Source organism: Anolis sagrei, chromosome 2, assembly GCF_037176765.1.
Source record: "Anolis sagrei isolate rAnoSag1 chromosome 2, rAnoSag1.mat, whole genome shotgun sequence".
Taxonomy (NCBI): Eukaryota; Metazoa; Chordata; class Lepidosauria; order Squamata; family Dactyloidae; genus Anolis; species Anolis sagrei.
The window spans coordinates 78,186,721-78,330,899 of record NC_090022.1 but is presented as its reverse complement, the minus strand read 5'-3'; the positions used below and the strand labels follow the sequence as shown (position 1 = coordinate 78,330,899).

Here is a 144,179-nt window from a genome sequence, read left to right as displayed (position 1 = left end):
CTGGCTCAAGGCATGGGAATGAACATCAGCTGGTTAATTGGGAGGGAGTCTGTGAGAAGGTTGTTGGGGAGGGGGGAGAGAGACAAAAGGAAGAAGGAGGCAGGAAAGGAATGTCAGATACCTTTGGATTTGTCTGAGATGACGCCAAATAAAGATACTATTGTCAGTACCTTGACAGCTTGTCTGGTTCTGCTTGAGGATTATTTCCCCGAGTTTGACTTACCAACTCCAGCAGCGGAACAGCAGTAAATCAAGCATGCAAAGGCCTATGCTACTCCTTTTCCCATGGACGGGGAAAAAACTTCCACAAGGCCAAAGTCAACAAACAGACTGCTTCTAAACTACTTTAATCTATTTCAACAACAATACCAACATGAAGATCGCAGCTAAGCTTGGAGGGAAACAGAAATCTGATGGGGATGGTTAATGACATAGTTGTCCTAAAGTCCCAGCACTTTGCTCTTGCAAGCCTGGCTCCCTTACACCACAGGCTGCATAGTATTGCCCAGATTTATACAACTTGCCTTGCCATTCACTGCCAACATGATTTTCATGTCTGTGTCTCAGAAGAGCTCATCCAGTTGGAAGGTGTGTCTCTATGGCGTCATCCTTATGATGTCATAGTCAAGGCTTTAAAAGGTTCAACTCACACAGAATAGAACCAGATGTTTGTTCTGGCTGGTTCTGAAACCATTTCTATCTGGTTAAGTGCTAATACCATAACAAGAAGCAATTTTGCAGCCTCAGGATGAAATCATAAGCGATGTGGTCACTTTAATTCACAGTTGTATAATTCACAGTGATTTCACAGAGGGTTGAGAAGTGGGTTTTTTTCTCCTTTCTATCCTAGAGTCAGCAGAAGAAGCCTCCCACACACAGAACTTGTTCATCTCAGCAGAAACAAGCAAATGGCTTTTTGGTGCTCTTGTAAATCTATCACCTGAACACCCTCTGGACTTTTATTTCTCATGTTAAATGGTGAACAGCATGTTTCTAAGATCAGCTCTATTTTAACGGTATGATAAAACTTTTTTGGACCATATCACTTTCAGGATGCTGATATGTAAGGGATGGGGAGGTAGCATCCTATATCCACATCACCATAAAAACTAGCAGAAAAGTTTCAAATAATATTAAAAGCAGGTGTGTCAAGGAGAATGCGTGTAGCCTAGCTATCCCTGCCTCCTGACCATACACACTACGAGTCAAGCAAGTGGGAAGGAAAAGGATACTTTTATTGGGACATAAAGATTCTGTGGGGGGAAAGGCTTAGACTACAAGAGCACACTGCCCTTAAAAGAAAAACCTAAAGTTGAAATATGGATCATTCTTCAAGTTATGTACAAAAACACATTTTAGCTTAGATCCTTTGTAGCCAGCCAGTAACTGTGATAAAGCAAACACACAAGAGTATAGAAAAATAAGTTGCTAGTGCCGACCCATTCTAGGACAGACATAGCACCCTTTTACAGTTAAATTAAGAGTGTTGATTTGAGTGTTGGACGACAATTCTGGAAATGAAAGTTCAATTCCCCAATTGGCCTAGGACAGCCACTGGGTGATCTAGGAAGTATCACACACTCTGAGCCTCAGAAAACTATGTGGCAGGTTTGTCTTAGGGCCCATATAAGCAGAAAATGACTTGAAAGCCCACAACAGGGAAGTACACAAACAAAAATAAGATTGGAAGGTGTTATATGTGCATAGGAAGAGGAACAGGTTACTAATCTGTACTGCTTTTCCACTAAATGGGTGCTTGAACCCAGTTCTCACTTATGAAATCCTGTTTTGGAACCAAGTACCCATTTATTCTGCCCAGGAATATTTGTTTATATTATCTGTTGCTTGCGTAGATTAAGTGTTAGAAACTGGGTGATGGTGGCAGTACAATACAGAGAACAGTCTCTCCCTGAAATCTACAATACACATCTAAACACTAAACAAAAGGAGATAACCAATGCTATTTTTGTCGGCCATCCAAAACGCATTCCCAAAATGCATTTGTCTTTCTCACATACTAGGGTATATATGGTATTTTAGCAGCGAGCAATATGTTGGACTACTATCTTTATCAGCCCTGGATGGCTGGGGGTAATGAGTGATGTAAGGCTGGTAAGGTTGCCTTTCAATTATCACTACAATAAATATGTCAGGGGTCGACATGAAGATTAAAAACCCATTACTTTACTTTAAAAACAACAACTCTAGATTAAAAAGCAAACCAACCCTAAAGCAAATGATTTAGTGCTAGAGCATTCACCTCACCGCCTACACACACAAAAAGTGTAAATATAATAAAAGGTTCTCAAAGTGCTGGGCACTTCTTTTAAAAGAAGAATGTGCAGAGGGAAAGGACCAAGAATGCACTGCAGCAGATCAGAGGTGAAGAATATGGCGGTACACATGCTAATTTGCTAACGTACAGAAATGAATTGGAGGAGGAGCAGCTGGATTTCATTTCAAAATGGTGACATGACAGTGTCTTCCACTAAACCTGAGGACAGCAGCATAACTTAAGGAGCAGAAGATAAAAGGGAATAAGAGGGGAAACAAATAGGGAATGCATGGGAATTGCCATTCCTCTAGGCAAAACCTGCTGCTTGAGATGGTTTCCTCATTTTTCTTAAGCCACCTCCTACAGTACCAAACCCCTGCTGGGGCTACACACACTCTCTTTTTATTCATTTTTCTCCTGGGGAATGACTCTATTCTTGAGGAATGTGCACATTATCACACATAGACACACTCCTAGAGAGCTGTCCCTCCCTGCTTTGGGGATCCTGAATTATTTTCTACCAGATATCAACATGTTATGACAAGTGAGTGTTCAAACATCGGCACTATACCTACAGAGCAATTCTGCTGCCCCCTGGGTGCAAGCTTCCCCCCTGCTACTCCAGCTCCCTCTTCCAAGCAAGCAGAAGGGTTGAACCTGGTTGTTCTCTCTGCATGAAGGTTAGAAAAGATTATGGATTGCAAATGTTTGCCAAAGTTTGACACATCTGCGTGGTGAGTAGAAAGGAGTTTGCTTTTCTGGGCTGAGCAACCAGTGTCTTGGGGAGTTCAAGTTAGAACAGAAAACCAAGAGGAGATGAAGGCAGCTGCAATTAAGTACCAAGCCCTGTTTCCAGAAATACTGCTGCTTGCAGTGTTGAAGAAGGCTATTGGATTATGCTCCACCCTTACCCTCAATCCTCTAATCTAATTAAATCTACCCATCTCCAATGGGATTATGCCGCTATAAACCAAGCTGATACCATGACAAGGAGGGAGAGAAATGCTCCTTAGCCTCAGCCACTGTTCCATTCACCTGGGCAGAATGGGCACAGTCATAGGAATGGAGGCATGGGACAGCAGCGTAAAGAAGGGGGCACACCACTCTCCTCCTTGGTCGCTAGCTTAAGTGGCTGCCCACCCAGCACACTCTACCAGTGCTATGCATGCAGCTGGGGGATGGCATCAGCAGAACAAGAAGGATAAGAGTGTAGTGCAGAGAAACTGGTACAGAAAAGCGTGGGCTGGCACAGTAGGCTTTCTAGTACATTGTAAAAATGGCACAAAGCTGTCATTCAGCAAATCATATCTTAGTAGGCACATGATTGAGAATAGGTACAAAACTGCAGCTCCCTCTCCGTGTATATACACACACACTTTCCCCAAGACATCAAGCAAGTTGACCCACAAACAGGCAAAAGTCTGAATGTGCATTGGATGAATTTTGGAAGACAACATTTAAAGGGTATAATCCAATCTCATAATTTCTCCCCAGCAAATTAGCCCCTTTCTTGCAAATGTAGCCACCTTCTTCTATGATAACAGTGTCCTCTATTTGTAATGATCCCCATAAATAGCTGCTATGGATGAATATCTAGGGCACACATGGAGATTGTTTGGTTTTACAAATATTTATGAACTCCTTTTCTCATCATCCATTAATGTTATTTGAGCTGGTTGGGGCCGATCAAGTCCAATAATATCTGGTGAAACAGTTTCACAGCCAGATCTTAGGAAAGAGAGTGTTATGGTCAATCTCATCAGAAAACAAACTGATGGATGGAATTCACGTCCACCCACAACACATCCCCTTTCTTTGACAACTAACAAAGAGGTTGCTTTGCATGGGAAATCTCAACCAACTACTTGAAAAATCTGGGCCCACTTATCCCATTCAAGCATACCATATTCACTGGCTTCATAAACCAACGTCTTTCAGCCATTCCCCCACCTTGATGTTTTAGGCTACAGTTCCCAGCAGCCCCTGCTAACATGATTGCTAAAAGATAGTGGAAATTGAAATCTAGAATATGGTGACAGTGCCAGAAAGCTTCCCAAGACCAACCCAGGAGTCTAGATGGATTCTCACCTGAAAGACATCTCCATTCACAGTGGCATCTGTGCCATCCAAGTCAACTACAGAGGAAGGAAAAGAAAAAGAAGTTAGACTTTGCAAACCGGCAAGCACTTTAATGCACATAGAAGAATAAAATTAGGGACCAGTTTCCCACCCTCACAGACCGAATGGGCTACGAAGGCCATAGGTTGATCAATTTCATTATAAGGCATGCCTCCAAGTGCAGTGGGTACATATAGAATAGAATAATGTTATTGTCATTGTACAGCAAAATTAAATGCTTTCCCTAGCACACACAACACAACACACCCATCCCTCCACACTCCCACCACCATTACACAGCCCCAATGATACAACGCGAAACAGCAAGTAACATCAATGCAAGAATAAATTAAAATAAATTAGAAGTTTGGGCTTATAGGAACAAAAGGTGCAGGAAACAAGAATACAGGATTTGCTCCCAAATTACTACACCCTGAAATTCGAATTTGGTAATCACTTCTCTAGCTGCAGGTTGCTCTTATGCTCTCAGTAAAAGGCAGTCTATCAAGGTATGACTCATTCTTTGTAATGTAGAACCTAGATAAGGACTTAGCTACTTGGTAATTGTTGGCATCCAACTGCTGAGAATAAAGCTGCATGGAAAATTATGGGAAGTTAAAAAAGCCCTTCCTTCAATTCAGCAAAAAGATCAAAAGCAGAAGAGGACATATGCTTATTCAAAAGCAACTTCCAATGGAGTTCAATTGTGCTTCCCAATAATTTGCACTCCATTCTGCTGGATATAGGGCACAACACTGCATCAATCCATGACCAATCAATCAAATTGTGGGCATAAGCACATCGGGACAATGCACAATCTGAACCTGGTCTGCTTTTGTTGGAGTGAAAATCTGTGGATAACAAAATCAGTTGTACCAACTGACTTTTTTCCGAAGGAGTTAAGCACACATAAAACATGCCAGCTCTTATTTACAATTAACAGTTCTACAGAATCCCATTTTAATTGTTTCTTCAACTTTAATTAACTTTGTTTATAATGATCTCAATGATAGAAGCAGAGTGACAAGAAAGACTGGAATCTATTTTTCCCATAAGCCTATCTTGCTGAATTGGTTGAACTGTATTTCTCCCCAGTCATACCTATTCATTTGGCTCTGAAAAGAAACTGTTGGCACGTGAGGAAGATACCAAAGCATGTACTGACGATTAAGCATTTAATAGTTTCCTCCCATCAAAAATGTTGTAGCTCTATGTGTGTGTGTTGCAACTCCTCTCCCTTTTTGTATTTTTAAGAGAATGAGAGCTCCCTGCTGCCTAGAACTTAGGAAACCTATCACAATTCACATATTAGCACATGATATGGAGAGTCCTCGTTCACACACCAAGTTTATTACATGCCCGTTCTTTGAAAACAATTCCCGACTACATGGAACTCTAGACCTTGTGAAACATAATAGCTGCTCTTATATTACAGAAGCAGCATCTAAACACATTGGCCAACTGAACCAAGACCCGAATTAGCATACTGGGGGACTTCAATATCCCTTCTATTCTTATTCCACTGCTAAAGAGAAAAAAAAGCCATTTATAAACCCTTTCCTTAGTGCTAAAGTTCACTAAATATACAGTCCAACAAACACAGAGGAAAAGGGGAATAATAATAATAATAATAATAATAATAATAATAATAATAATACAACAATAAACTTTATTTTTAGACCGCCCTATCTCCCCCATGAGACTCAGGGCGATTTACACATACAAAGGCAAATATTCAATGCCCAGCCACATACCAAAACATTACAGCAATAAACATAGTATGGAATAACAGCATTGTACTAATCAAATGAAATTAAATATCGGTAAAAGCATTGAACAACAACTAAACAAGTACATTTAAAAGCACGGTCAACAATAAAACATCTAACATAGTCAGCACAATGAAAATTGGGTAAACATTTGGCAGTTTGATCTGTTAAGGAACCCCCTTGTTAACCATTTAAATGGATTTCTACTCCAGACACCCACGTCGGGCATATTTGGAAAGGTTGGATGGGGGCACTGTGTCTTCAGTTCACAAGGCCTCTGAAAACAGTAACTGTGGCTAAATAGTATGCAATTCCCTTGCTTGGGAACAAGATAGCTTCTGGACTCCTGCCTAAGGAAAGCCAAGGACAGACTCATCTTTTACTTATCCTGTTGCTAGGCTTTTAGCAGCAGCATGACATGCAGAAATTAAAGAGGTAAAGCTCCGCAAAGAGTGATGAAAAGCCAGGCAAATGGGAAAGGCATCACAGAAGGACAGTTCAAATATGAGAATCCTAAGCAGTGTGAAGGCTAACCAAGATAAAATTGCAAATGACAAGGATTGTGAGATGCACTACGTGAAAACACCATTTTATTTTCCAACCACTTCCTTGTGGATCCTCCTCCTCTTTCCTGACATCTCACACCTGAATATATCTGGCTACACCCAGGATGATTAGGTCTGGTCTGGCAACATTTGTGGGGACTCCTCCCAAAGCCAGTCCCGTGTGTCTGTCACTCCTACAACAGATGTGCCCTTTCCTTCTTCAAACAGCACTGAATATAATAACCTCCTGCCTGACTCAGTGAAGGAAGGAATTTGCGAGAGGAAATAGGACTTTCGTGGTGGATCAAGCCAGAACTGTGTGGCTCTGAGCCTAGTGTCCACTGTTGTTATTGTGTGCCTTCAAATTGTTTCTGACATATGGCTACCCAACCAAAATTTGTTGCCTTTGCCTTCTTCTGAAGCCGAGAGTGCGGCTCGCCCAAGGTCACCCAGTACATTTCCAGGGACAAGAGAGGATTCAAACTCTGTTCTCCAGAGTTGTAGTCCAATGATCAAGCCACCATGTCACAATCGCCAAAAATAGGCCATTAACTTCAGATCCTGGAAAGTTACTTTTTGGGACAGTTAATTTATGAAGGTATCCATAACTAGGCAAGTGGTTGTGAATGCATCCTCCAAGTTGCCATGTTCAATTTTTTTAAGCGTAAACAACTAACTCTATAATTCATCTTCCCTTCTGGAGGAGGCCAGACTAGGCTGAAGAGTGACAGCTTTTGGTCTCTCATGAAATCCTCCCAAACCAAAGAACAGATGAAGTCTCTGACTCAAAGCATGGGGTGCATTCACACAGTAGAATGAATACCATTTAATGCCACTCTTACTGCCATGGCGATGCAGTCAGAGGAAAGGTTGTTTTACAAGGTCTTTTGCCTTCTTTGCCAAAGCATATTGGTAACACACTACAACTCCAACAATTCCATAGGGTTGAACGATGACAGTTCAAGTGGTGTCAAATGGCATTCCTTCTCAGAGCTCATAAAAGGAGTCACCAGGTCCCAATGGACTGGGAGTCAGATCTTGGGTGGCTTGCCCTGTGTTCTTCTGGGGTCAGGAGTCATCTTGTGAGGGGCTCTTGAAAGGCCCTTGTGGGTTAAAGGTGTGGGAAGCATTTTATTAGTCTTAGTTTTAACTTTTTTTGGTTATTCTTGGTCCTTTATAGGTTTAAATTTATGTGGTTTACTTATTGTTCTGATCTGTGATGTTGTTTTGTTTTTGCTGGCATTTAATGTTTGCCATTTTGGGGTTGCTGTGAGTTTTTGGAGCTGTATGGCCATGCTCCAGAAGCATTCTCTCCTGATGTTTCACCCACATCTATGACAGGCATTCTCAGAGGTAGTGAGGTTTGTTGGAAACAAGGCAAGTGGGGTTTAAATATATGTGGAATATCCAGGGTGGGAGAAAGGACTCTTGTCTGTTGGGGGCAAGTGTGACTGCTGCAATTGATCACCTTCATTAGCACTGAAAAGCTTCACAGTTTCAAGGCTTGGGTGCTTCCTGCCCGGGGGAATTCTTTGTTGGAGGGTGATTAGCTGGCCCTGATTGTTTCTTGTCTGGAATTCCCTGGTTTTTGAGTGTTGTTCTTTCTATACTGTCCTGATTTTAGAGTTTGTTTAATACTGGTAGCCAAATTGTGTTCATTTTCATTGTTTCCTCTTTTCTGTTGAAATTGTCCCCATGCTTGTGGATTTCAATGGCTTCTCTGTGTAGTCTGACATGGTAGTTGTTAGAGTGGTCCAGCATCTCTGTGTTCTCAAACACATTAATGGGTTCTTTGCCTTTTCCTTTTGTTGGGAACTGCCCAGAGTCCCCTCGGGGAGATAGGGCGGGTTACAAATAAAATTGTTGTTGTTGTTATTGTTATTATTGTTGTTGTGAAGAGGCCTAGGTTACTGCTGTATCTGTGAAATGGGAACAACACAAGACAGGATGCCCAGGCTCTGTAGAAGCAGCATGCGGACAGGGCAGCAGCCATAGCTTTTTTAATTGGTTGCTGTGAGTTTTCCGGGCTGTATGGCCATGTTCCAGAAGCATTCTCTCCTGACATTTCACCCACATCTATGGCAGGCATCCATAGAAAACTCATAGCAACCAAGTGATTCCGGCCATGAAACCCTTCGACAGCTTTTTAAGGGTTTAGCAGGGGCTTTAGGTGGTTGTTTAATATTTGTATGATTTGCTATTTACAGATAAAAGCAAGACACAATAAATAATAATAGCAGAAGCCGCATCCCTTCTGTTAGGAATGGTGGGAGTTGAAGTCCAAAACACCTGGAAGGCCCAAGTTTGCCCGTGCCTGCTGCAGAGGTTGTGGCCAGGCCTAGAATCATAGAATCAAAGAGTTGGAAGAGACCTTATGGGCCATCCAGTCCAACCCCCTGCCAAGAAGCAGCAAAATTGCATTCCAAGCACCCCCAACAGATGGCCATCCAGCCTCTGTTTAAAAGCCTCCAAAGAAGAGAGACCAGCTTTCCCTCTTCAAATCCCGAAAGCCTTTGTGTCCTTCTGCCTGACCCCTGTGGGGAAGGACACCGGCGGATTATGATGATGGTTGTGGCTATGAGAGGTGTGCTGGTGTTATCCCTGTGGCCCGGGTCAAACGCCCTCCGTCCCCTTCCTGTGGATCCAGAGATGCTACTCACCGGGGCTGTCCCCCGCCTCGCCCCCGGCGCCGAAGCCCTCGTCGTTCTCGATGCCCGCGATCTCGCTCTCCTGCTGGGCCAAAAAGGCTGCGGCCGGGTCCTCTTCCGCCGCCACGGGCGCGCCCGCAGCCGCCCCGCTCTCCGAGGAGGAGAAGAAGCCGAAGTCATCAGCCATGTTGGCCGCTTGCTCGCCTCCCTCCTTCCTTCCTTCCTTCCCTCCGGCCCGGCCCGGCCCGGCCTCGCCTCCTTCCCTGCCGCCTTCCCTCCCTTCCTCCGAGCCCTGCCTCCTTCTCCGCACGGAAGAGTCAAAGGCAGAGCGAGCAGTCACTGCGGCGGCGGCGGCGGCGGCGAAAGGAGGAGCCTGGGCCTGCAATGTGTCAGGGCGGAGGCAGGGACGCCACAGGGAGGCATTTCACCCCCCAATGTTTGGGGTGAAGGGCAGCCCGCCCCTCTCCTCCGTTGGGCCTTTGCGCAGAACTCCCTCCCTCACCGTTGTGGCCTAGTAGTTGCTGCCCCAGGCCGCCCGTGCCTGTCTTCCTCAGGAGCCCCTCAGTCGAGTGAGCGAGGAGGCGCCATTTTGAGGACGGAGTGCAGAGGGGGCCAAGTGGCCTCGAGAGGCACCCCTTCCCCACCCACCCCCAATTCCTAGGCGGAACCTTCCCACTGTTAGGCCGAGCCAGCCTGGACTAAGATGATATGCTCAGGCAGTGCTTCACCGCACAGGAAGCCTCTACAGCCAGGCCTGGGCCAACTGGGGCCCTCCAGGTGTTTTGGACTTCATCTCCCACCATCCCTAACAGCTGAGGGGGGAAAGGAAGGGGCCTGAGAGGAATGGTGGGAGTTGAAGCCCAAAACACCTGGAGGGCCCAAGTTGGCCCAGGCCTTTACAGGGTGAGGCAGCATAACTTCCTTTTTGAACCAGTTAGGACGTTAAGATCATCTGGGGAGGCCCTGCTCTCGGTCCCGCCGGCTTCACAAGCACGCCTGGCGGGGACGAGAGACAGGGCCTTCTCAGTAGTGGTCCCTCGGCTGTGGAACGCCCTTCCTACAGACATTAGATCGGCTCCCTCCTTACTGGCATTCCTGAAGAGTGTGAAGACCTGGCTCTTCGAACAGGCTTTCAACTAAGCAGTACAATTGAGTGATTATTGGAATGGAATAATGGACAACGAGATCGGATGCTGATTCTATTAATGAGACGTGATGAATTGTTATATTGCTGTACTGGTGTATTGACTCTGGTGTTAATTAATTGATATTACTGTTTTAATTGATTACTGATTTTGTATTGTCTTGTTGAAACTGGTTGTTAACCACTCTGAGTCACCTGAGGGCTGAGAAGAGCGGTATATAAATGAAGCAAATAATAAATAAATAAATTTTTTTTCATAACTTAATAAAACCCATTGTGTGAATCAGAATTTTTTTAAAAAAATTATAATGTAGGCACATATCTAAAGTTTTGTTTTACGTAGTTTTGAAGATCAAATTAGGTAGGGGACATCTCCCATTCTCCATACACTGAGTAAACCGATTTCTGGTGTTTGTCATTACTCTTGCCAGCATAGCAGGCGTTATGTTGGCAATTTCTTCCTGGATGTTGGTCTTAAAATCTTGTAGGGTGCTTGGACAGTTCACATAAACATGGGATTTCAAAAAACCCCATAGAAAAAAATCACAAGGGGCCAAATCTGGAGAACGGGTTGGCCACTCCAAATCTGCTTGTAAAGTAGGCCTCAACGGCAAAAGCACACTCCTCACTGTTCCAACACATGATGGCGACTGAACTATGTCAGGACAAAACTTTATACTCCCGCCTCTCGAACGAGACCACTAGTGCTCCGCTACATCTTCAACCGACTGAATGTCACGCATTTTAAAAAAGGAAGTTATGCTGCCTCACCCTGTATAGCACTGACTTACTTACTTAGGCGATCCCTTGTAGTCTGAGTAGGATTGTCTTCCAAGATGGGTGTCCTGGCGGTGGGTCCATAGGTGACTGTCGAGCCCTATTCTTGATCTGCGTCTTCTACCACAGTGAGAGCATTGGTTTCTAGGTGGAAGGTGGTCCCGGTCGGGGTTGGCTTGACGCGCCTTCCTCTTGGCAGGCGCAATTGGTGGGGACGGGGGAGAGGGCCTTCTCTATGGTGCCCCCCCCCCACTCTGGAACTCATTCCCTAAAGATGTCAGACAAGCCCCCACTTTGGCAGTCTTTAGGAGGAGCTTGAATACGTGGCTGTTCCAATGTGCCTTCCCTGAATAAAGGAAATAATGCCCGATCTGACCAATTTCCTTCTATATGTCCTCTGAAGCACTTTATCTGTTGGATTGATCTCCCTACATCACTCTCTAAAGCCCCCATGTCTAGACATACCCTACCCTGTACACGCCCAGTGTTTTAAAATTTTAATCTATTACATCTGGCCCTGCCATAGTGTTTTAAATCTCTCGTGTGTTATTGCTTATATGTTTAGTTATATTATTTATATTATTTTATTTGCTTGCTTTTTTGTTGATATACTGTTGTATTTTATTATTATTATTATTATTATTATTATTGACATGTTTCTCTCTTTCACCCTCCTCCTCATGCCTTTTCAAATTCTACAGCACTGCTGGTCACAGCTGACCTCCAGCTGGAGTGCTCAAGGGCCAGGGCTTCCCAGTTCTTAGTGTCTATGTCAGAGTTTTTAAGGTTGGCTTTGAGCCCATCTTTCAATCTCTTTTCCTGCCCACCAACATTCCGTTCTGTTCTTGAGTTCGGAGTAGAGCAACTGCTTTGGGAGACAGTGGTCGGGCATCCGGACAACGTGGCCGGTCCAGCGGAGTTTATGTGGAGGATCATGGCTTCAGTGCTGGTGGTCTTTGCTTCTTCCAGCACGCTGACATTTGTCCGCTTGTCTACCCAAGAGATTTGTAGGATTTTCCGGAGGCAGCATGCAACTCCTCATTTCAGGAGTTGCATGTGACGTCTGTAGACAGTCCACATCTCGCAGGTGTATAGCAAGGTTGGGAGGACAATAGCTTTATAAACAAGCACCTTGATATCTCTACAGATGTCCTGCTCCTCAAACACTCTTTGCTTCATTTGGAAGAATTCTGCACTCGCAGAGCTCAGGCGGTGTTGTATTTCGGTGTTAATGTTGACTTTGGTGGAGAGGTGGCTGTCAAGGTAGCGGAAATGGTCAACATTTTCTAATGTTACACCATTAAGCTGTATTTCTAGCATTGCAGATGGATTGGCTGGTGACTGCTGGAAGAGCATTTGATTTTCTCAATGTTCAATGACAGGCCGAGCTTCTCATATGCTTCTGCGAAGGTGTTTAGAATGGCTTGTATATCTTCTGAATGCGCACAGCTGACGTTGTCATCAGCATACTGGAGTTCTATAACAGATGTTGTAATCTTGGTTTTGGCTTTCAGTCTGCTGAGGTTAAAGAACTTGCCATCTGTCCAATAGATGATTTCCACTCCGGTGGGAAGCTTCCCATCAACAAGATGAAGTATCATAGCAGTGGCTACTAAAGCAGTGTCAAACTATGTTAATTCTACAGTGTAGATACCCCCTTGGAGGCACAGAACAGGAAAGGGCTTGAGGCTGTTAGGAACAGTGGGAGTTGAAGCCCAAAACACCCAGAGGGCCCAAGTTGGCCCATGTCTGCTCTAGAATCTTAGGAGTATAGTAAGATGAAACACTCGTTGGCAAAGAAGGCTAAAGACCTTGTAAAACTACAACTCAGAGGATTCAATACTGTTGACAAACGGCATTAATTCTACAGTGTAGATCAGAGCTTTCCAAATGTTTCATGTTGATGAGACATTTATTATTTTGTGACAGTAGTTCAGTTTTACTAGCCAGCCAGAGGTTAAAGTAACCCCTACATTAATTGTCCAAAACACCTGGAGGACCAAAGTTGGTCCATACCTGCTTTTGACCCCACTTTCACTACCTTGACTCAATGCTATGGCATCCTGAGATTTATAGTTTGGTGATGAAATTTCTGAGAGTGCCTTGGACCACAAGAAGATCAAACCAGTCCATACTCCAGGAAATAAAGCCCAACTGCTCACTGGAGGGAAGGATGAAGTAGTATGGACACATAATGAGAAGACAGGAAAGCTTGGAGAAGACAATGATGCTAGGGAAAATGGAATGAAAAGGGAAGAGGGGTAGACCAAGGGCAAGATGGATGGATGGTATTCTTGAAGTGACTTAGAAAGAGCTGGGGGTGGCCACGGCTGACAGGGAGCTCTGGCATGGGCTGGGATTGTGATCAGGTATAGACTAGTTTTCTAAGTGCCAATTACCAGCACCCTAAATTTCCATCACCTGTTCAAGGGTGATGTTTATTTAGGACAATATCCTCCAGATATTCTTGAAACTACCAATTACATAAGTCCTGGCCAGCATAGTCCTATGCTTGTGTAGGACTGGAGGCTTAAATATCTGAACAACATCTGACTCTATTGGTGTTTTCAAAAGCCAAACAAGCATACACAGTTAGCACAACTCAGACTTAGGTGATGTCACCAATCCCACAATTTAAAGTAACGTGCTGCCTCCTCTGAGGATGCTTGTCATAGATGCAAATGAAACGTCAGGAGATAATACTTCTAGAACATGACCATATAGCCCAAAAAAACTACAACAACCCAACGTGTTGCATTGTTCCTGTGTGACCAAGAATATTGAATGTATGAAATTGCTCTTCCAACAACCTTACAAATTCAAACACTTAGTGCACATTTTGAAATGTTCCTGAACAGAAGCATCTCTTCTGCCCAATCATTTCTTCATTCCCTAACTTTCTTTGGCAATTTCTCGGGTCAGTTTTTAGCTTCTTGCTCCCATTCCCAAACATAACCTGGAAATTCTGCAGGATTCTTGAAATCTGGTGAACAAGGAAATGCTCTCCCTTTCCCTCCAGAGGTAGTCTTCAACCTCTCCCTGTCCTCTCTCTTGAACTCAAGATGAAAACAGAGTCTGGCTTGTTCTTAATCACATTTTGAGAAAACAGCAGAAAGATCAGTGACAAATTGGGACAGAACATAAGGAAGCATCTACTGTCTTATTATTTTGAGCATGTAGTGATCATGATTTGTAATTGTTGCTCTTGTGTGCTTTCAGGTCATTTCTGGCTTATGGTGATACTAAGTTAACCTTTAAGGTGGGGCTTTCTCAGCAAGATTTATTCAGAAGAGGTTTATCTTTGTATTCCTTCAAGGCTGAGAGAATATGATTTGTCCAGTAGGTTTTATGGTCAAGCAGGGATTCAAGAATAGCTCAAACCACTGTCTCCCCAGGAATTGGAATATTTCCCCAGTTCCTTGCTATGGCATGTTAGGCTGAAACAGACACCTAAGAATGTCCACCTTTACAAATTGATACCAGTTTCATTCCAGCTCAGATAACATCTGTGTTGACGCAACTCCTTTTTGCTTACTGGGACTTTAAAGTATTTTGGTCCTTATTTGGATCCTGAAATTTAAAACTGTTTGATTTCCAAATGGGTTCATGAAAATATGGGTGAGCCTTCAGATACATTAGAGATGGCAAACCCTTGGCCTGCCAGATGATTTGAACTATACTTCCCACAATCACTTGCCATTTAGCCAAACATGGTAGAGCCAATAGCATTAGGTTGAAAAATATATGTTTCCACAAGCCTGCTGTGCCTGAAGGGTCATCCACATCTCCAGCATGCTTATACAGTACAACAAAAATGTTGGGAAGCACGCTTAGTGCCTGAAGGTATTTTATTTTCCCTTTAAAATAAAATAGCATTCTCGAGCAAATGGATTTGTCCTGTTTTAACATTTTGTTGTTGCTGTTTTGTTTATTTTATGCTCTCTTTTGTTGTTTGGATCCATTTGCAGCAAACCTTGGAAAAGTACTTCAAGGGTAGGGTATTGATGAATTAATGGAGTCATTAATATGGAACATTTCTATTCTGGGAACATGCTAGGCTTCTTTGATTCATGACAGCTAGTCCACTTGATAAACTGGGGCATTTCTTGTTCACCAGAAACTCCTGGAATGCAAGAGCTTAGGTACACTCAGCAGCAGGAGGGATGATGAAGACACTCGAGTCTAGTGGGAAATTTAACACAGACAAAAGGAAACACAGGCAACCCTAAATATTCACAGGGATTAGGCATGCAGAACCTCTGCAAAAAGTGAGGGGTAAGCTTTTATTTTTTAATCTGATAATTACCTCTTGGAAACTTTTGGTCCGTCAGCATGACTCTATGGCAGGCATGGGCAAACTTCTGCCCTCTAGGTGTTTTGGACTTCAACTCCCACAATTACTAAAAGCTGGCAAAGTGGCTGGCATTTCTGGGAGTTAAGTCCAAAACATCTGAAGGGCTGAAGTTTGTCCATGCCTGCTTTATGGTAAACCTCCATTTTAAGTCACACTAGATGACCTAGAGAGCACATTTTAATTGAATCTGCAAAAACTAAACCCATCAATGTGGAGGGCCAGTTGTACTAAGTCATATACCTGAGCTGTGGACAGCCCTGACACAAAAATTGGCTACAGCCATCAAAGAGGATGTCTTTAAAGTAATGGACAAATTAATGGAGGATTTAGGTAATATCTCCAGAATCAAACGTATCTCTCAATATCAACTTTTTTTGCAGATTCTTTTCTCTTCTTATGGATTTTGAATAAGCATTGGCTGCCACTGTGTGAAAGGACATGACTAGATAGACTTTGGTCTGATCTACTGTATAAGCATGCCGGTCTGATCTACTGGGTTCTTTGCGAAAGATGGACAAAGTGGGTGCCAGCCTTTTTGCAGGGTGGGAGAAAGAACTCATGTCTGTTGGAGGCAAGTGTGAATGTTGCAATTAATCACCTTAATTTGCATTGCAAACCCCTGCAGCTTCAAGGCCGAGCTGCTTTTTGCCTGGGGGAATTCTTTGTTGGTAGGTGTTAGCTGGCCCTGATTGTTTCATGACTGGAAACACACTTGCCTCCAACAGACAAGAGTACTTTCTCCCACCCTGGACCTTCAACAGGTATATTGGAAACTCCCTTGTCTAGTTTCCAATATACCTCACAGCCTCTGATGATGCCTGCCATAGATGTGGGCAAAATGTCAAGAGAGAATGCTTCTGGAACATAACCATACAGCCTGGAAAACCCACAGCAACCCAGTGATTCTGGCCATGAAAGTCTTCAATAGCACATTAAACATATACTTATAAAAAGAAAACTAGTGGGTATCAGGATACCTTTTGAGATGCTGTCTACATTATTGAACTTGTTGGAAATTCAAAATCAGAGTATGAAAAATCTGGTAGTTCATAAACTATCATAAACATTGTTTTACTATACAGAAAATATTCTGTTAGAGAGTGGCTATTTGAATGATTAGATGTCACTTGGGTGCATAACCTAACAAATTTGGAGGACTCCAGAAATAAATTGTTTAAGAAGACAGGTATTTTGTCAAGTAGAGCTGTTTTATTTTATAATGGAGGAATATGATCATATTGAGTATACTTGGAGAGCATCAACACTGTAAAAATAATGCTATGGAATAATGGGAGTTGTAGCTTTACAATGTCTTTAGAGTATGGTGGTTTGCCAAACTAGAAATTCCAGGATTCCATAGCATTGAGTTATATGACAGTTGAAGTGGTGTCAAATCGCATTCATTCTACACTAGATGCACCTGGGTAATTATATTTTTTAATAAATGGGGAAGAGAGAATCAAATCAAATTCAGACTTCCCAGTCAGAATATCTTGCTTAATTTTGGAACTTCTTTGTTTCCCTTCTTTGCCATTTCTCTGTTTTCTTAGATCAATAAGCCTGATGGAAAATAGTGGAGAATTATTTAGTGATATTTTGGTTGGTCATAATAATGACATGACCAAAATGTGAATTTCAGATTTCCTATTGAGTCTCTTTTCAGAAAACTGAGAAATTGGAATCTCTGCCTCAAAGACGCAGATTCATTATTGTTCAGTGGAAATTAAGGCATGAGATACCCTTGCTCCTACATCAGTTTCCACAAATTATAAGGCAAAGGAAAGCATAAACAATACTTTCCCCAGCTTTGGTTATTCAAACCCTTCATTTACCATTAATTCAGCATCCCATCAACCTGCCTCTGCCTCCTGGCAACCTTGGATTGCAGCCTTCTGCCCTTGTGGTTCATACACTACATGTGCCACATGGTGACTCTTAAAGGTGCATTTTGCAGTACTGTAGACTTGAAAGGCAAAGAGTAACTGCAAAAGTATTGTCAAAAAAGCAACTGATAGTTACTGACCTCTAGTGGTGGCCTAATTTGTACTAACTGTTAACTCAGCCAGTCATAATATGAGGATTTATTTATAACAGTCTGAGGTCGCTTCCACGCAGCTGAATAAAATCCCACATTACTTGCTTTGAATTGGAATATATGGCAGTGTGGACTCAGATAACCCAGTTCAAAGCAGATATTGTGGGATTTTTTGCCTTTATATTCTGGGTTTTATGGCTGTGTGGGAGGGCCCTGAGAAACATCATGTTGCCTCATTTTTTGCCATCTTTAAGGAATTTATTCTGAAACTATGGATCCCAACCCCAAATGGAGATCCCTTAGCTCAATGTTTGGGGTCATGAAAAAATTGACAATAGTAAAAGGTTTCTGAACACCTACACATTTGCAAAAATCTGGTGGCAACAATGGGCAGTGTTTACAGTGGACTCTGCAGAAAATGCTTCAGCTGTACTTCATAAAAGGAAAAGCAGCCTGTTTAGCAAGCCTTGCAAATAGAGTTCCAAAACTTTTTACTGTTGTCAAATTTTTCATGACAACATTGAATGAAGGGAACCCAGTTTAAGAAGCAGTGCCTTAAAGCACGCATCCTTGTTTCTCAGATTTATTTTAAAACCTATTTTCTTTTAATTCATTTCCACTTCATACATTTAAAAGCAAAGTCTCTTTGTAGCCTATACAGCTTCATTTACAAGTTTGAGTATCCCTCTGTAGAATAAATGCAGTTTGACACCACTTGAAGGACCAGGACTCAAGGCTGTGGGATCCTAGGAGCTGTAGTTTGGTGAGGCACCAGCACTTATTGGCAGAGAAGGCTCAAGATCTTGTTTAACCACAACTCCAAAGAGTCTGAGCCATGTCAGTTAAAGGGGTGTCAAACTGCATTAATTCTACAGTGAACATAGTGCCTAATATTTCTGCATCATAGAGCTGCCTCTAGCATGACAGATCAGAGGGATAGCCAATGTCAGGCAAGAAGAGGACGTTTAGCCTCGTTTAATTTAGTCCTTCCTACTGCCGAGTTGCACAGGCCTGATCTACACTGTGACATTAGTGCAGTTTGGCACACTTTAGATGCTATGATTCAATGCTAAGGAACTGTGAAAGCTGTAGTTTTAGAAGGTCTCCCACCTCCCCTGCTAAAGAGGGCTGGCCTCTCACCAAACCACAACTCCCAGGATTCCATAGCACTGAGCCACAGGAGTCAAGGGGATCTCAAACTGCATCAATTCTACAGTGTAGATGTACCCTCAGCCTCTAAGGTGCTGCAAAATCCCTTTGCATACTAGTATTCAAACACAGCTACTCTAAAATGACAGATTTTTCCATTGGCTTTGTTTGCTAGCCGCTGCTTTTGTCAGTCAAGGTCCAAAAACAACTTCTTCTTCTACTACTACTACTACTACTATTAATAATAATAATACTCAAAGTGGTTTCCAAACAAAAAATGGCAGACATTCAATGCCTTAATGAAAACATACAAGCAAATCAACCCAATGAATATAACAATAGCAATGTGCTTATAATTAACCAAAAGTAAATAAATTAAAAACAACAGTATGAAGGTACGCTGTTATCTGCTCCCAAAGAGCTAGTCTTTTCCCGAATCCTTTTATCATAAGATCTCATCTCTACTCATTTCAGCAAGCCGTCAGAGATCATCCTCAAAGTCTGTGATACACTCCTTGAGGAGGAAGAGGTCAGGTTAAACCCTTCAAAAATGGCTGTTATACTGAGAAGTCCTCCTCTGTGGGTATTTGCCCCAGCAGCAATCAAGCCAGGCCACACAGACTCCTGTCCACGACAGAGAACAAGGTGGCAGCCTTCCTCTTTGCTTCCAGCACAGCTGGGTTAATCACCAGCAGCAATAGATCCTTCACAACCGAAAGGTTGGCAGTTCAAGCCCGGGTCGGGGTGAGTACTTTGAAAACAGCTGTGAGCACCGCTTAATTAGGCACCGCTTAAGCAGGGAGGCATTTCACGACACCTTAAGAAGCTGGCGATCAAAGAACAGGAAGAAAGTCTGTGATCATAAAAGGCTCGTCTTCATAGAAGATGGAGCAACAGAACCCCCTGTGGCCAGAATTGAGCATAACCTCCAGGACACCAAAGTCAACAAATAATTCTTGTTGCACTCCAGAGCAGGAAACAGGGCCCTCTTGTCATTAATACACCACACCTTGGTTTAGGAAAAATCCAGTTCTTTTTATTGATTGATGAATATAAAATAGATAGAAATCCAAAGGTTAAAAAGTCAAAATGAAACAGCAAACAGCAATGTCCAGAAAGCTTGAAGAAAATCCCAAGCAGCAATGTCTAGAAAACTCTCAATAGAAATCCATGAACAGATTAGCCCCTGCTAAATCTCACTTGATGCCAGAAATTCCTTTAGAGACCAGACTACTGGAAACTGGAAAACCCAGGAGGTTTGTACTTGAAACTAAACGATGCTTGGTCTGAGGAAATCTCCCTTACGGTCACTCTTAAATCCCAAAAACTGATTCCGGCTAACTCTAATCTTTGGTTTCAGTTGTCGGATTCTCTCGGACCTACATAAACATTGAGCCTCCCTGCAGTTCTGGCTTATCTCCAAACTGCGGCTGTTATCATTGACTCGACCAGGTGTCAAGTTATCTTGCAAGCTCGGGCCAGAAGGAGAAGGGAGTGAATTTTCTTCTCTCGGTCTGACAGAAACTTTCTCATGAGAACTTGGCTTTTCCCTTGAAGTCTCTAAATCAAAGTCCGTAGGATTTTTACTGCCCAAAGTGTCTCCATCTTGAGCCTTGTCCTCATTGATCACTTCAGCCTCACTATTCAAACTAGGCCCATCAACATTAGCATCAACATTAACATAAACATTTGTATCAGCATTAGGCAATACAATCAGAGATTCAGGCTCAGGTTCACACACGCTGAGTCTCAACACCTCTATCTGTCTGTCTGTCCTGTATGTCTAATGGCATTGAATGTTTGCGGTGTATGTGTTCTGTGATTTGCCTTGAGTCCCCTTCAGGCTGAGAAGGGCAGAATATAAGTGCTGTAAATAAATAAATAAATAAATAAATTTGCCTGCCTGTGGAGGGATGGAACTCTTGTCTGGGGAATTTTTTTTAGCAGAACTAGGAACCTCAAAGGTAGGTCTCTTCCTCTAGCCGTTTGTGGGACCTCTGATGGAAACGCAAATTTCCTCTCTGACTGAATCTCTTTCCACAGTCCATGCATTGATATGGCTTCTCCCCTGTGTGGCTTCTTTGATGGGAACGTAAATTTCCACTCTGACTGAATCTCTTTCCACAGTCCATGCATTGATGTGGCTTCTCCCCCGTGTGAGTCCTTTGATGGTAACGCAGACTGTGACTCCGACTGAAGCTCTTTCCACATTCCATGCACTGATACGGCTTTTCCTCTGTGTGGGTCCTTTGATGGGTACTCAGATCTCCACTGTGACTGAAGCTCTTTCCACATTCCATGCATTTATACGGCTTCTCCCCTGTGTGGATCTTTTCATGGGCATGCAGCTGTCCACTCTGACAGAAGCTCTTTCCACATTCCATGCACTGATGTGGCTTCTCCCCTGTGTGGGTCCTTTGATGGAAATGCAGGTGTCCACTGTAACTGAAACTCTTTCCACATTCCATGCATTGATATGGCTTCTCCCCCGTGTGGGTCCTTTGATGGGAACGCAGCTGTCCACTCCAACTGAAGCTCTTTCCACATTCCATGCATTGATACGGCTTCTCCCCCGTATGAGTTCTTTGATGGGAATGCAGACCGTCACTCCGACTGAAGCTTTTTCCACATTCCATGCATTGATACGGCTTCTCCCCCGTGTGAATCCTTTGATGGGAATGCAGACCATCACTCCAACTGAAGCTCTTTCCACATTCTATGCATTGATACGGCTTCTCGCCCGTGTGGGTCTTTTCATGGGAATGCAGACTGTCAATCCGACTGAAGCACTTTCCACATTCCGTGCATTGATACGGCTTCTCCCCTGTGTGGGTCCTTTGATGGAGACGCAGGTGCACACTCTGACTGAAGCTCTTTCCACATTCCACGCATGTATATGGTTTCTTCTCTCCTGTATGAGTTTGATGTTCAGTAAGAGAACTACTCCCCATGAAACATTTCCCACAGTCCATACAGTTATGTAGCTCCTCCTCTGTATGTGATGTGGAACAGGGATGGAAATTTTCCATTTTTTATTTATTTATAATTCACTTCACTTCATTTCTTAGTCGCTCCGAGCGACTTACAGTCTAAAATAGCATTTACACAATATAAAAAATTCAAATATTATGCCTGAGGTTCACAGAAATGAACTCCCGAACCGCACTGCTTTTCCTCTTCTCTGTATCTGTATTGCCTTAGTCTTCTGGTTTCTTTCCCAAGGCCCTCTTTTAACAGCACAATCCTTCCTTTCCTCCAAGTATGTCGCTTGAAATATGTCTCTCCTACTTATTCCTTGTTCGTGTCACTGCAGTGAGCCTCCATTTCAGTCCTAAGGCATCCCTGGGACAAAGCTCTCACAGAGTCTTCTTCACAAGGCGCGTTCAGGGGTTGATGCCTGCCACAGATACAGGCGAAACGTCAGGAGGGAATGCTTCTGGAACACGGCCATACTGCCCGGAAAACTCACAACAACCCGGTTACTTCCTCCTCTCCGCCGTCATTGAGGAATCCCACTTCCCTCCTCCGGAAGTGGTTGCTGTTATTATCATGGCATTATTATATTTATATCCCGCGTCATCTCTCCAAATAGCGACCAAAAGCGGGCGTGATTAGAAAGCACAGCCTCCAGAAAAGATAGGATGCCTGTCACGGGTTGCCACGCTGATTCATGTATGTATATGGAGAGAGGCATTCTCACCGCGGGGGCTTCTGGGAATTGTAGTCCCCGAGATCAGCTTCCCGCCCTCCAAGAAGATGTCCCTTCGTTGTCTCCTCCCCTCCGCCCCGCCCCCTCGGCACGTGCGCGTAGAAGCCAGCGGAAGTTTCGAATTGTCGCGTCACATCCGGCGAGTGACGCCATCGCGGGTCAGAGGCGGCAGGAAAATGGCGGCTCCAGAGGAGCGGGAGCTGTCGGCGGAGCAGACGGAGAAGCTGCTTCAGTTTCAGGTGTTGGCGCCGGGCGCGGAAGGCGGAGGCGGGCAGGGGGCGGGCGGGAGAGCCGAGCCAGCCGCCCGACGAGGTCCCGGGCTTCCTTAGTCGCCGCGGGGCCGAGGGGAGCAGGGCCGGCTTGGCCTGAGTTTGGGGCTGGAGGCGGGGCGGCGGCGGGGCCTAGCGCGGGTGGCTCGGTGTGGGAGAGGGGCCGCTTCATGGGAGCAGGCGGAGCCACCCATCGGCTGGGGCTCCCTCCCTCCCTCCCTGGGGTTAGGACCATTCCCCGCAGGAGTCACGCTAGAGCTTAGGCAGGGTTGATTTGCGGGGAACACTATCCTCCTGCCGCTGCGATCGAGCTGCTTCGACTGGTAAACAAGTTCGGAAAAATAGCTGATTTCGTTGCCTCTTACTATGGCATCAATAGCAGCAACTGTATCGCACGTAGGGATTGGTAAGCACCTCAACAGGAAATGAGTCAAGTAGGCTGCATTGGCGGAGGAATCTCTTAGTCCAGGGGTGTTATTATCTCTTGACCAAAACACAAAGCAGCTCACAACATTGAAAAAACCCAATACCATTTAATCCCCACAAACATACAAATGTTAAAATGGAATTAAATATAGAAATCAATTTCAATCACCTGAAAACTTCTAAAATAATCAAATATTCTACAGGACCACCCCCATAGAATCATAGAGTTGGAGGAGACCACGTGGGCCATCCAGTCCAACCTCCTGCCAAGAAGTAGGAAAATCACATTCAAAGCACCCCAACAGATGGCCACCTAGCGTCTGTTTAAAAGCCCCCAAAGAAGGAGCCCTCACCACACTCTGGGGCAGAGAGTTCCACTGCTCTCACAGTCAGGAAGTTCTTCTTCATGTTCAGGTGGAATCTCCTTTCCTGTAGTTTGAAGCCATTGTTCCACATCCTAGTCATCAGGGCAGCAAAAAACAAGCTTGCTCCCTTCTCCCTATGACTTCCCCTCACATATTTGGCTCTCATACATGGCTCTCATCATTTATTTATTTATTTATTTACTTTGCTTATATACCGCTGTATCTCAAGCCCGAAGGCGACTCACGGCGGTTCACAAACAGTAGAAACAGCAGTGGTTCCATACAACATATAACAATTGACTTAACACATTATCCATAAATTACCAATAAGCAATTACAATGCACAGTTATTACAAAAAACAACCGTACCCAATCTTCTCATCATCCAAGCGTAGTCCAGGTTCGTCGTCCATTGTTCCATTCCTATGTTCCATTACCAGATTGCACTAAATTACTTAAACGCCTGCACAAACATCCAGGTCTTCACCTTTTTGCGGAATACCATTAGAGATGGTGCTAGTCTAATGTCCGTAGGAAGGGCGTTCCACAGCCGAGGAGCCACCACCAGCCATCATGTCTCCTCATTTCTCTTCCTCAGGCTAAACATGCCCACCTCTTTAAGCCACTCCTCGTAGGGCTTGTTCTCCAGGCCTTTGATCATTTTGTCACCTTCTTGACACATTCCAGTTTGTCAACATCTCCCTTAAACTGCGATGCCTAGAATTGGACACAGTATTTCAGGTAATGTCTGACCAAGGCAGAATAGAAGGGTAGCATGACTTCCCTTAATCTTAAACTATCGCTCCCCAAGCTAGTGCTTAAAAATGCCTTCTGTAAAAGCATGAATGAAAAGGACAGCAAGGAAAGGACCATTCTGGCTTCCCAGTGCAGAGAGTTCTGCAGTTGAGGGGAAGGCCATAGAGAAAGCATTGTCTCGTCTTCCTACCAACTGTGCTTGCAATGGTGGTGGCAACCAGATAAGGGTCTCTCTTGAGGATCTCAGGGCCCAGGCAAGTTTATACAGGGAGATGCAATTTTCCAAAACCCTGGACCTGAGTCATATAGAGATTTATAGGTCATGATCTGCACATTGAATTGTGCCCTCAAAGAAAGTGGCAGCCAATGGAGCTGTTGCAACAAGGGAATTGTGTACTCCCTGTAGCCAGCCTGGGGTTTTATTATCATTATCATCATTTTATTCATGTAAATCCTTCTTTTCTCCCAGTAATTAGATTCAGGGCAACTAACAACATATTCAAAACAATTCCCCAACTGTTTGTCCCCTTGATATTTTCATAGAATCATAGAGTTGGAATAGACCACATGGGCCATCAGGTCCAACCCCTGCCATGCAGGAAAAGCACAATCAAAGCACCACCCGACAGGTGGCTATTCAGCCTCTGTTTAAAAGCTTTCAAGGTAGGAACTTCCATCTCACTCTGAGGCAGAGAGTTCCACTGCCGGACAGTTCTACAGTCAGGAAGTTCTTCATAATGTTCAGGTGGTATCTTCTTTCCTATAATTTCAAATCATTGCTCTGAGTCCTAGTTTCCAGGGCAGCAGAAAACAAGCCAGGTGATCATGTCTCCTCTCAACCTTCTCTTCTGCAGGATAAACATACTCAGCTTTTTAAGATGCTCCTCATAGGGGCTACAGACCTTTAATTATTTCAGTCACTTTCCTCTGGACTCCTTCTAGCTTATCAATATCTTTTTATACTGTATTGTCCAGAATTTGATAGAGTATTCTAGGTTAGGTCTAACCAAAGTAAAATAGAGAGAAATCATAACACCCCTTGATCTAGACACTTTACCCCTTTTGATGCAGCCCAAAATCCCATTGGTTTTTTTAGCTGCTGCATCACACTGTTGGCTCATGTTCAACTTGTTGTCTACAAAGATTCCCAATATCTTTTTTACATAGACTGTTGTGGAACCAGGCATCCCTCATTCTGTATCTTTGCATTCTTTCTGCCTAAGTGTAGTATCTTGCATTTGTCTTTGTTGAAATGAATTTTGTTAGTTTTGGCCCAGCTATTAAGGTTATTTTGAATTCTGATCCTCTCCTCTAGCATATTAGCTATCCCTCCTAATTTAGTGTCATCTGCAAACTTGATAAGTATACCCTCTAGTCTAAACCTTCATCTAAACCATTAATAAAGATGTTGAACAATACTGGGTCCAGGACCAAATCCTACGGCACTTCAGTAGTTGCTTCTTTCCAGGATGAAGTAGAACCATTGGTGAACACCCTTTGGGTTCAGTCACTTAACCAGTTACAGATCCACTAATTAATACCATTGCCAATTCCAGTGGTTCTCAACCTGTGGGTCCCCAGATATTTTGGCTTTCAACTTCCAGAAATCTTAACAGCTTGTAAACTAGCTGGGATTTCTGGGAGTTGTAGGCAAAAACACCTGGGGACCCACAGGTTGAGAACCACTGGCGTAGTACACATTTCACTAGTTTGTTTGTAAGAAGGTAATGGGGGACGTTATCGAAGTTTTTTCTGAAATCAAGATACGCTACATCATCAGCATTCCTTGTATCTACCAAGCTTGTAAAGCTATAGAAAAAAGAGATAAGATTAGTCTGGCATGACTTGTTTTTGAGAAATCTAGGTTGGCTTTTAGTAATCACAGCATTCCTTCTAAGTGATTGCAGACTGCCTCCTTAATGGTCTGCTCCAGAAACTTTTTTGGTTTTGATGTCATGCTGACTGGAAGGTAATTGCGTGGGTCCCCTTTTTTCCCTTCTTGAAGATAGGCACAACATTTGCCCTCCTCCATTGTGCTGGGACTTCTCTTTTTCTCCAAGAATTCTCAAAGATTATTGCCAGTGGTTCTGAAATGACTTCTGCTAGTTCCTTCAGTACTCTTGGATGTAGTTCATTTGGCCCTGGAGACTTGACTTCATTTAGAATTTCTTTATCTATTTTGGGTTGCATTTCCCCTATTACCTCGTCCGCTTGACATTGCTCCAGTTGAACACCAATCTCTCTTTGGGTGAAGACTGAGGACAATAAGGTGTTGAGTAACTCTGTTAGCATTCCACCATCTTCTCCACATAGAGGCCCTACCGTTCCCTTCTTCTTCCTTTTTTCTACTGACATAACCAAAGAACCACTTTTGATTGTTTTAATATCTCTGGCAAGCCTGAGCTCATTTTGTGTCTTAGCTTTATTTACCTTTTCCCTACATATGTGGGTTATTCGGTTGAATTCCTATTTGATGATTTCCCCCCTTTTCCATTTCTTGTGCATGTCTCTTAAATTATTGCTTTGGACTGCAGACCCCTGAATTCCTGATTCTTGACCAAGCCAAATGGGACTCCTGGTAGATGAAGTCCAAAACACCAGGAGGACCAAAGGTTGGCAACCACTGCCCTAGTCTATCCCAGGTTGGTTCATAAGTGGGTGCTTGATAACAGGGGTTCCCATCTCTGGACATGTGAGTTGGAGAATCCAAATGTTACAAATGCACATGCTGCTAAATTTTGTGTATGTTTAGTTGGAGGTAAGTTCCACTGTATTCTGCATGACCTGTCTCTCCAATATAAATATGTAGGGATGAAATTCTACTTCTGTGCAATGCCTCTGCAGTATTGGGCTGATTATGTGCATCGCAGTAACTTTTGAAAAGGAAAGTAAAGCATTTAGAGGGAAGGTTTCCATTCACTAATCTCAAAGCAGGCTTAAGCAGCACTGTTTGATCTAAATCCTATGCATTAATCCTAAATACAGTATGCCCATTAAATCAGTTGTTAAATGCCACACCAACATGTTGGGGAATCTATTTTATTCATTGGGTCTCTTCTAGTTGGAATTCACAACAGATTCAGGCTTCTGACAGCAACTGGCAGAGATTTTGGCAATTGTGATAGTTCTTGCTGTGTTGAACAGATAGCTTACTTCCACCTTAGGTTTTTCTGAAAGTGGAAAACAGCCTATTGATGCATCTCCATTAAGTCAAATTTCTTTTATTACTTACTCAGGCAACAGTATAATTACAGACATTATAACTTATGCCTCACTGTCATCTGTTCTTTATAATTGTGTTGGAAAGTTTGCAGTTTTATTACCTGTTAAATTTTGGGCAAAACTCCTTCCTATAATCTGTTATTTCTTCTGCTCAACTTCATCATTTTTCAAACATGACTGTGTTGGCAAATAAGAGCATAATTTTTGCATTTCTAGCTTATTTGCAGCATCAGTTCTTTTGCTGCTGGCTGTGCATTGAGGGAAGAATCAGGGATGACTGGAACTAGTACAATCAAAATAGGCTAGATAACAATACGAATTCCAAGCAATCAGACAGTGATTGCTTCCTCCCAACAGTCCTAGGAGTGGTTCTTTGTGCAACCTTAACCTTCCTTAGTGCTCAAGTAATTTGAATATTTCCCAGCTCCTCTCATGACCTATTATAAAACATTTTGTGACTTCAGTGTTGGCTTTTCCCTCTTTTTGCTTTGTTTTGTTTGTCACTTGACTTGATGACAAGTTCCAGATCAGGCTCTTCACATGCTTGCTCATATTTTTGTAGCATGTTAGTTGGCCTAGCAGGGGTACTGTGTTAATACAGATTTTGAAACTAAATGGCTTTGTAATTCTTTCACCATGTTTCTTTTAGAAACAACTAGATAGTCCTAGTAAGCAGAAAGTGACTTGGAAATGCCTATGCATTGCTTTTATTTGTTTGAAGCTATATGTGTTTGTCTGGACATTGATTTAGTTATACCACAGACTTTATCATTACAATACTTTTATACCTAATAGGACACAGTATTCTGAACACAGAGAATTTCTTATTCAATGTGCATCTTTGAATTATCAGTCTGCTTTGATGCTACTTTTTCTCGTTTTCTTTTTTAAAAGTGCTATGAGCAACGCTTAGCCTAACAAGTACCAGAAAACCTGTGAACAAATGAAAATAATTAACTGGAAGGAATACTGATCAGCTTGTACCTTAATTTAGGATAAGTTCCTTAACAGAGTTTCAATAAGCATTGTATTCCTATACTTACAAGCAATTGAGAATAGAAGGATTTTAGTGTTATTGATGATGACCTCGTAGTATATAAAACAGAACCTCCTGTCTAGTATCTAGGAAACAACTAGACAAATATGTTATTACTTATTATAAAAACACTTTTCATGAAAAACATGTAATAAATGTGCACATTATCAGATGAAAATGAAAATTTAACTTTAGAGCATCTAACTGTTAATGTTACATTGTGCTCAAAAGATGTTTAAGTATAGTAAACAATTTGTTCAGCAGTGCAGGTTCACAAGTTGCTTAGAACACAATGAATAAAACATGGTTTAACTAATTAAGACATATGTGAACATGTATAGCAAGTAAAGAGTTATCTTTCAGCATTAAGTGTTAAACCACAGTAGTGAGGACAGACTAGGAAGTTTGCATGGTGTATTGTTTTGCGGGTTTCAGTAGTGCTCAGGGAACCAGCAATTGGATCCCTACTGAGCCATGGAACCACTGGATGACCTTGAGCGAGTGATGCTCTCACAGCTTCAGAGGAAGGCAGTGGCAAACCCCCTCAGAATAAATCTTGACAAGGAAATCCTACAATAAGATCTCCATATGTTGGAATTGACTTGAAGGCACATAACAGCAAGAATAGTGTCTAGAAAATGAGAAACTGCAGACTGTTTCAAGCACTCAGGAATTATGAATGGTAAGAGCAATTTGAAGCAGTCTCATGGGAAGTGTATCTAGAGTACTATATGCTGCAAATGGACAGAAAGCAGTGAGAAAAACTGTCTTCATTCTATTCCTAAATGTAAGAGCAACAATGTACCTCTTAACTTGTTTTCTCTCAGCCTTTTCTCTATGAGTGTTATTGGAAAGGCTTTTAACCAGGAAAGAAAAATAAGTTGTCCAACTTGACTGTGTTTCTGTTATACGTTATAATATTTATGGCAACCTTTCTCATTATGCTTGCATTATGTCAGTAAAGTTCCTATAATCCAAAGCCAATATGGCGAAATATAGTCCCAACAGATCTGGAGGGTGCCAATCTGAGAATGGATGCAATCATCCTTTCAACCCTGGTGAAGGGGATCATATTTTAAAATTATTTTTAGCAATTCACCAAAAAGAGTAGTTTGATTTAATCTAGGCTACTACTTTAACTTTAAAAAATTGGGAAAGCCCTACAGCAGAAAGAACCTAGTTTTTTAAAACACGGATCTGAAAGCATTTTTGCCTTTTCATGACAAATGGTGTATACTTTCTGCCTTTGTGTATTAACACTTGTTATGTGAGGAGAAACAATTACTTTTTCAAGATACTGAAATCCTAGCTGAAATCATCTTGAAGTTTAGCATAAAGTGCGGTTCTATGAGAAGTGTTACCTTATGGTATGTGGCAGCAGCTTCATTTTGACTGCCTTTGATCATTGTACTTAAGTGAGAAAAACCTCTGAAACTTGGCAAAAGCTTTTGTTTTGCTAGAAGTCAAGTTCTCTTCACCTTGGAAACGTAATTCTCTGGAAGTTGACAGTGATTTGGGAATTAACTATGGAGGCAGTCTGTGAAAAGGTCCCTAGATTTGATATTGAACTCATAACAGTTTTAATGTCTCTAGTTTTCCTTAACTAATAGCCACAAGGGGACCACAGAGTTTAGGATGGAGTGATTTGCCTCTCATCCTTGTTTTGTTCTGGATGAAAACTGTCTAATCCTTTGAATAATAATGGAAGGGGAGCCCTGTTTCTCTAGTTTTACTAACTCTATCAGGAGAAAGCATGATTAAAACTTCATATGTATAATCTCACCACTAGTTCAGCTCTCAGCATCTACCTTTATACCTGAAAACTGGTGCATACATTCTGAGGCCTTTAACTGGTTCTTGTTTACATTTCAGCTTTCTCTTTCTTTCTCAAGCATATTATGTTTCCCCATAATGGTTCCAAATTTCCACCCTGGATGGGAGCAGTATATTTTCCATGAAATGTTGAGATTGCTTTAGACATACAGATTGAAATTTGTAAATGTGTGCATCTCTTACTTCAACAGACTTACACAGTTGTATTTCTGAAATGGGCACACACTTGATATCCTGCCCAGTAATCAGTTTTTATTGTCTATTTGCTATCATTAATAATGTCCTAGTTATTAAAAATACACCTTTGCATAAGGCTTCTGCATTTTGAAACCAGCAGAATATGGAGATTTAGCATATTGATGAAAGCTACAGGAAAATATTTAGCAATGTTAATAATCCATACAGGAGAATAACAGTCAACAGCTATGCTGATTTTAACAGATGTAACACATAAATCTGGGAATGTAAAGCAAAAGGCCAGAGGAGAGATGTGACCCTTAGCTGTTGAATAATAGTTATCATCACAAGACAAAGTTTTCTCCAGCAGAAAGCATATATAGTACAGGCAGTCCCCTAGTTACAAACATCTGACTTACAAAGGACTTATAGAATGGAGGTAAGACCACAGGAAGTGGGAGAAATCTATCCCTAGGAAGGGAAATTCACTCCAGAAAGAGTTATCATGGGGAAAACGTGTTTCACCTGAAGATTTGTCACCAATCCTTGTTTCCACAAAAAGCCAATTTTTCAAAATTCAATCCTTGTTTCTACAGAAAGCCAGTTTTTCAAAATCCAGTTATTACAGGGGCAAAAGTGAGGTGAAATCTTCTGAATGGGGGCACAGACAGAAAATCAAACACCGCAGGCGTGTTGGCTCTTCTCTATGCTATCCAAAGCTAATGCATATATATTTTTGGCTGTAACACTAAAAATGTACCTGTTCCAACTTACATACTAATTCAACTTAAGAACAAACCTATAGAACTTACCTTGTTTGTAACTTGGGGACTGCCTGTATACAGAATTAGAAACATAATATGATGACAAGCTAGCCAACCAGATTACACTAAAATATGGCAAACTTAGTGCCCAGGAATTAGTATCTGTTTACATGCACCCAAGTACAATAGGCCCTCCACAACCCACGCTGGGGTTCAGGGTGCAGGACTCACATGAATTCCGTAGGTTCTCCAGCACAACTCTGTGATCTGCCTCCGGAATAAGTTGACTAGAGAGATTCCCAAAGAGAACATAGTAATCACAAAGGTTAAACCCTAAAATGTGGAGGACAAACTGTATGTGTAAGTATCAATAAGATATACTTTTGCAAATCTGTCAAGCTATATTGTTATGTAGAGAAAAGTTTAGCATTAAATGTACCATGTCCGTATTGCTAAAAATAAAACAGATTCAGTGCAAAAGTGTATTTGGATCTCATCAATTTGTAAACAGTACATACAACAAGCTGACAATCAAAGTCTAGAAATGTGAAGAAACAATGAGGTACACTTGTTTGTTCAGGCATATGATCGAGGTAAGCAGGTACATTTGTTGAATTGTTAGGGACTAAATAATCTATATTCTACAATGGGGTATATTTTCAAAACAAACTTATTGTTGGTGGAGGAAGAACTAGGATTATGGTGTTAATTATAAAACAGTATAAGATATGTTTTTTAAAGTCCTGATTGATTGATTCAGTGGTTTGCTGAGCAAAGTGCTTTACCTGACATGTCCAGCAGAATGTAATTCTGAGCAAAGTTGAAGCCAGGAATACCAGCTTAGCTGGCTGAGTGGAATGCTAGAGCTTGAGGGCTTCCATTGAATTATTTTTGAACGCCATTTCATATTCTGTCACTGCACTGTAGCATTATAAATGCTGGTAGCATATCCTTAGAGGAAAAAACATCAAGTGTTATTGTCTGGTTTGATGTTTAAAGAATGATTGCAGAAAGAAGACTAGAGATAAATCACAATTCGATTAGAAGATGTTGAAAAATCACCATACAGATAGTTCTAAATTCGTGTTATGATACTAATTTAGGACTATGGAGACCAGGGCTTGAATCCTTGCTCAGTCATGGAGAACTGCTGTTTGACCCTCAACAAGTTACACTTTCAAAGTCTCAGAGGAAGGCAGACAACCTTCCTCTGAACAAACCTTGCCAATAAAACCCTGTAATAGATTTGCCTTAAAATCCCCAAGGGTTGGCAACAATTTGAAAGCACAAATAACAAAGAACATTCAAACATGGCAGGGAATGTAAAGAAGGAAAAATGAAAATGATTAATATTTCATGTTTTGCTATAATGAAAGACAAACTCATGTAAAAACTTATCAATAATTTTGGGAATACTGCATTGTTCTTAAAAGGGGATTTGAGTAATCTCCCATCCAGTTTACTGATCAAGAGAATATGATATTAGCCTTTTAGCAAACTGGGCAGTGTCAGATACTACCTGACTATTATCCTTGTCATATGTAGCTAAAATTAAAGTTGGACCAAAAGACTCCTAGGAAGTGAAGAGAGCAAAATCAAGTGAGCAGTGGCCAGGCAAATCTGAAAATGGACTGGTTAGGGAGTAGGAAGCCTACATTTTAAAATAAATAACCTTTGCAATGTGACATCACTCAGTATAGGCTTCAGCAGTTATACATGCAGTAGTGAAATGCAACAAATTCATAAAACTTTCATTTTGTTATACTGGAGCAATTGCATTTGTAAAACAATCAGTAAAAAGGTGATTTGTGCAATACCATTTTGAAATCTGGTGCTAGCTATTAAAAAGTGCATGTTTGTGCTCCAGTTTAAACTTTAAACTTTGCAAACATATTACAGTCTCACAAGAGAATGAAATGTTGGTAGTATATGTAAGGAAGGACATTTCTGATAAGATTTGATCAGCTTAGTGAATAATAATATTTTTTAAAAATAATACTGTTTATAGTCATATTTGGAACAGTATATTGCCAAAATGCAACATGTATATTACATGTTTCTCTGCAAAGTCATTCACTGTTTTTCAGAAAGTCATTGATGAGAAATCACCTATAGCATTTACTTTCCCCAGCAAAGCAATGGTAGAAAGACGTGGAAAACCATCAGTGAGAAATGAAAATATTCCACTGGTAAAAGAGAGGATCATGTTGGCATTAGTCTATATTACATTGGAAGAAAAAACAGATTCAGTGATGTCATTATTGAAAGAAAGAATTATATTGAAGTAGTGCAAAAATTAGAGCATTTAGTCTCATAGTCTTGTTCTAGGAAAGCCCAACATATTTTATGTAGTAATATTGTCAATGGCTAAGGTTTCACCATTTTTACACATTTGTTTTCTAAAGGTGGAAAACTAAAACGAAAGAAGCCAATATAGTATTAACATCTATTTCAATGCTGCCTGAGGCATTATTTGACTTTTGTTTCACCTTTGCCTTTTGTCTTAGGATTTGACTGGCATAGAATCCATGGACCAGTGTCGCCACACACTGGAACAACATAACTGGAACATAGAGGTATGGTACCGTATATGTGTGCTTTCTTATTGCCGATTAAAATAGTCAGGCATTTCCAGAATCTGTAAAAGACATTGGTATGACTCCTTCTTATAATCAAGTCCTTGTGTAGTCTGCTAAAAAACAAGATTTCAAATTCTACATTAAGATATTCCAAATTTCGTAGCCTCTGTAGATAATTTCTAGTGTTTTGCATGATTATGAAATGTTGTTGTTTGCATAATTGTGCTCATCACAGGGAAAGATAAGCCGCTCAGCAAAACATCACATGCTTGCTCTGTTTTTTCCAGGGGTACAGGTGCCTTTGGATTGATGGGCATTGCCTCCAGCCAAAGAAACCTTCTCTTGCCCCAGTCCTTGTGCCTGTAGTTAGGCTGGTGAGGGCTGCCAAACACGGGGGTGGGGTGTACTTTTTCCCTTGGGTTCCCATGCACTAAACTTTGATCTTTACCTATACAGATCTTATTCAGTCACCTTTTGTTTCAGGCTTATCTTTGACCATCTTCTCAACCATTTTTTTCAATTATAAAAGGGTTTTTATAATTTTTAAATTTATAAAAAAATTATAAATTAAAGCTAAACATTTCAGAAAGCTGTATTCATATGTTGTCTGCTTTAAAGGTCTGTGTGTCTTTAAATGTAATGTTCATAATAATCCCTCAGATTTTTTGTAAAGCCCTTGAATGCTTTTTAATCCCACAAAAGTCAACAAGCCGGTGTGACTTGCATCTTTTTCAGTGCAGAGTAAAACAAATCTGCCTGTTTTAGGCGCAAAGAGTTTTGTAGCTCATTGGTGCCTCATGTCTCTTTTGTAACGGCTGTGACTTCTCCTGCTTAACCATCCCTTGTGACTGTAGTGCAGTACTTAACATTCATGATGAAAAAAGAAACCTTGAAAGCAGGTAGAAGCCAGAAGGATTAAAAAAAAATACATTCTCATGATTTGGAGAAGGAATATTGTTGTTATTCACTATATCTGGCTGAAGCGTTGTATAAATTTAGAAGGCATCATTTCAATAATTAATACAAAGTTTTAAAAGATTTATAAGACTCTTGAAACATTTCTGAAGTGGCAGCATACATCCCCCTCAGAGTGGAATTGGTATGCTATGCTTACCTGAGTTTTGATGTATTTAATTGAACTACAGTGGGGGGGGGGGGGGGAGTATTTAGTCAGATACCAATTGTACAAATTTATTTATTTATTTATTTACATAATTTCTATCCCACCCATATCAGCCCGAAGGCGATTGTCCCACTTAAAAAAATGAAAGAGGCCTGTAATTTACATCATAGGGTAGATCTCAACTATGAGAGACAATATGAGAAAACGCATCCAGAAAATCACATTATCTGATTTTTAATGAATTTATTTGCAAAATATGGTGGAAAATAAGTACAAACAAGCAAGATTTCTGGGTCTCATAGACCTGTAACTTCCTCTTTAGGAGATTCTCTGTCCTCCACTCATTACCTGTAGTAATAATGGCACCTATTTGAACTTGTTATCAGCATAAAAGACCCCTGTCCACAACCTCAAGCAGTCACACTCCAAACCCCAAAGAGCTGCCGAAGGGCACCAGAAACAAAATTGTTGCCCTGCACCAGACTGGAAAGACTGAATCTGCAATAGGCAAGCAGCTTGGTGTGAAGAAATCAACTGTGGGAGCAATAATTAGAAAATGGAAGAGATACAAAACCACTGATAATCTCCCTCGATCTGGAGCTTCACACAAGATCTCACCCCGTGGGGTCAAAATGATCACAAGAATTGTGAGCAAAAATCCCAGAACTACACGGGGGAACCTAGTGAATGATCTGCAGAGAGCTGGGACCAACTTAACAAAGGCTACCATCAGTAATACACTACGCCTCCAGGGACTCGGATCCTTCAGTGCCAGACTTGTCCCCCTGCTTAAGCCAATACATGTTCGAGGCCGACTGAAGTTTTCTAGAGACCATTTGGATGATCCAGAAGAGTATTGGGATAGTTTTATATGGTCAGATGAAACCAAAGTAGAACTGTTTGGCAGAAACACAAGTCATCGTGTTTGGAGGAGAAAGAATGCTGAGTCGCATCCAAAGAATACCATACCTACTGTGTAGTATGGGGTGGCAACATCATGCTTTGGGGCTGTTTCTCAGCAAAGGGACCAGGGTGACCAATCCATATACATGAAAGAATGAATGGGGCCATGTATCGTGAGATTTGGAGTGCAAACCTCCTTCCATCAGCAAGGGCACTGAAGATGAAACGTGGCTGGGTCTTTCAGCATGACAATGATCCCAAGCACACTGCCAGGGTTACAATGAAGGAGTGGCTTCGTAAGAAGCATTTCAAGGTCCTGGAGTAATCTAGCCAGTCTCCAGATCTCAACCCTATAGAAAACCTTTGGAGGGAGTTGAAAGTCCGTGTTGCCCAGCAACAGCCCCAAAACATCACTGCTCTTGAGGAGATCTGCATGGAGGAATGGGTCAGCACACCAGCAACAGTATGTGTCAACCTTGTGAGGACTTACAGAAAATGTTTGACCTCTGTCATTGCCAATAAAGGATATATAACAAGGTATTGAGATGAACTTTTGTTATGGACCAAATACTTATTTTCCACCATAATTTGCAAATAAATTCATTAAAAACCAGTTAGTGTGATTTTCTGGATGTGTTTTCTCATGTTGTCTTGCATAGTTGAAGTCTATCTATGATGTCAATTACAGGCCTCTCATCTTTTTAAGTAGGAGAACTTGTACAATTGGTATCTGACTAAATACTCACCCCTCCCCAATTCAGCCTACAATTAGATTTTCAAATTGTGCCTTGTTATATATTTTTTTCATTAGTGCATGTTTTTTTAAACATATTTCAGTTTTCAGGTTTACGTTTGTGTGACTTACCTTTCAAAATTCAAATTACCTTGTCTAAGAAATATTTTAACTATGCTACCCACCATATGCATGTTGCCATCTCCGTTGCTTCAAAATTGCTTGAATTTAGCTTATTTCAGTGATTGCTTGTGGACATGTGCATCTTAGCTGCAGGGCATCCCTGTGATGTTCTTCTCCACTTTAGAGCCATTGTCTTAGAGCTTCTCTTTTAAAAATGGTGCTTGTAGGTTACTGGGGTATCATTGCTGCCACAACATTCTTCTCCACTTCGGAGCCAGTGCTTTAGAGCTGAGATTTTCAAAATGAGGCTTAGAAATTCCTAGAAGAAATATTATTGCTGCTGCAAGTTTCTGTTCCGCTTTGGCACCTTTACCTACCATAGTTTTTTTTTTTAATCTGGTGTCCCTTTTCAACTTTTTGTTGTTTTTTGCTTACTATGTCTTTCAGGTCAGTAACTGGTTTCCTTTCATTTTTCATCCTTCTTTCCTTCCTTGCATCCATCCTTTTGGTTTTACTGCAGTAAATCGTATTTATTTTATTTCCTCATTATTTATCCTTATTAACACGTGTGCCTTTTAAGTTTGTCAGAGAAAAGCAAACATGACTAGTTGGTTAGACAGGATAGAAAAAACTGTTGGAGATGGCAGAACAGGCTTAGCCTCTCAACCGAAAAAGGCTGTTGGCTCCTGCAATTTCAGTTGGATTAAACACAGTCATAGTGGACTGCTGCTCCTTGCCAACCAGAGAATCAGACTTGTCTTCCTGGCCCTCCCTCTACAGGCAGCTGTCCAGGACCGATTGAATGAACAAGAGGGCGTCCCAAGTGTCTTCAATCCACCACCTTCTCGACCACTTCAGGTCAACACCGCTGACCACAGGATCTACAGCTATGTTGTTTCAAGGCCGCAACCAAGGGCAGGTTATTTTGTCATTAGATTTAAATCAGAAAGGAGATTTTCAAAGCCTAACAAATGTAGGGAAATAGTTTTCCTTAAGTTTCCTGGGTCTTGAACATTTCAACAGCTTGAAATTCCCTTCCTACCGAAGGCTATTCTTATATAAACATTCATGACAATGTGATTCATTTCAGCATGCTGTTGTAAAAGCAGAATATTTCTGAATCCATATATGTATAGTGTAATAACCTTTACATTGCACTTCAAAAGAGGATATATGTGGAGTTTGTTTTCCAGGGACCAAATCCATAAAGATTTAAACATGAGTTGTAGGTGTCAGAAGATGGTTGGCTAGGAGTATATAATTAGCTACAGAACAAAACCATCAAAATGTATAAAATCAGTTCAGTATAAAGCTTGGGAAATGGCATTGTATAGGAAAATAGTCCTTCTTTCCCTGATTCCTGTTAAATTTGTTCAAATGGATTTGGTACCTTTTGGAAACAAGCTCCACATATCTGTTGATTTTTACCTACTTTGCATCCTTAGATTGGGTTACAACCTCTGATCAGTCAATAAACTTTATTTTATGTGTTGAAGGGAAAAATAATGTGAAGTAAGCATGAGTTAACTTGTACTGTTCAATTATATAAAAACAGAAAAAGCACTCTGTTCTTTTTTTTTCTTCTTCTTTTTGAAAGAAATGTTGATGGGGTTGACATGACCAGGCGCTAGTGACTATTTTAATATGTCTCAGACTGGAAAAAAGAAAAGAAAAGGACTTGTTTAAATTCCCAAAAGTTCTTTCAATGTCTTCTTTGAGCTTAATATGTTGATCTGTAGTTCCCAGCTTTATGCTGAATTGGTTTGGTAATACTCGCTGTTCTGTAAAAAGTCACCAGATATCTAAACAGACTAAAATGAATTCCTAACTCTTTCACTCTGTCATTTCAGGGTTTGTTAGGTTGGGGCTACTATTTGATAATGCTCCCATTCCGATTTACATATTACACGCTACTTGATATATTTAGGTAAGTTTATGGTTGTCTAGCTTGGATATTTTGCTTTGTTTTGAACTTTGTTTTAATTCATTTGCTAAAAGGTCTTAACATTTCAAACTAAAGATGGGCAGGAAGAAGATACTGTTTCATCAGTTGGTGTATAGCCTGTTTCTTATGGTTTGGCCAGAGATACTGTGCTACATGGGCCTTCTTGCATTTCTAAGCAGAATTGTGTGATAAAGATGCATTTACTTTTAAAACATAGACTGTTTATGTTAAGAATACTGAATTTTTTTGCTTTGTAAACTGAAATAACATGAATCAGAACATGGGGATTTAAAATGGAGTAGAATTTTTATGACTGAAATCATCCCTGTCATGTTTTTGAAGTACTGGATGGTTAAAAAGCTTATATTTGTGCTTTGTATGCTTCCTAGGTTTGCTTTGCGTTTCATACGTCCTGATCCTCGTAGTCGGGTCACTGATCCAGTGGGTGACATTGTTTCATTTATTCATATGTTTGAAGAAAAATATGGAAGAATACATCCTGTTTTCTACCAGGGAACATACAGCCAGGTTAGTAGAAAAGTTGAATTCCAATATAAGTGGCATTGCATTGTTGAGGTTGCCTGTCTTGAAGGGGATTCACATAGAATCCAACTTGAGAGCCAGCATGAAATAGTGTTTTGAGTGTTGCACTAAGACACTGGGAAACCAAGATTTAAATTTCCCTGGAACCATAGAATCCTTTGGGTGACCTTGAACAAGTCACTTTCTCGCAGCCTCAGAGAAAGACTTTCCTGCTAAGGAAATTCCAGGACAAGGCTGCCAGAAGTAACAGTTGACTCAAAAGCACATCATAACAACAATGATTTCTAGAAAATGAGAACGTGTAGACTATTTCCACATTCAAAAATTATGAAAAGATCGGCACTTGATTGATGATCTGCATTGATGTTTTTCTATGTGCATGTGTTTTATTTTATTGTATTTTATATTGTATCCACTTTAATGTTTGTTTTTAGGCACTTTGTTGCCCTGAGTCCCTTTGGGGAGATGGTGCAGGATATAAGAATAAAGTTGTTGTTGTTGTTGTTGTTCTTAGTCCAAAGCCAAGAGTAGTTTGAAGGCATTTCATGGCTAAGTTATCTTAAATAAGTTATAAACTGCTTGAGATCTACTTTAAGTATTTAATTATAATTTCTATTCATGTTTGATATTTGAAATAGAAAGGAATTGATTTGCTTGGTTAATAATTTCACTACTCCTGCTCTCTTATTCCAAGCACAGTATCTCATAACAGAAAGAAATTGACTGCAGGTTGCCATTTCTGAATATTGTTAGCAGGTTTAGACACAGTATTAGTTGTGGAATAGCACTGCAAAGTAAAGAAAGCACAATCCACAATCTCACTTCTCAGAAAGAGAAATTTTGCTATGTATAACAATATGATAGAAAATATGGCCCAGTCTTTCTACATGTATTATGTGGAAGAAGAGTAAACTCTTGATAAATTGACATTGTTTTTTAAACATTAAGCATAGTGTCAAATAATCTGGATTTGATTTCCTTTAAACATCTTTTATTTTCTTTCTCCTAAGGCACTGAATGATGCAAAGAGGGAGCTGCGCTTCCTTCTTGTTTATCTTCATGGTGATGACCATCAAGACACTGATGAATTCTGTCGGTGGGTTACTTTAGATTTTTTATTGTAAATTGTCATATGTTTGGGCTACAAAAGATTTCTTAAATTGAATAATCTATTATTTTCCCTTTAGCAACACACTCTGTGCACCTGAAGTTATTGCTCTCATAAACACCAGGATGCTCTTTTGGGCTTGTTCCACAAACAAACCAGAAGGTTACAGAGGTAAGTGTTTTTTATGCTGCCTCTTGATAGATCACTTAAAAAAAAAAACAGCACACATACCTGAATCCAAGGTATGTTTGTTCAGAAGGAGGTTTACTATTTCACTGGGGTTTTTGCAACTATAGGCTCAAGATGTACACATTGGGTTTGGTGGGGCACCTAAACAAATAGAAATAATTACTGATAATGTTGTATATTTTATTGTCTATGTTTTATTTTAATTTGCTTGTACTGTTGTTATTGCTTGTATTGTTGTATTTGGGCTCGGCCTCATGTAAGCCGCACCGAGTCCCTTGGGGAGATGGTAGCGGGGTACAAATAAAGTGTTGTTGTTGTTGTTGTTGTTGTTGTTGTTGTTATTATTATTATTATTATTATGAAAGGCTGTATGAAGAAATAGGCTGCGAATGAGTAAATATATACAGATACTGTTGATAGGAATGCAGATTCAAAAGTAAGGGAAGTTATAGACCAAATGTCAGAATTGCCCACTAAAGCAGGAGTGGGCAATTGTTGGAGATTAGGGGGGCTCATTATCTCCCCAATGGAATTTTGGATGGTCTTACCCTCACTGCCAGATACTAAAAGATAAAGGAAGGGTACCATATGTACTCGAATGTAATGCTTAGCCAAAATGGAGGTGTGCATTACATGCGATGGCACATTAGAACCGCGTTCCTAAACCTGCCTGTGCCCCTCTGTCAGACTGAGGATAGCAAGCTTCCCAGCCTCCACCTGATGGAGGAGCGACGGCTTCCCAACTGGCTTCATTCAGGTCATGAATTAGGCCAGTTGGGAAGCTGCGCCTCTCCATCAGCTTGGCAAGGGGTACCCCTTCTTGCCTCTCAGCTGACAGGCAAGGGAGAGGGCATATTAGATTTGACATTAAATTGATAGTGCATTATACTTGAATAAATATGGTGTCATCCCAAATCTCTCGTATGCTCCCAGGAAGTGATTAGGAGAGACTAGGAGCCATTTCCCAAAATCTGGCAAAAATACCACCACTCTTATAGATGGAATTAGCGGGCAAGAAAAAAAAACCTGGAAGTCTGTGTTTTGCCCACCTCTGTTGTAAAATCTCAGTACTCAGACGTATTCTGACTGTTATACTGCGCAGCTCAGATCCTCTGGGGAAGCCATGTTTGTGTCTCAGCACTGATGGAAATGTGGCTGGCTGCCACAAGACACATGATCTTCTCTATCTTGGCCCTAAGACTCTAGATTCCCCTGCTCCCTCTGATGGAATTCAAGTGGTTGAGAAGCCATATCATTTTGTGGAAAGTTTTTTGATGCCTTCTTCCTTCCTCTAATATTGAGTCTTTGATCTGTTGTATTTCATTTTGTATTGGTTTTAATCTGTCATTCTAGATTAAAATATTAGCAGTAGTGACTACGTTTTGAATATAATATGTGAGATAAATACTTCGGGTAACAGATACAAGGCAATATCTAGATGCTATTTTCAAGAAGTAGTTTAAAAATAAAATTGAAGTTGTACTTTTGCTCCCTCTCAAATAATATTTTATTGGCGCCAAGCATTTTTTTTTCTTTTTGGCCGGTATTTTGGCTGCCCTTCTTTAACTCAGAGGATTCCCTTATTTTCATTAGCATTATCTGAATTGCATTTTTGGCTTGCCAGTTTATTTGTGATTGTTGGTTTTTAATTTTTTTTTGTTATGTTCATTGCCTAATTTTTAACAACAGCCTAAAACAGTTGAAAAAAATATTTGCAATGTGTTTGTTAGTATCTCAGGCTCTGCGTGAGAACACCTACCCATTCCTAGCGATGATCATGCTGAAAGACCGCAGAATGACTGTGGTTGGAAGGTTAGAAGGACTCATTCAACCTGATGACCTCATTAATCAACTGACATTCATCATGGATGCCAATCAGACATATCTGGTGTCAGAGCGCCTGGAAAGGTACTAGGCTGAAAATAGGGGTACCTTTTGCCTTGCCCCACTCTTTTCAGTTCCACAATTCGTAATGTGTTTCTGTTTGGTCAGTCTAAATTATGGGTTCTCAAACTTTTTAAGCTGAGGGCAAGTTCACAGTTCCTTGTAATGTTGGGGGTGGAGGGTGGGAGACTATGCACACTGTACATATCTTATTTATAGTGCAAAAAAGTGAAAGAACAATACAGTATTTAAAATGGAGCAATTTTAACCAACAAAACACTTACCAGCATTTCAGTGGGAAGTGTGGGCCTGCTTTTAACTGATGAGATAGGCAAGTTAATTAGAATTGCTATTGTTGTGTGCCTTCGTGTTGTTTTGGACTTAGGGCGACCCTAAGGCTAAGGCAGTGGTTCCCAGCCTTTTTTTGACTAGGAAACACTTGACCAGGGACTACTCTCCAATATTCACACCAAAAGGATTACGAATCAGTTTTTGGTCAACTGATTTGGCGTTGTTATTTGAGGAGCTGGTTCAGAAAATTGCGTTGGATAGACTCCATCAGCTCTAGTTTCTGATACAGAACATATGCCATCCAGTAGTTGTCATCTGCTCATCTACAGAAAACCATATTTAATATCTAGAGCTGATGTGGTAGTAGTAGTCTTTTGTGGATAGTTAGCCACACCCCTCCTGATCCTCTAGTTGCCGCATGGTTTCAAGGCAACAGTGTAGTAAAATAACTGTTTTAATTGATATGTTTTAATGATGCGATTTTAATATATATGTTGTTTTATGTGTAATATGGTTAAGGCTCTTAATTTATAGTCTATGTTATAGTCTAGAATATGTATGTGAGGCATTGAATTTTGCCACTATTACGTTGGAAATGGCTTTGACTCCCCTCAGGGGTGAGAAAAGCGGTATATATATGCAGCAAGTAAATAAATAAATAATGGTGAGGCTGCGGACCATATTTTTGTTCTTGCGGACCACTGGTGGTCCATGGACCACAGGTTGATAGCCACTGGTCTAAGGCGAGGGCTGAGTAAATGACTTTGGAGGGTCAGATCCAGCCTGCGGGCCTTAGTTTGTGGACCCCTGGTCTAAATCATACAATAGACTTAAATAACCTATCATTTGCATCTGATGTGTGAAGACTCTCAAGTCTTATGGCTACTCTAAACTACAATCAATAGACCTCAGAAATGAAAAATACCCTGGTAGGCCTTAATTTTGTTATATGACTGACATTCATGTATGCCACTACCATGTTGCTATGCTGTGTTTCTATGACAGAAGTCATTCTCAAGGGAGTGTACAGCCAGAAATTAAGCAAATGACACTAATTATGAAGTCTAGCAGCATATTGCTTTGTCGCTCCTAAGAAATTGACTAATGATGTTGTAAGAAGAGAAGAAATTCAAGATGCATTTTAAAGGTGCTAGCCTTTGGGCTTTTTAAATTCCTTGCTTAGTTTCCCAACCACCATGAAAGCATGTTTTGGGACCTATAAGGGCCACATAGAAGCAGGGATCCAAGTGGCTCTGCTTCCTCACTGTTACTGAGTATTTGCTCATCAGGCAGCACATGGGCAGCTGGGAGGACATCCTCAGTATCAGTACCTGCTCTATCCAAAGGCCCCAGTGCTCTGCACTTATTGATACACTGCTTTCTTAGTCATGTTCATACTCACGTGAACCAAGTAGTGGTTTAAGATCCACATTTCTAAGGATATAATGTATACTGACTTGAATTTTATGTAGAGGTACGCATGTCACCAGTGCAGTCATATGGGTAAGGTTTTTTTTTGTAGCTGAAATACTTACGTTTTGAGAATTGTACAAGATTGTCCTGAGGCATTGTTAGGCATTTTGGAAGTGGAGTGGAACTGACATTACTTGTTTCTGCATGGCTATTTCTAGCTGATTTACTCACATTTTAGAGTACAACATACAATAAATGGTTTCTTTTGCTTTACAAACAAAATAAAGCAAACCTGAACCTTAATTAAATAGAGCATTCGTACAACTAGGTGAATTGCCCCTTTTTGCATGGCTGCACCTTTAATTCTGAAGCTAAAGGAATATTTTACTTATTGCTGTCTATTCAGCTGAAGCCATCTGTCTATGTGAACGAACTCCTTTACTTTCTCACTTAGCATTCTAGGAAGTGACCAGTCCTCATTCCAGTGTTGTGGCTTCATTGCAAGTGTCATTTGGTTGCCTCCCGGTCTCTTTGACTATGCCACACAGGCGGCTAGCTGAAGCCACAGGGGTAGCTTGACAGTTTCTCCCCTCAATTATATTTCTCTGGTCTCAGTTGGGATTTTTTTTTTCAGTTTCCTACAAAAAGAGGATTGGCACTCGCTGAGAGGCATCTTAGACCCAATGCTCCTTTGCTGCAAATTGCAGCTCTATGCATGTAGGCAGCTAACTATAACCCCAAACCACTCCCTCCCAAATCCTGACATTTCTGTTTTAGAATGTATAGGCAGTGTCCTTACATAACTTGTTTAGTTGTACTGATACATTTCCTATTGTCTGTTAGAGAAGAGAGAAACCAAACTCAGGTGCTGAGACAGCAGCAGGATGAGGCATATTTGGCTTCCTTGCGGGCAGATCAGGAGAAGGAGCGCAAGAAGAAAGAAGAACGAGAAAAGAAGAAGAGGAAGGAGGAGGAAGTGCAGCAGCAGAAGCTGGCAGAAGAAAGACGGAAACGGGTAAGAAGCAAATGTGTTCCTTAGCGATAAACAATCAGGCTTTTGGTCTTTATAATACAAATAGGTGGTGGACATGTCCTGAGTTTAGAATTTATTCAATAATGGTAATTAAACCGTGCCACTATATGATAATTAACAGTACGTGATAATTAACAGCTGCTATTCAGTTAAAATAGTATCCCTTAATATATTTCTATAGAGGGGTTCTAGGTCCCAGGATCTACTTCAAAACTTAATTTATGATTTCTTCTCTGTATTTTTGAAGAGCTGGAAGGGCATGTTTTGACTTCCATTGAATTCAGTAACATGTAAAACTGCTTAATGCCTTCTGGGTCTAAGCTTGGCTTATTAGTTATCCCTCGTCATAGTCCTGTAACTTTATAAGGCCTTTCCCGGAATTCTGTTATTTCCATGTTTTGTCCTTGTTCAATGGCTGTAGAGAATATTATTTTGTCAGTTTTGAAGTCAGGTGACAATAATTCATGGTAACCTTGCTTGTGTTGATATGGCAACTACAATTATATCTAGATTTTACAAGTTATTGGAGCTTGCCATTCACACCTGCATTTTATCACTGCAGACTTTGCAGGAGGAGAAGGAACGAAAATCGGAATGCCTTCCCCCAGAGCCCCATCCTGATGACCCGGAAAGTGTCAAGATCATCTTCAAGATGCCCAACGACTCCAGAGTGGAGAGGCGATTCCATTTCACACAATCTTTATCAGTAAGTGCACAGCAAAAACTCCTGGGTTTTAGTTTGAATTAGCAGGAGCAGCAGCCCAGTTTGAATAAATGAAATGAGAGAATGAGTGTAGAAATGATAGAACTGAGAGAAAAACAGAAACAAATCAAAACATTCTTCCCATTTTAGAACTCTCCTTACTGTACAAGTTTTACTCTGGGAAGAATTTTACAGAGGTTATGCTGAACCCTAGAATTTATGCTTTGCTTCATAGTTTGTGAACCTAGGTCTCCCAAGAGATGCTTTTCAGGGAGCTGTAAGGCCTGTAAGAGAAACAGGGAATGGGCAAATACAACAAACCAGAAACCTACAACAGAACCAATCATGGGAACTCTAGATCCAAGTAGTGAAAAAAGGAGTGCTTGTTAGTCAAACATGAGAAATTGTTAAGTTATCTTTGAGGCAGTGGTTCTCAACGTGTGGGTGCCCAGGTGTTTTGGCCTACAACTCCCAGTAATCTCAGCCATTTTATCAGCTGTTAGGATTTTTTGGAGTTGAAAGCCAAAACATCTGGAGACCCACACGTTGAGAACCACTGCTTTAAGGGTATATGATCGTCACAAAGTAGGTAGTTTAATGTATAGTCTCCCAGTGGGCACAAAAGTGTGTACTGTGATTTGAGACTCTGCTTTAACCTGTTTTCCATCCACTGTGGCAACACCTTTCTCAGCGTAAGAGAAACCTTTTGGCAAGCAGTGTTTTCCTCCTTTTCCAGGTGATCCATGATTTCCTATTCTCTTTGAAAGAGAGTCCGGAGAAGTTCCAGATTGAGGCCAATTTCCCTCGCCGCGTTCTGCCCTGCCTTCCCACAGAGGAGTGGCCCAACCCTCCCACGTTGCAAGAAGCGGGACTCAGCCACACGGAAGTCCTCTTCGTGCAGGACCTCACGGACGATTGATGTTTTTCCCCCTCCAAAATACAGAGATGGAACGAGATTCCTATTATAATACAATATTTTTTTTAAAGACTGCTGCATACAAATGAGGGATCAGAGACTATGTGGCCTCAGCCTGCCACGTTATGTGTCTGCACTGGCGGGAGAAACTGCACACGCGCGCAACACGCAACCCTTTTTTACATTCAGAGGGCAAATGGGAGAGGCCACCGTTGCCCTCCCAAGAGATGGTCAGAAACGGCAGCTCTTGATAAATATTGCTTTTATTGAAAATAATATACCCTGACATTTTGACATTAGGAAACCTGGTGTTTTGCTGCTTGTGACATCCAGAGGACCGTACCTGGAGGCCAGGTTGACATCTTCTGCCCTGGTTGGGTCGGGATGGGCAGAAAGTTATTTTTTCCAGCTTCTCACTCTGTATAAATCTCTTTTAAATGTCTTTTGCTTTGTAATGACCAAAGGAGAATGGGGGTAATAATGGTGTTTTCTTTTCCTTTTCTTTTTTAAACAAGGAGCTGGTTGACATTCTTAACAGCAGGGGTTCTTCTTCTCCAGGGCTGTTAGCCTGCGTAGTGTAATAAACTCTGCCTCTAGTGTGCCTGTGCTAACACTTTGATTCTCAGTCTCTTACTGCCTACATAGATGGCACCTTGCCCAGATGCAGCGTGAAATGAGGATCCTGAAATGAGGGTCCGCCCCAACTTGTGCTGAAACAGCTTTAGGGGCTCAATTGTCTTTGGCAATGTTATCTTAACTGTTTTTATACCCCGCCACAGTCCATTAAATTTGCCTTTGTTCACACTGGTGAGACCTTTAGCACCCAAACCACAACTAGATGACTACAGAAGTGACTTGAAAGCAAGGAAGAGTTAACTTCTAAGCAAGGAAGGTAGTAATTTTCACAGAGCAAGTTGAGTGGTATAGTCTCAATGTGTTGTTCAAGGCTTTCATGTTTGGAATCACTGGGTTGCTGTGAGTTTTCTGGGTTGTATGGCCATGTTCCAAAAGCATTCTCTCCAGACATTTCGCCCACATCTATGGCGGGCATCCTTAGAGGTTGAGGGATCTATTGGAAACTATAGGCAAGTGAGGTTTATACAGGGTGAGGCAGCATAACTTCCTTTTTTAAAATGTGCGCCATTCAGTCAGTTGAAGACGTAGCGGAGCGCTAGTGGTCTCGTTCGAGAGGCGGGAGTATAAAGTTTTGTCCTGACACTGTTCAGTTGCCATCATGCGTTGGAACAGTGAGGAACGTGCTTTTGCCGTTGAGGCCTACTTTTCGAGCGGATTTGGAGTGGTCGGCCCGCTCTCCAGATTTGGTCCCTTGTGATTTTTTTTCTATGGGGTTTTTTGAAATCCCGTGTTTACGTGAACCGTACAAGGACCCTACAAGACTTGAAGACAAACATCCTGGAAGAAATTGCCAACATAATAACTGCTATGCTGGCAAGAGTCATGACAAACGCCAGAAATCCGTTTACTCAGTGTATGGAGAATGGGGGACGTCACCTACCTAATTTGATCTTCAAAACTACATAAAGCAAAACTTTAGGTATGCACCTACAGTATAATTTTTTTCTGATTCATACAATTCGTTTTATTAAGTTTTGAAAAAAGGAAGTTATGCTGTCTCACTCTGTATATCTGTGGAATGTTCAGGTTGGGAGACATGCCTGCCATAGATGTGGAAAAAATGTCATAGAGTCATAGAGTTGGAAGAGACCTCATGGGCCATACATTCCAACACCCTGCCAAGAAGCAGGAAAATTGCATTCAAAACACCCCCGACAGATGGCTATCCAGCCTCTGTTTAAAAGCTTCCAAAGAAGGAGCCTCCACCACACTCCGGGGCAGAGAGTTCCACTGCTGAACGGCTCTCACAGTCAGGAAGTTTTTCTAATGTTCAGATGGAATCTCCTTTCTTGTAGTTTGAAGCCATTGTTCCGCATCCTAGTCTCCAGGGCAGCAGAAAACAAGTTTACTCTCTTCTCCTTATGACTTCCTCTCACATATTTAAACATGGTTATCGTGTCTCCTCTCAGCCTTCTCTTCTTCAAGCTAAACATGCCCAACCCTTTAAGCCGTAACTCATAGGGCTTGTTCTCCAGACCCGTGATCATTTTAGTCGCCCTCTGGACACATTCCAGCTCAGGAGAGAATGCTTCTCACAGCAACCCACTGGTATATGATTGTTTTGTCAGTTTTAAGAGGTGTGTTGCCTGTGTGCCTGCCTGCCTGCCTAGAAGAGACCAAGTCTAAATGGTGAACTGATTTTCTCTTTGCAGAACAAACAGCTCCCTCGCTGGATTGAATCCATAGAGCTTCTGTGAAAAGATCCAGTAGTGATTCCCAATCTTTGGTTCTCCAGATATTTTAGACTTCAACTCTCAAATGTCTGATTGGAAGTTGAAGTTTAAAATATCTGGAGGACTATTTGGTGGATGATTGCTGGGGAACAAGTTTAATTACTTCCATGGCTCCTGGTTCTCTGGAATAGCTTAGCAAGGGGCACATGAACTTGCCAGGGGGAGGGTGGAGATGTTGGAGTATACATCCATGTCACACTTTTTCTCCCAGTTCCAGTAACATTGTTGAATATGATCCTTAACCCAACCCATATTAAGGATGAGTGTTGACTCGAGTGTGCCCCAACCTTATTGGGATGCTCATGGGGTCAAAAGTACTACTTTCTCTTGTATTTCCAGCTAAAAAAAACAGCTTTAGAATTTTCTTAGAAAATTAAGAACCCATGCTTAATTTGTACACAGAAATCATTTTTGTAACTCCTTGAGCTAGAGGAGCTCCTACCCACTTGCTACTGAATATGTTGAAAATAATTTTGGTTCCTGCAAAGTAGCATTTGGAATTTAAATTCTGGTCATAAAATGCAACATTATTTCTATCTTCCATACTTAGATTCCCCTCTCTTTTATTTTCCTTGGATGGGAGAAGAAAAATATAAGGATCTTTTTCCCTGTAGGAAGAGACATAATTCAATGTAGACTTTCTCTCCACATGTACATTTGTAGTAACATCTGAAATCCTATGTGAGTATAAAAATTCAGTTTTACACTTTTCTCTGTTAAATTATTTGATAACTGTCTCCATGCAGAGAGCAGACTCCCAGTTACTGTCTAATAATTGGTTTCTCAGCTGTGGCTTTTACCATATTTATTTGAGACCAATGCTTATCTTTTCTGGCTAAAATTACATTACCAAAATTGAGGTGTGGATTAGATTTGATGGCACATTAGAAATTGTGCACATAAACTCACCTTTGTGAAAAGACACAGAGGAACCCAGAACCCCAAAGACTGGACAGGGAGGCAGAGGACATCAAGAGGCTGTTCCTGGTGGTGGCGGCAGTCTTGAATCTGTGTTGGCCAGGGGAGGGGGAGGAGCGCCTGGCTGGTGACTCAGTCATTCCTGATACTTAGCAGTGGATCCTGCCTCCCGGGTAGCCCTCAGGCTCTCTCACCCCCCCCCCCCAAGCTCAGTTCCATGCAATTCCCAACTGACCTCATTCATAAAGTCTTCAAAACCTCAGTTTCATTTCTGAAGGCCCTGTGAATGAGGCCAGTTGGGAATCACGCGAGACTTGCGAGTTTGACAGCCTCATCCTGACAGAGGAGCATGGCTTCCCAAATGGCCTCATTCATGCTGCCTGCCTCCCTGATGTGCTGTGCTGTTGTTGTTAGGCATATTACATTCAACGGCAAATCCATGTTTTGTAAAGTGAACCTTCAAAACTCAGGTGTACATTACATTCGATGGAGCATTGTACTTGAGGAAATACAGTATGTCCCACTGTGTTGTTGACAGCATCATCTTGATGTGTTATTTTTTTAAGTGTGTTTAATGGGTCATACTGAAACACAAAATTGATGAGAAATCTTCTCTTGGGGCTAGCCTGTTTGCTCCTTCTAAAATTTCAGTCCTTTGCCTGGCTCCAGTTCCAGAAATCAGCTGGTTTGGGAGGTGAGTATGCAAAACAATAGAGTACAGGATGGTTCAAGGAGGGGATGGTCCCACTCCTTTCTCTAGTCTAGTGCCTACCTTTTAAAACCAGCAATTAAATTGTGTTCATTCCCTACTTTATACGTGTATAGAACAAAGGAATGGGAGAAAATGTGGCTTTCCACATCCAGTGTAGTTGCAATGACATGGAGTCACATTTGAGTTAATTTCACAGTCTCTGCATTTGTTTTAACTAATTTGCAGGTGTTTTTTTTACTTTACACCAAGAGCATTTCTGAGCTATAGTCTTTTTAGAAAATGAATTTCTGAAGGCATAGTCGTGTAATAGATTTTTCTATCTAAAGCATACCAATTACTTATCTAAGCATGGGTGAAAATGGTTTGGAAAAAGTTTGTTGCATGGTTCTTGTCTTTATTTATAGTAAACTAGCTTGGGGACCCGGCGCTGCCCGGGTTGAGAAAGTGGGTAATGGCGGTTCTGTATGCCAAGTTTGGTCTTTATTGGTCATTGGATAACGACTGCATTGTTTTCAGGAAGTGAGTGAAGGTACTTGAAGTCCCATCATCCATGGTCCACCCTTCTCCAAACAGCAGCAGGATATAGAGTGGGTCATGGGGGCTCTGTGTGCCAAGTTTGGTCTTTATCAGTCATTGGATGAGGGTGGCAGTGGTTTCAGTAAGTGAGTGAAGGTACTGCAAGTCCCATCATCCAAAGTCCATCCTCCTTCAAACTGCAACAGGATGTAGAGTGGGTCATGGGGGCTCTGTGCGCCAAGTTTGGTCTTGATTGGTCATTAGATGTGGGTTGCAGCAATCTTGGGAAGGAAGTGAAGGTACTTGAAGTCCCATCATCCATGGTTTGTTCTCCTCCAAACTGCACCAGGATGTAGAGTGGGTCATTGGGGCTCCATGTTCCAAGCTTGGTCTTGATTAGTCATTGGTGAGGGTCTCAGTGGTCTCAGAAAGTGAGTGAAGTTACTGCAAGTCCCATCATCCATTCCAAACGACACCAGGACGTAAAGTGGGTCATGAGAGGTCTATGTACCAAGTTTGGTCTTGGATCAGTCATTGGATGAGGTTCGCAGAGGTCTCAGAATGTGAGTGAAGGTACTGGAAGTCCCATCATCCATGGTCAACCCTCCTACAAAATTGCAGCAGGATGTAGAGCAGGTCATGGGGGCTTGTGTGCCAAGTTTGGTCTTGATCACTCATTGGCAAGGGTCTCAGTGGTCTCAGGAAGTGAGTGAAGTGACTGCAAGTCCCATCATCCATTGACAAATTCTTCCAAACCGCATCAGGATGTAGAGTGGGTCATGCGGACTCTCTGTGTAAATTGTGGTCCTGATCCATCATTGTTGGCAGTTGTAATGGTCTAAGGAAGGGAGTGCAGGTATTGCAAGTCCCATCGTCCATGGTGCATCCTCCCCCAAACTGCACCAGGATGTAGAGTGCATCATGGAGGCTCAGTGTGCCAAGTTTGGTCTTTATCAATAATTGGATGAGGGTTGCAGTGGTCTCAGGAATTGAGAAAAGGTACTGCAAGTCCCATAATCCCTGGTCCATCCCCAGCCAAACCACACCAGGACATAAAGTGGGTCATGAGAGGTCTATGTGCCAAGTTTGGTCCTGATCAGTCATTGGATGAGGTTAACAGAGGTCTCAGAATGTGAGTGATGGTACTGCAAGTCCCAACATTCATGGTTCATCCTCCTCCAAACTGCAGTAGGATGTCGAGTGGGTCATGGGGGCTTTGCGTGCCAAGTTTGGTCTGTATTGGTAATTTTCTGAACCAGCCCCCTCTGGCCTTTTCCTTTCCTCTCATTGTCATCTCGGAATCTTGGAATTGAGGCTGGCCAATCAGAGACCATATGCAAATTTCCTTCTCTCATGTCTCCGTTTCTGTCATGAACCCTTTTCTCCACCAGGGGCTCCTGTAAAGCTGGCCAATCAGAGACTATATGCAAATAGCACCACAGCGGCAGCCAATCCGAATCTTGGAACTTTTAGGCTGGCCAATCAGAATGCTGGCACATACACCACCACACTTTTGTCCTCTGCATACAAACTTTCACTTTTATTATATGTATAGATAGATAGATATGGCATCAAGCACATAGTTTATGATGAAGATGCTATTTAAAATGCCCCTTACTTTCATTGTTTTAAAAAAGCAAAAGCTGGAGTAACACTGAAATTGCATATGACTAAATCCAGCTGTAAACACTAAGCTTGGGGGTGTTCTGTTGTTTCTAGCAAAGTCTAATCATTACTAACATTTGCTGGATCATGCCAGCTAGGGCTGCTTTCATGCTTGGTGATCAGATACCACCCAACAAATAGGGTTCTATTATTTGGTTTTTAAAGGAACTTTTGAAAATTTTCTAGTGATTCAGGCCACTAGTGTGCTATAGTCCACATCTTTGCTTGTGCTTGTTAGACTTGGACACCGGAAGCTACTGCAATTTACCCACAGGCTGTACTGGATTATCCTTTGAAACTAGTGGGGCACAGCCACATTCTCCACCATAGTGATCCAAAGTGTGAGTTCTTGTGATGCAACTCTTTAGGCCTTGCCAATTGTTATCACCACTGCACACTCTTGTTCCATCCTTTTGAATCTTTTTGTAGCAATTGATTTGATATCTCTTATTGGTTCTTCTAGTTTTTCTAATGGGTGTGCTTTGTTGAAGACAAGTTTGAAGGGCAAATATTTTTGGAGGGAAATAAAAGGTGGACTGAAAGCAGTCTGGGTCAGCAGGAAATTACAAAACTGCAGAAAAAAACCACCAAAACTTTGCAACACACCTGCCCCATCTGGAAGATTCCTGAGAGCTGTTCGGGAGTGCTTGAAAAAGCCTTGAAAAGGCTCCCTTGCTCTTCTATCTTTGCAGGAATGCAAACACCAAACTATAGTTGCACGAACATTATCAGCGTCCAGAAAAATTATTGAATCTGCCTTTACATTTTTGGTATTTTTAGGTGGCGCTCTACTACTGAAATTATGGAACAAGTTAAATAGAAGCACATTACAGTGACTTTTTGTTGTTCTGTCATAATTATGACAGAGCCAGCTTTGGTACCAGTAACTCTGAAAAGAAAAGATCTGATTGAAAAACCTAAGTTAGATCATGGGTAAGAGAAATATGGGGAGGGTGACTGCATGCAGGCGTCCTAAAGCATTCTTTTCTCTTCTGGGGGGTATCCAGGAATTTTTGATTTTAGCACAGTACCCTCAAGGCTCAGGTGTTTTCAAACTACACACAACTTACAGTGCAGATTTAATTCTTTTGCTCTGCATTTCCAGGCCTACTGTGGCCACTGGGGATCCTGGTGGTAAAACGTGAAACTTCTCATCTCTTGAGGTACATGAAGTTCACTGACTCATCCACGATGAGCTAGCCCGGCCACCCTTCAGTCATTGGAGGAGAGAGAGAGAGGATCCATCTAATAACAGTGACCAACCTCCCTGTGAAGGCACTGCCTCCACCAAGAGAAGAGACTGGCTTGCCCTCATTGGTATACATCATACATTTATTAGTGAATATCCCTCTCAAAATCAGCCACAACATTAAAAAAAATAATGATTGCACTACTTGGTCAAGCAGAACTAGCAACTTTCATTTTAAAAAAAGTACAAATCTGTTAAAAATTTCAATCAGTATAATACACATATATATAATACAACATACTAGTTATGTTAAATGCTACAAACCAATATGATTCCAATGGAATGGAAAAACAAAACAAAACACTTTTTTTAGAGATTTAAGAACCTTTTTCTTCTTCTCTATATATTAGCCTTTTTTCAAATACATACATGGGAAAAATGAGGTAACTGTAAATGTGCAAGTAACAGAGCAAAAAAAATTATATATATATATTTATAATATATATATAATATATATATATAAATTTTCTAACACAGAACAAATGCCCTGGTGCCCTACAGGGAGGCTCTTCTCCTTGTAGGGTGAAGCTGAGCTGTCCCTCTGGAGGGCACGGGACTGGTATAAAAGAACAGTAAACAGTCCACTATCCCACCACAGGAAATCATTGGTAAACAGTGGCATCTACAGCGCAATCAGCAATCACAAACATCCTAAATAAATGTTTTAGTCATTTTTTTGTCTTTTTTGTTTTAATGATAATAATTTTAGCTGCTCATTGGAATAAATTCTGCAGCACACGAGCTGTGAGCTTTCGAGTCACCATCAGAAGAACCGTAAGGCTTTTCTAACCTCCCCATCCCCAAGTAACCTTTCGGGGGGCTGGGGGGGAAAAGATGGCAAGGGAAGGAGAAGAGAGCATTGAAAACAGACTGGCATCGGCACTATTCTGATTGGCTATAAATATAGAAACACCTCCTGCAGGTTGAGTGGTCAGGTTTGTTTAAAATATGTATATATTGATATATACAGTAAAGACCTTTGGTTATTTGTATCATGTGGCTAAGCTTTTATTTGTATTTCATTCATATTTGTTTTATTTCCTTTAAAAAGCCGTGAAACAAGAAGGGAAGGCTGGGCAGGAGGTGGGTCTGACACAAGGCACTGGCTCGACGTGAAGAGGAGAGGGGAACTGATTGGTCACTGAAGGCATTGGAAGAAGGGAGCTGCTGGTGTCTGTGCAGTTTTACTATGGCAAGTGGCCCATTCTTTTGTGTGTGTGTTTGCACACACGGGCCAGGATCTGGCTTAAGATGTCCAACTGCAGCTATGCGAACCCTTGGGATAAAATAAAGGGGAGCAGGGGGAGGAAGAGGTTAACTTATTTGACCTTATCCAAATGACTGCACCATAACCTGCATCAGCCAAAGCACAAACAGGCAAGAAAAGAACAAACCGTAAAAATAGTCATCTTCATTCATCATAAATTTAGGTCAGAGGTTTCTTCTTTTTTAAAGAAAGAAAGCTGGGCCCTGCCCAGAGTTCAACATGTAAGTTTCTGGTTTGCTGATTCAGGCGGCAGCAGCCCAGCTGCATCTGTCAAACAGAAATTGCTAGTCCATTGAAGGGCAATCTACACCTTGATACTTCTTGCATGCCCAGTGCTTTCTCTTGACTTCAGAAAGTAAGGGGCTGAAGACCAGTACTATGCAAGACTAAGACTGAAGAAGCCAAAAGTGGTTCCCAACCGGTCTCACGCATGCACCCAGCACCTCCTAACCGCAGGTGGGTCAAGAATTCTAGCAACTGCCAGGGGAGAATAGCTACTCGCCCCTGCCACATATGGCTGTGAGCACCAGTGGCAAGAGGCCCAGCCAGGTAACCCCTGCCAAAGGACCTCCCCCCCCCTCCCCCGCTTTTTGAGGTAAGTATTGCTAAAAGCCGGTGTGCTCAAAAGAAAAAAAAGGGGGGGGGAGAACAAGCCCACTGGCAGCTATGCCATGTCTGCCTGCTGTTTTAAGAGAGGCCCTGTCCGTTGTCATCTACCACCCCAAACAACCCACCCAGATAAGAGCCAGGTGAGAAACCATCTTCCCCATGCAAGCCTGTTCCCTGCTGGGTGGTCCATCCCAATTAAACTAATGGAGGAAAGTGCCCTCCTCCTTGATCTTCTCATCCGTGTCTCCTTGTTTTCGTGTGGCCCTTTGACCCAGAGTGATGTTGGACATTTCTGGCAGGGATCCAACACATGCGCAGTGTCCATCTGGGACAAATGTCCACACGAAAACAAAGAGGCACGGATTCATTTGGACTGAATTTAGTGCAGCCGGGCTGCGGCAGTAGGAGGACACCTTCATCCCTTTCTCTGAAAAGACTTGGGAAGAAGAGCTCTTGGAAGAACTGGGAAAACGTAGTCCGGTCCAGGAGGTTTCTGCACTGTCACTGCTCTCACCTGCGACCATCCACTTCAAAATGGAAGAGGAAAAAGACCTAAACCCAGGCTTAGCTAGCCAGTTGAAGCAGGTGTGTCACTGAGGAAGAAATGGGCAGAAAGAGCAGAGCAGGCAAAGGAAAAACAAGTCTCTGCCTTGTAGCTGGCAGAGCCTGAATTCTGGATCATGCCACCTTGGACTTGCTGGATTGCTAACTGATGCAAAGCAAGACTCTCGTGCTGGTAAGAACTGTAGAGAGGGAAGTTACTGGGGTGGGAGGGGGGAAGGAATAGATCAGCAGATGTGACTTCTCCCCTCTCTGAAGCACCATGAAGGAGATGCCACCTCTGCCAAGCTCCTCCAAGACAGCTATTACCACTCGGCAGCCCTGAACCTTGGCACCTGTACCTCAGATTCAGTCCAACATAACCACCTTGCCTTCTCTGGGCCCGGCCAGATTTCCAATTTGTCTCTTACTGGGAGGGAAGGGGAGGGGAGAGAGAAATGCCCCGAAAAGCGTTAACGGTCCTTGTGAGGCGTTGCGGACATGTGCAGTACAGTGCATGGCAGTAATCAGCTGAGCACAAAGAACTCCCTCTTCCCCACCCCCCCATCACCCCACAGCTGGCTAGAGAGATAGCCAATACCAAGTTCCAAGCTGGTCATAACATGCATGCATAATTTGTGAACATTTACATTAGGTTTTGTTGTCCTCTCCGAGTCTTCCACCAGGCTTCAGAACACAAACCAATTACACGGCGAGGGCTTCTCTCTTGCTCCACGATATAATCATGCAAAACAACTTTTTTTAAAATTTCAACGATTACAGATTTCTGGTAACAGGGTGGCAGGTTGGTTGCTTTCTTACTCCAAATCAGCAGGTGTTTTAGGTAGGATAGTGTAGGTGTGCAGACACAGGAAGGCACACAACTCAAGTGTACGCTTTGTCACGGCAAAAAACACCCAAGGTACCTGACCCAGAGCACAAGCATCAGGCCATGCGGAAAAAAGTCATCAGGGTGGTGGCAGCAGTAGGCCAAACTTGATGGGAAGTGTGGGGGGAAAGGGAGAGGAAGAACGAGAAAAAGCAGGTCAGAGGAGAATGGAAACGCCTGCTGGGTCCTATGGAAAGCTGATGCGGCCTCGCACACAGCAGCTGAGAGGGTAGGAAGAGGAGGGATCACCAGATGGGATTTTTCCATGATTGCGAGCACAAGGGTAGACAACAAGAAGATTAATAAATAATTCCCCATCTGCTCTCTGCCCAGAATTCCTGCTGCTGAGAGCCTCACAGCTTTCAGGGGCTTAGCCTGGGCCAGGACAGAGCGGGGCGGGAAGAGATTTAAAATAGGTGGGAGGGTGGAAGGCTCCTGCTTCAGACTATTAAGCATCTTCCCCCTTCCCTGCAAGAGGAAAACAGGGAATGGGGAGGGGGCACGGGAATGCACCCATAAGACAACCTCCCAGGAATATTTGAAAATCAGTGGCACTAACTTGATTGTAGGAAAGTTTCACAGAAATGAGTGCCTGAGAAAGGAGCAGAGGTGGGGGACCTAAATGGTGTAACAGAGTTTCCACGTGTATGTGTGCATACACCCAGGAAGAGGAAAAGGCATCAGTTATAACATGATTCCCAGTCCCAAGGCATGGACCTTGCACAAACTCCCATCAGATTATGTAAGCAAGAAATGGAATTGGCTGAATTGTCACAAAGATTCTCACCTAAACACTCCCTTCTTCTGCCCTTTGGTGGGAAAATTAATTTTTTTCCTGCTGCCCCCATATCCCCCAAATTGCTTGAAATTAATGACCAAGAGAAGATGTGGAATATTGCTGGACCTTGTTCAGGCCTTTTTTAAAAAACTTCTTCACCCCCTGTTAGTTATGAAAACACTCCCAGAGACATCTCAGGCAGGTGGCAGGAAGGCTGAGGATCAAGAGGGGTGACATTGGAGGAAAGGAAAGGGATGCTTGTAGAAAAGACCAGAAGCTGGCACTGGGCCACTGTTTTCATGCGTGGAGCCACAGATGTTGTTGGCAAGGCCTTGGGCTGCTCGCCTCAGCACCACAGCCAGCCAATCAACCTTGCTGCTGCCACCGCTGACCTGCCATGCCACACTGCACTCTGGGTGAGCGGCTGGGGGTATGGAAGCAGGGCTTTCAGTACCCTGTCTCCGTTTGGGTCTACTTGGTTTCGAGCGCCCTCACCCAATCTGGCGCCACCTGAAAGGAATGAGTTCAGACTAGAATCTGGGTCAGACAGCCACACAATCAAAACCAAAAACAGGAAAAGAAAACCATAAATTCAAAAAAAAAAAAAGGGAAAAGAGGAATGCAAACACCTGGAGAGTAAATGGCGCAAGGATGGTGAGTCTTTGGAGTGCGGCGCACACGAGGGCACCTCCCCCTACAAATCATGACACTGCGGAGCCGGCTCTGCCGCCAGGCTCAGTCCATGCCATGGGGTGAGGGGGAGGGGGATGTCATAACATTGCTTATATTCTCACCACATCCCAGGAGAGGCCCCAGAGGATAAGCGTACAGACCGGCCCAAACCCCTGGTCCAAGGTCCATATCCTGGAGTGAAATTTGTGCAGCAGTGTGTAGAGGAGCCTCACTCGGCCTCTCGGTGCACTTCTGAGGCATCTGCCCGGCAGATTGGGCATGTGCGATTGGCCTGCAACAGCAAAGGCAAAGCATGAGGATTTCAGGGAAAAGTCAAGTACAGTTGAGTCTCGTTTATCCAACATAAATGGGCTGGCAGAACATTGGATCAGTGAAAATATTAGGTTCTTGTGGGTTTTTTCAGGCTATAGGGCCATGTTCTAGAGGCATTTCTCCTGACGTTTCGCCTGCATCTATGGCAAGCATCCTCAGAGGTAGTGAGGTCTGTTGGAATTAGGACAATGGGTTTATATATCTGTGGAATGGCTGGCGTGAGGCAAGGAGCTCTTCCCTGCTGGAGCTAGGTGAGCTCCTTGCCCCACCCCAGCCATTCCACAGATATATAAACCCATTGTCCTAATTCCAACAGACCTCACTACCTCTGAGGATGCTTGCCATAGATGCAGGCGAAACGTCAGGAGAAATGCCTCTAGAACATGGCCCTATAGCCCGAAAAAACCCACAAGAACCTAGTGATTCCAGCCATGAAAGCCTTCGACAATACAGTGAAAATATTGGATAATAAGGAGGGATTAAGAAAAAGCCTATCAAATGTCAAATTACGTTATGATTTTACAAATAAATCACAAGGAGAAGATCAGAAAACTCCTAGACCCTACTATATACAAAAAACTCAAGCAAGACCCAACTTCCAAAATAACCAGGAAAACCAACACTCTGATTAAGAACTCCTCAAACAACTTTGACATACGACAACAGCTATGTAAATCGGAAGCCCTTCCACCCAGGCTTTATGGACTCCCAAAAATCCATAAGGACTCCACCTCACTCAGACCCCTCGTGAGTGCCATTGGATCCCCCACATACGACCTAGCAAAATTTCTTGCTGCACAGTTACAAAGCCATATTGGGCTCACTACACACTACATCAAGGACTCAGCCCACTTCATATAAAAAAATCAGCAATCTCAAGCTAAATACCAACGACAAACTGATCAGCTTCGATGTGGTATCTCTATTTACCATGGTCCCGGTAGCAGACACCATGGCACTCATCAACCAGAGGTTCCCAGAAGACATCACGGCTCTGTTTCACCATTGCCTCACCACCAGTTACTTTCAGTGGGACAATGAATTCTACGAACAGAAAGATGGAGTAGCTATGGGGAGCCCTCTCAGCCCGGTCATAGCTAACTTCTACATGGAACACTTTGAAAAACAAGCCCTGGAGACAGCAACCAAAAAGCCCACGATATGGTTCAGATATGTGGATGACACCTTCACCTTTTGGAGCCATGGAGAAGAAGAACTCAACAGGTTCCTGGACCATCTTAACAGCATCCACCCAAAAATCCAATTCACAATGGAAAAAGAAAATGAAGGAAGACTGCCTTTTCTAGATGTCCTAGTCATCCGCAAACCAGATCAACAATTGGGTCACACCGTCTACAGAAAACCCACACACACAGATAGATATCTACATAAAAACTCCAACCATCACCCAAGTCAAAAAAGAAGCACCATTAAAGCCTTGGCAGACCGTGCAAAAGAATCTGCGAACCCCACCTCCTCCAAGATGAACTGAACCACCTCAACTGGGCTCTCCAGGCCAATGGATACTCCACCTCAGACATCAGAAGAGTTGCAAGACCAAGAACAAGCCACGAGAGTCAAGATGAAGATCCACCCAGAGGAAAAGGGTTCCTGCCATACATCAAGGGAACCACTGACCGCATAGGGAAGCTGATGAGGAAACAAAACATACAAACAATCTACAAACCCACCAAGAAAATCCAACAAATGCTACGTTCAGCAAAGGACAAGAGGGATCCTCTCACCTCTGCAGGAGTCTACCGTATACCATGCAGCTGTGGACAAGTCTACATAGGGACCACCAAACGCAGCGCCCAGACACGCATCAAGGAACATGAAAGGCACTGCAGACTACTTCAACCAGAGAAGTCAGCCATAGCAGAGTACCTGATGAATCAGCCTGGACACAGCATATTATTTGAGAACACAGAAACGCTGGACCACACCAACAACCACCATGTCAGACTACACAGAGAAGCCATTGAAATCCACAAGCATGTGGACAATTTCAACAGAAAGGAAGAGACCATGAAAATGAACAAAATCTGGCTACCAGTATTAAAAAACTCTAAAATTACAACAGCAAAACAACAGAGAGGAAACAACCAGGCACATCTTAACACCTCCCAGCAAGAGATTTTCCCAGGCTCAGGCAGGCCTTCAAATGCTAATGAAGGTGATCAGTTGAAACATTCACACCTAGCTCCAGCAGGGAAGAACTCCTTGCCCCACCCCAGCCATTCCACAGATATATAAACCCATTGTCCTAATTCCAACAGACCTCACTACCTCTGAGGATGCTTGCCATAGATGCAAGCGAAACGTCAGGAGAAATGCCACTAGAACATGGCTCTATATCCCGAAAAAACCCACAAGAACCTAAGCACCAAAACGTCATGTTTTACAACAAATCGACAGAAAAAGCAGTTCAGTACATGGTAAAGTTATGTAGTAATTACTGTATTTACGAATTTAGCACCAAAACATCGCAATGTATTGAAACAGCTGTCGATCCGGGCAGGAGTCAGACTGCATTGGATAATACAGAATGGTGGATGAGCGAAGGTCAGATAAGCAAGACTCTACTGTATTCGCTTTTCAGGCAGCTTCACTAAGCGAAACAAAACCACCAGGTGAAGGTGTAGCTGCAACTACATTTGAAGAGAAGCACCTAAGAATCATCTGCTCTATTCAACATAAAAAACCCAAATCTATGAAATTAATTTTGTGATTTAAATAAACCCAATTTGTCCTATTAGATGCCCAGGTAAAACAAAAATAAAACAAAAACATGCATCATAAATAATAATTTTCAAGGTTTCAGACTCCTATTCTTCTGTGATTCTATGATTCTATATCTGGAGCCCCCACATGCACGCACACACAACCCAGATTCCAGAGTTTCAGGGCATGTGGAGAGCCTCTAGTTATAAAGACGAAATTACTTTCCATGTGAGAAGAGCAACAATGCCATGTGCCCCTCTTTTCTCATAATCATTAAGACTGTCTGGACTCAACTTTACAGATGAAATTGCTGGTGAAACTGAGCAACAATTATATTTGTACATAATAGCATCTATATCCCTGCTTAGGGGCATGCAGCTAATTCGCTCATATTGTGAAACAAAAATTTACAGCCATTATAAAGTTGCCAAGAATATTTCCAGTGACCCTGTTTCACTCTGATGCCTTTACAAAAAAAAAGTCAATGGAAGGAGTTGAGAGAACCTTTTCTAAGAGCCGTCGCAAACTCTGTTCCTGCGGGAGCAAACCTTGCTAGCATGTCCCTGACGTCATGAGACTCCGCCTCTCGCCCCGCCCCTTTCTCCGCCTCTTTCTCCTTGCGAGAGTGGTTTTTCCTTTGCTAGGGCAGCATTGCCAGCATACTCTCTCAGTTGGCAGAATTCAACTGAGAGAAAATGCGGGCAATGCTGCCCTAGCAAAGGAAAAACCACGCTGGCAAAGAGAAAGGGGCGGAGAAAGGGGCGGGGAGAGAGGCGCAGGCTCATGACGTCAGGGACGTGCTAGCAAGGTTTTCTCCCGCAGGAACAGAGTTTGCGACGGCTCTAAGAAGAAGTGGCCAACCTGTGGCCCTTGACATAATGTCCAGCTCCCTTTGTTAGCAACTATGGCTACAAAGAAAGTATGAAAGAAATTGGATAGAAACAGAAGGAATGGAAGAAGAGGGGAGGGAGAGCCATGAGTACAATTGTAAGTTCTCTGCACTACAGGGAATGTGGCTCTTGGGTGCATCTACACTGCATAATTATTGCAATTTGACATCACTAAATGCCATGGTTCATTGTTAAGGAATCATGGGAGTTGTTGTATAAATTCTCTTCCAAGGCATGATGGGGCCTCACCAAACTACAATTCCCATGTTTCCATTGGACCATGGCAGTTAAAGTGGTGTCAGGTTGCATCAGTTCTGTAGTGCAGATGCGCCTTGTGGCAGCTTGTCACCCCTTTTCTAAAGTTTTGGTTTTCAGGATACCAATTTCCCATTCCCCGTTTCTTATGGATAGTTACCACTTTCTTATGCACACTTGCCATAGCACTGAAGGAATTTATAAGGCAGTAATTTCCTGGCTAGAAAACCCTTGGGCAGCAGACCTTACCTTTAACCATTTGTCGATGCACTTTGCGTGGAACTCATGGTTGCAGGGCAGAACTCGCAGCAGCTGCCTTACTTCAAAGTCACTGAAGCACACAACACACCTGAAGAAGCCAGGAAAAATACAATCAGTTACATTACAAATAAGAAGAAAGGCCCAATGCATGTAATCAGACTATAATCCTAAAGTCTCTCGGAGAATCCAACAATTGAATTTCTCTTAGACCAACTTTATGCAGATCAAGAGAGAAAATCCATTGTACCAGGGAATCCTCGAGGCCCTTTTTTGTTCTGGGGTCAAAGAAGTTTCAGGTCTCCACCTGAACATTAGGAAGAACTTCCTGACTGTGAAAGCTGTTCAGCAGTGGAACTCTCTGTCCCGGAGTGTGATGGAGGCTCCTTCTTTGGAGGCTTTTAAACAGGCTGGATGGTCATCTGTCAGGGCTGCATTGAATGCTATTTTCCTGTTTCTTGGCAGGTGTTGGACTGGATGGTCCACAAAATCTTTTCCAATTCTATGATTCTATCTTCATCCTAAGATCTGAGATAACAATGGCATTTCTCTTGGGCACACCATAGAACCTGGGCCTATATCTCCAATCTCTGATCAGAGATGGAGAAGATAGTGAAGACTCAATACTTTCATTCTCAGCCAGTGTTTCCTGATAAAAGCTGGAATCCAGGGTTCAACAGGGTCCCCAAAGAGTGATAGGTGAGGGCAATTTGCTCACCCTTTTCCTTCTCCATAGAAGAAAGTAGTAGGTCATCACAGTTCAGTACACTCCTGTAGCTAGTGTTGGGTTACTGTTGGGTTACTGAGGGCGCAGTACCACAGAGCTTCATCCAATTTATGTATTCCACAATGGGAAGCCTATATACAAATCTGCTCTCACAGAATAAGAACCTAATTCTTAAAGAACAAATTGACTTTAGAAGTGGAGTGGAGCCACACATACCTCAATCCTGCAGCCAGAGATAAGGCTTTTTGGGTGGGGAAAAGCTTCTTTTCAACCCACCGCCATTCTTTATTGGTCCTCCATATCCACAGATTCTGCATGCATGGATTCCTCTATCAATCTTTTTCAGCTCCCCACCCCCTAACTCCAAAAAGCCATTTACCATTCCATTGTATATAATGAGACTTGAGCACCCCCTGATTTTGATCTCCTTGGGTTCCTGGAACCAAACCTCACAGATACCACTATACACCATACTACAGCATTCCTCCCAATTTTTGACGTGGCTTTTTTTTTTGTTTAAAAAGTATAACCTCCTAATTAGTATGGTTATCCAGTGAAAAATATATTTGGAGCTTTAAAAAACCCCAGTCCATTCTTTATTCTTAACTTATATCCCTCTTCTGCCTAGAAGGAGAGAGTGCCTTTTTGACTGCCACACAAACTGGCAAATCAGCCCTTTGTGCAGCCTGATAGGAAAATCACAAGAGCCAGGCAATTAACACACTGTGCAACCCTGGGGACATAAATAAACAGTTGGTCCCGAGGTTGATTCATTTTGAGCATCTGTATTTCTAGTTCCATAAAAAGGAAATGCCTCACAAAAATAAAACCTTAAACAATAAGTATCAAAAGGCTAAGCAATTTTACCACTTATTGTAAATTCCTTAAGACATTTTTATTTAAAATACGTATGTATATCACACTTCCGCTACATTTACAGTCCTTAGGGAGATTTTGTGCAGTTTAAACAAAAATAGGTATTTTGTTTTGTATTTAATTTTAAATTGTTTTAACCATGTAGACTGTTTGTTACATTGATTGTATGGATCGTTTAATTAATGACTATTGTCATATTTTATTGATTCTATTGCTCTTGTCTTATATGTTTGGGTTTAAATGTGTTACTGGTTTTAATGTTGTTATATTGTATTTTATATGTTGTATGGCACCGTTGTGTGCTTGTAAGCCGCCCCAAGTCCCTATTGGAGATGGTGGCAGGGTATAAATAAGAGATGATGATGACGACGACGATGATGATTATTAAGTTTAACTTTGTTCCTACTTAAGATTATTTGGCTTCAAAGAAGCCATTACAGACACCCCAACCTTTTCTTACAGTACTTACAAAGTTTGCTCCGACTGATGGCTCTCTGGGTTGAAGCGATAGGATGGAAGGTGCTCTATATCTGCTTTGGTGAGTCCCCGTGGCTTAGCCTCGCCTAACCTCTCAGCCAGATTCAGTAATGCCTGGTGGAAGTTTTTGAAAAGAGTGGGACAGATATATCATACAACAGCATTCATCTAGAAAAATCCAGTTCTTCTACTATGAACTAATGTCCAAGGTTGCAATCTCTATGCCATAGCTGGGAATCCTCCAGATCTTGGGTTCTTAACCTTTATTGCTCCACGGACTCCTTGCCAGTCACAAAAAAGTCACAGACCGCTTCTCAGAATGTAGCGGGAGATAGTTTTAAGACATTCAACATCAGCATGTCTTTACATTAAATTTTAGAATTATTCAAAATTACATTTTACAATTTTCCCACAATTTTAATACGTGATAACCTAACATGGTGCAACATCTGCTCCAAATTTTCACATGGCATCATAAAAACTATATCCACTAACCATACCAACCTTATTGCAGGCAATTATCTGCTGCACCCAGAAAATGCTACATCAAAATAAAAATCATACTTAAGCCCACACTACAACTTTTTCAACAATTAAAGACAATTAAAGAATTTTACAAGTAGTGAAATAGATTGAAGCTCATCATCTTACCACACAAAAATCTGCTTCTGGTTGCCCCAAACATACCCTTTTTCAGTCATATGATTTAAAAGGGTAAAGAAAATGAATTCTGTTGTCACTATGATTAAAAATTTGGAAGCAGAAGCCTCCACACTAGAGTGGCTTCCACTAAGTAGATACAGATGGACCATCTTCTGCTCAACCCTTCTCTAGACGATTTCATGTTTCGATCCCCATAACAAGAGAACCAACCCACCTCGTAGTTTTCCATCTCTACATCATCCACATCCAAGTCCAAACTTATTGTGGGCCCCACAGCTGTTGGTGATACAGGAAGCATTGAACTGAATTTTGGGAGAGAAAAAAGTTAGCTAGTGGTTAAGAGGAGCAGAAGTCAAAAAGGTACCTACATATTGTAAAACAGAATTAAAGGCTATTTTTACTGAGTAAATTGTTGGAAATAAGAGTCCACCCTTTTCCCTCAGAGAGGCTACCTGAAAGCACAAAAGCACCCATTCTAGCCCTCCATCCAATTTCAGTGGAAAGAGAGGTCCGTCTCCATAGAGCCCATTTCTCTAGTCTGCCTAGTTAAGAGATACTCACAGGAAGTATGGAAGGAAGCTCGGATAATACGGAGGCGGAGGGGGCGGTGGGGGTGGCAGTGGCTGCTGCAACCTGTATCGCTGGGTGTTAAGTCGTCGGGGCATCATGTGTGGATATGGCTGTTGGAAGCACAATGAGTTCGAATTAATGTTGTGCCTGAATCTACTGTCAGCATACAGTCCATTGATGTGTTTGCCCAGAACCAATTTGGCCCATGAATCAAAAGAAGTTCTCTCTCTAGCCTCCCCTCTATGTCAAATAAAACAAACTAACCAACAGAAATGATGTTTGGACAAAATGTTCTGCATCAAGAAAATCTAATTTCTGTATCATTATCAATTATGCAAATCTATGTGGAAAACTTATTTTGGCGGTGCTCATTACACAGAGTAGGAAGAAGCTGCATGGGCCGCTAGAACTACGCAGTCTATCATTGCAAATCTCATTCAGCCATCTAGGTTTCTAAGGTATCAGAAAAGTGTTCAAACAGTTTCAAGTACCTTTTAGCATCAACAAATTCTAGATGCCTGCAGGCTAATGGGAAAATGAAGATGGAGAAGGAGGGGATAGGATAACACAATGGTCCTTGTGTCCTGCACAAATCCTATGGCATACACAAACCTCCCTACATGAGAACTTCCTGCATTTCTCAATTCAATAGAGTCCATAACAGATAAGGATACTGGGTTATCATCTTGTAAGGTGGCATCCATCATCTATATAGTCCCCTGAAAGAAGATCAGTACTCTTTTGGAGGGGGCCTTACACCATGGTTCACCTTTCGGACCTGAAACTCTCAACTCTGCTGAAGTACAGACCACTTTTTCTAACTGGATAGTTGGCTTCACTACGTAAGACTCTTTCATCTGACTTTAGGATCCCAGACAGCCTGCAATGTAAGGCCCTGCAACCATCTTCCTTTTAACAGGATACTCACCACGCCAAAGGGCAATTCCTGGTGCAGTGGGTCATGGGTGTGTGGAAGATAATGCAGTGGCACAGAAGGAGACAGTGCAGGAGTATGGTGGGAAGGAGAATACGAGAAGCCTCCAATGGGATGTTGTTCACCCCGAAGCTCCACCTCATTTTCTATCCTTTGTAGTGGCTGTGGAGAAATCGGATAACAGGTAAGGTGGATAAACATATGACCACAAGTGAGAAACACTTCAGGCATGCTGCACGAAACAGTAGTGGAACACAACGATCACATTGCTACGTTAATTATCACATGGTTAGAATGGCAGAGAGATTCCAGGATGAATGAGATGGGAAGCCACTTCGTTCTGCTGCAATGTCCAGATTCCTCACTACAGGTAGAACAACCTGTGGCTATGGAAGATCCTGGCCTATAAGGGCTGATCACAATCAAAGAGTGATAGTGGCTGTAAGTGCATGTGGGTGTACACTCAGGGGCAGGGCGGGAAGCTAACAAAAAAGGGCCAACTGTCAACTCACACCTTGCTGTTGGAAAACCTCTTATTTGGTCTTACTGTTGCTGGGAGAGCGACCGGTAGTTGAAGACACAAATCTATTGCCATAACATACAGCTTCATCTTTTGTCTCCCTATCTGTTCTCAATACAGACTTTCCCCTCAAAAACATCTGCCCTCCTGACTCTTACCACATATTCCACTCTAAATCAGCCAGCTTAGCTATCCCACTGAAAAATGCAACATTTAATCCTATACAATGAGAAAAATACTTGGCAAAAGATCTCCACTAGCAGCTGAATAACTGCCATTTCTCCCAATTTCCACCTCAAAATTTTAAAAGCAAGCAGAAGAGAGCTCTCTCTAAATGGTTCAGGACCTGCCTATCTTCGTGACCACATCCTCCCCTATGAGCCCACATGGTCCTTAAGATCTTCCGGGGATGCTCTTCTCTCACTCCCGCCCCCGTCTCAGGCATGGTTAGTGGGAACGAGAGAAAGGGCATTCTCGGTGGTGGCCCCTCGTCTCTGGAACTCACTCTCCAGGGAGATTAGGTTGGCACCCTCCTTATCCACATTCCGTAAGGAAATAAAGATGTGGATGTTTCATTGTGCATTCGACTGAGGACCCCTTGGATAGATGGTCTCTAACCATGGCCTGAATGTTAATTCCTATATTTGATTATTGCACTTTTAAGTCAAGCTGAAATGATCCTGTTTAATTATTCTATTCCTATGCTACTATACATTCTATCTACCTTATTGACCAGCCTATCTTTTAACTAGTTTCGCATTTTGGTCCCCTCCATCCCCCCCTAAAAATGAGTCTGTTGTTGCTTATGATGCTTGTTTATTATTGTTTATGCTGTTTTTATGCTATTTTAATATGTTATTGTTCTGTTTTTAATTGTATATTGCCTTGGGCTTGGCCCCATGTAAGCTGCCCCGAGACCCTTCAGGGAGATGGAGGCAGGGTAGAAAAATAAAGTTCTTCTTCTTCTACTACTACTTCTTCAGAGGTATCAAGTATTTTCAGTGACTCTTACTCTATTACTGAATCTAGAGAAAGGAGATCCAGCAAAGTCCAATCGGCTGTACAATGACTAAATATGGCTTTGTGCAGCCTTTCCATTCATTTATTTTGACAGTAGCCGATATCCTGAAACCCACTGCTTTAAGAGAGAGTGCAGACTTTGCATGCAAACATTTCTATATTCAGCCCCCAGTACATCCACATAGGACTGAATAGACTCTCATTTGGACCTCTAGAGCAGTGGTTCTCAATTTTTTTCAGCTGCGGAGCCTTTTTGAAGCAAAAGTTTCTTGTGGAGCCTCAAGAAACATTTATACATTATATTACATATTATATTACATATAATGTATATATATCAGACATGGGCCAGGCCAGTGGCAGATGGATGAATAGTGTTTGTGTAAACTAATTCACATAGTGCAAAAAAGAGGAAAGAAAGAAAGAAAGAAAGAAAGAAAGAAAGAAAGAATACAATATTTAAAATGAAGAACGATTTTAACCAACATAAACTTAACAGTATTTCAGTGGAAGACCCCGGCACTATCCAGTCCAACCCCCTTCTGCCAAAAGCATCCAAAGCACCTCCTGAGTAATGGGAGGGAAATAGGGTTTTGGAAGCAAAGAAAGTGTGTGTGCTTGGGTGTGTGTGTGTGTGGGCAGTGAGAAAAAGAGTTGACAGTAAGAGGGGAATGGTCTGGGTGGCAAGCAAAATAGTCTGGGCAGTGGGGGTGGGGGAAGAAAGGGTATGTGCCGCAAGAGCATGCTGCAATTTCCCTGCATTTCTCAAGAGGAGGAAAGAGGAGGAGGCAGGAAGCAGCATGGTGCCACAGAGCCCCTCACAATCGCCCCAAGGGCTCCCTGGTGTACATTTTGAGAACCCCTGCTCTGGAGCATTGGTTTCCAATCTTGTTTTCATAGATGCTGTATTCATCCTGGTCAATGATCACAGATTTCTGAAAAATATGTTCCAACCACATCTTGGGGCTCAAGATTAGAAACCAGGGCTCTAGAGTGCTGCTGACGGTCAAAGTAGATCTTGCCCATTCGTCTGAAACAGCATACAGCAGCTTCCCATGTACCTCACCCCCTTTTAAAGAAGACTTTTAATAACCCAAGATTCCAAACAAAATTCCTCTTTCTGTGCTATGCATGAGATATATGAAAACCACTCAACCTCACTATTCCTGCCACTGTCGCTTCTCATAATGGTTGTTGCTTTTTTGATGATTAAGAGCCTGGAATCACTGCCTTTTGGGAGTTATTTCCTCATGCTGAACACAGTGCATGAAAAATATTGCTCCTAGTTAGAAGCCAGGAATGTAGGGCTTAAAAGAACTATTGCTTCAAATCCACCATCTGTGTTTCATGTTGTTGTTCCTTTCTTGGTTCCCAGTCCAAGAGAAGCCACTGGGTCGGGTGGGGGGGGGGGGGTGAGGGGGGGGGAGAAGAAATTGTTGCTTACCTGTAACCGTATTTCTTTGAGTGGTTATCTGTGTAATTTGCACCTGTGCAAAAGTAACCAGTTTCTGTGGTTATACAGCTGAGTCAGATTCCCCTGTAAAGCCCCTGAAGGTAGAAGGCTACAGCCCCACCCCATCCCCCTGAGCATATAGCCAGAGGGAAGAAGCTGTAGCCTTAGTTTTCTAACGTGCCGCAAAAGCAGCCACCAAGAACTGTTGCATGACAAATGTGGGGAGGATGGGCAAGTTATGTGAATTTTACAGGTGACCACTCGAAGAAACATGGTTACAGGTAAGCAACAATTTCTTCTTCATTGTGGTCTCTGTGAAATTTGCACCTGCGGTAGAGTAGTTGGATGGTGGGTGTCATGCCAGTGTGGAAGATAGAACTGCCCTGCCAATGGTGGCATTCCATTTGGACTGAAGATCCATTTTGTAGTGGGTGACAAAAGTGAGTGGAGTAGACCATACAGTTGCCCTACAGATGTCATGTAAGAGACATTTGCCCTTTAGAAATGTGGTTGATGCTGCAACGGCTCTGGTGGAACGAGCCCTTATTTGTCCAGATAAAACCGGTGCTTAGCCTTCCGGCACTCCTTTCCAGTGGTGGGGACTTCCTGTGGCTGCACTTTGGCAGTGGGGGTGCCTTTTCCTCTCTCTTGGCTTGCCTCAACTGGACCCGGTAATTCCAGCGAGAGTATACCTGATGGAGGAGGGGGGAAGGTCAACACCGCCGATTCCCTGGCTGTGTCATTCCCCACAGAGTCCAAAGCCCCTGAAAAGCAAACTGAAGAGATGGTCGCTATGCCTCCGTCCCCCAAACATATCAAGCATTTCAAATGTTTGCACACTTCAGGGAGCTTTTCTCCACATGAAGTGCAGTTCTTTCCTTCCGAGGCTGGCATACTGGCCTGAGAATAGTTGTTCTAATAATGCGGAAGGGTGAGATTGTAAGGAGGAAGGAGCTATAGTTTCCAACTTCTTGCTGCTTTTGCAGACAGAAGGAACTGAGGCTACAGCCCCCTCCCTGTGGCTATATGCTCTGGGGGATGAGGCCGGGGCTGTAGCCTTATACCTTTAGGAGCTTTCCAGAAGAATCTGCCTCAGTTGCGTATCAGAAACTATCACAGGTGCATATTTCAACAGAGACCACGATGAAGAATCCAAATTATACAGGAAGAGAAAAGAAGGCATTGGCGCCAACAACTGTTCCACCCCTTTAAAAAAAATCCTAACACATTGCAGTCCCATAAGCCTGTACAAACTGGCATTTTACCACAGACCAGATTCAAACTTATGAAATAAGACCCCAGTCCCCCACCCCTGCAGCCCAAGATAATTCTGCCTGTCCCAGATTAGCCATAGGAAAAACTATTTAGCCTCCTTAGGTTTTACTTTACTCAAATAGGTTTTACTTGCCTCAACTTCAGTTACCCACCTACACACAATGAAGACAATAGTGGACCAACCTCAAATGATTACACTATGGAACTCAATTTTTGTTACTGGGTCATTCATGTGATTTCCTAATTGGCTGTATCATAAAAACATGGAAAAAGTTTATTAAACTGCAAAAATGTTTTTACGGAACATCCTGCAGCACATTTTGCTATTGTTTTTCAATGAATATCTCACTGAGTCTCGGCCAATTCAATATTAGTTTGTGGGAGCCACAAAATTAAATTTCTGGAATATAATAACTAAGTACCACCCAGTTAAACAAGAAATAACACTTTCAAACCAGGAACATAACATTTTTCAATTTTTCCTACATGAGTGTTATTGTATGTGCATTTTGAGGAGAGAATGATGATGTTGGTATTCTAGTTATGACATAGCCTATCGAAATGTATTATCTTAACTATATATCACTTTGAATGCTTCTTCCAAAAGTAAAAAAGACAAATTAGAATTATAATCATAAGTAAATATGTGCACTGAGAGGGACGTACAGTCAAGGGTCAACCTAGTGATCAATGTCAGCAAGGAACTTCTGGCTGCCCAGTTCTTGTCTCATGTCTTTGAGTAGAAACTCTCTATGGCCTATCTAGCCCTTCCTCATTCTTTTCTCTTTCAGTGCTATGTCATTTAGAGTGCAAGCTGGGATGGTCTTGTTTTTATTGGCTGCTCTGGAAGCCTTTTCAGCTGACGAGCAGGACAAAAATGCTTTAAATAAATAAACCGTCTCCCCAGACATAGTGCAGAAATGGGACAGATGCCACAGAGGCATAATATTGCCACAGTGGAAATATTAATTTTTAGTTCAAACCATCCAACAGATATATTGCATTTGGTAGATAAGATCACATTAGACCTACTTGGGTTTAGTTGCTAACCTGATTGACTGCAGGTTCTGGACAACAGGAAACACCATATAAGAGATCAAGGGAAATGGATATGCCTTATTAAAAATATTGGAATAAGCGCTAGAACCTGTACCTGCTTATACTGTACAAATAATGGTTGGCATTCAGTACTGCAGTTATGAGTTCATAACTTAATTACAGATCAAGGGGTTTTTTTCATGTCAGAAGCGACTTGAGGAACTGCAGGTTGCTTCTGGTGTGAGAGAATTGGCTGTCTGCAAGGACGTTGTCCAGGGGATGCCTGGATGGTTTTTTTTTTTTTAATGTTTTACCATCCTTGTGGGAGGCTTCTCCCATGTCCCCGCATGGAGAGCTGGAGCTGACAGAGGGAGGCTCATCTGCACTCTCCCCGGATTCTACCCTCCGACCTGTTGGTTTTCAATCCTGCACAAAGGTTTAACCCATTGCACCACTGGGGGCACCATTACAGATCAGTAACTGCTCTGTATGAAGACTATGCAGCCACAATTGTGGCACTATTACCATGATGATAAATACCCCTTCAAGCTTATCTTAATAGGCAGTAGCCACCCTGAACAAGGGAGGATGTCAGTGCAGTTGATGACTGAGATACAAGAAGGATGATGTTCATCCTTGTGTCCCAAGTGAGGCTGTGACAATCAGAATCAGGACCCCTGTCACATTCTTCATTGCAACTTCTCCTCAAACATTTCACCAAACAGCATTCACTTAAGTATTCCTCTCTCTTCTCAATAACAGCTCCTTATCTATACACTATTATGTGTATAAAGGTGGCTTTCTGGAACTCTGGGAAATCGCTGTCAGTCTGAGTTGATATTACTAGGGCAGGGGCACTGACAACCACAACTTTAAAGAGCTACTAGCCTGCATGCTATGCTTCATGGTAACGACAATGACATCTTCAAAAATCTTTTATAACCATAATAATAAACTTTATTTAATACCCCACCACCATCTCCCCAATGGGGACTCGGGGTGGCTTACATGAGGCCAAGCCCAACAGCATATTACAATAAAATAAAACCAAAACACAATAACAACACAGTAAAATACATACAACATATGAGTACAAAAAAACTACAATAAAGCAAAATCATACACAATAAAATAAAATAACAATGAGCGGGCCACATGTGCAAAAGAAAAACTAAAATACTAAAAATACTAAAATCAGGATGGGACAGGGATAGAGCAGATTGTTTGTGAGGGAGAAACTCATAAAGGAATGGGGTCATAAAAATAGACCTTCATACAGGTGGGGAAATATACTCTGGGGACAAAAAACCATTGAGGGGAAGCAACTGTGTATGATAGTATGACTACTCTCCAAAAGCACATTGGAAAAGCCAGGTTTTGAGATCCCTCTTTAAAGTTTCTAATCTCACCGGGCAATGAGTTCCAGAGTCGGGGGGCCACAGAGGAGAAGGTTTTATCCCTTGTGCTTACAAGACAAGCCTGTGATAATAGCAAGGGCGAAAGGAGAGCCTCCCCCAAGGATCTAAGAGCTCAGGCTGGTCCATGGAGAAAGATCCGGTCTCGAAGGTAGGCGGGTCACAAACCATTTAGGGCTTTGTAGGTGATAACCTGCACCATAGACCTGTGAATGTCAGGAAACAAGTTTTTTCCTGCTAATTTCCTCTTAGTTTATCCAAAGAAACTTACCATGCGAGGATGCTGGGGCTGGAGTGGGACAAACTGGCTGAGAGGAGCCATATGTGGAGGCTGATGTGGTGGCACAGGCGGCGGAGGGTGCAGGATGTAATGGTCGCTGGAAATGAGTGGTGGGAATGTTTGGTAGGAGACAGGGAGCTGCTGCATGGCACAGGCCTGGATCAGCTGTAAGAGGAAAGAGAACAAGAGAGTCCCATAAGAAAGGGCCATAAGCCACATCTTTAGGACCAGGGTCTGAAAGGCAGAAGATGAAAAAGGCAGAATCTGATTAGCAGCAAAACAGACCCAGCCAAAACTTGTCACAAGTTAAAAGAATACAGAGTAGTGACACTTTGCCAACCACTGTCCGTGCCCTGGACTCACGGGGGGTGGGAGGCAGCAGAGAGGGTAATGCTGTCCGCTGAACATCACTGAGCATGCTGGGAGCTGCTGTGCACTGCAACCAGGAATGTGCTGGCCTGTGTGAATGGGGAAGCCTTGTGTTGTTACGGTGGTCACCGTGTAGGAGAGAGGGACAGCTCCCTGATGCACCTGGAAGGAAGGAAGGAAGGAAGAGAATCAAGTCACATCTCCTTGCATCAGTTTCCCCCAATTTTACTGCCTTCTTTCCCTGTCTCCAGCTTAGCCCTCAGCAGAGTACAGCAGAACAGAATTCAAGCTAAGAAACAAAAGAAATGAAAGTACTGGTCACTGGTCCAAAGAGAGTTCCGTCAAGCATTGTATATTGGTGTCCAACTAGCAAGGCTGCCAGATTTCATTCTGGCATGCAAAAATGAAAGAGATTATCACAAATCATCAAAAAGACAAACAAAAAATGCAGATGTGGACACTCTAGAAGTAATGAAAAACATAACGAACAGGTGCCGCTCTTTAAAATTATGTATAAAATATAACCATCAGACAGTCATAAAGTAATATCTGATTAAATGTTGTAGACTGGAGGAGTCTAGGAGTTGGGGTTCAAATATCAGGTTTTGTATATTTCGAATGAACTAAGGTGCTTGGCTTCCTCTACTGCTGGGTCTGTAAATGTTGTCTGACTGCAAATCCCATTATCTCTAGCAACAGTGAAGAATGGTTGGCACCACCATTCAGCAACGTTTGGAAAGCTTCACTCTGATTATCCCTGCTCAAAGAACTAAGACTCCTTTTGACTGATCCTATAGTCTTCTTCATGTGTACAAGCCTTACAGGATGAGGGGGAGAGCAAAGACAAAGATCACACATTTCAGAAGGCCCCCCACAGCAGAAGTCCAGCCCCCAAATATCTACAAAGCTGGTGACATGGCAGGGTTAGGAAACATGCCCGGCACTGCCCCTCTTCCTCCCCCAGGCAACTGGAGCCATGTTGAGAAAGGACATCAGACCAGGGCTACATTTTTTATTAGTGTGCTTTCAAAAAGTTGTGATGTTGAAGCTCCAAAAGGTATAAAAACCTTGTAAAATCCCTGAATGAATAATTGAATCTTGAGACTACAGCAGGCCTTCCACTTTTACTGGTGTTAGGGGTGCAAGACACTCACAAAAGTGGAAAAACTGCTAAGAAGAAAGAATATGAGTTTTGTTAAACATGAGACAACACCTGTCTAGGAAATTTTAGGTCCCTTAGAGTAACTCTATGATCAACTACTGATTGAGTTTCCTAGAGAGAACATACAAATCAAATCCAGAAATAATCACATCAGCAAAAATTAAAATCACAAATGTCGAGGACTGACTATAGTTCAGACCACACATCCTAAATTAAAAGCAGAACTTTATACAGTGCATGACTTGCTGTTGTTCTGCATCAAGATGATCTCTTAGAGAAGGACCAATTACTCCTCAAGCAATTAGAACTTCTAGGACATTTCACCATAAGTTCTCACCTACTAATGTTACATTGTATTTCATTAGTTATTATTTTATGCTTTGAAATTGGGTCTTTTCGTTATCCTGTAAGTAGCATATTTCTACTGCTTGTAGGTTCTTCTCTTGTAGCTGTGGCATCTCCAACTACTGCCCCATGAACTAGAAATGAAAGTATGTCTCTGCCACTGGAAAACAAGTTCATAGCTTGGTTTGTAATAGGGATATTCCAGAGTCATATTTTCACTCTATATCATATGTATAGTTTATAACATAATTCTATATTGCACAGTACCCCTGAACAGGTATTTCTGTTTGTTGCCACTGGGTTCAAAAAACACAATTTCCAGACGGAGATGATTCATTGGCTTGAGACCCTTCCTAGTTAAAGCGTAAAATGCTCCCAACCTTGTGCTGTGCACCTCTGGAGTGGGCGTCTCCATCAGTCCCTCTACCAGCCTGAAAGCAGGTCAGCTTCAGGAACACACAGTCTTTGGCTAGCTTTAACTTTTGGCTCAAGGCAGCTTGGAACATGGCCAAACTAAAAACTATGCAGGTCATAATCCTCAGCACAGGAGCCAGCTATGCAGGGAATGATGCACAAAAACAGGGAGACAAAACAGGACTGGTAAGGAGGCCCTAAGCATTATAAAATGTGTGGAATTGTATGTTGCCCCCCCCCAAAAGAATCAGAACAAAAGAAAAGTTGAGACCCTTGACATGTTGTTGGTCAAATCTCTGATCATCACCATAATCACAGGAGCCCCTGGTAGCACAATGGGTTAAACCCTTGTGCAAGCAGATTTAAATCCAGAGAGAGCGGGCTGAGCTCCCTCTGTCAGCTCCAGCTCCCCATGTGGGGACATGAGAGAAGCCTCCCACAAGGATAGTAAAACATCAAACATTTGGGCATCCCCTGGGCAACATCTTTACAGATGGCCAATTCTCACACCAGAAGCAACTTGTAGTTTCTCAAGTTGCTCCTGACACACACACAAAATATCATCATGTTTATTTGTATCTTGCTTTCTTCACAAAATCTGGATCCAAGGCAACTTACAATTTTAAAGAGAAACGTGGTTAAAAACAAACACAGAGTGAACTAAAAGCAGAATTAAAACTACAGAATTAAAACCACATTTGCAGTTTTGACTGTTGTGGATTTGATTATTTATGGATTTGATTAAAAAAATTATTCTCTAGGAATCTCTAGGTTTTCCAGTTTGACTCTATAGTCAACTTCCTCTCTTTATGCTGGAGGACCTAGAGATCTCTAGAAAGAATATCTCTCAAGGAATCTCTAGGTCCTCCAATGCGATTCCAAGGTCAGCTTCCAGCAAAAGCTGAATATATAGTTGTGTTGGAAGGCATTCATAGAGAGATATTCTTTCACGTTAAAAAAAAGTCATTAGTTTATTTGCAATTTCGTTTTCACTTTCATGGGGGACTTGTGCCCCCTAACCTCAGTGAATGTGAAACAGTGACTGAAGTCACTATTTAAGCATTTCAAAATTCTACTTAAAATAATAAAGTGCAATTAAAAAGATTAAACAATTAGAAACAGTTCAGTTTAAACCAATACAGCACCACTTAGCCTAGTCTTTAAAAGCTTTCTGTTGTGGAAGCTGAAAGGTTTATCTTGCTGACAGAAGGATGGTAGGAAGGAAATATTATAGAGTGCCAGAGACCAGGAACAGCCACCAAGAAGTCCTTCTTTTGACCAAGTGCTGTGGAGGAGGTGGGAATGATAGAAGGTCTTCTCCCTCCAGATGATCTCAGGGCCCCATGACCATACTATCTTGGGCTGATAGGGGTCCAACCACCTTCACGGGTCCTTAGGCTCCCTCACCTTGTAGCTAGAAGCTGTTTCTAAAGCTGTATGAGGGGGTGGCATGACTCTGAGGAACACAAGGCAGGTTTCCACCTGTCACTGAAGGACAAGAAAGGACAGACAGGGCGCTGACTCAACCTCTGGGGAGCCAAACCCCAGACTCATCAGACCTGGAGACAGCCGTCCTTCAGAATTTCAGCAGCATCTGTGTAGGTGTTGCCATGGAAACAGCCCCATCCCACTAGGGGGCCAAATTAATAGTACAAATAAATCAGAAAGGTTATGGCAAAGGTTCTATTTCCTAGGGACCCATGCCTTTCACTTTGAACTAATGCTCAAGAATAAACAATTTCAAACATATGGGCAGATTTTTCCATCTGTCTTAGACCAAAAGAACAGACTACAGATTAAAATGACCTTGATGTAATCAGCTGGTTTTTGCTATACTTCCTAAATCAGTAGTTCCCAACCTTTGATCCTCCAGGTATTTTGGACTTCAGACCCCACAATTCCTAACAGCTGATAAGTTGGCTGGGATTTCTGGGAGTTGAAGTCCAAAATAACTGGAGGACCAAAGTTTAGGAACTATTGTCCTAGATGCACTTAGCATATACCTCATATACATATAGATTTTGAATGTGTTACTCATGCAGGTGAAGGACCAGATGGCACAACCCCACTCCTCCCTCTGCACCAGAGTCTGCCGGCTTGTAGACCCCCCCCCCCTTAGGATGTTGGACAGCAACTCCCAGCATTCATTTTCAGTGACTGCTGCCTCCTCGTACTCCAAAAATTAAGCCCAAATTTTGGAAGACTAAAAGCTGGCCTTTCCTTGACATGTTCAAACTATGTGTTCAAATGTTCAGTTTCTAGGGATTATAGCAGTATGGGCAGGTTTTCTGCAGAATGCCCTATTTCCTAGTCCCCATTCCAGTCATGTCTTTTTAATTAATTTCCTCTGCCCTTCCCAAATAAAACATGCTGGAGTATAGAAAGGCTTTCCAATATATATATTGATTTATTTATTTTAAGAATTTATTACACATTACTTCATCCAAACATGGATTTCAGAGTAGTATGAATTATTGAACCTGAATACTGAATTAATATTCAATTTATTATTAACACAATATAAATGCACAGTAAAACTGAAAAGGATAAAACTATTAACTAGATGAGACTGCAGTGGCCTAAGCTGTAACCTTATGATCCATGGGAAGGTGCTCAAAGTTATATAGTATGTTTTTGATTTAAAGTTAGAGGGTTGTTGATACTACATTGGAAGGGAAGATGTGACATCACAAATCCCATCCCATTTACTACAGAAAGACCTATGGTCTTAGATGTTCTAATGTTGGATAAAGCAAAAGGGGATGTTCTTCACATGTCCTAAAGACATCCCTGAAAACTGGGGAAGTACATCAAACCTGGAACTGGTTGTACAGAATACCCTTCTGAATGCAACCAATGCAAGGAAACTCAGAAACGGAAATCAAAAGTGCAGGGCAAGAGATGTAGGAGACAGAAACGACATTCTTCCTTGGTTTGCACTAGGAGTTCTAGATGGTAGACATGTACATCTTTAGATTCCACCTAGCCTCTCAATATGACTGACAATCCCAAATGTTGTAGAAAAAGATTTTAATCTGGCACTAAACTAAGTACATTACTACAACCTAAACAAATATATGTGAATTGTAGAAATCATAATAATTGGAAAATGAAACAACCTAACATCTACTCAGAATGATTGGATTATATATGAAGAAAGAAGGCCTAAGTGCAGTAGGTTGAAAGCAGTTAAAAAAAAACCCCAAAAAACTACTGAACCCAGATCTAAAGGTCTCAGTCTGATCCTAACCGGCAAGAACACATGCTTGTTTAAATTATTGCTCTATGTCTAAGCCAGTGCCCTCCAGGATATCAGACAAAGGTCATTCCCCTCCATGTTAGTTGAATATCTCAATATTTTAACTGGAGACAACAAAAATACTACACCGAATCTCTAGTGATTCTGGAAGCTAAGGGATGGGTCTAATCAGTATTTGAATGGGGGACTGCCAGGGAAAATGTCAGACCAGAAGGACCAATGGCTTGACTCACCAAAAGAAAGATCCTGTGATTCCATGAGATACCAATGAACCCAGAGCCTTGCTTATGGCTCTGTTATGACATACATAACAGAGCCATAAGCAGCACAACCATCTAATGATTTAGTGAGAAACAGAGTTCTAATGGGATGGAGTTATTTATGCACTCTTAAACAATTTTAATTCAGTTGTTGTTTTAGTATTAACTATTTCATTGTGTTTTAATGTCAGGCATCATTATTGCTTTTAGATGTATATATTTTTATTCGTGTTGTGGGACTGCCATGAGTCCTCATACTGAGAGAAATATTGTAAATATAAATGTAAAATTAATTATGTAATTGATTAAAATACACAGTAACCATTTAATTTAAGTCAATGTTAGAAGAACACCGCCTACTTTAGGACATATTTGCACTTACAAGCCTCTTTTGCGTTTCCTCACTCTGATACAGCCAGCAAACAAGTTCTGTCTGTTGAATGCCCATTCTTTCAAGTCAACATACAGAACTTGCATGCTGGCTGGATCATAGAGACGAAGGCTTCAAGAAGAGTTCCATTTATTGTTGTACAAACCTCTGTAAGCAAAAAAATTCAAATAATGCAATGATCTTAGACAATTCTATTCTTTGCCCTTCCCACTTTAATGGCCTGGGAAAGCAATATCCCATTCAAAGCCTGTTACTTGACATATAGTCATTTGCTAGGAATGGTACTTGTATATTAAAAGGCACTAAAACTCAGACTCAGAGCTCATTTTCACATGTGAAAGGTCCTGGGTTCAATCATTAGTATCTCACAGGAATATAAATATTTTTCTTAATTGAGTTATGACATTGGTCTCTAGTTCTTTGCAATGCTGACTCTCAATACCTCTCAGTTCTTTCCCAGTCCTATGCAGAGATCTCCATATTCCCATTCCAATACGGATTAGGATAAACTCTGCTTAGATTTCAAACCTTTTAGACTCAGTATTAACACTCTTCTATCTCTCCTATGGAAGAATGCTTTAAAAAGGCCATTTGTCTTACTTGAATGTCCTTGATAAACCCAGGACCTAGGCAAAGCTATATCACAATTTCTCTACTGCATCAGTGAGGATCATGAAGCTTCCAACTATTGCTGGATTGCAAGTCCTATCAGCCCTAGTCAGCATAGCTAATGCTGAGGAATGCTGGTGCTTATAATCCAAGAATATCTAGAGGGCCACAGGTAACCCCTACTGTATTGACTGAAACAAGTTTCCAACCTCTGTTCATTACACCGAGAACATATCTACCACATCACCCCCGAAACACATGCAGAATGTCCCTACCTGCTCATGGAGATCCACCATGAATGGATGCTGGTGGGGTGGGTGTGCAGCCGGGTGAAGCATTCGTGGTGGCGTATTGGCCAGAACGTACGCCGGGTGCTCATCTACAGGGACTTGTGGCTGTGGCTGTTGCTGCTGGAAAAAAGCCGGGTGCAAGTAGTTCTCATCCTGGGCTAGGAGAGTTTGCAGAGGTCGCTCGCGTCGGCCCCAGTGGTGCTGGAAAGGAGGGCTGTGGAGCCAGTTGGGGGGAGAGAAATATAGAGGGGTGACCCTAGGGGCCAGCCACTTATCTATGCTGAACTCACAGCTAAAAATACACCCATGTTGACAACAGGGCTGGGCCAGCAATATGGAGGGAGCCCAAGCGAGCAGGTGGGCAAGGGACAGATATAGAGAAACCAGCTACTGAGGCAGCAAAATCACAGCAAAAAATTCAGTCACAACATTGAACATGGAGGCTATGCAGCAATACTGCCATGGTTTGGTTTTTGATCAGTCCTTTTCAACAAGCCAAGTAAAGCTGTTCTGCTCTATTCCTTGAGGTGGTAGGACAATGTGCACTATCAACCTCATCCCACTACTAAGAAGCCATGCCCCCAACATCCTCCCAGAGATGGTAGATTCCAAGCCAAACTTGCTTATTAATTTCTGAGGCAGAAGTGTGCGTGAAGATGGGGGGAGGGGGGAATTTACCCTCCATTAGAGGAGTGAGAGTGGCCATTTCCCCCAATAAATTTTGAAGATACCTTCATTGGATAAATGCCGTGTTTAGAACACACCCCTGTTTGTTTAGAAAACAGTCTTGCTGCATTCAGCAAGATTTGCTCATAAACAAAAGTGCATTTAATTGCAGCATTAGTAGTTATTCAAGGTCTTCTGGAGTTAATCGTGCCTCTTATATAGTGTGCCCTCCATTGTGGAGGAGGAAAGAGAAAATTTTGATTCATCTGATCTTCCTGGTATTGATTTGCATTTTGAAGTGAAGCAGTATGAAAATATAGCAATGGATGGGGGCAGCACTGACTGGTAGTGCCTATGAGTGCTAGTTCACACATAAGCTTTTGCCTCTGGGGGTGAGGAGAGAAGCAAACCACTCTCTGCCAGTCTATGTAAATGCAGTTGTGACCCCAACCAACTTTACTTGTCTTATGATTTTCCCATATGATGGGGGGCAGAGCAACCATAAATGGAACCTCAATTTTCCTCTTCATGAAAACTTCCAGGTGAAGGGCTTGGAAGAAAAGCTTGCTAGAGGCCCCTGTAGGCCTGCCGGGGAATTAGACTACAGGGCAAGGAAGAAGAAATACTATGATTATGAAACAAAGGCTTGTCATAGATGCTCCTCGAGAGATTACTCCAGTGCTTGAGTCAGAACTTTACAATCTGGTAATCATGCTGATTTCTGCACCTTTCAGTTTGTACTTCTGGAAGGTACAAAAATCTGCATGATTATCAAGGAAATACACAAATTAGACCACCCACATTTTAGATCAAGGCAAGATCTCTAAGACACCTTAAGCAACTAATTAATCAACTTTGTTCAAGTATTTCTATGAATACATACAGTTAAAGGATTGTATGTGTATTCTCATCTATTCCAGGTCTACTGAGTTAGTAGACCTGGAAACTGCGAGTAGCAAGTTGTGAATAGTTCAGAGGGCTTCCCATGAGCATTTATAGAGGGGGAAAAAGGTGAGAGTTGGTGCACAAAGAGTGTCCAGAATCTGGTGGTTCATTTTAATATTAAATTATATAGTACAATTACATTAAAAACATCATGCATTGGCTATCATGCAGTTGCACCCAGAATGGGAAGAAACAATATATGTAACATTTATGATAAAAAGGCACATAGAGCCCTTGGATTTTTCAATGCCTGCCCTGAAACTCTCTGGTGCAAATGATTGACAGAATTAAGAAAGGATGGGGTGGTACCTTCTCCTGAGATGTGCTGGACTGCCACAGCTTCCCCCTGGGAATCGTCGCTGCTCCAAAGAGACAAAAGGAGGCCACCTATTCACTGCCAGTTCCCATGGTCGCATTGGGGATGGTGACAAGGCAAAAGGTGATGCTGGACCTCAATAACACACCACTTCTTTGGAATCTGCAGGAAGTGAGCACATACAGGAACTGAACCAGAGTTTTAAGGCAAGACAAAAAAAATAATGTGGCTCTTTCAGTCTGACAGTTGTACATATAGGTACCAACAGGGCTTGAAACATTGGTAGGCACAGCACAGAAGCAAATGGTTGAAAAAAGGCTTCATAGACTCAGTGACGGATCAAGTATCTCACAATATTATATCACCTCTCATTGTGTGTGTTAAATGCACGTGTATGCCTAACAGTTCTGCCACCACCCCCTTTTTTATCCCTCTCCTTTCTCTGCTCTTTATTTGGCATTCCACAATTTTTCTGGCTGCCTGTCAAATTTTATCCTGTTTTTCCTCTAAGAAGCACAAACATATTTTCTATGCACCCCATTAATCACCAACAACCACCCTGTGACACAGATGAGCTCAGAAGCAGGGATACAAAGATTGTAGGGATACCAAGATGCTTGTTTATAAATCTATTGTCCTTCCAACTCTATTGTACACCTGTGACCATCTACAAATGTCTCTCTTAACTTCTGGAAAGAATTCATCAGTGTTGCCTCTGAAAAATCCTGCAGCTAATTTATGCTCCTGTTGTGACCATCTTTCATCTGGAAATTCATGTCCTCATTGTAAAAGACCATGTGGAGCCGGAACAGGTCTCCACAGTCACTTAAGAGACTCACAGCTAAGACTCTACCTCTGGAAGACAATCATGCTCAGCCACGACTGATCACTCATGATGATGATAAGTGACAACTTTGTCTCTGGCGTAAAATTTGAATCTGGGGCTCCCAGCTGAACTCCAAAGTTCTAACCACTGCAACACGCTGGTTGTCCTATGAGATCCCTTCCCATAGAACGTAAGTTCCCATGGAAGTTCTCATTCCAAAGGAATTTGCAATTCACTTTCTGATAAACAGACATGTAAGTGTATGGCAACTAAATTGGCAGATAAATATGTATGTATGTATGTATGTATGTATGTATGTTTGTTTGTTTTGTTTTGTTTTGTTTTAAATGAGTATTATCTCCTGATGTAAGTTTCAATTTGCACACCTATTTAATGCCTGGAAGTGCTTTCAAACACGCTCCTCCATCACCATGATAACTAATTACCATAGGTAAGAGGATGAAAGATAAGACAGAGTTCAGAAGGATACTGACAAACAGTGATGCATGTTCAGTCAACTACGTAAAAATTAAAACATTATCTTCCCAAGATCTATTCTTTAGTGCAAATCTTGTACTGTACTTTCTTGCCCCATCTCATCAATGGCATCAATTTCATCACCATTAGTGGAAGCAATGCACGTTCTGTTAAGCACACAGCTGGCAAATGACCCAAACAGAGCAAGCGGATGACTCCTTCCCTGCCTGCAATACTCCTGCACGCATATGACTTCATAATACAGCTCTGGAATTAACAGAGCTGTAATGCTTTCCCACAGGATCCTGCCCTTGGCAAAGGAAAGCACAGCATTTCAAACCTGCTCCAGTATTTTTGTGTCTTGGGCACTAATGTTGCATTTTCCATTGACTTTCAAAGTGTTTCCAAGTCTCTTCTGAGAAAGGGTACTCCAAGAGAGAAATCTGTTTACACATCACTACTAATATGTGTATCAGCTAGATGCAAGAAATCTCCGGCCGAGAAGACATCATAGCAATGAAAATCCAGATTTGAGCATAGACATTCCAAGTGCACAAATTCTATTTCTTTGTGAAGATACCTAGTGGTCTAGGAAAAGGATATAAGCCTGCCCCAGACAGGAATAAGCTTTCATTGAAATATCAGGCATGCAATTAGAAATGATTCTGGATGCAGCTTATCTCCTGGATCTTCAGGTGACAGTGATGCCCAGGAGCACGTTTCCTGGGCTGGGTTACCAGCTATGTCTGTTCCTGGAAAGGTCGGATACACCCACAGTCAAACAACCATTAGTTATATTTAGATTGGAAAGCTTGAATGCACTTAACATGCCCTCTAAGACCATAGAATAATGAGGCAAGCCATTTAATCACTGGCCAGATCTTTGTATACTACCCCCTTGTTGAGCAGTTGCACTGACCATTCATCCATTTTCAGACGGAATTTGAAGTGCTGGTCATTACCTGAAACATTACCTGCAAAGCCTAAAACAGTTTAGGATTGCAATACCCAAAGGATTATCGCCACCCTCATAAATGTGTCTACTCTATTGGGCTATCCAGCAAGGTCCCTTTACCTTCTGAGGTCCAACTCATGGGGATGTGTATGAGAGGGTCTTTCCTGTGTGGCATATAATATGTATTGTGCTCCATACCTAGAAATTCAACTGTCTTCCTGCTTCACTATTACTCCCATCCTATTTCTAGTATATTTCTACATATATTCAACACATAGTTTTCCTTGACTCGTCCTGCCTCCTGTTTCGTGTTAAGTTTTACTGCTATATTTTGTATTTTATTGGTCTGGGATGTTTTCATTGATATTATTTGTTCTTGTATTACTGGCTGTTTTTATCATTTTGGTATATAAACCATTCTGGGTGCCTCCACCTGGGAGATGTAAAAGCAACAAATAAATTCCTTCTGGAATCCCCAATTCACTTGGCAACAATAATAAAATGACATAATACAGACACAGAAAGCCTTTTACTGGGGCAATGGAATTCAGAAGGCAAAGGAAGCAACTTTCATAGATGAAATACTTCTTTGTATTATTTACACAAAAAGTTGCATTTCAAAAAAATGATTATTCCACAATAAAAAAAATCCAATATAAAAAGAAGTTGAGGGGGGAGGAGAAATTTAATAACTAGAGAACACGCAAATTTCAGATATTGTTGCACTCCAATTTCTATCAGCAGCTGCCAGTCTGAATAATGGCGAGAGATGGTGGGAATAACAATTCATCAGTATCTGGTAGTTTCCTATCTCTGCACTAAAGCATGGCTCATTTTTTGACCATAAGGCTATATTTTAGCGGGGAAACAGGTAAAACCACCAGTGAGTATTCCTTATTGTTGCTATTGTGTGGCCTTGAGTCATTTCCGACCTATGGCAAACCTATCACAGGTTTTATTTGGCAGAATTTGTTCTTGTCTTCATCTGAGACTAAGCAAATGGGACATGCCAAATGTCACCTAGTGAGCTTCCATCACTGAGCAGAAATCTGAACTCTGGTCTCCCAATGTTCTAGTCTAACAGTCAAACCACTACACCATCATGGCTCTCACATTCTCTGCCTAAGAAAACCCTATGAAATCAACGCGATTAGCATAAATTTATAGGTGACATAAAGGCACATACATACACAACGATCAGTAAGACTTAAATACCCTGAAGGCACCCGATTCTTTTTGGTTTTGGAAGCAAAGTGGGGAAAGGCATGGATAGTACTTGGAAGGGAGACCAGCAGGTACAGTAGGATATATCTCAAGAGAAAGCAATATATCTTATTAATCTACACTTGATTTATACTCTACATTTGTTCCAAAGTAGAAGTCAAAAAGATTAGAAGCAAAACATGCCCAAATACTCCTTGTCTGAGAAAGCCCTTTGAAATTCATGGGATCACCATAAGTCAATAGGTAACTTGAAGGTACACACAGGATAGTAAGTATTATAGCAGTGACAGCAATCACAGAACATAAGAACAGTCTTCCAATATCTACAGAATACAGTACAAACATTCTCGTTGGTTCCCCAGAAGGGCAAGGAATAACATTTCACAAGCCTCCTTTATGTTACAGATCCCTTGGCTTTTAGACACAGATCGACAAGCACAATGTTACCAAGCCATAAGGAGGGGAAAAATTCCATCTCTTGGCTCTAACCATGAAAATAATTTCTGTTTTGCTGAAGACTCTCATACTGACAGCCTACAACATGTCTACGTATTGTTAATCATATGTACATCCCACCAATTTTGCAAGGGTACAGGAGAATCGCCATCTGCCCCAGCAATAATGCTCACGTCAGAAGCATGATTCACCCTGGCTGCTTCACATACCAGAGAGAAAGATCAACACAAAAACCATGCATAAATCTCACACAGGGCTGATTTTCATAGCCTTCACTTTTCCACCCCCTGCTCTCCTCATAGCAATACAGTAAGGAATATCGACAGAAAGCTTCCACCTCAATCTGGAGGAGGACAAGGTTCTTGAAGAGCACTGGTCCCTTTGAACATGTTGTAACTGCCATCGGCTCTCTAGATTAGAAAGGAGGACCTCTTCTTGTCATTTATTGAAAGGAAAACAGGAATACAGAGAAGACTGTGGGCTCACATATGACAAAAGAGAACAAGAAGTACTTTAAAAGCAGAGGCACCCACTACTTTCATACATGCAGCAAGAATAGAACTCTTTACACCATCCTGGAAAGGAATCCTACCCAACACTCTCATTTTGGAGGATCATATGCTAGATTGGTTTTGAAAGTTCTCACATAAGAGTTCCATCCAGACCTACACTCTAGCAACTTGTCCTCCAAAACCAGTAAGACCCCAAGTAAAATCCTACCTATTGACAAGCAAATGGAAATACTCTAGCGTGGAATGTATGGTATATAAAACCAGGCAACAAATACTTATACAGATCTGCCTTATTGCCACAGAATAATGAGAATTTTCACTAGCAAGGAGGAGAGCCAGTCACAGTAACACCATTGTTACTGTATGCTGCCAATTCACTGCTGTGCTATAGCGGGATAGCCTCGTCGAGAGGGAGCTCCCGACGAGGACCAGCGTTGGGTGGTTAGGTAGAGCTAAAAAAGCTCCCCCCTTTGCCGGATTGAGTGCAAAGGTGTCGTGAACCCCAAGGACGCTTGAGGCCCCAAAGATCTCTCCCCCCTCAAGGAGGAGAGGTCGAGAGGGTCCGAGCGGGAAGGGGAAGCGAGCCACCCCGCAAGGATCAAGCCGCAAGGCTTGTCTAACCGCCGCCAAAACCACTCAAAATAGAAGAAGAGGAAGATAGAAGAAACCCCGGCTGGGGAAAGGAAAAAAGAAAGACCCCAACCCCAGGTAACGGGAAGGCGTTCCCAATTAATAATATCTGAAGGAAGGGAGGAACGGAGGGAAGAGAAAGACAAGGAAGGCTGAAGAAGGAACAAACAATAAGAATAAGAATAAAGAATACAGAATCAGAAAACAAAGACAATCAAGGAACATAAATTATATGAATTATATGTAGGTGATTTGATAACTTGGGCAAATTGGACTAAATTGGATAAGTGGAAATTTGGCGAAAATAGATTAAATTAATGGAAAATAAGTTGATCTATGGAAATTAATCTCTAATTTTTATATATACATTATAATTTACTACAAAAGAAGTAAGGAGGATAAAGAGCCCCCCACGCAATCGTAGGGGAGGCTCCCTTTGGAACCAGAGACGGAAGAAAGAAAGATAAACAACACCGACCTTGACGCCATTATTGTTGAGTCTACCCCAGCCTTCTTTATAAACAATCTGGCTGCATGAAGTAAAGGAAGTGACGGAACAGGAACAGGAAGGCAGGAGACTCTGGAGGACTAAGAAAAGAGAGGAACCAAGAGGGGCCGGAAAGGAGTGAAGGAGGAAGTGACGGGGCGGAAGGAGAGCTGGCGCCATCTTGGATCATAGAGAAAAAACGTTATAGACTGGCAGAGAAGGAATTTGTGCATCTGGAAGACAGGGAGAATTGGAGGAGCAAAGGAGTGGCGGAGCAAGCATAAGAGCCACAAATAGAAGTGACAGAGAGGAGATACGAGGACGAGAAGAAGACGACGACGGACAAGGAAGAGAAGAAGACGGCGACGGACCAGGAAGAGATGAAGACGACGACGGACCAGGAAGAGAAGAAGACGACATCGGACCAGGAAGAGAAGCAGATGAAAGTTACTATAATAGGGAGGAGAATTGGATGACAAACAATCATTGAAGGAACATACATAAAGAGGAATAGATAAGTAAAGGACTAATTTAAAACTTTGGTGCTCCCAAGTGGAGGAAAAGAGTTTGTGCTTCCTATTAGAAATTTGGTATTTTAGAAATTTTATATTTGTGATAAATTGATAACACATTGTAGCCATTATATTATTATATGAAATTGACTTCAGACAATATAGTGTCATATCCTTTTTAAAAGGGGGGAAATTAGAATAAAATAAATAAAATTAATTAAAATTAGTGAAAGTATTAGATATCAAACTTTAGTGGGTAGATATATTATGAGTGAATGAACTAACTTTATAATTTGTCAATAATTGAATAATTGAAGACCTTTAAGAAGTAAGAAGTAAGAAGTAAGAAATTGGTTACATCACAATCGATTACGAAATTAAATTAAATTGATGGACTTTCGCTTTGAAAATTAATACTATAATTGATAATAGATGAAATTAGAATAAAGATTTTTGGGAAATAAGAGGCAATTGGGAAATGACAACTCCAGGTAAAGCAGAGTTAAGAAGAGGATCATTGGATATAAATCCTAAAATGGATAACCTTTTAAAAGAGATCAAAAAGATATCGGAGAAACAAGATGCGTTGAAAACAGAATTGAAGGAGGAAATGAAGACTAAACACGAGGAGTATTATAAGAAACAAGAAGGAATAATTACCAAAATGACAGAAGAATTTAAAGTAATGAAAACTGAAATAAAAGAGGAATTTGGACAGATAAGGAAAGATATAACACAGTTGGATGGAGAAGTAAAGGAATTGAAAGCCTCTAAAGAGAAAATTGAAGGAACACAAAAGGAGATGACACAAAAAATAAAAGGATTAGATAGACAAAGGGAAAAAATAGAACTAGAACAAGAAAGACTACTGCAAATGCAAATGGATTTTCAATTGAGACTCAGAAATATAATGGAAGATGACAAAGAAGATGTAAGATTATTGATAATCAAAATTCTGGCAGATTGCTTGGAATGTGAGGGAGATGAATTAGAACAGGAAGTGGACCAAGTCTACAGGATATCATCATTTTATTCTAGAAGAAACAAGACAGACAGAGACGTGATAGTGAAATTTACAAGAAAGAAGGTACGAGATGATGTGCTTTATAACAATAATAAAAAACCAATCTTTTACAAAGGAAAGAAAATTGCGGTTCTGAAGGAATTCCCACAGGCAACCTTATCAAGAAGAAGAAAATATTTTTTCTTAACAGAAGAATTGAAGAAAAGAATGATAAGGTTCAGGTGGGAAAGAAAAGAAGGGATAATGGTGACATACAAGGAAGAAAGATATTGGTTGACAACAGAACACAAGGCCAAGATTTTTTATGAAAAACTTATGAAAGAGAAGGAAGGAGATGAAGAGCAAGGAGAAGAGGAAGAAGAAGAAGAACAAGGAGAAGAAGAAGAGGAAGAGGAAGCAGAGATAGAGGAAGGTGAAGAAAGAAGATTATCTACACCAAGGAAAGGAGTAAAGGCAAAAAAGGCAAGATATAAATCACCAAAGGATTATGGCTTTTTAGGAAAAGAACCAAAACCACAGAGAATGACACCACGGAAAAAGGAAGAAAAAGGAGGTCAGAGTTTGGAACAATCGGCAACTGGAACAATGGAACTGGCTTTTGGCGACACAGGATTGGGACCAGATAAGGATAAATAAAATGATGGAGAGACAAATAAAATGTTTTTCGAATAATATTAATGGTATGAACTCCCCCCAAAAACGGAAGAGAGTATGGAGGAGTCTGAAGAAACAGAATTTTGATGTAATAATGTTACAGGAAACGCACATCTGCGATAAACATGTGGCACACCTTTCGAACAAAAAATTAGGAAAGGAATATTATTCGGCCTATGAAAAAAAGAAAAGAGGAGTGGTTACATATGTAAAGGATTCAATAGACTCAGAATTGGCATTTAGAGATACAGAAGGAAGATGTGTGGCAGTGAAAATAATAATTGGAGATTCCAAAATATTGGTTTGTAATATATATGCTCCCAATGGACCGAAGAGAAAATTTGCTGAATTCTTAAATACTAAGTTAAAAGAAACAGAATTTGATGAACTGATCTTGGCAGGAGATTTTAATGGGGTCGTCGATTGTCAGATAGATAAAAGCTTGAAGAAAAAGAAGTTTAAGGGAGGGAAACTCCCCCAGAAATTTATGGATTTACAAAAAGACTTCGATCTTGAAGATGCATGGAGAATTAGAAATAAAGATAAAAGAGACTTTACCTTCTTCTCGAATAGACATCAATCCTGGTCTAGAATTGATATGGTTTGGATTACTAAGAACCTCTCTACTAAAGTGAAAGAGATTAATATTCTGCCACGAGACTTATCAGATCACTGCCCTCTGGAAATGGTCGTAAATCAAAAAAATTATCATAGAAAATGGAGATTAAATGAGAACTTAATAAAAACGGAAGATGACAAAGAATATTTTAAGAAGTTAATCCAGGACTATTTACAAATAAATAGATTAGACTCAATGGAGCCACGAGTGGTTTGGGATGCCTTTAAGGCAGTCATGAGAGGGCATTTTATTCAACAAGGAGCAAGAAGGAATAGAGAGAGAAATAAAAGAATAAACGAGTTGAGGGCAGAAATAGCAGTAAAAGAAATGGAGTTAAAGAAAAATCCATCTAAACGAATAGAGAAACAATTGGTGACATTGAAACAGGAAAAAAATCATGTGGAGTTGGAATTCCAATCAAGACAGATGAAATTTCTAAAGCAACAGACTTTTGAAAATGCTAACAAACCGGGTAAATGGTTGGCAAACCAGGTTAGAAAAAAGAGGCAAATTAACCATATTGCTAAAATAAGTACTAAGGACAAGGATTTGAAAACGGACAAAGAAATTTTGGAGGAGTTTCGGATTTTCTATACACAATTATATACAAAGGAGGACATAAAGAAAGAGGATATTATGGAATATATTGGACAAATGAAACTGGATAAAATAACAGATGAAGATAGAGAAGAATTGAACAAAGAAATAACAGAAGAGGAAATTGAGAAAGCTATAAGTAAAATGAATGCAGACAAAGCCCCGGGACCGGATGGGTTTACGGCAGGATTTTATAAAACGTTTAAACAGCAGTTGATACCCATTTTTAAAGTTATAGCGAACGAAGCTTTAAAATACTGAAAGGTTCCAGACTCCTGGAAGGAGGCAGAAATAACTGTGATACATAAAGAAGGATCACTGGAAAACGATATCAAAAATTACAGGCCGATCTCCTTGTTAAATATGGATTATAAATTGTTTGCAAATATTATGGCCACAAGATTAAAACTTTTTTTAAGCAAGTGGATTGGCGAAGAACAAACAGGTTTTCTTCCAAATAGACATATGAAAGAAAACATACGTAACATTCTAGACCTTTTGGAATATTATGAGATTAATCATCAAAAAGAATTTGCACTTTTGTCAATAGATGCTGAGAAAGCATTTGACAATTTGAACTGGGATTTCTTCAAGATTTTGATACAAGAGTTGGACATGGGAGAGAAATTTAATAATGCAATTAATGCTATTTATGAATTTCAAAAAGCTAAGGTAAAAGTGAATGGGCAAGTGACTCAAGAATTTGAAATCACGAAAGGCACGAGACAAGGTTGTCCACTCTCCCCATTAATTTTTGTTATGGCAGTGGAGATCCTGATGAAGAAAATCAGAGAAGATGAAAAGATTAAAGGAGCAAAAATTGGTAAATTTGAATACAAAATACGAGCGTTTGCAGATGATTTAATAGGTACAATTGAAAACCCGGAGAAAAATTTACAAAGTTGGATTAACAAAATAGAAGATTTTGGAAAGGTGGCAGGTTTTAAGATGAACATGAAGAAAACTAAACTTTTATTTAAGAATGTGAATAAGGAGAAACAAATAAAGATCCAACAACAGGTTGGAATAGAAGGTGTTAAGAAAATTAGATACCTAGGAGTCTGGATCACAGCCAGAAATGGACAACTTTTAAAGAATAACTATGAATTAGTTTGGAAGAAGGTCCAAAAGGATTTGCAGAACTGGGACCGGCTGAAACTATCTCTTCTGGGCAGAATATCCTTGATAAAAATGAATGTATTACCAAAAATTATGTTTCTGTTCCAGAATATACCGATAATAAGAAGTCAAACGCTGTTCAAACAGTGGAAGAAAGACTTAATGAAATTTGTTTGGAAAGGAAAAATTAATTAATTATGTGAACTTAATAGATAAGAAAACAAGAGGAGGATTGGGATTTCCCGATCTGAAGACTTATCATGAGGCCTGCGCACTGTCCTGGATCAGGGATTGGATGACTCTAGACAAAGAGAAGTGCCTAAACTTAGAAGGTCATGACTTAAGAGTGGGATGGCACGCGTATATATGGTATAATAGAGAGGTGAAGGAGAAAAATTTCGGTAATCATTTCGTGCGAGCCTCCCTATTACGGACATGGATGAGGTATAAAGCTCTTTTTTATAAGACAACACCATTATGGATTTCAGCAATGGAGGCGCATCAAAGAAGACTACTAGGATGGAGGACATGGCCAAGATACAAGGATATATTGGTGAAGGGAACAACAGAGATGAAACCATTTGAACAATTAAAGACTTTATTTAGCAATATAACTTGGTTAAATTACCTACAAATTAAAGATTATTTTAAACAAGACCAAAAAACAGGTTTCGATTGGAATGAGAATACATGGGATAGAATACTAAAAACACAAAGGAAAACGGTTACAATATTATATAATAAATTGCTCCAGTGGATGACAGAAACAGAACAAGTGAAAACCTCTATGATTAAATGGGCAGAAAATATAAGAAGGCCCATCCACTTTGGGGAATGGGAAAGGATATGGAATAAAAAATTGAAATATACATATGCTATGGATTTAAAAGAAAATTGGTATAAAATGTTTTATAGGTGGTATTTAACTCCGAGCAGACTGAGCCATATGTATCAAAATGTATCAGATAAATGCTGGAAATGTAGTGAGCAAGTAGGCACTTTTTACCACATGTGGTGGACATGTAAAGAAACAACAAAGTTCTGGTCTATTATTCATGAGGAATTACAAAAAATATTAAAGAAAAGCTTTAAGAAGAAACCGGAATATTATCTTCTGGGATTTACAGATGATGACTGTAAATTGGATGAGAAAGAAGATAAATTATTCACTTACTGCACAACGGCGGCTAGGATGGTTTTTGCCAAATATTGGAAGAATGGTGAGGTCCCGAGTATTGAAGACTGGTGGAAGAAAATTAAAGAAATAAGAGACATGGACGAATTAACTTTTTTGTTGAGAAGAAATGAAGGAAGAGTTTTGAGGAGGACAGATTGGTCCCTGATATATGATTATGAGAAGAAAGCTGAAAAAACAATGGGACAAGAATAGATAATTAAGGTGAAGAAATATTTTGAAAAGATCCTGAGGTTGGAGTGGAAGTCATTTTAGAATAGTCTGAGTAGTTGTTTTGTATGTATTAGATGTTAGTTAGATATGGTGGGTTTTTTTGTTCTTTTCTGTGTGTACCTATCCCTTTCCTACTGATCTATCTTCTTGTTTTTTGTTCCCCCTCTTTCCTTGTGTGGATTGTGAAAAACTTAATAAAAATCATTTAAAAAAAAAAAAAGATAAAATGCAAGAAACAATATGTCATTTGGTGAATTCAACTGTCATTTGGTAAATGGGTTGATTAGTCAAAAAGCTAAAATAACTCTCTGGGGCTATTTAGTTTGTATCAAAAGCACTGCATAAATTCGTATAAAACTGATGAAAATAGAAGGAGAGCAGGCAGCTAAATATCTTTTGATATTTAAAAACTGGCAACAGCAATGGCACTGTCTGTAGCCTCCAACAATTATTCCTCTGTACATGAAGCAGGGCATACTGGACAAGCATTCAGAGACGGAGTTGTCTGTTCTGCTCCATAGTCACACAAGGTGTGGGATTCTTTTAGGTAGTGCCATTTTGCCAGGTTGTCTTTTGATCTTCCCACTCCACTTCTGAGTCTGTTCAGGGGCTTCCAAGTTGCCCATTCTTGGTTTGCCCCTGGAGGAAGACCCTCATGGGGTGCATCCAACCCCCCCCCCCCAAAAACCCCCAAAGCATTGCTTTTAAACTTGCTGGGGTGCATGGAATTGATAAACTAGTTCCAAGCTTGCCATTGTGTTGTTAATACACATCAGAAAAACAACACAATGCTCAAGTGATACAACAATTGCATACCTTATCTCAAACTGATTAGCAAATGCAAATCAAGACTTTTTGGTATCGAGGGGCTACAGTATTCAAAGGGAAGTTTGAGATGCCAAAGGTGTTCCCTGAGGTATTTCCAACAGAGTATCAAATTCAAGAAGTCAGGCCCAGCTTTAAGAGCCGTAAGAGGAAAGCATGGAATCAGGAGGATCACTTTGCCTGAAACACACATGTTAGAAATGATCACCTGGTCATCCTCCTTTCTCATTTTCACCTTCTGGCTCAGCTAGCACACACAAGCAAGACAGCTGGTATGTGGAGAAAATGGCTTGTCTTGCTAATCAGCATTGTCCCGGCGTTCTCTTGCACTTCCCATCTGCCTACAGCCACCTGTTTCCTCTTTTCTTATTAAACGGGAAAGTTCTTTTAAAGAGGGAGCTTTCTGCACAGGTCTGTACAGTCTCTTGGACAAAAGAACCACCGACAACAATTGGAGATTAGAAAAAAACACAAGGGTGGGGGAGTTATAAAAGGAACTTCAAGTTGAATAGAGTATCACATAATGCCCATGCATATGCAGTTGGCAAATCAAAATACTCTGATCCATTGGTACAAAGACAGAAGCAGAGAGTTGGAGCAGAGGGAGTTAAAATGTACAGTTCACACACAGCAGAGAAACATTATGAGAATGAGGACAGCAGTCAGCATCTCTATGATAAATTCCATTCTAACTTGAGCCAATACTAAACAGATACATTACCTGCATGATACACAAATACACCATTATCCCCATGGCTTGAAAAATAACTGATTTTTTTAATATGGTTTTGTTAAGCCTGCAAATTTCACTGGACTTTCTGTTGTTTTGGAACTTGACAGCCATATTATCCTCCAAACCACCTGTTTGTAGAGGAAGCTGGGAGATACACTACATGCCTAACTGCCTGGACAGCAGGCTTCAGCTTATGGCAGCAAGAACTAGTCTCCTTATTTATAGGAATAGTTGCCCAGGTTTCCTTGTTCTGAACAGTTGCTTCCTTATTTTTCTTGCATGCTTTAAAAAATGCATAGAAAAATATTGGGGGAGACTGCCCAGAAGTATGAGGAGCAGAATCATCAATATGCTGAAGATTACCGGTTCTATTATTCATTTTGTTGAATTCTGGTTTGTTAGTAATACAGCCATGACTATCACAATAATGGATTAGGTCAGTGTTTCTCAACCTTCCTAATGCCAAGACCCCTTAATACAGTTCCTCATGTTGTGATGACCTCAAACCAGAAAACTGTTTTCATTGCTACTTCATAACTGTAATTTTGCTACTGTTATGAATTGTAATGTAAATATCTGATATGCAGGATTTTGTCATTTGGGAGTTGTAGTTGCTGGGATTTATAGTTCCCTGTGCATTAGGTGCCATAAAACAGTGTTTCTCAACCTTCCTAATGCCATGATCCCTCAATTCAGTTTCTCATCTTGTGGTGATCCCCAAACATCAAATTATTTTCATTGCTACTTCATAACTGTAATTGTGCTACTGTTATGAATCGTAACGTAAATATCTAACATGCAGGGTGTATTTTCATTCACTGGACCAAATTTGGCACAAATTCCTGCTACGCCCAAATTTGAATACTGTTGGGGTGGGGGTGGGGATTGATTGTGTCATTTGGGAGTTGTAGTTGCTGGGATTTATAGTTCACCTAAAATCAAAGAGCATTCTGAACTCCAGCAATGATGGAACTGAACCAAACTTGGCACACAAAATCCCATGACCAACAGAAAATACTGGAAGGGTTTGGTGGGCATTGATCTTGAATTTTGGAGCTGAAATTCACCTACATCCAGAGAGCACTGTGGACTCAAACACTGATGGATCTGGACCTAACTTGGCATTAATACTCAATATGCCTAAATGTGATCACTGATGGAGTTTGGGGAAAATAGACCTTGACATTTGGGAGTTGTAGTTGCTGGGATTTATAGTTCACCTACAATCAAAGAGCATCCTGAACCCCACCAATGGTAGAATGGGGCCAAACTTCCCACACAGAACCCCCATGACCAACAGAAAATACTGTATATATGGGCTAATGAGGAAAGGTCTTTCTCAAATGGGGTCACATTCTTACTGAAGGAACCCTTGCTTGAAAGCAAAAATTCAATTTCAGGATGCCAGTGTTAATGAGCTCAGTCTTCCAATTGCTTTTGTCAGTTTTAGCTAGTATGTTGGCTTTACTCTCTGTTAGAAAAGAGACTTGGTCTGGTTGTTCTCAAGATCAGAAAATTGTAATGCAATCTACATAGCACTCCACTTGAAGGTGCCCAGTTTCAAGAAGGTTCTTGACTTAAACTGTCACTGCCCAATTACTAACTGGGAGGACATGGCACTATCTTTTGAATCTACTGAAGTGACAATATTTTGCTTTCCAAACCCAACTCAAGGCACTAAATTTGACCTTTGAAGTTCTAAAGAAATCATTTCAATAGTAGTTATTCTGAAGTGAATATTTTGGTCCTATCCAAGTTTTTAGGGCCTAACCGATATTGGCAGGAAGCCCATGGGAGGTCACCCACAAGAAAAAGGAGCCCTTGAGCTGAAAAACTCCTCAAGAGCACTGTAGATAGACTGCTATTGATAACACCTCATAATACTTGACATTTTCGTCTGAGCTCAAACACACATTTTTTAAAATATATTTTTGAACCAGAATGAAACAATTAAAATTACACCACCTGCTTTTGGAGCATAAAATGGCTCTTCTAGAAGTCACAACATGAAAATATTGCATGGGTACATCTAAGGGTACATCTGGGGGTAGGGATCCCTGGGGGGAGGGTCGTGAGGAGGTTTCAGAGGGGTCACCAAAGACCATCAGAAAACATACCATATATTCCGGCATATAAGACAACTGGGCGTATAAGACGACCCCCAAATTTTCCAGTTAAAATATAGAGCTTGGGATATACTTGCCGTATAAGACTACCCCTCTTCCAACACACACCAAATAAAATTTTTAAAAGCATCAGATTTGATTTAAATAAGGTAATTTTCCTATTACTGTACCTCCTTCTCTGCCTCTCAGATCTCACACATACACTCCTACACCACTTCACTGTGGTCTTCAGGAGCGGGATCTGAGAGGCAGAGGAGGAGGTATGGTAATAGGATACAAGGGCGGGCCAAACAGGTAAAAGAGGTGTGTTTTTCTGGGCCCAGAGCCATTCTATCTCTTTTTTCCATACCCCGGGTGCCCCAGATGCCCTAGCTTGCTCCGCCCTTCACTTACACCTTCCCGGTGAGGCGCCCCTTCACCTCGGCATCAGGACCGCATTAAGTCCACGAATCCTGATGAATGGATTTTCTTCTACCATACTTGTAGAGTGTTGCCCTTAATGTTTTCATAGAGTTACTGCATACGGCAGGGATGCGGCCACTGCCATTTTTGAGCTCCCCCCACAATATGTAACAACCACAGATTCTCCAATTTGGATTGGAAGTTTCAGCACCCACTCTATAAGATGACTCCAGGTGTATAAGACTACCCCTGCCTATAAGACGACTCCCATACATAAGGCTACTCCAGCGTATAAGAGGACTCCCGCGTATAAGAGGACCCCTGACTTTTGAAAATATTTTTTGGGGGGTTAAAAGTACTCTTATACACCAGAATATACGGTAGATTTCTGATGGTCTTAGAACCATATATTTCTGATGATCTCTCCATCTATCCTTCTCTTCATTTTTGGAAACAGACAGCAAATCCTTCCAACAAAGGCCTTCCTCCACTGTGATTGGCAGGCATCTCAGCTGGCCTCTCAGCCAAAGGGAGGGCTGTTTCTGAAACTCCAAGTGGGGAGGGGGGAGCAGGCATGCTCGGCGCATGGCAGTGTGATGCGCATGTGCAGGGCAAGGGAGAGCATGTGAGGCTGGAGGGAGGTTCATTCCAGCGAATCCCTTCAAGGCATGGGGGTTGTGTGTGGAAAGTCTTGCCCAATTCTATCATTGGTGGGGTTCAAAATGCTCTTTGACTGTAGATGAACTATAAATCCCAGCAACTACAACTCTCGAATGTCACGGTCTATTTTCCCCAAACTCCACCAGTGTTCATATTTGGGCATATTGAGGATTCATGCCAAGTTTGATCCAGATCCATCACTGTGTGAGTCCACAGTACTCTCTGGATGTAGGTGAACTACAACTCTCAGCTTAAGGTCAATGCCCACCAAAACCTTCCAGTATTTTCTGTTAGTCATGGGAGTTTTGTGTGCCAAGTTTGGTTCAATTCCATCATTGGTGGAGATCAGAATGCTCTTTGATTGTAGGCTAACTATAAATCCCAGCAACTACAATTCCCAAATGACAAAATCAACCCCACCAGTATTCAAATTTGGGCATAGTGGGAATTTGTGCCAAATTTGGTCCAGTGAATTAAAATACCTCCTGTATATAAGATATTTACATTACGATTCATAACAGTAGCAAAATTGCTGTTATGAAGTAGAAATGACAATAATTTTATGGCTGGGGGTCACCACAACATGAAGAACTGTATTAAGGGGTTGCGGCATTAGGAAGATTGAGAACCACTGATCTAAGATTATCCAGAGGGATAAAATACACATTATTTCTGGCTTGACAAGAACTCTCAAGTGGTAAGAAATGGATTTTTATGTTAACTGCCCCATATATTGTCTTCTCTTGGAATATTTTTGCACCTTTACACCCCTCTTTCAGTTCTTCCAACCTCATTCACTATTTTCTGCAGTAATGGAATTGCATGCTCTTTTGAAGCAAGGGGCTGTGCTGATGGTACCAATGCTGCTAGTAGGTCTCCCATGTCAGGTCTGAGGAGCCAAACTAAATGTGTTGAATGGCTACTAGGCAACAGGAGAAGTAAGTGGTGACATTGGTGGATCATCTCTCAGGGACAATGACAGTAGCACCATAACTAACTCTTGTTGGTACTGTGCAGGAGGTGGCACTGACAAATCCCTTTTTAATGCTTTTTATCATGAAATCTTTTAAGATGAGACAATCCAAAATGAAATGAGATAGTGCCAGACAATGTTCTGTCCTAAGTGACAGCTTTGGATGTTGAGAAAGCCAGTTCCCTAAAAGACACTTCTGCTCTTGCAGATGAAACCACTCTTACTTTCAAGAGTCTCACTCTAAAATGCAGCTCTGAAAGAATAATGGTCATATCCCAAAGGTATTTCACGTGTCTCTCCTGAAAGTGACACAACTCACACTCCAACTAAACAATTCAAAGCCTTTGCACTTCACTAATCTCAAAAGAACAATGAAAGAACTTTGGTCTGCTCTGCAACTGCACCAACAGCCCATAAGAAAAAGTTCACAACATGCAAACTCGCACCTCTTTCTTGTACATAATGGTAAATAATCATTTTCTCAATGAGCACATTTTCTTCCATGTACAAATCTGAACCTATGTACACCCTAAACACCCTAAACACAGAAATAAATCTGTAAGTAGCACAAGTCCACAATGTATGTATGTATGTATGTATGTTTGTTTGTTTGTTCACACAGCGTTAATAACCCACCAGGAGCCTTAAGGGGGAAAAGAACAAACTTTTATTTTATATTTTAAAAATCTGATCACTAGCAAGGGAGCTTTACAGTCAAAAATTGGCTAATAACATGCTTGGCACACATAAAAAAAACTGTAAGAAAACTCTGGCCTATGAAAGGCCCTTTTTTATCCTCTCGGTTTTCTTTTGACCTCACCTCTGATCAGTGATTAGAGATTAGGGATTTCCTCTTTTCCCTCTCCTGACACAGTGAGGCTTTTAACACTGGCGATACAAAACAAAATACTCACCACCTCCTGGATACTTGAAACACCTTGAATAGCTGAATTGACATAAAGATGGCCTGTGTGTAAATGGTGTCTGGACTATTATGCTGGGATGCTCCTTCTATTGCTACCATGTGCCCCCATCCCCTCTTGCCTGTCATAACAGAACAGGATCCTCCATGCCTGGTATACTCAACACACCCTCATATACTACTGTGTTTGTTCATCATACTAAATTATATTGAAAATAATGCAGTTTATATCAGTTGCAATCATCACAAGTCACTGCTTCGGATTCATGTACCCAAAGAGAAAATGACATTCTAAACAAGCATACTATTCATGGTCAATGATGAAGCCACTATTTTGATTCTTCTTTGAATACTCTGAACCAAGAAACCTTAGCTTAATGTAATCAAAAACTAAAATTCCAAAGTCTGTAGGCTGAAATTCTTCAAACCTCAATGCAAATGAAATCAATTATAGAAAAATACATTGTGAACTAATGTTCATTTAAAATTTAGTCTAACAAACCAAACGGCAACTCCATCCAGTATCCTCAGAAGGCGTAATAGCACAGGACAGTGCCTTATTCCAGGCACAATGCAACTGAGAGAAAACACAAACTTTATTTCAGTTCTCATATAATGGAGATGAAACAGTCAATTAAAAAATAAGCACGCTTTTTAGGACTTGAGTTTACAGAACAGGAGAAGCAGAAGACAGCAAGAGTTCTCCATCAACAACAAATTTCATTTTAAATCAAACTGTTAAAATCCTTAGCCAATAGAAATTCAGGTGTTGCTTTGTATTTGGCGATGCTGATCATCCCAGTCTATGACTTATAAATGAGATGAAAAACACATGGCTTCATCTGGCCCTTTAATGTTCCTTATATGATCCCTAAAGTTAGCAGCTTGCCATCTTATATCTTCTCAACCTAGGGCAGCATTTCTCAACCTGGGGGTCAGGACCCCTGGGGAATCATGAGAGGGGTTTCAGAGGGGTCACCAAAGATAATCAAAAATGCTTTGAGTCACCCAAGGACTGAGAAAAGCGGTATACAAATATAATAAATAGTAAATAAATAAATAAAAAACACTATTTTCTGTTCGTCATGGGGGTTCTGTGTGGGAAGTTTGCCCAATTCAATCACTGGTGGGATTCAGAATGCTCTTTGATTCTTAGTGAACTATATATCCCAGCAACTACAACTCCCAAATGTCAAGGTCTATATTACCCAAACTCCATAAGTGTTCGCATTTGGGCATATTGAGTATTTGTGCCAAGTTTGGTCCAGATCCATCAGTGTTTGCATCCACAGTTGTCTCTGGATGTAGGTGAACTACAGCTCCTAAACTCAAGGTCAATGCCCACCAAACCCTTCCAATATTTTCTCTCGGCCATGGGAGTTCTATGTGCCAAATTTGATTCAATTCCATTGTTGGTGGAATTCAGAATGCTCTTTGATTGCAGGTGAACTATAAATCCCAGCAACTACAACTCCCAAATGACAAAATCAATCCCCCCCCCCCAACCCCACCAGTATTCAGATTTGGGCATATTGGGTTTTTGAGCCAAATTTGGTCCAGTGAATGACAATACATCCTGCATATCAGATATTACAATTCAGATATTACAATTCATAACGGTAGCAAAATTACAGTTATGAAGTAGCAACAAAAATAATGTTATGGTTGGGGGTCCTCACAACATAAGGAACTGTATTAGGAAGGTTGAGAACTACTGACCTAGGGTGTGTTTATGCTGGCCTATGCGTTCAGAGATAGCAACTAAGTAAGTAAGCAAGCAGTTATGGGTAAAATAGCCTCAGTGTCTCCACATGAGAATGCCCTGAAATAAGGGTGGGAGGAAACATACATGTCCATGCACCAGTGTATTTGCTAGCTAATGCCATATGCAGTCCTCAGCCCTTAAAAGACTATGTAGTAGCCCTTGATCTTATATAACTTCATATGTACAACCAACAACCAAGTTACCATTTTGCTGTTCAGATTTTATTAAAGAAGAGATTTCACATACCCGAAATTTGCTCTTGCCAGCCATAAAGAAAGCTACAGAATTCTACAAGATGACAAACTTTGTCCCCTCCAGAGTGACTAATGGCAAAGTGCTTTTAACAAATAACTGCCTTTACTTTTATAAACATCTCTCAACAGTCATAAGGGATACAACTATCTTTTTTTTCTCTCAAACAGGAAACCAACAGGAAATCTCTGCCACGTATCTGACAACATAAAAGGGCCTAAGAGTGAAGCAAGCAAGCAGCAGTTAACTCTCTCTTTAGTCTAAGCATGTCTGAAAGTGAACATTCGCTAGAGTGTTCACCCACTCAAACTGGGGTGCCCGAATTGGTGCTGGAGCATTTGGGGTTGTGGTGGAAACAGCTGTAACCAGAGGGCACAAAAATGTTGCTGGTGCCTTGTGCATGGGAGGGACAGGGGTTGCCCCATAGATCAAGAAGCATTGCTCTAGACATAAGTGCCTACAACTTCTCAGAGAAATGGGAAGTCTACCAGCACTTGGAGGCTCCTTTACATGAGCAATACCTCACTGAGAAGCAAATGCATGGAGGATGGAAATGGGACAAACCCAATTGTGGTTTGTTGCTAACAGGAGTACAGAACTGCAAAACTTAAAAGAGTAGAAGTTGGGACTTGGATAAACCACTACCTTCTGATTGATATTGTTCTCCCAATGGCAAACCGAAGTTCAGAGGGCCTCTTATCCAATACACATAACTGTTCATCTGTGACTAACCCCTGAAGTATTCTGTTAGCGGACACTGTGCATTAGGTGCCATAGAACAGTGTTTCTCAACCTTCCTAATGCCACAATCCCTTAATACTGTTTCTCATGTTGTGGTAATCCCCAAACATAATGTTATTTTTGTTGCTATTTCATAACAGTAATTTTGCTACTGTTATTAATTGTAATATAAATATATTATATACAGGATGTATTTTCATTCACTGGACCAAATGTGGCACAAATTCCTGATATGCCCAAATTTGAATACTGGTGGGGTTGGGGGTTGATTTTGTCATTTGGGACTTGTTGTTGCTGAGATTTATAGTCCACCTACAATCAGAGAGCATTCTGAACTCCAGCAATGATGGAATTGAACCAAACTTGGCACACAGAACAGCAATGACACACAGAACAGCAATGAAAATACTGGAAGGTTTGGTGGGCATTGGCCTTGATTTTTGGAGTTGAAGTTCATCTACATCCAGGGAGCACTGCAGGCTCGGACACTGATGGATCTGGACCAAACTTGGTCTATATGCCCAAATGTGAGCACTAATGGAGTTTGGGGAAAATATACCTTGACATTTGGGAGTTGTAGTTGCTGGGACTTATAGTTCACCTACTATCAACAGAATTGGGCCAAACTTCCCACACAGAACTCATATACCTTGAAGGGATTTGCTGGCATGAGCCTCCCTTCAACCTTGCACACACTCTCTCATCCACACATGTGAACCATGTATCAAGCACACCTACTCTCCCCTCCCCACTTGGAGAGGCCGGCCAATTACAGCAGAGGGGGGCTTTAGGTGGGAGGATTTGCCGGCTGTTTCCAAAAAGGAAGGGAAGGACAGGTAGAGAGATCTTCAGCCTTCTCTACCAACACAATTCCTAAGAAACGTGTTTTTTTATGGTTTTTGGTGACCCCTCTGAAACCCCCTTGTGACTTCCTTAGGGGTCCTGATCCCCAGGTTGAGAAACGCTGCCACAGAAGAAGGCACTTTTGTTATCACAACCAACCTCACCTCCAGAGAACAAACCAAAGTCCTATCTTTCTGCCACCTAACAATGTGCCAATTCATCTAAACTGTTGCTTGGCTGTTGTCATGTGCTTTCAAGTTGTTTCCTATTTATGGCAACTCTATCACGTAGTTTTCTTGGCACTGTGACTTGCCCAGGGGTTTTCCATGGCAAAGTTGGGATTTGAACCCGGGTCTCCAGGTTTCAACTTGCCCTTATTTCTTGGCTAGCTATCACTATAAAAGCTTTCTCATATTTCTAACAGATTTGACATCATAAAACAATTATTTCAGCTGACCAACATTATCCACAAAGACATGGTGTACATTATGTACACTAGTTTGATGAGTCTTCATAATAAATGTTATGGGGCAGTTACATACAGTTTTACAATAAAGCACAGAACCATTCAGAGAAGAGCAAAGACTTCTTAATTACATGAGATATCTCCCTCACTTTGGAGGCACCTCCAAATGGCCCCAGCTAATCTAAATCCCACCCTTTTCAGCCACTACATGCACCTTCTTCAGCTGTTCCACTACATCTATTCTTCTCTAGCAATAATTTCCCCTGACCTCTTTGATTTCAGAGGACTGTTCATGACATATCAGAGGTCAGCAAATACCTCTTCTCCAGGTAAAATGTCACTTTTTGAAAATGTCACTAGTTCTCATGGTCGCAGAGTGATGTACAGAAAGTATGTGTTGCAAATTCAGAAAACAACCAACAATTTGCCAAACCTTTCCAGAAATTCCCTGTCTAATACCATTCCCTATCTTTTCTCATCTATGCTTGATGCAAGCATCACTTGTGCTGTATCTCAACCATCATAAATGATTCCCAAGTTGCATCAACTTGATAAAAAACCTGGACATCAGTATAGAATAACCTGGTGTCAGCAAACAGATCAGGATCAGAATCTGTTTTTTTTTCTAACGGAGGGTTTGGGGAATGATCCCAAGTTCTGTTATCACCACTGCTTCAGTCTCACATGATAGGAAACAGAGATTTGGAAGAGACCTCGTGGGCCATCCAGTCCAACCCCCTTCCAAGAAGAAGGACAATCCCATTCAAAGCACCCCTGAGAGATGGCCATCCAGCCTCTGCTTAAAAGCCTCCTAAGAAGGAGCCTCCACCACACTCCAGGGCAGAACAACTCTCACAATTAGGAAGTCCTTCCTAATGTTCAGGTGGAACCTCCTTTGTTCCGTGCCCTAGACTCCAGGACAGCAGAAAACAAGTTTGCTCCCTCCTCGCTATGACTTCACATATGTATACATGACCCTCATGTCTCCTGTCAACATCCAATGCCCTGTATCCTTTGTCTACAGGTTCAAAAGTATCTTGTTTTGGTTACCCTGAATTCCAGAACCCATCCACATATATTGTCTGCTTTCTGGGTGCATCCATTTCAACTTTATCCTTGTATCTCCAGAACATTTGGGGTGGAGGGCATTTAAGACTATTTAAGAATTCAGTACACACAAACAAACAAACACATAGAGAACAACATTGAAGCCCACCCACCCTATGAAAAAGAGCTTTGTAAACAATCCTGATGCCATTAAAACCCATAGCAACAATACTCTTCAAACATTCAGAGATTAGACAAATGTGATGCAATGAGTGTTGGACAAGGACTCTGAGAAACTAAAGTTCAACACAACCCAGCCATCAGCACCCACTAGGCAACCTTGAGCAAGTCTCACTCTCTCACCCATAGAAGGCAGGTAATGGTAAGACTACTTTGAACAAATCTTGCCAATAAAACATTGGGATAGGGTCCCCTAAATCAGAGTCAACATGGGGTGCATCTACACCAGAACTTTTCGAACTATGTATCACAACATGTTAGTTTGTTGGCTGCAATGTGTTGATGTGTCACACAAATGTAATGAGAAACCTCTGAATCCATGTGAAAAAAGCACTACCAACTTGCATGTAGGTTTATGCCACAAAGGTGCCAATAGTATGATGCACTAGCATATCCTCCTTGGAAAATCTTGGAAATGTATGTTATTATCTTACAAATCATATATATTTTTAATATGGTTTTCATGAAATGGTTGAATTCTCACATATTTTGTTACTCCAATTGATGTATGTGTCCATATCTCTTACAGGGCTTAGTTTAATCTCTGGCTGGCTAGTAAAGGTAAAGGTTTTCCCTTGACATTAAGTCTACTTGTGTCCGACTCTGGTGGGTGGTACTCCTCTCTATTTCTAAGGTGAAGAGCCAGCATTGTTCATAGACACCTCCAAGGTCACGTGGCCAGCATGACTGCATGGAGCACCGTTACCTTCTTGCCAAAGTGATATCTATTGATCTACTCATAGCCCCACACCACTGGAGAAATTACACTGCTTAGCCGGTATTGCACCACCTGACATCCGCCGGGAAGTAGCAGCCAATAGTGAAAGGACCAAGGCAGAGACATCTCCAGCTCATCCCCTGTTTGGGTATCAGCCAGCACGCCAACGACTTAAATCAAGACATAGTTTTCTTAGATCTACAGAGACACTCGCTGGAACACCCCAGCAAGCGAGAGTCCAAAAGTGGCAGGCCCAAACCCAGCACCTCAATTCATGGGTGATACCAGATGAGAGACTCCCCCCTGGGCACTCAGAAGACTGGGCGACTTGGAAGGCACTGAACAGATTGCGCTCTGGCACCACGAGATGCAGAGCCAATCTTAAGAAATGGGGCTACAGGGTGGAATCCTCGGCATGCGAGTGCGGAGAAGAACAAACCACTGACCACCTGCTGCAATGCACCCTGAGCCCTGCCACATGCACGATGGAGGACCTTCTTGCGGCAACCCCAGAGGCACTCCAAGTGGCCAGATACTGGTCAAAGGACATTTAACCAAATACCAAATTTACAAAATCGGTGTGGTTTTTTTTTCTTTTTTTTTCTTTCTTTTTTTTCTTTTTCTTTTTAATCTCTGTGTTTGTTTTGCTCTGTTAGAATTGTAATACAATGGTTGCTGATGACACGATAAATAAATACTCATATGAACTGCTAGTTTGGCAGAAGCTGAGGCTAACAGTGGGAGCTCACTCCAGTTGCTTGGCTGAATGGGGTATAGGGTGGCAACCTGTGTTTAACAGGGTTACAATCCCCCTGAAGACACAGGTCCACAGTTTACTCAGTGCGGACGCTTGATGGTCAAGTGTCGGCGGTGGCCGGGAGGGCTTTTGCACAGTTAAAGTTTGTGCACCAGTTGCAACCGTACCTCGAGAAGTCTGACTTGACCATGGTGGTCAACGCCTTAGTTACCTCAAGATTGGACTACTGTAATGCATTCTATGTAGAGCTGCCCTTGAAGACGGTTCAGAAACTACAGCTGGTGCAAAGGTCAGCGGCCAGATTGCTAACTGGAGCTAGTTCAAACAGCTCCACGGACTACTGATAAGTTTCCAGTCCCACTTCAAGGTGCAGGTTATTCCCTATAAAGCTCTAAACCAGGGATCCACAAACTTTTTGAACAGAGGGCCAGGTCACAGTCCCTCAAACTGTTGGAGGGCCGGATTATAATTTGAAAAAAGCATGAATGAATTCCTATGCACACTGCACATATCTTATTTGTAGTGCAAAAAAAAACCATTTAAAAATAATACAATAATTAAAATGAAGTACAATTTTAACAAATATAAACTTATTTGTATTTCAATGGGAAGTGTGGGCCTGCTTTTGGCTGATGAGATAGGATTGTTGTTGTGTGCTTTCAAGTTGTTTCAGACTTAGGTTGACCCTGAGTAAATGACCTTGAAGGGCTGTATCCGGCCCCCCGGGCCATAGTTTGAGGACCCCTGCTCAAAACAGTTAAGGGCCTGCCTATCTTCGTGACCTCATCCTCCACTACGAGCCCACATAGTCCTTAAGATCTTCCAGGGATGCTTTTCTCTTGCTCCCATCCCTGTCTCAGGCACGGTTTGTGGGGACGAGAGAAAGGGCATTCTCGGTGGTGGCCCCTTTTCTCTGGAACTCCCTTCCCAGGGAAATTAGGCTAGCCCTCCCTATCCACATTCTGTAAGGAACTAAAGGCATGGATGTTTCGTTGTGCATTCGATTGATGACTCCTGTGACAGCATCTGAATCATGACCCGAATTGTGACCTGAATCCTAATTCCTATATTTAATTACTACATTTTTAAGTTAAGTTGAATTGATTCTGTTAAATTGCTCTAATTCTATGCTTGCCTTGAGTCGCTGATAGGCTGAGAAAGGCAGTATACAAATTCCTATGCTACTGTACAGTACTATTCAGCGTCATCCTTGGCAGCCTTCCAGGCTGTGACGGAGCACCCAGAGGCCAAAGCATCCCGGGCAAGTCCCAAGAGGGATGGATGCAGGGGTCAGGCTGGCCACCTTCGCAGCCGGGGATTTCGTCATCTTATTCTTCAACTAGTTTTGCATACTGGCCTCCTCCCCACTTCCAAAAATGAGTCTGTTGTTGCTTATGATGTTTGCTTATTATTATTTATGTTGTTTTTATGCTATTTTAATATTTTATTGTTCTGCTTTAACTGTATGTTATTTTGGGCTTGGCCCCATGTGAGCCGCTCCAAGTCCCCTTGTGGAGATGGAGGCGGGGTAGAAAAATAAAGTTCTTCTTCATTCCCTGGATTCAAACTGCTGACCTTTTGGTCAGCAAGTTCAGCAGCTCAGTGGTTAAACCTGCTGCACCACCGGGGGCTCCTCCAGCTGGCTTGTAGTAGTAATAGTAATAACAATAAGCTTTATGAAGGGGCTCATAAAACTGAATTACTATCACAAAAGAATAAATGTCTACAAAGTGTCTCATGAACATAAAATGTTTAGAAAGCTCTGATCTACACTGTAGAATTAATGCAGCGTGTCAACAGTATCAAATCTTCTAAGCTGTAGTTTTACAAGGTCTTTAGCCTTCTTTGCCAATGAGTGTTTCATCTAACTATACTTCCAAGGTCCTATAGCAGAGATTGGACTTCAACTCCCACCATTCCTAACAGCCTCAGGCCCTATCCTGAGGAGGAAAAGGAAGGGGCCTGAGGCTGTTAGGAATGGTGGGAACTGAAGTCCAAAACACCTGGAAGGCCCAAGTTTGCCTATGCCTGTTCTATAGCACTGAGCTATGGCTACTAAAGCAGTGTCAAACTGTGTTAATTCTACAGTGTAAATGCCCCCTTGGAGGCACAGAGAAGCGACAGGTAAGGAAGCCACTGGAGAGGGAAGGAAGCCCTCCCAGGGACATGCTTGAGCTTTGAAGCCCCTCTGGGCTCCCTCCCAAGACTCAGCGTCATCCTTGGCAAAGCCTTCCCGGCTGTGATGGAGCACCCAGAGGCCAAAGCATCCCGGGCAAGTCCCAAGAGGGATGGCTGCAGGGGTCAGGCTGGCCACCTTCGCAGCCGGGGATTTCGTCATGCTCTCCGCCGCTGCCAAGCCCCGTTTGGAAGGCAACTCCACACCTTGGCCGACCCGATCTGCGCAGCTTCCTCGTAGCGGCCGCTGACTCCCTTCCGAAGGAAACGGAGCCCTCCCTCCCTCCCTCCCCTCGGTCCGATCCACACCCACCCGCCTTGTTCCGCCTTCGCAGCACCCGAATACATTTCACACGCGGGCTAACCTTTGTCTTCTCCGTCCTCGGGTATCGGACAGACAGGAGAGACAAACGGGAGGCAGGCGGGGGGGGGGGGGGGGGTGTCCAAAGGAAGCCAGGCCCGATCCCAGGCGGGGGATCTGTAACTTTAAGAGGCGCGAGATCCCGGGCCATGTGCTCCGTGCGAAACAAAAGCAATAACAAAGAGCTCGGAGGAGGCGGTCACAGCAGCCTCTTCCTCCTCCGGCCTGGCCCCACCGCAAAGGGGACCCGCTCCCATCCCACCCCTTCCTATCCTGGAGCTGGAAGAGAGCCCAAGGAGACCCCAGGCCAACCCCATTCGCACGCAAGCCGAGCACCCCCGACAGAGGGCCATCCAGCCAAGACAAGGAACAATCAGGATCAGCTAATCACCTCCCAACAAAGGGAGGCAGGCTGCAGCCAGATCTTGTAGCTCCCCAGGCAGGAAGCAGTCAGACCTTGACGCTGCAAGAGCATTCAATGCTAACTGAAGTCGTGGTTCTGGGACCAGGCTTTTGGACAAAAGACATAGATAGCACTTTGGACAGGGAATTGGATACAGAATTGACTGGAATGATGATGCGGCTATTAATATGGTTTTTTTACTGTTTTAATGAATGTTTTACTTATGGTTTTAATTGTTATTTATTGCTCTGTTATATGTCGTGGCATCGAATTGCTGCCAAATGTAAGACGTCCCGAGTCCGCCTTCGGGGGCTGAGAAGGAACGGGAGAGAAATCCCGGAAATAAGTAAATACATAAATAAATAAGCAAGGTGGCCAATTGCAACATTCACGCTTGCCTCAAGCAGACAAGAATTCTTTCTCCCACGCTGGACATGATTTCACAGATATAGAAACCCCATTTGCCTAGTTTCCAACAGACCTCACAACCTCTGAGGATGCCTGCCACAGATGCAGGCGAAACGTCAGGAGGGAATGATTCTGGAACATGGCCATATAGCCCGAAAAACTCACAGCAACCCAGTGATTCCGGCCATGAAAGCCAACGACACTACACCCAGCCTCTGCTTCAAAGCCTCCCGAGAAGGAGACCCCACCGCACTCCAAGGCAGCACTGGGAACCAGCTCTTGTCATGGGGAGGCTTTTCCCCCTCGTGCATATTGCGTCTTCCTGCAGAACAGGGTTGGGCTGGATGGCCCTTGGGGGTCGTCTCCCAACTCATAGCCTTGGGAACCGATTCCAAGGAGCCCCTTCCCCCGGCTCCGCTCTTCCTGGCTCCCAAACAAAGGCATCCACCTCGTCGGGAAGGAGCAGCACGTGTCAGCCAAGCAGAGAGCAGCCTCCCACCCCACTCGGCCCCTTTGTATCCCCGGCCCGCGGCTCCCTCTTCTCGGGGGGAGAAAGAAACGAGCGGGGGGGGGGGGCGCAGGTGGCCACGCAGGGCCAACCCAAGGGGAGGGAGGGAGGCAAGGCACCCAGGCCGCGTTGCTGCAGCCTCTGCTGCTTCTTCGCCGGCCTTCCCGCCCCACACAGCCCCCCCAGGCCGGGCTTTCTTCCCAAGAGGCAGGCTGTGCAGCCCCCCAGCCGACAACACCCCCTTCCGTGCAAGGCGGGCCCTCCCCTCTCTTCCTCCCTTGGCGCCCTCCGTACCTGCTCCACTTCTCTCTCTCGCAATGCAATAGCGACCCAAACAAGGGTGCTGCTGGTTGGTGGAGGCCCGCCCCCCCTTCTTCCCTCGACATATGCGCAGCTGCCGCGGCTGCTTCCGGTGCCTTCTTTTGTTTTCTTTCTCTCTGCTCCCAAATTGTGGGCCCGCGGTTCAAAAAAAAAGGGGGGGGGGAGAGGAGAGGAAAGAAAGGGGGCAGCTGTGGCCCTCGGGTCTCTGGCCCTTTAAGAGCCGCCCGCGCCGCCAACTGGGGGGAGCAAAGGGCGCGTTTGATTCTTAACAGGGGAAGGGGGAGCGCGAGCGCGCGCCCGAGGCGAGGGAGGGAGGGAGGGAGGGAGGGAAGGCGCTCGAGCGCGCGCGCGCGCGAGAGGAAGAGAGCCCGGGCTGCGACACGTGACCAGGCGCGCGCCCCAACGCCGCCTCGCGCAGCCGCGCCTGCTGCTGCTGCTGCTGCTCCCATCGGCGGCAGAAGAAGAAGGAGAAGAAGCCCCGCCAGGAGCAACAGCAACAGGGTCCAAACGTAGAAAGAGGGGGTGTTAGGAAGCAGCCATGGCAACTGCAACCGGGGAGGATGGAGCCCAGAATTGGTAACACAGAGATACGGTGTACCCACGCAAAACAGCCCAGTAAGCAAACTAGTCGGTGCAACTTTTTATTATTATTATTATTATTATTATTATTATTATTATTATTGCAGCATTAGAAGGGTTACTTTGGCATCATTCTCCACTGTGCTGACCCTCCATCCCACTTTAGAAAGGGTACATTTAAAACGCCATTGTTTGAGTGCACAGATCTTTCCCTGGGACTTATGGATGCATCTACACTGTGGGATTTCATGCAGTCGTAGCTTTAGGAGGTCTTTAGACTTCTCTGCCAAGAGCGCTGGTGCCCCACCAAATTACATATCCCAGGATTCTATAGCCTTGAGCCATGGCAGTTAAAGCATTGTATTGTCGAAGGCTTTCATGGCTGGAATCACTCGGTTCTTGCGGGTTTTTTCGGGCTATAGGGCCATGTTCTAGAGGCATTTCTCCTGAGAACGTCAGGAGAAATGCCTTTAGAACATGGCCCTATAGCCCGAAAAAACCCATAAGAACCTAGTTAAAGCATTGTCAAACTGCGTTCATTCCACAGAGTAGATGCACCCTAAGAAAGCAACTGGGGGTTGGTAGGAAGCAAGCTAGGATGTCATTGCCCTCTGACCTTACTATTAACAATCCCCCTAGCATTTAAATAGGGAATGAGAGATTCTCCGGGTGTTAAAATCCCAATCTGGAGTTTTTTTTTCTAAAGCAGCTTGATGGCCATCTATCAGGAGTAGTTTGTTTGGGTATTCCTGCAGAATGATTTTTCACTGATGGTCCTTGGGGTCTTTTCCATCTGTTGATTCCAGATTGCAATAACCATCATCACACACCCGTGGTGAAAACAGCACTTCATCATCATTGATAGAAGGGCTTCTTAAACTTGTGACCCCTTTCCCCCCTAGAAATTTTTATGTGACCCTGGGTATATATAGGTATATAAAATAGGAATACAACTCCAACTTTAAAAAAATATTGGATGGTTAAAACCATTGATGCAGAGGGCTAACTGTACCACAGCAATAACTTTTAGTATTTATCCAAGTACGTAAACACCAAACCTCTTAAGTTAAATACAGCGGGTTCTCAGTTTCTACTTGGGTTTGGTTCCAGGACTTTCAGTGGACTCCAACTCCGCTGGATGCTCAAGTGCCATCATACATAAGGGTGTAGTAAGAATGTTGCTTATGTAAAATGGCAAAGTCAAGCTTTGTTTTTTGCATGTATGTATCAATATTTTAAGTCATGGATGAATGAATCCGTGGATAAGGAGGACCCTCCCTATTCCAAAGCAAGATCTGTAGTAAGGTTAAGGTGAAATCCTTAAAATAACACCCCCTCCAAAAATTTCGTTCAATCAAGGGTTAGGGGGAAGGATGGATAGCAAATTTCTAGAGTGGTTGCCAGGAGTATCCTTCTCTCTCACCCTCACACACCTATGGTGCCAGGATGGTTTCTTTCTCCTTCATCCATCCACGTGGCCGGTTGGGTCCCCCTCCTCAGCAGTTTTGGTTTGGTAGCAACAGGGAGCAGGCTTTCACGGCCCACAGTTTGACCTTGAGGACTACACCATTCCTTCATACATACAGCTAGCTTCCATATTACAGATTGTGCATCCACAGATCCAACAATCCATGACTTATAAATATTACAAAAGAACATTTCCAAAAAGCAAACCTTAATTTTGTCATGCTTTTTTTTTAACTATGCTGTTGTAGATAACAGGGCTTGAGCATCCACAGATTGCGGTATCCATAGGGGCCTTGTAACGAAAGAGTCCACTATATATCTGACAATATAGCAAAATTCGTTACGCATCCAATGGAACCCATCCTTATCAACAAAACTCCTGTCATCATTAATTTGTTGGCCTCTAAACCACAGGAGGTCTTTGCTGGTTTTGTCAGACTGATTGTATTATTCCCATGGAAATTCTTCAGGTCTGATCTGAAGGCAAATTCAGATGTTGGGATTTATTGGAACAGAGACTAATCATGAAACTACAGCTGTCATAATGTCCAGGGATGAGATCTGATGTGAATCTATTTGCTGTTGTGTTTCTCCTCTTCAGGAAGGTTTACTATAAAATGGCAGAAAACATGATCAAGGAAGCAACTTGGAACACTCTCCCTGTAGACATCAGACAGGCGCCCTCCCTTATGTCATTCCGCAGGAGCCTAAAGACTTGGCTATTTGAGAAGGCGTTTAACTGAGTGCTAAAACAATTGGTAATGACGACTGGAACGGAATATGGACTATGAGATGGGTTTATGATTCTATGAAGAGACGGCGCGGATGATTTAGTGTAATTATTTGATTGTTGTATTATTGATAGTTGTTGATATTTTGTTGTGCTATTGCTCTATTGTAAACTGTGTTTTTATATGTTGTACACCGCCGTGAGTCGCCCTAGGGCTGAGAACGGCGGTCAACAAATGAAGTAAATAAATAAATAAATAATAAACTTTCCTCAGGCTAAGGGGGTACACTGTGAAAAAAACGATTTAAGCTGGGAATGCATTCTGTCTCAGCCTTAGAAGTCAAGGTCACCCAATGACCCTGCTTGCAATATGTAGTGGTGATACTATCTTTAAAATGATTTTAGACTAATTCTGTGTGGATATACCTAACTTGCATATGCCTGCTTGGAATGTTCTGCTTCATTGCCTTGAACTAAAGTACTGAAGTACTCCAGGAAACATTTTTGAGTACCTCCTTATTGTTGTTCCGTTCAAGTCACTTCTACCTTATGGCAACCCTAACATGGGGTTTTCTTGGCAGGATTAGTTCAGAAGTGGTTTGCCTTTGCCTTCTTCTGAGGCTGAAAGAATGCCACTTGCCCAAGGTCATCCAGTGGCTTTCATGGCTGAGGGGGGATTCGAACCTTGGACTCTGGAGAGAGAGAATCCAACACTCAAACCTCTATACCATGCTGGTTCCTATGACTAAAAGATGGCCAAGCAGTAAAGAATGTTGACATTCATATCTTTTACTACAAGCTGGGAGTTGTCAATCTTTCTTACATTAAACAGGCCATTTTTTGTGGGATTATGGCAAAAGGAGGAGTATCTTCATAGAGTTCAAGTGACATGTACACTTTGATACCCCGGCCCCCTCCAGGCATCATAGAATCACGCAGGAAAACTGCATTCAAAGCACCCCTGACAGACGGCTATCCAGCCTCTGTTTAAAAGCTTCCAAAAAAAGGAGCCTCCATCACACTCCAGGGCAGAGGAGAATTCCACTGCTGAACATCTCTCACAGTCAGGAAGTTCTTCCTAATGTTCAGATGGAATCTCTTGTAGTTTGAAGCCATTGTTCCGCGTCCTAGTCTCCAGGGCAGCAGAAATCATACCAGCATACTAGCAACAAATTATATTGGCTGAGTCCTGTATTACACAAGGACTGTCTCAGTGGGAGCAAGAACCATGGTGAACTCTGCCCCAGAAATAGTACACTAAGAGCAAGTAACTTATGACACACAGAAGTTACCCGGTATGGGTTCATCCTATGGAACACTGAGATGTATGGTTTGGTGAGGATGCAGCATAGTGTAGTAGTCTGAGTGTTGGACTACAGCTCTGGAGACGAGGGCTTGACTGCCCACTTAGGTATGGAAACCCACTGGTGACCTTGGGCAAGACACACTCTCAGCCTAAGAGAAAGGCAAAAGCAAAGGCAATATGGCTCTGAACAAATCATGTCCAAAAAAGCCCTAGGAGAGTTTCACCTTGGGGTCACCATAAGTTGGAAATGACTTGAAGGTGCATACAATAACAACACAATTAATTTAGAATTCCCTCTTGGAATACTTGAGGGCTTCAGTTCAGGGAAATGAAACAAAAACTTCCCAGACTATAAATTCTAGGATTCCACAGAATTGAGATAAAAGAAATCTCAATCTCATTTAACTGTGTGGAGATATATATTGTCCCCATATTTAATTTCAATTAATGAAACAGTAGTGAGAGTGTCAAAGAAAAAGTAGAGCTCCTTTGACACCCCAGCAACTACTTGCATTGCCTGATCTTCAGAGAGAAACAATGTAAACCTGAGGGTGTGTGCTAATCTTCAGCACAGTGGAGCTAAGGATATTTACCTAGTGTAAACATATAACTGCTCCTAAGAGACACACATTGGGATGCCCTTCTTTTGCTCATTAAAAAACAGCAGTAACAATCCGCTCCCCTGTTATCATTTCCTCTTATTGTTATGCCATTGAGAAGTAGTTTTCAACCAGGGAGGCTTCAAGTGCTAGATTTTTAACTACCAAACTCTCTGATCACATCTGCCATTCTGGAAATGAAATCAATGGTCTCTGAAGTATTGTTGGTTGAGAATCAGAGCCTACAAGGGGGAGGGGGTTGTCCCATTAGTCTGAGTCCAGTGAGCCAAGGAGAGCCCCATGAATTTCTGATGGCCCCCTCCCTTACAAAAAGCAACCCTCGTAGCCCCTTACAATTGCATTATTTTACAAAGGTTATAAAACATGTAATACCTTGGGTTGTTTTTAGCTTTTTTCCTATGAAACAAATGGATCAGTTTACCCAAAGGAGCTGGTCTTCACCCACCCTGAAAGCAGTCTAGTTTTGCTTTGCAAAATTTCCAATGCCCTGGGAACCACAGTTCCAGAGTCCAGGATCTAGATATTGCTAGTTCAATAGAACAATGTAATAATATTTTAGGGCAGAATCTGTCCAAAAAGTTATATGATGTATGACATCTACATTACCTGAAGAAACAAACAGTTATGTTACAGGAGTCAAATGAATCAACACTCATTAATAACATGAGGCTGAGCCTATGCACACTTACTCATAAATATGTCTCCTATAAACTGCCTAGGGATGTGTGTGTGTGTGTGTGTGTGTCTATATCTATATTGTAGAAGTACCGTAACACTTTAACTGCCAGGGCTCAATGGTATGGAAACATGGGAGTTGTAGTTTGACAAGGTATTTAGGTGACTTTGTCAACTATTGCCTATGCCTCACCAAACTTCAGCTCCCAACATTCCCCATTGAGCCATGGCAATTAAAGTGATGTCAGACTACATTAATTTTCAATAATAGATGCATCCTAGAACAGAGGCCTTTGAGTTTGCAGAAAGGAAAGTATTTTGAAATGATTTGCATCCTGCAGAAATACAAGCTAAAACAGCTCACCTAATCTCAGTGGCTGCTATACTACAGAGGAATGCTTACTATATATGTAGCTATTTGCTGTATTGAATACCAAAAACACAGAGAATTTATTATATCTGTTTGCACGCCATGGCCACAAGTCAAACAGTAGTGCTCAAAGCTACCTGACAGGTCTTTGCATGCCTACAGCCTGTTCAAATTTCCTATATACTGTAAAACATGAAAAAGGGGTGGGCACATTAGAAGTGTATCATGGGAGAAGGTCTCTGGTGTGCAGAACAACAATTTGGAGCCTCTTTCTAAAGCTGGTTCACATTTTGCATAGCAGCAACACATTCACAACTGTTTGCTGAAGCCCTGCTGTTCAGACTTCCTCTCCTCTCTAGTTGCACCAAAGCTTTGTGCTTTACCATGGAGTTTCTATCTCTCTTTGCCCCAAAAAGACACAGTCCACCATCTTTCTTCCTCAACTTATGCCTCTAAATCTATGGGGCCCCCAGAAAGCATTCAGGGAAACAAAAACAATGAATGTATTGTCGAAGGCTTTCATGGCTGGAATCACTAGGTTCTTGTGGGTTTTTTCGGGCTATAGAGCCATGTTCTAGAGGCATTTCTCCTGACGTTTCGCCTGCATCTATGGCAAGCATCCTCAGAGGTGTGAGGTCTGTTGGAAGTCTACTTCCAACAGACCTCACACCTCTGAGGATGCTTGCCATAGATGCAGGCGAAACGTCAGGAGAAATGCCTCTAGAACATGGCTCTATAGCCCGAAAAAACCCACAAGAACCTAAAAACAATGAATACCTGGAGTTCAGCTCTTTCACTTCGAGGTTTTCCTTGCCATATTTCCCTGATTTTATTTTTAACAAAGATACCAGGAGAACATTTTGCAGGTATCTAGGAAGCTTATACAGGTGCATTTCCCTTACTGAGTTAGACACCTTCCATTTAGCCTGTGCAGTAATGACTATGGGGAAATACATGAATAATATTATACATTTGATGGGTCTTTACCACAAAGGTGTAATTATGTAAACTTATTTACAAGGAATACAACTGCCCTCTTGTTTCATCTTACCATACAGAAATGTCTATTGGATTATTTACAAACTTCCATATAAACGTCATACAATGTATACTTGCAAACATATAACTAGCAATCTAAGATGCCTAACACTTCTACCGGGAACATACTCAATTATCACACAACAAATATAATTCAAGTTTGTCACAGTGCACATTTTCAAGTGTATACACTCTACATGCCTGCCTTGACATTGTAGCAAATATACACCTGTCGCCACAATGTATGATGCAGCTCCAAGGTTACAATGCTTTTTAAACAACATGCTGTAGCTACTGGTATTTTTATCTCAGGTGCTCAAGGCACTGCACACTGAGAAAATATGCTCTGGATGGTAGCTCTATTTTCTTTTTAAAAAACATTCTGAATTGTTTATCAAACCAAAATCAAGACGGTATCATGTTTTCACTTCACAAGCCAATCTAATTTTAAAATGTTTTGTCATAATTAATCCTACATTATATACTTTGTAGATACAGCTAGTCACTGATGTATCAACTTCTAAAATTATTAACAAAATAAATCTTACGTATCTGATACATTTTACTTTTCCTATAATCACAAATCAAACCTAAAGATAATATCCAACTTCTGGATTAAGCAGAGGTACTAAAATGAGGCTGAATCATATTATAAGTTGTTCAAAATGGAAAAGCTTTTGAAATAGCAAGTCATAAGGATATGTTAGCATTAAAGAGATTCTGTGACCGTAAAATGGTCTGCACTAGTTACAACTGTGATGCATCAATTTTATGCCTGATGGAGTTGTACGTTTGCTGAGAAAGGTTTGCTGAGTCTCCTTGAGACTCTTTTGGAATCAGCGTTAACAGAATGAAGTATATCCACTAACACAGGGCATCAGAGGGTTGTCTTCAATAGAATTATCTCAGTGCCAAACTAGACATTACATTAAATACATGTATGCAATACATGCTGAAGCTATAGGAGTAAGAGAAGACTGTATAGGCTTTGTGAGGATAAGTGATGTGACAGGTGGAGGGCTTGTAGGCATTTTGAAAATATTGGAAAAATCAGGCTGAACATGCAATACTTGTGTGCATAGGGTTATGATGGAGCTGCTAATATGAGTGGTTATTTTAGTGGTACACAGGCAATTATATCGCAGAAGTATCTGATAGCTGTCTATATCCACTGCAGTACTCAACTCACTAAATCTAGTCTTAGCAAAGACTTGCAGCATTCCACTTGTCAGAAACTGTCAAGGAGCAATATATTCTGTGTGCAATTTCTCCAGAGCATCATCCATCAGACTGCAACTGTTGAAAAATATAAAATACTGTTTTCCTGAATCAAGAGCAAACAACCTGTTGCCACTTTGTGAAACCCACTGGGTTTAGCGACATGATGCAGTTTTACATTTTGTTGAACTGTGCAGTGTGATTGTGAGAACACTTGAAGAACTAAAAGAGAGTTCTCTATACAATAGTGAGACTTCTTCCCAAGCTGGACACCTTATTTTAGCTGTTCTGAATGCAGAATTTGTGGTAACCACATACATCATAAGAAAACTTCTGTCATCATCCCTTCAGCTTAGCAAAATATTATAATGAATAAATGTGGGTATTTTCCATAGTATGCAACATGTTGACAATCTCTTAGAAAATGCAAGGGAAATGCGCACAGAATCCATGAAAGAATTTCAGGAGATTTTTGACACAGCAAGATCAGTGGAGGAGTCTATGGCTGAGGAAATTATGATTCCTCTCATATGTTCAAGGCAGAATGGTAAAAGCAACATGCAGGAACTACACCAACACCAATGGAATATTATAGGCTAAATGTGTACATCCCATTTCTGGACTTTTTTTTGCAGTTACTTCAAGAAAGTTTTACAAGGCACAGAGAAGTAGTTCAGAAACTGCAAGTGTTTCTCCTTATTAACTCTGGCCATTTAAAATCCATCTTGAAGTGCACAGAACTTTACAATGAATGCCTTCAAGATACTGACACAATGATAGAAGAGTTTGATTTGTGGCGTAGAAAATAAAAAAAGAATACACCTACAGAAAAACCATTGCACTGGAAGCATATGTTGTTTGTGACAGACAGTTTTTTTTCCAATTGTGAAGAAAATTCTTCAGATTTCTACAACATTGCTAGACAGTGTCAACAGCTACAAACATCTGAAAACATACATAAGAAGTACAATGGGGCAAGAAAGACTGACTGGACTTGAATTCTTGAATGTCCACAAGATTATCGATGGAGTCTGATTTCTGCCAAAGTGTATTGACAAAGTTTTCAAGTGTTTCCAACAGGTATTTCTTTTGTAACCACTAAATTACCAATTAAGAGTCATTTTCAGGTTTTTTAGACTTAAAACTTTGTAGCTAAAATAGAAATGTGATTTAATTAAGTCTATATAAAATATATAGACTGAGTCATAGTATTTAAATTATTTTGTGTTATGGTCCCACTATTCATTATTTGCTAAACAAAAAATTGTTTCCACCCCACCCCCCCCATCCTGAATTTTTTTTCTGGCTATGGGCCTGCATGTAAGCTTGCTTTTTTGCTCTTTAAATGACAGGCAGTCCATTCATGTCTGGAACCACAACATATAGATGAAGGCTGCCTTAGCATTTCCCTCCCACAACTACAAAAAAGTCCTTTTCATCTTCTGTCTCCTATTAGTCAATAGGAAGGAGCAGTAACATCTTTCAGGTATTTATTATTATTTATTTATTTACAGCATTTCTACCCCACTCTTCTCACCCCTGCAGGGGGACTCAGAGCGGCTAACAATGGCAACGATTCGATGCTGCAATAATTACAATTATAAAAACAAAATAAAATCATACAATACAATACATTAAAACAACATTAGTTATCTAATCATAAAGGCATTTCCATTATAACAACCATCTGGTCCAATTCACTGTTCAGGTGCCATTATATCCATTAGCCAAAAGCCTGGTTCCACAACCATGTCTTCAGTTTTCTTCTGAAAGAAAGGAGGGAGGACGTCGATCTAATTTCGCTGGGGAGCGAATTCTACAGGTAATGCCATGGAAGAAGAGTGATGTTAACTATGTAACTGGAGCTACTAAATAAGCTTTTTAAAGAACAAAAATCAGTTTCAGAGAGTTCTAAAAAATAACAAAAATCAGTCACATAAAAAGTTTGTGTGCAACACTGCAATGTCTTGCTTACCCTCAGTATTTTTAACCAGATTATAGTATTCTGGTTTACTAAAAAGGGGCAGTTTAGTCCCTGGTTTCAATACTACATCTTTTTTCATTATAATTTAAGTGCAAAAAAAGCAGAAATTGCAAGAAAAGTAAGTTCTGGCAATAGAGGTTCTGATGTGCTTCAAAGGGATTCATCACACTAGAGAACGAATCCACTTTAAATGCAGTTGCTGCCTCCTGCAGAATTCTGGGGTTTGTAGTTTAGGGAGGTGCCTTTAACAGCCTCACTAAACTACAAACCCCAGAATTCTGCAGGAGGCAGAAACCGGATTTAAAGTGGATTCATTCTCTAGTATGATGAAGTTTGTAACAATTATCTCCTCATTAATTTCCTAAATAATTAAATATGAAAGCCAATACGCAGAAAGATATAAGGTAACAAGAACAGTTCTCAGTGTTCTTCAGAATTTTCACATTAACAAGTTTAATCTGGTACAATATGCCTATGGCCATTCATGTGTATGTCTCAGTCTGTCTGGGAATGTTCTCCCCTATTACTGCCAACTTCCCTTTCCAATTTACAGGAGCAGAACGTTTGCAGCCAAGGCCATCCAATTCCCTACCATTAGTTAGGAAGGGGTAGTTTATGTCAGGCACCTACAGCATAGATAAATGACAGGAAGCTGTCAGTTACTTGGTTCTTTCTCCTCTCTCTCCACACCTCAGACATGAGGAGTGCCATTTTTCTGCCTCAGGCACCACAATGTTTTGGGTTTCCTCCAACTGTGGCAATTCTTAAGCAGCCAGCAACATTCCAACTTCTTATATGAAGGATCTATCAACTTCCCACCAGACAGAGACATACAGACACAGGCTAGGAAAGGGAAATGCACCATTGCAGCCTGGAAGTCAGCAACTATAGCATTACTTCTTTCATATTTAGAGTAGGACTATTACAGACAATTACAGATGGATTGTGAGCCTCTTCAAAATTAGTAGGGTACCATTCTGTTGATGTTTTGGCCTACAGCTCCCACCATTCTTTGCCATTGGTCACATTGGTTGAGATTGATGGTAATGGTAGTCCAAAGCATCAAAGGAGCAACAATTTCCTACTCCTCTGTAGGCTGTATATACATATGAATTCTTGGTTGAACAGTTAACCACTTGTGCAGTAGCTATCAGCCTTCGTGTCTCAAAGTCAGCCTTCATGTTTTACCCAGAATAATAATAAAAACACTTCTAGCAGAATAAGACAAGGGAACAAAGTGGAAAAGTAAAAAACTTTGGCCCCATCTCTGCCTCACTTCAGAATGTAGGGTGAATCCCCTTCAATGCAGGAAATAGTCTCTGCATGTAGAAAACTGGGTATCACTGGCATGATTCTACGTAAAACCTTTACCTGTAGCATGAAGTGGAATATAATTTATCATTTCCATAAGCGAAATGGGACTTTGTGAACTATTTGCATTTCTCATTAAAGTATTTGTTTATCTGGATATATATTCCATTTTCCTCCCAGTTATCTCAAGGGAAAGCATAAGTTGCTTTCTCCTTTTTATCCTCACAAGATCCTTTTGAGGTAGATCAGGCTAGGGCTGGCCTAGGATGAATTTAATGGAGATGTAGTGGTATAAACCAACCCCAAATCCTTAACTACTACATCAGACTTCAACTAAGGCACAAATGCAGTTTTCAAATACATACCCTGTGAATTGTGCTTCTCCTATTTGCACCAAAAAATCTGAAAATCTCCAGGCATCATGTTACTTCTCTAAAAGTATTTTGACATTTGCATTTTTTAAATCTTCTGTCCAACAGGTCAAAAATATGAAGATAAATCTTCAACAAAACCTATTTCGATCCTTTGTTATATTTTCTACAGGTTGAAAAGGCAAGAACTGTGGCTTATGCAACTAAGGAACTTCACTGGGCTACATAAACCACTCATCACCCAATAGATATGAATTAAAATGCAGGTTTTTAAAACCAGGTGACATCATCACAGCACTATTTTTGGAAGAAGAGAGGAGATCTAGGATATATTAGATGTCAGCTTCTGTCAGCTACTTCAGATTGATGTTATCAGAATAATCTAACACATGTCGACAGATGTCTTGTTGTCGTGCGCCTTCATGTTGTTTCTGATTTGTGGCACTCTTGTGACAAACTAACACAGGGTTTTCTGGAACTGAGAGTGTGTGCCTTGCCCAAGGTCACCCAGTGGGTTTCTACGGCCAAGTAAGGAATTGAACCATGGCATCTCAAATCATAGTTCAATGCTCAGATCATTGTACCTATACTTTTGTAAACTGAGAGCTCGGAAAAAAGAATACAACCATTAATTTTACTTAAAATTTTATATAGTATTTCCTTTAAAGAATCAAAATGCTTCAAATATCCATAGGTGGATATGGTGTGGTGAAGTGGTCAAAGTGTAATATTGGGACTTGGGAGGTGCTGGTTATAAAAGTCACTGTATGATCTTGTACTGTCACACTCTTTGGGAGTCTGACCTACCTTACAGGGTTGGCATTGAGAATGAAGTGGGAAAAAGAAGAACCATCTAAACAACCTTGAACTTAATGGAGTAAGGCAGGGAAGTCAATAAATATAATAAGTAATTAAATCCCGTAACTTCTTGTAGTAGCTGTATGATATAAGCCAGTAGGTTCACCCTCACCTAACATAATGGGAGTCGGTTGCCAATAACAGTGCCCTGCTTCCTAGACATTTAAAATTGTTATAATGAGATAGATCAACATGTTTTTGTTATAATATTCAACTATGTCTTGAGGACTTGTTTTAGCATCACTCATATACAGCATAGAGTATGTGTGTATGTATATAGATTATGTGTGTATGTATATAGATTATGTGTGTATGCACATGTTCTCTGGTTGCCTACCAACTAATGGTAACCCCATAAATGTCATAGGGTTTTCTAGGCTGAGAAATATATAGAGATAGTTTCACCAGTTCCATAATAATAATAATAATAATAATAATAATAATAATAATAATCCCTTTATTTATACCCTGCTACCATCTCCCGCAGGACTCGGTGCGGCTTACAAGAGGTCGAGCCCAAATACATCATAAAACATAACAACAATACAACAATAAATAACTCATAACAAAGCAAAACAATACAATAATGACACGACGCATTTAAAAATCTGTTCCTTCCTCTGAAATATAACATACTTCACCTGGTATTCGTTGGTGGTCTCCCATGCAAGAACTAACCAGGGCTGACTCTGCCTCATGTCCAAGATCAGATAGGATCTGGTACCTTCAGGGTATTTAGGTTCAATGAAATATATTTGGGCTTTTTCAAAAGATATTCCAAATTCTATGATGCAAGGATCTGGACTTTTCATATCCAGAACAGGAAAAAATATGGAAAAATTATTGTGTTATTTGTGAATTTTTAATTGCTTTTTTAAATTGTTTTTTTTTTTTACTGCTGTTCATTTCTATTTTGTTTTTGTCTTTGTAGACCACCCCTAAGTCCCTTCGGAGAGGGAGGGTGGGTTATAAATAAAACTATTATTATAATCCCTTTCCCTGTTGTTAAATTATATTACTTTTAAATGTCTGTCACTTAGTATTAGTAGCAGAGATGGAAAAGCACATGATGGTAAGAAATATTCACAAGAGCATTGCCCCTTTTCACATAGCTGTTCTTCACATGCCACTGAAAAGAACTATAGATAGTGCATACAGACTCAGTGTAACCCAGTTACAGTCATTACAGTCTGGCTTAACCACGTTTGTCACCTGCCCAGACTGAAAGCTGGAGTAAAGATCTGGGAAGAAGTTCAGCATTCATGGCAGTAGCTACCCAAGAGGCAATACAAATTTGTGAAACTACTCTTGACAATATTTTTCCTATATAGATCAACAGATCAAACATAAGAAAAGGTCCACATCAACAACTACTTCAGAGAGCTACTAAAAACAATAGCTTTCAGAATGTACTTGTGTAACTGTTGTATATATCTTTAAATCTTTGCAGATAACTTTTCACATCCAGTTCCAATAAAAGGAACCATTCTATCAAAACCAACTTTTTGGCCCGAACAGCCATAAATATGTACAATCACGATCTATTACATCTCACTTCTTTTTCCTATTAAAATGTATTCACAATAGTTTACAAAATAAAGATGCAATTACATCTATCAACAACTAATATTTAAAACACAACAGTAATTACAACCAGTATGCCCAAATACCAAATGAGACATTAACATTAACAGCACAGCAATAAACATCAAGCTAACAGCTACAGTCTAAAGCAAACTACATTTTGAAAGCTGCCTGGAACTAGTTAGTTTTCAAGTAAGTTGTACTAAAAAAGGCAACTTTGCCAAACTCTTTTCATGCATGAGGGAATGAGATGGACATGTGCGCACATAATCACTCAGGCAAATTCCTCCCTCTGCCAAATTCAGTAATCGTATGATTTCATTTTCTTTTGAAAAGCTAGAATCCCCATGGCCTAGCTAAAGTGTTTTCAGTTCAGAAAGTAAGAGCAATGCTCAAGGGCAACATTCTCAACCAGAATTTCAGCCAGTCCTAAGCTCTAGGTGACCCACCAAAGACAACCACTTCTGCTTCCCACCCATTCCTGTCTGCAGCACCCATCAGCTTTCAAGAGCTCTTCGTTACTGCCTTAGCAAATTGTGGCTGTCTGGATTGACCCCTCCTCCCACTCCAACTTCACATACACTTATTGGATATGCATCCTTGTTTCCTGGGTAGCCAGAAATAGAGGTTATTTAGTTCCAAGGTTCCCTGAACACAGCCTCCTAAGGAGACCATCTGCTATTGCAGACATGTGTCACTTGCCATGACCCAGATATAAGGCCAGTTCAGCAGAGGGATTACACCGGGTGGATTCCATCAACATGTCTTAAAGAGTCTTGGCTCTGACCTGGCTTGCAGTAGGCTTCAAAAGTTCATGGGGGTAATTGTCTACCTTCGCTCCATGGCTTGAGAATTTGAAATTAAATGTACAGGTATGCATCCAAAAGAAGTTTCTTGTCCTGTTACAGGGGTGGACTTGGCATTGTTTTTTCCTGTTTCTTTTACTCTGTAGTCTTGGGAGAAAGACAGAGTATGTGATTGACCGAGGGATTGAAGAAAAACATGGGAAATGTTTTAACAATACATGTCCTATTCAGAGGCAGTGCTTTAGTGCCTGTTCTGCATATCTCTTTAATATCCCCATGACTAGGGGCAAAACAAATTAAGCAATAGGCTCATTTCTTATATTTATGAGGTAGTTGAATTCATGTTATTTTTTATTTGCATAACAGTTGGGTTGACAGTTAAATAATTTGAGGTTAATTTTAATGAGTGTGGACAGAGCTGTACCATTAAAAATGAGCATGAGAGAAAGAAGTGCAAATATTTATCCTGGAACAGTTGTGTTTCAGTGGACTCACAGTACTTTGTTTAAGGGAAGAACATGCCAGTGCCAATGTGGCCTTATTCCAGCAAAGATGTGAGATGTGTTGGAATAACTAAGGAAACCTGCAGAGTAGCCTTCATTAGTGAAGACCCAGAGCAAACGAAGCACCATCTGCTGCTGCTGTTTGCCAAATGTACTACCCACAGTAGTCCAATGTATTTCAGCAACAAGTGCCGAAGTTTACCCTTTCCCTCACTTTCCTACAGTTATCACTGTTTCATTTTAACAGATTTGCAAAATGGGGTGAATTAAAACTTTCTTAACACGCCCTTCCACACACATACTAAGAAACCCATAGGGCCTCTCCCCACTTCATATTGCTCCACAAGGCTCCTGACTTTACTGCTCCATCATTTCCATGCAGCAGGCCTGCATCTGGCACTGGCAAAGGGAATTCATAATGCAAGCAGTAAGCATTACCCCTTCACAAGCCACAGATATCTGGATCATTTTCCCCTTCTCCTGCTCTTATTCGGTATTACACATTTCTGTAAATGGGAGCCATAAACAATGTCATTTAGCAGCTGCTGCTGAAGGGAATGTCACTTCTGCCACCATTTTACAAGCCAGATTTAGTGCCCAATGAAAGGAGAGACTATGCCTGCATATATATATATTTATATCCCCAGACTAACATTCAAGGGGGAAATACCAATGCAATATGCTATACTATCTTCAGCATTTCAGGACTCCCTTTGCTCGGAGAAGGCTGTATGCTGAGCACTAGGGAACACTTACCCATTTTTTAACCAGAGATTAAACAAGGATCCACAAATATACCACATGCTAAAGCAACACAAGGAATATCAAGAAAAAACAGTGCTTTCTATTCTGAGTGCTGCACTGGGACTATATGAAAGAAGCTTCTTGTTCTCAAACAGACTGTCCACTCTTTTAAAGACTTGCTTCAGAGGTCCTTCTGCAAATTCTCCTGCTGTCCTTATTCCATCAAAGCATGTGTGACCATTGCTCACATTTTTAGCTCCATGTACAAGATTGTATTAAAAAATTACCCATGATTGCTAGGGATTTTGGGGGTTGTAGTAAAAAGAATTATTTCCCAGACTGTTTCTAGCACATTGTATCCAGTTACTTCTTCCAGTATAAACTGTATAAAATTTCAAATATTCTTGTGCATAGAATCTGCACACCCCTTTTCCAAGCAGACAAGATTGCTCATATGATTGGACATTAATCACGAGGTGGGCAGACTCCCGAGTTTGTTTTACAAGATCCCTGTGAGCCATGAGTTGGAGCCATGTGCAAAATCATGACTGAGCCCAGAAATCTGCAGTCAGCACTAGAATAAACCTCAAACTTTTTTTTTTGCAAAAGATCTTAGTTCTTCCTACAAACTAATTTGGGAAGATTGAGAGCTTGACAATTATTGCTTGTCAGGAAACTGGGCATCAAAAACCCTTGTCCCTATGAAAGTAATCAAAAAACTTGCAAGCTTATGATCTAGACCCTACTCTACCTCCAATCCAGTCCAGTCATAGTTCCTACAATCCCAAAGTTGGAAGAGACTATAAGTGCCATTCAATGCAACTCTATGTCATGCAGGAACACACAGTCAAGTATTCTAAAAGATGTCCATCCAGGCTCTGTTTAAAAAACCTCCAGATAAAAAGATTCCACCATATTTTGAGACAGCATATTCCACTGTCAAACTATTACAAGGTATATACTTTGTAGGCTAGATGATGAGTCAGAGCCCTTCTAGACAGGCCCTGTATCCAAGGATATGATTTCAGGTTTTCTTCTTTAAACTAGATTATATGAGTCCACACTGCCAGATGATCTGGGATAAACAGAAAACCTGGGATCAGATCCTGGGATATAGGGCCTGTCTGGAAGGGCCCTCAGACGCACTTTGGTAACACACCATGCAGCCTTCACATCTAAGGTGCCTGTGGCCTAACCCTGCATGGTGTCTCATTACAGGGCTCCCAAGAGATACGATGCTACTGAAAGCCATTTAAAGGAAGGAAAGAATACACACATAACATAACAACAAACCACAAAAACAAGGATAATTATGTTAGTCCATGAGAGGGAAAAAACAACCCCAAGGGTAAGCAATACTTTTATTATTATAACAAATTTAAACATCAACAGTGTGTGCAAGCTTTTGAGTAGTCCTTGTTATGGTTGAAAAAGAAAAGAGAAGCACAGGAATCCAAACATTTGATGAGAAATTGTTGTTATGAGGTCAAATTTCAAAATGTAGTCCCAAGAAGAAGACAAAAGAATCAGTGATATATTTCCACTGATCAGAAAACAGCTAACAACTCATTCTGGGATGAAGAGGAAAGGAGGTCTTTCCCCTGAAAAGAGGGGGCTCATTACAATTCTGAAAGTGGTCATTTTTACTTGGTGATATGATGAGTTAATGCCCTCCCTCTCTTCTGCATCAGTCACATGCCCATGATCAAGAGGCTGCCTAACAAAACCATATGGGAGGAAAGCACCTCTCTATTAATCCCTCCACATCCTCACAGAAGGGATTCACTTACAGAAGTTAGGAGCACAAAGATCATGCTTGGCTACCTTCACATGGGAACAAACTGTCAAAAAATCTAGAAGGGCAGAGTCAATACACCAGAAGAACAAATTGTGCTAGACTCTGGGAAAGGAGAGACAATGACATTGACTTTATGCTATACGGCAATCATCACTAGAGAAGTAGAACTGGGTGGGGAGAAGAGGGGGCACTTTCCCTTGTTCACAGTTCAATACTTCTGTACTTAACAACAAGTGAAGGAAGTCATAATAACAGCATTGCTCTGAAGCCATGCAAATGCCATCAGCAGAGCTACTCCCATGAGAGCTGCATGCATCTCCAGTATGAGATGTAATGTTATGCATGCTGTGCTGCTGCATGCAGAGGAGAGGGAGGGGGAATGCAAAATGAATGTGCACCTGTCTGCCACTTCAAAGCCAGCATTGAGACATGCCCTAGGAAACTAGTGAATTCATTTACAGACACTGTCTTTGAAACACAGAGGGTATTGAACCAAGCAGATATTTAGTGAATGCTAGCCTCTCTTCATCTCTAATGCTGGATTTGAGTTATGCTGCTTGAAAGAAGCAAATTTTCTCCTAAGACCACTGTGGATACTAGGCACATCCCCATTGTGCATTTAATATAGGGGCTGAAATCCACTCAGTCCAAGTAATGATATAACGATCTCATTTTTTTCATTCCCAAAATCAAACTGAAATGAAGTAGCATGGCAAAACTCACACTTCTACTGGTTTTATGATAAATGTATAAGCTTTAAAAGTACATGCAAAAATGTGTACATTGAGGGAAATGTGCACAATACAGTGGGCCCACCATATCTGTGACCCACTGCAGATATGAAAAACATGAATATCACACTGCATACCATTGATGCGAACATGCATGCTTCAGTGTATCATGTGTTTATGAATTACAATAATATGGGGAACAACAATCTGAAATCTCTGGAAAAAAATTCTTGTGTCAGAAGCAACTTGAGAAACTGCAAGTTGCTTCTAGTGTGAGAGAATTGGCTGTGTGCAAGGACGCTGCCCAGGGGACGCCCAGATGATTGATGTTTTTACCATCCTGTGGGAGGCTTGTCCCTGCATGAAAAGCTAGAGCTTGACAGCTTTCCCTGCTCCCCAGATTTGTATTGCCAACCTGTCAGTGACCAGTCTTGAAGGCACAAGGGTTTAGCCCATTGTGCCACCAGGGGCTCCTATATCTGGAGATAATATGTAGATATATATTATACAAATGTATAAGAGGAAATAAAAGAAGTTGATACTACTTGGTAAAGTGGAGAAGTACTGCATGTAGATTGAATCAATCAGGGAAGCCATAGTCCTGAGTTTTCAGGACATGAGAGGCAGCTGATGACTGGGGCTCTTGGAGCTCTCTTATTCATAAGGGCACCATAAGGCAAAGGAAATAACAAAATAAAATAAGAAAAAAATGGCTGACATATACACGTAAATTAGGAATAGTGCTAATATCAATTTATATGTTAGAAAATGTACATACAAATGCATATGAATTTTCATGCAGATTTTTAAAAAAGATGAAACTGGGACAGAAAAAAATAAATTAAGATTGGAAAAGAGAACGAATGAGACCTGAGGTTGCCAGACATCCCTAGTTGAGAGTAAAGGGCTTATAGATGCTGAAGGCTGCTATCCCCTAGACAAGATAAATGTACCACTATTCTGCTGTTAATAAAGGGCATTTTCCAAAGCTCTCTGTTAAGTTAGAGTACTGAGGACCAACAACAGATGTAGGAGTAGGCTCAGTTTCATTTGCTTCAAGAGACTCCTGCTGTGACACCCTATAAAGCTTCTGCCTCCACTCTGCTATCTCCATTCTCTATTTCCTCCATTGAAACCAGCAACAAAAAGAATAACTGTGGGCATTTCTATGAGCTGTATATATTTTGAGCACTAAGGTTGCACTTATGTCCTTATTTGTCTGGAAGTAAGTCTCAGTGAGGAATATTTCCCAACTTATATGTATAAGGCTGCACTTCAAGCAACTTACGACCATAAACTAGACTGAAGCAAATAACACCTCAGTTGAGCAATGGAGTTTCCCCAGGAACCACAACTATTTTAGGGCCCCATCCCTTACCCTTTAATGACAAGATTGTGTATCACATTGGTTACTTCCAGCAAAGCCTTAAGACACTCTGCCCCATATTTTGAGAACATCAGCAGAACTGTGCATGCATGTACACATATACATACAGGCACAATAAACAAGACTGTCCTATGGACCTTTAAAAGCAAGGTGTTTCACAGCAGCATAAAGTCTTGTGTGCTTATTAAATTTATGAAATAATAAAAGGAATGTTATTTCTCAATAATTTTCCCCAAACCAAGAACTTTCTTGTTTCAGGGCGAGACCACCTTGATACCAGGCACTCAGAATGGACAGATAAAAGCTTAGCAATAGGTTCTTGGCATTATTCATACTTGTTTTCATTGTGGTGCGCATAAATACAGCAGTACAAAAAGATCAGAAACCAGAAGAGCCACCCTCTTGAGTAGAGCTGGCAAGATGCACTATTGCAGCTGCTTCCATTCTTTGCAGAAAATGATAGCAAAGAAGGCAGCAAAACATAGCTTAATTGCAGTAATACTGAACAGTAGCCACCCTCCATCAGCATCCAGATGACAAGCAAGGTATTGATTATTAACAGTCCATTCTTACCAAAATGAAGCAGTCTGCATCGGGATAACTCTCTCAGCCCCCTTCCCCCCAATTTATTCTTTCAAACAAAAGGCTTGCTTTGGGTGGTTGGTTGGGTCCTGGGGACAGAAAACTGGCTTCCTGGCCCACCAAAGTTGCCTACCATGGTGTAGATAAAACTAAGTCCATAAACAAACATTTGTTCCTTGGTAAACAATGGTGATTCTACCACAGCATAGACTGAGACTCAATTATTTTATATGGTTCCATGTCAGGGAACAATGGCACCATATTTCATTTGTAGTTGAGAGACAATGACCTTTCTTTCATCAGAGTCAAGTAACTACTGAGTAATAGATTACTGTTGTGTTGCACACTGGAATAATTCATCCCTTAAGAGTGGGGTGAATATCTCTGTTCCTTTATTGCTCAGTTTATTAATATGGGCATCAAATAGAAGCTATCAGATTAACACTTTAATCCATAATGGTGAAACAATATCAATGATCAAGACATCATCCTACAAGGGCTGGAGTAAATGGTCAACAGCTACACCAGTCTAAAATACAGGTTGTAAAATAGCTACTAACAGATTTTTATTAATTTTAACAGAAGTTGGATCATCTACTCTTTGGGATTATAACTTCCATTCGGGGTGAGGGATTCTGGGGGTTGCAGCCTAAAAACTAACTTTCCAAGTTCTGAATTTCAACGGGAAGCAAATAGATATAGCACATCTAAAATCAATTGTTAGTCACAAAGGTAGGTCAAAAGAATCAACTGGAACCTGATGCAACATTTATATAACTTCTATTCAGTCAATGAATCTACTGTAGTATAACAATCCAATTTAGGCTACAATACAGTCCTGAAATGATATGTGTTTGACCACTATAACAACAACAACAAGTCCCAAATGTGTAAATTTTAGGAACCATTATGATCTGCAGTATTACTGGAGGACTCAGTTTAGTATTTTGACATTTTCTGGTGTAAACAAGCTTCTTCTGATTTATATAATCAGAGCTAGATCAGAGATTGTGTTTGCTGCCCTACTTCCCACTACACACATAGGTGTGTGTGTGTTTCAGGTTTATAAGATAGCACTAGAAATATACACTTTGCCTTTTGTATGAACAAGATCAGATTCACTATTTTGTCAAGACTCCTTGTATTGCGAGACTAGTTTTAGAGACAAAGGTATGTATATATAGCAAGTCAGAGATATTGTCCATGAAGTCATTGTAAAAAGAGTAAATTATTTCTAATTTACTTTAAAAGAATATATTTTAAGGCTGGAGAATTTTATTTATAGCCTGTTTCTATGCCAAAGTCCCAAATGTTGTGAATAAATCATATATTAAAAATACTGCTGCATAAATCCAATCCTTAAAATAACCATAGAATCTCAGGAAAGGGCCAGTATATAATATTTCTCAATTTAGAGGCCTAAGAAGATACTATTTCAGATTTGGACTTGGCAAAACATATGCTCCCAGAAGAAAGACCAGTGCTCTAAAGATTTATGTCATGTACTGACAGCAATCTTGCTCTACTGACTACTGATAGAGCAATTCTTCATATCCAAGGGTGGTGTAAAAAGGCCATCATAACAGGCAAACCAAACCTCAGAGTGATCTCAGCTACCTGTATCTAAGAACATTGGGGAGCAAGTTGGTACGTGTATATATGCGCCTGTCAACTTATGGTGACCCTATCCACTTCATATTTTTATTACCCAAGGAAGACTCAGCTGTTTTTGACAGTTCCTTCCTCTGAAATATAATCTTCAGCACCTGGTATTAGTTGGTGGTCTCCCATCCAAGTACTAACCAAGCTTGACGATGTGTCGCATCCAACAGCAGAGGAGATCTGATACTTTTTGGGTATTTAGGCAGTTTTACAGGGGGCTTAATGGGATGATCCAAAAACAGTATAACAAATAAAGAGCAAAGTTACTGTATCTGTACAATAAGCAACTGTTTCTTATCACTTTTATACATTACTTTTAAGGGCGGTTTAAGAGGCGTTTTGACAGGTTTCATGCCATTCCTTCATCAATTTTAAGGTGTTTTTAAAAAATGCAACTGGGGATGACAGAAAAGCAACTAGCAAGTGAACAGTTAAAATAATTTATTTCAAACACTGTAAAAAGTAACTTTCCAAGCTCTGATCCCTGGCTCTACCTTTCACTGTGATCACAGCAGGGGAGAAAGATCTCTCCCCTGGAAGTTATTGGTTTAGAACAGGGTTCTCAAACTTTTCCAGCCACAGAGCCCTTTTTGAAGCAAAAGTTTCTCATGGAGCCCCATCCACGTGTGTACAATAGGGTAATAATGTATAGAGATCAGGCATGGGTCGGGCCAGTGGCAGATGGATGGAGAGTGTTTGTGTGAACTAATTCACACAGTGAAAAAAGAGGAGGAGGAGGAGGAGGAAAGAAAGATCAATACAATATTTAAAACAAAGAACAATTTTAACCAACATAAACTTAACAGTATTTCAGTGGAAGACCCCAGGGGCCATCCAGTCCAACCCCTTTCTACCATACAGGAAAAGCACAATCAAAGCATCCCCAACAAATGACCATCCAACATTTGTAATAAATAAATAAATAATAGGAGCAGCCCCAGAGGCCATCCAGTCCAAACTGCTTCTGCCATGCAGGAAAAACACAATCAAAGCATCCCTGAGCAGTTGGAGGGAAATAGGGTTTTGGAAGCAAGCAAGGCAAGGGGGAAAGGATCTGTGTGTCAAGGAAGGTGAAGATAAAAGGCTTTTCATGGCAGGGGAGGTGAGGAAAAGAGGCTTTTGGCAGCAAGGGAGGGGGGAAGGCTTTTGGTAGCAAGGGGGCCAAGGGGCCAAGGCTTTTGGTGGAAATAGAGGCAAGGAGAGGAGGAAGAACAGGATAGAGAGGGGAAGCTAGAAGAAGGGAGGAGGAGAGAAATAATAGAGAAAGAGAGAATGAAAGAAGGTGGTGCTAGGCCCGGACAGTGGCCATGGTGGGACAATCCTTTATGGAAAGGCAAACAAACAGGCAGGGAGAGTCAGGGCATGTATGTGCAATAGTCAGGTTGGATTAGAGCAGGGAAGGGGGTTGGAAGAGGAGGAAAGTGCAGAGCCCCTCAGTAGGCTTCGCGGAGCCCCAAGGGCAATACATTTGATAAAGTTGGAAAGAGTGGTTCTTCTAATGTTTTGAAAGTGTGCCCAGTGGCCAGATTATACTTATTTTTACAGTATTAGTATGCTGCCACTCAACTTTGTATGTTGTTGAAAAAACATATGCCATGCTTCCCAAGTTCACATGGACCCACCTCTGACAAAAGATGAGCACCTATGAGTGGGTCAAGATTGTCAATATACAAAAGGGAGGAGTTCACCTGAGGACAGAAAATGCTCCTCCGAAAAACACAACCCAGAAATGCTATTTTAGAACTGTCATTAGAACAGCTCACTCCATGGTGACCGATTTGTGAAAACACTTGCATCTGCTGTGCATAGAGAAAGGCAATTAGCTTTCCCCCCCTCTAACCTTAAGGAAGGTTCTCAAGATCAATTACCACTTTTTAATATGAACTATTTCCTGTTCACCTTGTTTCCTGGGTGGTTTAAAAGAGCATCCCTACACACAAAAAGTGGCTGGACAAAAAAAAAAAAAGGTTGGGAATGAATGGGAGATCTTATCTGGTGAGGGTGCTTGATGAGGTCCAGCAGAACCAGGTTCAGATCCCCACCATTCTATTAAACCTACTGGGCGACCTTGGCCCAGGGGCTGGTGAGAGGTCCATCCTCCACTCCAATTGCCATTGCTCTGGCCTATAAAGGAGAAAAGAGCAACTGAACACATCTTCCTCATGCCTTGACCCAAAGGTTGGCAGCAGCCTCTTCCTCCATGTTCCCCCTGTTGTTGCTCTGGTCTCTGAGCCACCAGCACCTGCTGGGCGTAACCCCCTCCCCTTCTGCCATTCCCATTTCCTTTTCTCTCTTGGCTCTTTTAGACTGAGGGCAGGGAACTGTCACATTAACTGGGAGCATTTTTGGACTGAAGACCAGGATGCAAATAATGCAAACCAATCCATATAAATAAAAATGTAATGCTCATTTGTGGGATTTAACATAACTCAAAAACCACTGGATGAATTGACACCAAATTTGGAAATAATACACCTAACAACACAATGAGTGACCATCACTCAAAAAACCTGATTTTGTCATTTGGGAGTTGTAGTTGCTGGGATTTATAGTTCACCTACAATCAAAGAGCATTCTGAATTCCACTAATGATGGAACTGAACCAAACTTGGCACACAGGACTTCCAAGACCAACAGAAAACAGTAGAAGGGTTTGGTGGACATTGACCTTGAGTTTTGGAGTTATAGTTTACCTACATCCAGAGAGCACTGTGGACTCAAACAATTATGGATCTGTACCAAACTTTGCACGAATACTTCATATGCCCAAATATGAACACAGATGTTTGGGGGAAATAGACCTTGACATTAGGAAGTTGTAGTTGCTGGGATTTATAGTTCACCTACAATCAAAGAGTATTCTGAACCCCACCAATGATAGAATTGAACCAAACTTTCCACACAGAACCTCCACGACCAACAGAAAATACTGTGTTTTCTGATGGTTTTGGTGACCCCTCTGACACCCCTTTATGACTTCCGCAGGGGTCCTGAACCCCAGGTTGAGAAATGCTGCCTTAAAGCCATCCAGTCCAACTCCCTTCACCAGGGCAAGAAAACATAACCAAAGCCCTCTTGACAAAGAGCCATCCAGCCATAGATATAGATAGATATGATTCACACACACACACATGTATATGACAGATATAGTATCACAGATTTGAAAGGGACCCCAAAAGAAGGACAATAATATGTTGCATGTTCCAGAGTAGGCAAACCAGACAATCTCTACATCAACATTGACAAAGAAACAGCAAGAAATACTGTCTACCCACAAGCATCAAGATATTACAGATTAGAACAAAAGACTTTCTCATTAATTTATTTTCCAGATCAAGAGACTGGGCCACAGCACGCATGGCAGTGAATAGCTAGTCATAAAATCATAGAATCATAGAATCAAAGAGTTGGAAGAGACCTCATGGGCTATCCAGTCCAACCCCCTGCCAAGAAGCAGGAATATTGCATTCAAATTACCCCTGACAGATGGCCATTCAGCCTCTGTTTAAAAGCTTACAAAGAAGGAGCCTATATAAATAAAAATGTAATGTTTGTTTGTGGGAGTAACATAACGAATCGACACCAAATTTGGACACAATACACCTATCAGGCCAATGAGTGACCATCACTCATAAAATCACTGGAAAACATGGCAGAAGAGACTTAAAAAGCCAAAAAATAAAAAATACATTACAACACACGTGCAAAATCACATATATACACATATATACAAATATACAAACACACAAAACACATAGACTGGGCCACAGGTATGCGTGGCAGGGGACAGCTAATAAATAAATAAATAAATAAATAGACTCTCTTCTCCTCAGTTTGACTCATCTTGCTGGATTATTGTGAGGATAAGGACAGGGGAAAAGTGGGCCATGTACATACGAGCTCACTGAAGCATGCCTAAATCAAATACAGGCAGTCCCCAAGTTACAAACACCTGACTTGCAAACGACTCATAGTTAAAAACAGGAGTGAGATAATAGGAAAAGAGAGAAAACTACCCCTAGGAAGAGAAATTCATGCCCGGAAGAGTTATTATGGGGGAAAGTTGTCTCCACTGAGGTTTTAGCACCAATCCTTGTTTCCACAACAAGCCAAATTTTTCAAAATCCAATTATCACAGAAACAGAAAGTGAGGTGAAATCTTCTGAAAGGGGGCACAGACAGCAAAATAAACACCATAGGAGTGTTAACTCTTCCCAATACTATCCACACACACATATACAAAGAGAGGCAGAGATATATGTATGTGCAGTGAGGAAAAAAGTATTTAGTCAGATACCAATTGTACAAGTTCTCCCACTTAAAAAGATGAGAGAGAGGCCTGTTATCGACATCATAGGTAGACCTCAACTATGAGAAACAACATGAGAAAACACATCCAGAAAAATCACATTGTCTGATTTTTAATGAAGTTATTTGCAAATTATGGTGGAAAATAAGTGGGAGAACTTGTACAATTAGTATCTGACTAAATACTCCCCCCTCCCCTCCCCCCCACTGTATCTCTGTGGCTGGAGTTGCACTTTAAAAGGTCCCTGTTCCAACTTACACACAGATTCAACGTAAGAACAAACTTACAGAACCTATCTTGTGCATAACTTGAAGTCTACCTGTCAATAAAAGAGGGGTGCAACCCTGCGGTCTTCCCTTCATATTCACCCCAGTTGTCCTCTCCCATTTCCCTGCATCTTGGCTCCTGCTGGGAAAGCTGAGCCACTACAAGAGAAGGTTCTGCCAAAGTCTCTGCCGCCACTTAAGGAAACCAGTGCCTCAGCTAGAAGCAGGCGGGTAAGCAAAAGTAACGTGTTCAGCCCTGCAGCAATTGCTCAAATTGGAAAGGTCCTCTTGTTATTAAAAAAACAAGTTGCTGCATTCAGCATCCATGTTTGGGGGCGCTATGTAACACACAGCCTCCGAACTAGAGGAACTACACATCCCATGAAATGAGACCGCTGCCTCCTTGCTTAGTCACAGAACACATTCCAAAACTTGACCCTCTGTCCAGGCCCATAGCCAGGACTTTGATTCGGGGGGGGGGGGGGGGCTGAGTCTGAGTGAAAGAGGGTCTACCCTAGCAAACCTTTTGTATCATTACCCCAATACCCCCATGCATATGGGATATATTGAGCATGGTGATCAGATCATGATAGGAATAAACATAAGTTTAAATAATGTACCAGTAAGGCCTTCTCACAGACCACCATGAGAATTTCGGGGGAGGGGGGGGCTGAAGCCCCTCAAGCCCCTCCCTCCCCTCTACATGCCTGCCTCTGTCAGAAGAGCTACGCTATAAGACTAATGCAGTTTGACATTACTTTACAACAGTTCAATGCTATGGGAGACTGAGCTTTATTTACAAGGTCTGTCAAAGAGTGCTGGTGCCTCACCAAATGAGGACTCCCAGCATTCCCTAGCATTGAGCCATGGCAGTTCTAAGTGCTGTCAAACTGCATTCGTTCTCCAGTGGAGATGCACTCTAGCTGGAGACAGCATCCAAGCCTCTCCTGTTCTGCCGATTGCCCCAAGGGGTCCCTGGGCAGGTGGAAGAGTTGGCTGGGCAAAAGAGGCAAAAGGCCAAGCCTTTCTCCCATCCTGGGGAGGCTCACTGCCCTCATCCATGGCTCCATGGAGGGGAAAGGCACCAAATCCACGCAGGCAGCGCTGCTGACCTCCTCCAAGCCCCCCCCCCCCCCCGCCGCGGTGGCAGCCTCTCCAAGCGAGGCCCACCTTCCACCGAGACTCTTCCCTGCAGTCTCCGGCGGGGGCGCGCGCCAGGGAGCACGGGCGCGCGCACGGCCCCGCACACATCGCATCCATATACACACCGGTGGGCTTGAACGGCGCAGCCCCTGCGAGAGGTTGTTCGCGCACACAACACACACGCCTGACACCATGTAGCGTGACCCCATTTCAGTTGCCCCGGGCTCAATGCCAGGGAAGCCCGGAAGTTGTCGTTTGCAGCAGTGAAGACCTTGCAAAAAACTACAGCTCCCACTGTTCCATAGCCCTGAGCCGTGGCAGTTCGAGTGGCGCTACACTACATTCATTCCGCGGCGTAAATGCAATTCACGTCGGTGGGGAGGGGCGGAAAGGGAGGGGGGGGGGGTTAAAAAGAGGACATGGCCCCTCTGGGAGTTGTAGTTCACCCACAACCAGAGAAACTGTGGCCTCCACTGATGATGGACCTGGACCAAACTCGGCATACACAGAGCCCCCATGGCTAACTCACCCTACTGGAGGGGTTTGAGGGATTGGCTCACAACAGAGGGAGTTGTAGTTTACCCTACTGCCAGAGAGCACACTCAAAGCAATCCGTGATGCATCAATTCAAATCGCTGGGGAGGGGGATAAAAAGAGGACATGGACCCCCTGGGAGTTGTAGTTCACCCACAACTCGAGAAACTGTGGCCTCCACTGATGATGGACCTGGACCAAACTTGGCACACAGAGTCCCCAACCTACTGGAGGGTTTTGAGGGGACTGTCTCACCACAGAGGGATTTGTAGTTTACCCTACAGCCAAAGAGAACACTGAACCCCATCCGTGATGCATCAATTCACGTCGCTGGGGAGGGGGATAAAACGAGGACATGGCCCCTCTGGGAGTTGTAGTTCACCCACAACTCGAGAAACTGCGGGCTCCACTGTTGATGGACCTGGACCAAACTTGGCATCACAGAGTCCCCATGACTAACTCAACCTACTGGAGGGGTTTGAGGGGACTGGCTCACCATAGTGGGAGTTGTAGTTTACCCTACGGCTAGAGTCAGCACACTGAACCCCACCCATTGGTGCATCAATTCACATCGCTGGGGAAGGGCGGAGGGGGAGAGGAGTAAAAAGAGGACATGGCCACGCCCAACACAACGCCCCCCCCCCTTTCCTCCCTGGATCTGAAGAAGCCCCTCTGGACTGTATTCGAGAGCAAAGCAAGGAGGCAGAAGCAGGGGCCTGCCAAAAAGGAAGGAAGGAAGGAAGGAAGGAAAGCTCCCTCCTTCCCTCTGCAACAAAGGCGCCGCGGTCTTTACGCAGAGCCCTTTCCTTCCTTCCTTCCCGGCTCCCCGCCTTCGGCCCCTCCCCGCGTGCCCTTACCTGGCCCGTCCGCCTTCCCGGAGGCGCTGAGAGCCCCGCGGGGCCAGGGTCCCCCTCGCAGCTGGCGCCTTCGGCCCGTCCCCCTCGGGTCCGCCTCCGCGGCTCTGCCTCGCCCAGCCCCCTTCCCTGCCCAATGGAACCGGCCGCCGGGCTGAGCTCACGGAAGAGCCCACCACGCCGGCGCCGCCAGCTGCACCACTTCCAATAGGAGAGGCGCCAGCAGCAGAAGCCCCGGCCTCCCCCCGCCGAGGAAGTGGGCTCGTCCGCAGCCCGGCTCCATCTGCGCCGGCAGAACGAAGGGAGGGAGGCAGGGAGGGAAGGAGGGCGGCCGTATTTCTCCGAAGAGGAGGCGCCGCCGCGGCCAGGGATTCCGAGAACGGGGCCGTAATGCGCCCAAAGCGCGCCACTCGCCAACTCCGAAGTCTTTCTTTGCGGGGAAGGAAGCAAGGAAGGGCCCCTGGCGAAGCCCACAAAGCGTAGCTGCACCCAGGAGTACCCGTTCCGCCTGACGGACAGCCCCCTCCGGTTCCTGTCGGGGAGGCGCCGCCTGCTTTTTGCTTTGGGTCTGTAGAGGCAGCTCCCCACTTTGGGTTGCTGTGAGTTTTCGGGTCTGTCTGGTCATGTTCCAGAAGCATTCTCTCCTGACGTTTCGCCTGCATCTATGGCAGGCATCCTCAGAGCTTATGGCAGGATGCCTGCCATAGACGTGGGCGAAACCTCAGGAGAGAATGCTTCTGGAACATGGCCATACAGACTCACAGCAACCCAGTGATTCCGGCCATGAAAGCCTTCAACAACACAGCTCCCACCTTCCTTTGCTTGTACTAGGCAAGTCTGGTGGGCGGTTTGAGGTTTGAGTGGTCTGAGGACCTCACAACCTCTGAGGATGCCAGCCATAGATGCACGTGAAACGTCAGGAGAGAATGCTTCTGGAACATGGCCATACAGCCCAGAAAACTTACAGCAACCCAACGTTAGGTTCCCCACAGACCTGGTTTGGGGGATAAAATGCAGTCCTCCAGGACTGATTCAAAAAGATATTCCACCTGAGGATTTGGAAGAACTTCCTGACTGTAAGAGCTCTTTGGCAGTGGGATATGCTGCCTGGGAGTGTGGTGGAATCGCCTTCTCTAGAGGGCTTTCAGCAGCCATCCGTCAGGAGTGTTTTGATTGTGTGTCCCTGCATGGCAGAATGAGGTTGGACTGGATGGCCCTTGGGGACTTTTCCAACTCTAGGACTCTCTGACTGGACTACAGCTGCCACATTCCTTATCATTGGCTGTGCTGGGTAGGTAACATTAAGTCTAGTCATGTCCAACTCTGGGGGGTGGTGAAGAAGCTGAAGAACCAGTGTTGTCTGTAGACACCTCCATGGTCATATGGCCAGCATGACTGCATGAATCACCGTTACCTTCCCACAGAAGCGGTACCTATTCATCTTCTCACATATACATGTTTTCAAACTGCTAGGTTGGCAGAAGCTGGAGCTAACAGCGGGAGCTCACCATACTCCCTGGATTCGAACCGCCAACCTTTTAGTCAGCAAGTTGAGCAGCTCAGCAGGTTAACCCACTGCACCACCAAGGGCTAGGTAGATCCAATGAGGATTGTAGTCAAACAGCCAGAGGAGAGCCACACTTTGCCCAATCGTTGCGGGTCTGAGCAATGCTACATGTGAAAAAGAGCTGGGCAGTTTAATAGAGTGAGAGTTAAATCTGCATCAATGGTGTGGTACAGCTGCCAAAAGAGCCCGTGCAATTCTAGGCTGCTTCAACAGGAGTAGAAAGAAGGGAGGGGTCTGTGCTATTCTATTCCGCTTTGGTCAGAC

At 42.0% G+C, this 144,179-nt stretch overlaps 4 protein-coding genes and 1 long non-coding RNA gene across 9 annotated transcripts in view; 2 read left to right on the top strand and 3 right to left on the bottom strand.

Moving 5' to 3' along the window:
• CLTB (clathrin light chain B) overlaps positions 1–9,971 on the bottom strand; it is a 19,791-nt gene extending 9,820 nt beyond the window's left edge. For both annotated transcript variants that reach the window (XM_060765589.2, XM_060765590.2), the window contains exons 1-2: positions 9,368–9,971; positions 4,364–4,410 (exon numbers count right to left, since the gene is read on the bottom strand). In XM_060765589.2, coding sequence (XP_060621572.1) covers positions 4,364–4,410; positions 9,368–9,542 — 222 coding nt within the window. In that variant the 5' untranslated portion in view covers positions 9,543–9,971. The remainder of the gene's footprint in view (positions 1–4,363; positions 4,411–9,367) is intronic.
• Positions 9,972–19,141: 9,170 nt separating this feature from the next.
• LOC132769032 (zinc finger protein ZFP2-like) lies at positions 19,142–22,599 on the bottom strand. The gene has a single exon (XM_060765598.2). The coding sequence runs from the start codon at positions 21,841–21,843 to the stop codon at positions 20,773–20,775; it is 1,071 nt and encodes a 356-aa protein (XP_060621581.2). The 5' UTR covers positions 21,844–22,599; the 3' UTR covers positions 19,142–20,772.
• A 52-nt stretch (positions 22,600–22,651) lies between these two features.
• Positions 22,652–47,468, top strand: FAF2 (Fas associated factor family member 2). The gene is made up of 11 exons (XM_060765599.2): positions 22,652–22,762; positions 33,879–33,947; positions 37,613–37,747; positions 38,683–38,759; positions 39,167–39,305; positions 40,331–40,416; positions 40,508–40,599; positions 42,348–42,525; positions 45,049–45,220; positions 45,801–45,944; positions 46,678–47,468. Exons 1-11 carry the CDS (start codon positions 22,700–22,702, stop codon positions 46,858–46,860), a joined length of 1,338 nt encoding a protein of 445 aa, XP_060621582.2. The 5' UTR covers positions 22,652–22,699; the 3' UTR covers positions 46,861–47,468.
• Positions 47,469–54,351: 6,883 nt separating this feature from the next.
• RNF44 (ring finger protein 44) lies at positions 54,352–142,557 on the bottom strand. 4 transcript variants are annotated; one of them, XM_060765593.2, is made up of 11 exons: positions 142,352–142,557; positions 83,766–83,934; positions 81,831–82,059; positions 75,110–75,277; positions 74,738–74,911; positions 67,743–67,910; positions 66,806–66,924; positions 66,459–66,546; positions 65,574–65,695; positions 63,493–63,592; positions 54,352–59,333 (listed from the first exon to the last, which is right to left on the bottom strand). In XM_060765593.2, the coding sequence occupies exons 2-11, from the start codon at positions 83,870–83,872 to the stop codon at positions 59,271–59,273; spliced, it is 1,338 nt and encodes a 445-aa protein (XP_060621576.2). In that variant the 5' UTR covers positions 83,873–83,934; positions 142,352–142,557; the 3' UTR covers positions 54,352–59,270. The 4 variants fall into 4 exon arrangements, with proteins under 4 accessions (XP_060621576.2, XP_060621577.2, XP_060621578.2 ...); XM_060765594.2 differs by lacking the exon at positions 142,352–142,557 and adding an exon at positions 112,892–113,216; XM_060765595.2 differs by lacking the exon at positions 142,352–142,557 and adding an exon at positions 112,255–112,401.
• LOC132769030 (uncharacterized) lies at positions 113,287–116,193 on the top strand. Its single transcript, XR_009630785.2, has 2 exons — positions 113,287–113,533; positions 115,566–116,193. It is a non-coding gene; the product is annotated as an uncharacterized lncRNA (long non-coding RNA).
• Positions 142,558–144,179: the final 1,622 nt, after the last annotated feature.

What these genes read in the sequence shown, in the direction of transcription:
- FAF2 (XM_060765599.2), top strand. Translation starts at nt 22,700, where the DNA reads ATGGCGGCTCCAGAGGAGCGGGAGCTGTCGGCGGAGCAGACGGAGAAG. An exon ending in GTGTCAGAGCGCCTGGAAAG is followed by an intron (nt 42,526 to 45,048) that starts GTACTAGGCTGA and finishes ATTGTCTGTTAG; the next exon opens with AGAAGAGAGAAACCAAACTC. An exon ending in ATTTCACACAATCTTTATCA is followed by an intron (nt 45,945 to 46,677) that starts GTAAGTGCACAG and finishes CTCCTTTTCCAG; the next exon opens with GTGATCCATGATTTCCTATT.
- LOC132769032 (XM_060765598.2), bottom strand. Translation starts at nt 21,843, where the DNA reads ATGGAAAATTTCCATCCCTGTTCCACATCACATACAGAGGAGGAGCTA.
- RNF44 (XM_060765593.2), bottom strand. Translation starts at nt 83,872, where the DNA reads ATGCGACCATGGGAACTGGCAGTGAATAGGTGGCCTCCTTTTGTCTCT. An exon ending in CCAGCACATCTCAGGAGAAG is followed by an intron (nt 82,060 to 83,765) that starts GTACCACCCCAT and finishes CTGGCTCCACAG; the next exon opens with CCCTCCTTTCCAGCACCACT. An exon ending in GCATCGACAAATGGTTAAAG is followed by an intron (nt 59,334 to 63,492) that starts GTAAGGTCTGCT and finishes TTGCTGTTGCAG; the next exon opens with GCCAATCGCACATGCCCAAT.